Raw genomic sequence first — 144,179 nt, forward strand, 5'->3', positions numbered from 1 at the left:
TTGCAGTATCTGTCCAGACGCAGGAAGGCGTGCAGTGATGCACTTCAATGCTCACTGCCTATGACCACGATGTTTAGCACACCCCACATGTTTTTTCTTCCCTCCCTGTAGGAAGTTTTTTTTCCATGTCCATATGTAAATATATGTTTTTATTTTGTGTTCTGTGCCCTGGTCCTACGAGAGAGAGACCGAGTTTCTTTTACCACCAGTATTGTCGCGTCGGGACGACGCGCGGTAGGTGGCCGAGCGTATGTAGACAGCCTGTACTGTCTGCACAGACAGCCCATGCTGTCTGCCAGCTTAGTTCATATTTCGTGCCATGCTGGTGCTGCCACCTATAGGCCTTGCCACTTCAGTATGCCCAGACTTGCCTCACCCTCACTCACACAGTGGCCTAGCAGCAAGACACAAGGCTACTCCTAGCTCTCTCTCGTGGGCATGGCCCTCCCGGGCCATGGGCACAACACACAAGCCTGTGTACCCACCACGACTTAACAATAAACGAAGAAGCCTCCGAAAACGTATCATTAACCACCCGCTTGCAGCAATGGTGGAGAAACCTGCGATAAAGGTGCGGTAGAAACCCGCCAGGCCTATGAAGGACCGGACTGCATCCGCCATCATGGGTCTGGGGAATTTCCGCACGGCCGAGATTTTAGACTCGTCTGTCTTTATGCCATTCAGAGTCACTACGTGACCCAGAAATTTTATTTCCTTCCGGAGGAAATGACATTTGGAGAGCTTTACCTTAAGGTTTGCCTGAGCTAGCCTGTCCAATACCCTGTCAAGTTTCTCAAGATGTGACGGGACATCTTGCGACATGACTATGAGATCATCCAGGTAGACCACGAGCGTGCCACCTAGGAGGGTATGGAAAATTGTCGTCATCAAACGACTAAACGTGACTGGGCTTCCGCGCAAGCCGAAGGGCATCCTCTTGAACTGGTGGCATCCTCTTGAACTGGTAATAACCAGTTGGCATAGAGAAAGCTGTCAACTCTCTGCTCTCATCATCGAGGGGGATCTGCCAGAACCCTTGAAGAAGATCAAGAGATGAAAAGACCTTATTATCGCCGATGTTCTGCAACAGGTCGTTCAGAACTGGCAACGGAAAGCGGTCTGGGATCGTACATGCATTCAGTTTCCTGTAATCGATAACAGGGCGCCAGGTTCCATCTTTCTTGGGGACCAGAATAAGGGGAGCATTCCACGGGGAAGTGGACTCCTCAATAACTCCATCACGGAGCATCTGGAGTTTACCTGGAGAGAGTTTCGGGGGTCAACGCCCCCGCGGCCCGGTCTGTGACCAGGCCTCCTGGTGGATCAGCGCCTGATCAACCAGGCTGTTGCTGCTGGCTGCACGCAAACCAACGTACGAGCCACAGCCCGGCTGATCAGGAACTGACTTTAGGTGCTTGTCCAGTGCCAGCTTGAAGACTGCCAGGGGTCTGTTGGTAATCCACCTTATGTGTGCTGGGAGGCAGTTGAACAGTCTCTGGCCCCTGACACTTATTGTATGGTCTCTTAACGTGCTAGTGACACCCCTGCTTTTCCGTGTAATGAGTTCTTCGGCGAAGACTCTTTGCGCATGTGGCAGGCGATACGCAGGTACATAAATGGGTTTAGTACCTTTGTCAAGTGGAATACGGTGAGAGATCAGTGGGGTCAAACCCATTGACTCACCATCTAGTGCGACTGCAGAACGTGCACGTACATTTCTCCTGAAATAATTCTCTATATACCAATATATTGTACTGCCCTTTATTCAGTAATTGCTATACTCCTAGTTCTAACAATAATTAAAGGACTAATTTCAGCAGATTTACTATTTTTTTCAGTCTTGTCCATAAAGTCACATATATTAAAATACTCCAGGTGCTATTGACTACCTCAGGTGCTACTGATTTTGTTTTTAATACTTTCTTTTATTATATGTTTATGAACTTCTACCGTAGTTCATAAACTCACACTTGTTCAAATAATTAAGGTTCTATTAGATGCTTAAGTGTATAACTGAATTATCTATTCTGTAATAATCCCTTTTTCTTTCAAATTTTTACAAGTTTTAGATTAATTATGGAGTCTTATTCATAAGTCTGGAGTTTACCTGGAGTTTACCTGGAGAGAGTTCCGGGGGTCAACGCCCCCGCGGCCCGGTCTGTGACCAAGCCTCCTGGTGGATCAGAGCCTGATCAACCAGGCTGTTGCTGCTGGCTGCACGCAAACCAACGTACGAGCCACAGCCCGGCTGGTCAGGAACTGACTTTAGGTGCTTGTCCAGTGCCAGCTTGAAGACTGCCAGGGGTCTGTTGGTAATCCCCCTTATGTATGCTGGGAGGCAGTTGAACAGTCTCGGACCCCTGACACTTATTGTATGGTCTCTTAACGTGCTAGTGACACCCCTGCTTTTCATTGGGGGGTGTTGCATCGTCTGCCAAGTCTTTTGCTTTCGTAGTGAGTGATTTTCGTGTGTAAGTTCGGTACTAGTCCCTCTAGGATTTTCCAGGTGTATATAATCATGTATTTCTCCCTCCTGCATTCCAGGGAATACAGGTTTAGGAACCTCAAGCGCTCCCAGTAATTGAGATGTTTTATCTCCGTTATGCGCGCCGTGAAAGTTCTCTGTACATTTTCTAGGTCGGCAATTTCACCTGCCTTGAAAGGTGCAGTTAGTGTGCAGCAATATTCCAGCCTAGATAGAACAAGTGACCTGAAGAGTGTCATCATGGGCTTGGCCTCCCTAGTTTTGAAGGTTCTCACTATCCATCCTGTCATTTTTCTAGCAGATGCGATTGATACAATGTTATGGTCCTTGAAGGTGAGATCCTCCGACATAATCACTCCCAGGTCTTTGACGTTGGTGTTTCGCTCTATTTTGTGGCCAGAATTTGTTTTGTACTCTGATGAAGATTTAATTTCCTCATGTTTACCATATCTGAGTAATTGAAATTTCTCATCGTTGAACTTCATATTGTTTTCTGCAGCCCACTGAAAGATTTGGTTGATGTCCGCCTGGAGCCATGCAGTGTCTGCAATGGAAGACATTGTCATGCAGATTCGGGTTGTCATCTGCAAAGGAAGACACGGTGCTGTGGCCGACATCCTTGTCTATGTCGGATATGAGGATGAGGAACAAGATGGGAGCGAGTACTGTGCTTTGTGGAACAGAGCTTTTCACCGTAGCTGCCTCGGACTTTACTCTGTTGACGACTACTCTCTGTGTTCTGTTAGTGAGGAAATTATAGATCCATCGACCGACTTTTCCTGTTATTCCTTTAGCACGCATTTTGTGCGCTATTACACCACACTTGTCGAAGGCTTTTGCAAAGTCTGTATATATTACATCTGCATTCTTTTTGTCTTCTAGTGCATTTAGGACCTTGTCGTAGAGATCCAATAGTTGAGACAGACAGGAGCGACCTGTTCTAAACCCATGTTGCCCTGGGCTGTGTAACTGATGGGTTTCTAGATGGGTGGTGATCCTGCTTCTTGGGACCCTTTCAAAGATTTTTATGATATGGGATGTTAGTGCTATTGGTCTGTAGTTCTTTGCTGTTGCTTTACTGCCCCCTTTGTGGAGTGGGGCTATGTCTGTTGTTTTTAGTAACTGTGGGACGACCCCTGTGTCCATGCTCCCTCTCCATAGGATGGAAAAGGCTCGTGATAGGGGCTTCTTGCAGTTCTTGATGAACACAGAGTTCCATGAGTCTGGCCTTGGGGCAGAGTGCATGGGCATGTCATTTATCGCCTGTTCGAAGTCATTTGGCGTCAGGATAACATCGGATATTGTTTCAGACTATGGAACTATACTCTTCTCCAGACTGAGGGACTCACCACCTCAAAACTTTAAGGGTGATGGACTGATTACATCGTCTTCAAGTATCTGTTACCACAACCGCTTTCTCTACAACACACACAGATTTAATCAAGTCCGATTAGATCTCGCTTACCTCAGAAAGAACATTCTACACAGTCTAGACCAAGACCACAACAATCACTGGTCACAGCTCATACTACAAGCGGACAAACAGCGTATTAAAAACAAAGCCTTCTGGAACTTTATCAAAATAATCAGAGGCACCACTCCCACCAACAAATTTAAACACATCACCCACAACAACACACACATCGCAGACCCGCAGGCTGCTACTAACATCTTCAAACACATCTGGGAGAACATCTTCCACCCTCACCCACCCCACCCTAACGCTATCCAACACATTCAGAACATAGAACACTGGAACACTACACACACATACGAAACAACACCAGACAGCCACATCCATCTGGACTCTCTTACCTCCTAGCAAGAACTTGACATTCCTTTCACCAACACAGACGTTAAAACTCTCCTCAGACACCTTCCTCCCAAGGCCCCTGGTGCCTCTGGCCTAAACCATATTATCCTGAAACACCTTCCTGACTCTATCATTACTGCCTACACAAACCTCCTCAATGCCTCCCTTGCCTCTGGATACTTCCCTTCCCTCTTTAAAGCTGCTACTGCTATCCTCCTTCCTAAACCCAATAAAGACCACTCTGACCCTAGAAACTATCGCTCTATCAGCCTCCTCGAAACTTTAGGAAAACTCTTTGAAAAACTCATCAATCATCGCCTTCGCAGATACCTGGAACACAATTCTCTGCTTTCTGATGGCCAGTTTGGCTTCAGAACACAAAGATCCACACAAGATGCCATTAACATCATTCTCAACTACATCCACATAAACACAAAGCAAAGAAACAGGACAGCCCTGGTTGCAAAAGACGTTGAAAAAGCTTTTGACACTGGCACGAAGGGCTCAAGTACAAACTCTGCACTAACTTTAACCTGCCTGTCACTACTCGGCTGTTACTCTGACTACTTCACACTAAATGCCAGAGTACCCCAGGGATCTGTCCTCTCCCCTACCCTCTACATTTTATACATTAACGACATTCCAACACCTGTATACCACAACTCCATTACACTAGCCTATGCAGACGACATTACACAACTTATCACTCATGCTAATACCTGGAGTTTACCTGGAGAGAGTTTCGGGGGTCAACGCCCCCGCGGCCCGGTCTGTGACCAGGCCTCCTGGTGGATCAGCGCCTGATCAACCAGGCTGTTGCTGCTGGCTGCACGCAAAATAGATACACTCACACAAAACACAAAATGAGGTCGACAGGATAGCCATCTGGGAACAAAAATGGAGGATCAAAACCAATGCAGCTAAATCCAGCATTACGTATTTTAACTACAGGAAACGTGTGTTGTGATAGAAACACAGGCCTTATCTCTAGGCTTTATTGAACATAGAATCTTCATAGTACTTCTGCAACAACAAAATATAATGACTAGTACATCTAATAATGGCTTCTACAGGGATGGTGGTGTCTTGCATATGTCAAGAGAAAAGTTATAACTACAGGCCACATATTTAAACTCACCATGTAATCTGCATCACTGATAAATGGATATAGTAGGAGAGAATCACACACCATGTGTTGGCGCCCATGACACACACCAAACTGTTGTTGTTGTTAAGGGCCCCAAGAGGTGGTGCAGTATTATCCTGCTGCTGCTCCCCACAGGACCAGTATCACTACAATCTCCCCCTTCTAAAATATCAGACAGTAATCTCCCAAACTGTTAGGTGGGCGACGTACACATCCCGACCTTCATAGCCCTTGAGCCTCTTCACCAGGTTCGATATTTTCCAGCGGGGTTTGATTAACTGCTGGAGCAGAATCCTCTATTTCCATAGGGGTAGTCTCAAGGGGCTTTCCAGGAGAAAACGAAGCATCTTTCACATCTATTGGTGTATCTTGAGATTCCACACTAATAGGGATTTCAACTGGGGCTAAATGTCTTGTAGATACTGTAGTCTCTTCACCATTTTGGTAGCGAATGTGGGCGTAATGTGGATTAGCTTGCAGGAACTCTACCTCTTCCACTAAAGGATCCGTCTTGTTCATCCTACGGTGACTCTTCAGGAGAACGGGTCCAGGATGACATAACCAAGTGGGCACGGAGGCTCCCGTAGAGGAACGACGTGAATAGTTGAGGAGTCTTTCATGAGGGGTTGCATTAGTAGCTGTGCACAGCAGTGATCTAATAGAGTGAAGAGCATCAGGTAGGACAGTTTGCCAGTGTTGAACAGGTAGATTGCGCGACTTCAATGTCATTGTAACTGCCTTCCATATAGTACCATTGAACCGCTCCACTTGACCATTGCCTTGAGGGTTGTAGCTTGTTGTTCTGCTGCAGGCAATACCTTTGCTAGCCAAAAACTCCTGAAGTTCGTTACTCATGAACGAGGATCCCCTGTCTGAATGGATATAAGCTGGCATACCAAAAATAGAGAACAACTGTGAAAGACAACTAATAACAGTTGAAGCAGCCATATTTGCACAGGGGAATACAAAGGGAAACCTTGAATATTCATCTACTATGTTAAGGAAATACCTATTCTGATTTGTGCTCCTTTGAGGTCCTTTGAAATCTATATTCAATCTTTCGAAAGGCTGGGTGGATTTTATGAGATGAGTCTTCTCTGGCTGATGAAAGTTTGGCTTGCACTCTGCACATACTCTGTGTGCTCTGATCACTTGTCGCACATCTTCCACTGAGTAGGGCATGTTCTTTGATTTGACAAAATGGTACAGGCATGTAACTCCTGGGTGACACAAAGCCTTGTGGAGAGCTGAGAGTGATTGCAAATCATGACATACTGCTCCACAGTGGGACCTAGAGAATGCATCAGGTGAGATGTTCTCTTGACCCGGTCGGTACAGAATATCAAAGTCATAACACGATAGTTCCATCCTCCAGCGTAATATCTTGTCATTCTTTATCCTACTTTTGTGCCTCTTGTCGAACATATACATCACGGACCGTTGGTCAGTCCTTATGGTGAAATGTCTACCAGTTAAATAATGCCTCCAGTGGCGAACTGCTTCTATGATGGCCTGGGCTTCCTTTTCTACAGCAGCATAACATTTCTCTGATCCTTGAAAAGTTCTCGAAAAGAAGGCTACTGGTCGTCCTGCCTGAGATAAGACTGCAGCAATGGCAATGTCAGATGCATCCGTTTCCACTTCGAATGGTAGGGACTCATCAATGGCTTGAACTACTGAGTTTTCAATGTCCTGTTTGAGAGTATGGAAAGCGGCTTCTGCTTCCTTTGTCACAGGAAATGTGGTAGCACTCAATGGGTGGACTTTACTTGAATAGTTGTAGATCCATTGTGAGTAATAAGCAAAGAGACCAAGAGTTCTTCGGAGTGACTTTTTGTCTTGAGGCATTGGAAGTTCCCGTAGAGGTCGTAGTCGTTCAGGGTCTGGGAATATTGAACCTCCTTCCACTACATAACCAAGGATGCTAAGCCTTTTAGTTGAAAAAGTGCACTTTTCCTCATTGTAACTGATATTTTTCTTCTTGGCGGCTTCCAAAAACTTATCAAGGTTTGCATCATGTTCCTCCTGGGTCTTGCCACAAATGGTAACATTATCTAAATACGCGTAAGTTCCCATGAGTTGCTCTTCCTGAATGAGTGAATCCATAATTCGTTGGAAGCAGGCTACCCCATTGGTGACTCCAAAAGGGACTCTGGTAAACTGATACAGGCCATCACTAGCCTGAAACGCTGTGTATGGTTTATCTTCATTCCTTATAGGGACTTGATGATAGGCACTCTGTAGATCAATTGTGCTAAACACATAGTACTGAGCAATTTTGTTCACTGTATCGTCAATTCGAGGTAGAGGGTACCCATCAAGAAGTGTAAATTTGTTGATTGTCTCAGAGTAATCGATAGCCAGTCTCCGTTTCCTATAACCATCTTTAACAACAACAACCTGTGCACGCCAAGGGGAATCACTCGGTTCTATAATACCCTCCTTCAGCAGCCTCTGAGTTTCTTTCTCAATGAACATCCGATCCTCATAAGAATAGTGGCGTGACTTAGCTGATATAGGATGGCAATCCGCGGTAAGATTTGCAAACAGCTTTGGTGGGTCTACCCTTAAAGTGCTAAGTCCACAGACAACAAGAGGAGGCAGTTCACCTCCATATGTTAAGGTGACACTACCATGCAGCTTCTGAAAGTCCTGACCAAGGATAACATCAGAGCACAGTTGTGGCAGAATAGCTAAATGTACATCTTGATAATCCTTTCCATTAACCCTGAGATTTACCTTACAAAACCCTAAGGTCTGAATAGAGAGATGTTGATGCCATGGAAACGGTACCTGATGAGTGATGTAGAGTCAAGGAGAGCCGTTTAACTAAGTCAAGGTTGATGAAACTCTCTGAGCTGCCACTATCAATAAGACCATCTACTTCTGTTCCTTTGATGAATACTTTCACAACTGCCTTTGACAGTGAATTTGGAGTAGCCGCAGAAGTCACTGTTGCTAGAGTCGCATGATCACTGGAATGTGTGGAGGCACTAGCTCTTGTTGATGCATTAGCACGACATACTTTAGCAAAGTGACCTTTCTTGTGGCATTTATGGCACATTGCTTCACGAGCAGGACACTTTGGACGTGGATGTCTTGAAAAACCACAAAAGAAACACACCGTACCTGCTGCTGCTGTCACTGAGGCAGGTTCCACAGTAACTTCATTGCAAGAGTCTTGGTCAGGAATTGCAGCACTTACTCGAGAAGGCTGAGTGGTACTGTATACTTCAGAATTCTTCTGGGCTGAATGTAGAGCCCTTGCCTGGTCAAAGGCAGCGGCTAAGTCGAGAGTTTTATTCTCCAATAAACGCTGCCTTATTATTGGTGATTGCAGGCCACTGATAAAAGCATCCCTGATGGACTCTTCACAATACTGAGCAGCTGTCACTGCTTGGAGTTTACCTGGAGTTTACCTGGAGAGAGTTCCGGGGGTCAACGCCCCCGCGGCCCGGTCTGTGACCAGGCCTCCTGGTGGATCAGAGCCTGATCAACCAGGCTGTTGCTGCTGGCTGCACGCAAACCAACGTACGAGCCACAGCCCGGCTGATCCGGAACTGACTTTAGGTGCTTGTCCAGTGCCAGCTTGAAGACTGCCAGGGGTCTGTTGGTAATCCCCCTTATGTGTGCTGGGAGGCAGTTGAACAGTCTCGGGCCCCTGACACTTATTGTATGGTCTCTTAACGTGCTAGTGACACCCCTGCTTTTCATTGGGGGGATGGTGCATCGTCTGCCAAGTCTTTTGCTTTCGTAGTGAGTGATTCTCGTGTGCAAGTTCGGTACTAGTCCCTCTAGGATTTTCCAGGTGTATATAATCATGTATCTCTCCCTCCTGCGTTCCAGGGAATACAGGTTTAGGAACCTCAAGCGCTCCCAATAATTGAGGTGTTTTATCTCCGTTATGCGTGCCGTGAAAGTTCTCTGTACATTTTCTAGGTCGGCAATTTCACCTGCCTTGAAAGGAGCTGTTAGTGTGCAGCAATATTCCAGCCTAGATAGAACAAGTGACCTGAAGAGTGTCATCATGGACTTGGCCTCCCTAGTTTTGAAGGTTCTCATTATCCATCCTGTCATTTTTCTAGCAGATGCGATTGATACAATGTTATGGTCCTTGAAGGTGAGATCCTCCGACATGATCACTCCCAGGTCTTTGACGTTGGTGTTTCGCTCTATTTTGTGGCCAGAATTTGTTTTGTACTCTGATGAAGATTTAATTTCCTCATGTTTACCATATCTGAGTAATTGAAATTTCTCATCGTTGAACTTCATATTGTTTTCTGCAGCCCACTGAAAGATTTGGTTGATGTCCGCCTGGAGCTTTGCAGTGTCTGCAATGGAAGACACTGTCATGCAGATTCGGGTGTCATCTGCAAAGGAAGACACGGTGCTGTGGCTGACATCCTTGTCTATGTCGGATATGAGGATGAGGAACAAGATGGGAGCGAGTACTGTGCCTTGTGGAACAGAGCTTTTCACCATAGCTGCCTCGGACTTTACTCTGTTGACGACTACTCTCTGTGTTCTGTTAGTGAGGAAATTATAGATCCATCGACCGACTTTTCCTGTTATTCCTTTAGCACGCATTTTGTGCGCTATTACGCCATGGTCACACTTGTCGAAGGCTTTTGCAAAGTCTGTATATATTACATCTGCATTCTTTTTGTCTTCTAGTGCATTTAGGACCTTGTCGTAGTGATCCAATAGTTGAGACAGACAAGAGCGACCTGTTCTAAACCCATGTTGCCCTGGGTTGCTGAAGTGACAGTCCTTACCTAAAATTTTCAGTGCTTGAAAGTATTCCTCTAAGGATTCATCAATCTGCTGGCGGCGAGTTGCAAGGCGATAGCGTGCAAAGATTTCATTTGTAGGTTTAATATACTGAGACTTGAGGGTTTTGATAGCATCTTCGTAGGTATTACACTCAGAAATAGCCTCATATATCTTAGGTGACACAAAATTGATGAGCAGACTTAGTTTATCTAGATCTTCTTTAGGAAGGGCTCCCAAGAAGTTTTCGAAAGTCTTAAACCAGTGCTTCCATTCCTGAGCAGCCGTTGATAAGCCGGGGTCACAGTCTAGCCTCTCAGGTTTCAGTAAACGCTCCATGTTGTGATGTAGTCTAGCGCAGGATCACCACCAGGCAGCCCAGGATTCTATGTTCAATAAATTGTTGTGATAGAAACACAGGCCTTATCTCTAGGCTTTATTGAACATAGAATCTTCATAGTACTTCTGCAACAACAAAATATAATGACTAGTACATCTAATAATGGCTTCTACAGGGATGGTGATGTCTTGCATATGTCAAGAGAAAAGTTATAACTACAGGCCACATATTTAAACTCACCATGTAATCTGCATCACTGATAAATGGATATAGTAGGAGAGAATCACACACCATGTGTTGGCGCCCATGACACACACCAAACTGTTGTTGTTGTTAAGGGCCCCAAGAGGTGGTGCAGTATTATCCTGCTGCTGCTCCCCACAGGACCAGTATCACTACAACGTGATCCTCCATTACCTGTCGAGCTCAGAACAGCTGACACCCGCACTTACATCCCCATCACACAATCTGTCACTGTCCTTGGCGTTAATCTTGACTACCTTCTTCGTTTACTCGGACACATTCACTCAAGGCATGCAATAGCTAGTAAGGCTCTTGCGGGCCTCTACAAGCTGAAACATGCCTCTTAACGCTCCAAACTACACCTCTACAAATCCCTAATACGTCCTCTGATAACTTACTCACCTCTAGCCCTCTCTCTTGCAGCAAAAACAAACTTAAACTGCAGCGTGTCCAGAACAAGGCGCTGCGCTGGGTGCTTGATATCAGATGGGAGGACTTCGCCACAAGCGAGTCTCTCCCTGCTCAATTAGACATCCCTGCGCTAAATCTGTACAGGAAGACGCTCAGTGACAGACAGATTGACAAACTTGAGACACGACATGACTACTGGACCTCTCTCCTTGACGAAGACATTCGCAGACCCACAAACCAACACAACTTTTTCTACTCCTTGCATGATCCTGCTCCTAACCCTATTTACAAATAACCTTGGATTCGCTGACAGGTACCTTCTATGACAGGTACCATTCTCTGACCCACGTTCGCCTTAGCTTTTGGGTTAAGACATGGCTCAGTTCTACACTCCTCTCTAGCGCTAAACGTCGCATGTCCCTTCCTCCCCGCTCACCCCACCGATGTCCCAACAGAAGAGGCTGAATTTCTCTTCCCAATATCTGTCCCACGATCGCCTTCGCTGCTGGGTTAAGCCCTGGCTCTATTTCTACGACTAAGAACACTCCTCTCCAGCACTATTCTTCGTCTGTCCCGTCTTCCCCGCTCATCCCATTTGGGATCTTACCTGAACTTTCGTTCGTTCGTTCGTACTTCAACTCCATATTGTTTCAGATTATGGAACAATACTCTTCTCCAGACTGGGGGACTGACCAGATTACATCGTCTTCAAGTATCTTCTGCTTCTATCAACTTTTCTGTACTCGACTGAAGAAGCCTACTGTGTAGACGAAACGTTTCAAAATAAAGATACCTAACTGTTGCATATGTGTCTTACCAAACAACCTGTCGGTATTTTATACCATTTTAATGTTGGTGGTGGTGGTACTGGTGATAATGATGATGGTGGTGGTGGTACTGGTCGTGGTGGTAATGATGATGATGGTGGTGGTACTGGTGGTGGTGGTAATGATGGTGGTGGTAAAGATGGTGGTGGTACTGGTGATGGTAGTAATGATGGTGGTGGTGGTGGTAATGATGGTGGTGGTAATGATAATGGTGGTGGTACTGGTGGTGGTGGTGCGCCAGTGTTAGCTCAGTTGTTGTTGTAAACATCAGCAGCAGCACTGGTGGTGGTGATGGTGACATTGGATGTTTCTCCTGCTATATAATCTCTGGCTGGAGTTAGATCAGCAGCTGTGTTATTGACCAAGCAGGTGAGAGTATAAGTTAGTGTTACTGCTGGTGGTGTGAGTTAATAACAGTGGTGTGAGCACCACTACACACACTTGTTGGCACCACCAATAATATTCTCAAATAACTAAGTTAATTCACCTATAATTATATACAATAACAGTTAAACAAGTTGTGGTTGATAACAAGTGTCATATATGGTAAGATATATGTTGGCTTGTAGCCTCAGTCTGCTACATTGTAGTAACACCATGTGCAGGCTTGTAGCCTCAGCCTGCTACATTATAGTAACACCATGTGCAGGCTTGTAGCCTCAGCCTGCTACATTATAGTAACACCATGTGCAGGCTTGTAGCCTCAGCCTGCTACATTATAGTAACACCATGTGCAGGCTTGTAGCCTCAGCCTGCTACATTATAGTAACACCATGTGCAGGCTTGTAGCCTCAGCCTGCTACATTATAGTAACACCATGTGCAGGCTTGTAGCCTCAGCCTGCTACATTATAGTAACACCATGTGCAGGCTTGTAGCCTCAGCCTGCTACATTATAGTAACACCATGTGCAGGCTTGTAGCCTCAGTCTGCTACATTATAGTAACACCATGTGCAGGCTTGTAGCCTCAGTCTGCTACATTATAGTAACACCATGTGTTGGCTTGTAGCCTCAGCCTGCTACATTATAGTAACACCATGTGCAGGCTTGTAGCCTCAGTCTGCTACATTATAGTAACACCATGTGCAGGCTTGTAGCCTCAGCCTGCTACATTATAGTAACACCATGTGCAGGCTTGTAGCCTCAGCCTGCTACATTATAGTAACACCATGTGCAGGCTTGTAGCCTCAGCCTGCTACATTATAGTAACACCATGTGCAGGCTTGTAGCCTCAGTCTGCTACATTATAGTAACACCATGTGCAGGCTTGTAGCCTCAGTCTGCTACATTATAGTAACACCATGTGCAGGCTTGTAGCCTCCGTCTGCTACATTATAGTACCACCATGTGTTGGCTTGTAGCCTCAGCCTGCTACATTATAGTAACACCATGTGCAGGCTTGTAGCCTCAGTCTGCTACATTATAGTAACACCATGTGCAGGCTTGTAGCCTCCGTCTGCTACATTATAGTAACACCATGTGCAGGCTTGTAGCTTCAGCCTGCTACATTATAGTAACACCATGTGCAGGCTTGTAGCCTCAGCCTGCTACATTATAGTAACACCATGTGCAGGCTTGTAGCCTCAGTCTGCTACATTATAGTAACACCATGTGCAGGCTTGTAGCCTCAGCCTGCTACATTATAGTAACACCATGTGCAGGCTTGTAGCCTCAGCCTGCTACATTATAGTAACACCATGTGCAGGCTTGTAGCCTCAGCCTGCTACATTATAGTAACACCATGTGCAGGCTTGTAGCCTCAGCCTGCTACATTATAGTAACACCATGTGCAGGCTTGTAGCCTCAGCCTGCTACATTATAGTAACACCATGTGCAGGCTTGTAGCCTCAGCCTGCTACATTATAGTAACACCATGTGCAGGCTTGTAGCCTCAGTCTGCTACATTATAGTAACACCATGTGCAGGCTTGTAGCCTCAGTCTGCTACATTATAGTAACACCATGTGCAGGCTTGTAGCCTCAGTCTGCTACATTATAGTAGTTAGGTAAGACACATATGCAACAGTTAGGTATCTTTATTTTGAAACGTTTCGCCTACACAGTAGGCTTCTTCAGTCGAGTACAGAAAAGTTGATAGAAGCAGAAGATACTTGAAGACGATGTAATCAGTCCATCACCCTTAAAGTTTTGAGGTGGTCAGTCCCTCAGTCTGGAGAGCATTGTTCCATAGAATGAAACAATATGGAGATGAAGTGACAGGATGGAGCCTATTTATAGCGCCAACAGGTGAGACGTAGGTCACTAGGAGAGGTAAGAACTCAGGGACCTGACCTCCCAACATCTGAGTTCTTACCTCTCCTAGTGACCTACGTCTCACCTGTTGGCGCTATAAATAGGCTCCATCCTGTCACTTCATCTCCATATTGTTTCATTCTATGGAAAAATGCTCTCCAGACTGAGGGACTGACCACCTCAAAACTTTAAGGGTGATGGACTGATTACATCGTCTTCAAGTATCTTCTGCTTCTATCAACTTTTCTGTACTCGACTGAAGAAGCCTACTGTGTAGGCGAAACGTTTCAAAATAAAGATACCTAACTGTTGCATATGTGTCTTACCTAACAACCTGTCGGTATTTTATACCATTTTAATGTTCTACATTATAATAAAACCATGTGCAGGCTTGTAGCCTCCGTCTGCTACATTATAGTAACACCATGTGCAGGCTTGTAGCCTCAGTCTGCTACATTATAGTAACACCATGTGCAGGCTTGTAGCCTCCGTCTGCTACATTATAGTAACACCATGTGTTGGCTTGTAGCCTCAGTCTGCTACATTATAGTAACACCATGTGCAGGCTTGTAGCCTCAGTCTGCTACATTATAGTAACACCATGTGTTGGCTTGTAGCCTTAGCCTGCTACATTGTAGTAACACCATGTGCAGGCTTGTAGCCTCAGTCTGCTACATTGTAGTAACACCATGTGTTGGCTTGTAGCCTCAGTCTGCTACATTATAGTAACACCATGTGTTGGCTTGTAGCCTCAGTCTGCTACATTGTAGTAACACCATGTGCAGGCTTGTAGCCTCAGCCTGCTACATTATAGTAACACCATGTGTTGGCTTGTAGCCTCAGCCTGCTACATTATAGTAGCACCATGTGCAGTCTTGTAGCCTCAGTCTGCTACATTATAGTTGTATAGTAACACCATGTGCAGGCTTGTAGCCTCAGCCTGCTACATTATAGTAACACCATGTGCAGGCTTGTAGCCTCAGCCTGCTACATTATAGTAACACCATGTGCAGGCTTGTAGCCTCAGCCTGCTACATTGTAGTTATATAGTAGCACCATGTGCAGGCTTGTAGCCTCAGTCTGCTACATTATAGTTATATAGTAGCACCATGTGCAGGCTTGTAGCCTCAGTCTGCTACATTATAGTTATGTAGTAGCACCATGTGCAGGCTTGTAGCTTCAGTCTGCTGCATTATAGTAACACCATGTGCAGGCTTGTAGCCTCAGCCTGCTACATTGTAGTAACACCATGTGTTGGCTTGTAGCCTCAGCCTGCTACATTATAGTAACACCATGTGCAGGCTTGCAGCCTCAGCCTGCTACATTGTAGTAACACCATGTGTTGGCTTGTAGCCTCAGCCTACTACATTATAGTAACACCATGTGCAGGCTTGCAGCCTCAGCCTGCTACATTGTAGTAACACCATGTGTTGGCTTGTAGCCTCAGCCTGCTACATTATAGTAACACCATGTGCAGGCTTGCAGCCTCAGCCTGCTACATTGTACTAACACCATGTGTTGGCTTGTAGCCTCAGCCTGCTAAATTATAGTAACACCATGTGCAGGCTTGCAGCCTCAGCCTGCTACATTGTAGTAACACCATGTGTTGGCTTGTAGCCTCAGCCTGCTACATTATAGTAACACCATGTGCAGGCTTGCAGCCTCAACCTGCTACATTGTAGTAACACCATGTGTTGGCTTGTAGCCTCAGCCTGCTAAATTATAGTAACACCATGTGCAGGCTTGCAGCCTCAGCCTGCTACATTGTAGTAACACCATGTGTTGGCTTGTAGCCTCAGCCTGCTACATTATAGTAACACCATGTGCAGGCTTGCAGCCTCAGCCTGCTACATTGTAGTAACACCATGTGTTGGCTTGTACCCTCAGCCTGCTACATTATAGTAACACCATGTACAGGCTTGTAGCCTCAGCCTGCTACATTGTAGTAACACCATGTGTTGGCTTGTAGCCTCAGCCTGCTACATTATAGTAACACCATGTGTAGGCTTGTAGCCTCAGTCTGCTGCATTATAGTAACACCATGTGCAGGCTTGTAGCCTCAGCCTGCTACATTGTAGTAACACCATGTGTAGGTTTGTAGCCTCAGCCTGCTGCATTATAGTAACACCATGTGCAGGCTTGTAGCCTCAGCCTGCTACATTGTAGTAACACCATGTGTTGGCTTGTAGCCTGAGTCTGCTGCATTATAGTAACACCATGTGCAGGCTTGTAGCCTCAGCCTGCTACATTGTAGTAACACCATGTGTTGGCTTGTAGCCTCAGCCTGCTACATTATAGTAACACCATGTGCAGGCTTGTAGCCTCAGTCTGCTGCATTATAGTAACACCATGTGCAGGCTTGTAGCCTCAGCCTGCTACATTGTAGTAACACCATGTGTTGGCTTGTAGCCTCAGTCTGCTACATTATAGTAACACCATGTGCAGGCTTGTAGCCTCAGCCTGCTACATTATAGTAACACCATGTGCAGGCTTGTAGCCTCAGCCTGATACATTGTAGTAACACCATGTACAGGCTTGTAGCCTCAGCCTGCTGCATTATAGTAACACCATGTGCAGGCTTGTAGCCTCAGCCTGCTACATTATAATAACGCCATGTGCAGGCTTGTAGCCTCAGCCTGCTACATTATAGTAACACCATGTGCAGGCTTGTATCCTCAGCCTGCTACATTGTAGTAACACCATGTGCAGGCTTGTAGCCTCAGCCTGCTACATTATAGTAACACCATGTGCAGGCTTGTAGCCTCAGCCTGCTACATTGTAGTAACACCATGTGCAGGCTTGTTGCCTCAGCCTGCTACATTGTAGTAACACCATGTGCAGGCTTGTAGCCTCAGCCTGCTACATTGTAGTAACACCATGTGCAGGCTTGTAGCCTCAGCCTGCTACATTGTAGTAACACCATGTGCAGGCTTGTAGCCTCAGCCTGCTACATTGTAGTAACACCATGTGCAGGCTTGTAGCCTCAGCCTGCTACATTGTAGTAACACCATGTGCAGGCTTGTAGCCTCAGCCTGCTACATTGTAGTAACACCATGTGCAGGCTTGTAGCCTCAGCCTGCTACATTGTAGTAACACCATGTGCAGGCTTGTAGCCTCAGCCTGCTACATTATAGTAACACCATGTGCAGGCTTGTAGCCTCAGCCTGCTACATTATAGTAACACCATGTGCAGGCTTGTAGCCTCAGCCTGCTACATTATAGTTGTATAGTAACACCATGTGCAGGCTTGTAGCCTCAGCCTGCTACATTATAGTTGTATAGTAGCACCATGTGCAGTCTTGTAGCCTCAGCCTGCTACATTATAGTAACACCATGTGTAGGCTCGTAGCCTCAGTCTGCTACATTAGTAACATCATGTGTAGGCTTGTAGCCTCAGTCTGCTACGTTATAGTAACACCATGTGCAGGCTTGTAGCCTCAGTCTGCTACATTATAGTTGTATAGTAACACCATGTGTAAGCTTCTAGCCTCAGTCTGCTACATTATAGTAACACCATGTTCAGGCTTGTAGCCTCAGCCTGCTACATTAAAGTTCTTTAGTAACACCATGTTCAGGCTTGTAGCCTCAGTCTGTTACATTATATTAACACCATGTGTAGGCTTGTAGCCTCAGCCTGCTACATTATAATAACACCATGTGTAGGCTTGTAGCCTCAGTCTGCTACATTATAGTAACACCATGTGCAGGCTTGTAGCCTCAGCCTGCTACATTATAATAACACCATGTGTAGGCTTGTAGCCTCAGTCTGCTACATTATAATAACACCATGTGTTGGCTTGTAGCCTCAGTCTGCTACATTATAGTAACACCATGTGTAGACTTGTAGCCTCAGTCTGCTACATTATAGTAGTAACACCATGTGCAGGCTTGTAGCCTCAGCCTGCTACATTATAGTTGTATAGTAACACCATGTGCAGGCTTGTAGCCTCAGTCTGCTACATTATAGTTGTTTAGTAACACCATGTGTAGGCTTGTAGCCTCAGCCTGCTACATTATAGTAACACCTTGTGTTGGCTTGTAGCCTCAGCCTGCTACATTATGGTAACACCATGTGTAGGCTTGTAGCCTCAGTCTACTACATTATAGTAGTATAGTTATACCATATGTAGGTTTGTAGCCTCAGCCTGCTACATTATAATAACATGTGCAGGCTTGTAGCCTCAGTCTGCTACATTATAGTTGTTTAGTAACACTATGTGCAAGCTTGTAGCCTCAGTCTGCTACATTATAGTAACACCATGTGTAGGCTTGTAGCCTCAGCCTGCTACATTATAGTAACACCTTGTGTTGGCTTGTAGCCTCAGCCTGCTACATTATGGTAACACCATGTGTAGGCTTGTAGCCTCAGTCTACTACATTATAGTAGTATAGTTATGCCATATGTAGGTTTGTAGCCTCAGCCTGCTACATTATAATAACACCATGTGTAGGCTTGTAGCATCAGTCTGCTATATTATAGTCAAGGACCACAACATTGTATCAATCGCATCTGCAAGAAAAATGACAGGATGGATAATGAGAACCTTCAAAACTAGGGATGCCAAGCCCATGATGACACTCTTCAGGTCACTTGTTCTATCTAGGCTGGAATATTGCTGCACACTAACAGCACCTTTCAAGGCAGGTGAAATTGCTGACCTAGAAAATGTACAGAAAACCTTCACCGCGCGCATAACGGAGTTAAAACACCTCAATTACTGGGAGCGCTGGAAGTTCCTGAACCTGTACTCCCTGGAACGCAGGCGGGAGAGATATATGATTATATACACCTGGAAAATTCTAGAGGGACTAGTACCGAACTTGCACACGAAAATCACTCAAAAAGACTCGGCAGATGATGTAACATCCCCCAATGAAAAGCAGGGGTGTCACTAGCACATTAAGAGACAACTCCATAAGTGTTAGGGGCCAAGACTGTTCAACTGCCTTCCAGCATACATAAGGGGAATTACCAATAGACCCCTGGCTATCTTCAAGCTGGCACTGGACAAGCACCTAAAGTCGGTACCTGACCAGCTGGGCTGTGGTTCGTAAGTTGGATTGCGTGCCGCCAGCAGTAACAGCCTGGTTGATCAGGCCCTGATCCACCACGAGGCCTGGTCTCAGACCAGGCCGTGGGGGCGTTGACCCCTGGAACTCTCTCCAGGTGAATTCCAAGTACTCCAGGTATAGTAACACCATGTTTAGGCTTGTAGCTTCAGTCTGCTACATTTTAGTAGTATAATAACACCATGTTTAGGCTTGTAGCCTCAGTCTGCTTTCATGGTAAGGTAAACTTTTTTCTATAATACATATTTGCATATTTTTGTATTATATATAGTAATATTATTATATTATATTAAGACTTTCTAACAAGTTATGGGTAAGTTTATTCAGGTACACACGAATACGTAGTTACATAAATTATAATAATACACGTCTGCCATCGCAAATCTGGCATCATTGGGACCTGTAGTGTGCCGAATTATTGAGTCTGCCGGATTGCAGAGTGGTTAAGTTAGAATAGTCTTAATAAAGTTAACCAACTTGACTTACACAAGAAAGTTCATTGAACATCGGCAAAAACTGAACATTTCTGCTACATTGAGCTCAATTTCAAGATAACTTTTAGTTGTGAAAGCAATCAAGAACATATCTATTTCAGTAATATTTATTTATTTATTTATTTATTTATTTATTTATTTATTTATTTATTAATTTGAACATGATACAGTGAAGTACAAAAGAAAACAGTTAAATGCAGCATGCCAAAGCCACTTGAATGCATAGCATTACGGGCAGGCTTAAAATTAACTTAAGATTAACTAAGCAATGAATTATTCAGTGGTAAAACATTATTGCAAACAGATAACAATTAAGCACAAATGAGTATTACAAAAACAGGTCGTATGGTTGCATGCATTGCTGTACAAACAGTATTTATTTATTTATTTATTTAATTTGAACATGATACAGAGAAGTACAAGGAATACAATTTTTAAAGTGCAACATGCCAAAGCCCCTTGTATGCAGAGCATTATGGGCAGCTTAAAATTAACTTAAGATTAACTAAGCAATGATACATTCAGTGGTACAAAAATTATTGTAAAACAGATAACAATTTAGTACAAATGAGTATTACAGAGACAGGTCATATGGTCATTTACTGTGTTGCTGTGTAATCAGTAGAATGGAGTATTCTGTTAGGTAATGAAGTTAAATAGTAACAAAGTTTGATTTGGTCACAGGTTGACATTTATGAGATACAATAATGAGATACCTATATGAGATACAATTTATGAGATACAATTATTCAGAATTGATTTAGTTGTGGGTGAGTAAGTGATTTTTGAGAAGCGACTTGAATTTATAAACAGACAGTGTTTCTTTTATATTCACAGGTAATGAATTCCAGATTTTAGGGCCTTTTATGTGCATTGAGTTTTTGCATAGCGTGAGATGGACACGAGGAACATCAAAGAGTGATCTGTGTCTTGTGTTATGGTCATGTGTTCTGTTGAGGTTGGCAAGGAGATGTTTGAGGGGAGGGTTTATGTCAGAGTTAAGTGTTCTATGTATGTAGTAGGTGCAGTAATAAGTATGAATGTTTTGTATTGTGAGTAGATTTAGAGTTTTGAATATTGGTGGAGTGTGCTGTCTGTAGTGGAAATTTATCATTCTGACTGCAGCCTTTTGTTGGGTGATTAGTGGTATGAGATGGTTTATTGTTGTTGAGCCCCATGCACAAATTCCATAGGTGAGATAGGGGTAAATAAGTGAGTGATATAGGGCCAGGAGTGCTGACTGTGGAACACAGTACCGTATCTTCGATAGTAGGCCTACGGCATACTATCGCTGTCAAATGAGGCCAAAAAACAAGAATACTACCATAAAAACCGTACGAAAATATACTGTTAATGGGCGGCTAATGGCTGAGAAATGAACTGTTATTTATGGTCTGATTTCTTTCATTTTTGGTGTACATTAAGAAGTATCTTTCCATCATACATGCCCAAGTTTCAGTAAAATAGCCCAGGAAACAATTGAGGAAAATTTTTTTTTTTTTTTTTTTTTATTATCACACTGGCCGATTCCCACCAAGGCAGGGTGGCCCGAAAAAGAAAAACTTTCACCACCATTCACTCCATCACTGTCTTGCCAGAAGGGTTCTTTACACTACAGTTTTTAAACTGCAACATTAACACCCCTCCTTCAGAGTGCAGGCACTGTACTTCCCATCTCCAGGACTCAAGTCCGGCCTGCCGGTTTCCCTGAACCCCTTCATAAATGTTACTTTGCTCACACTCCAACAGCACGTCATGTATTAAAAACCATTTGTCTCCATTCACTCCTATCAAACACGCTCACGCATGCCTGCTGGAAGTCCAAGCCCCTTGCACACAAAACCTCCTTTACCCCCTCTCTCCAACCTTTCCTAGGCCGACCCCTACCCCGCCTTCCTTCCACTACAGACTGATACACTCTTGAAGTCATTCTGTTTCGCTCCATTCTCTCTACATGTCCGAACCACCTCAACAACCCTTCCTCAACCCTCTGGACAACAGTTTTGGTAATCCCGCACCTCCTCCTAACTTCCAAACTACGAATTCTCTGCATTATATTCACACCACACATTGCTCTCAGACATGACATCTCCACTGCCTCCAGCCTTCTCCTCGCTGCAACATTCATCACCCATGCTTCACACCCATATAAGAGCGTTGGTAAAACTATACTCTCATACATTCCCCTCTTTGCCTCCAAGGACAAAGTTCTTTGTCTCCACAGACTCCTAAGTGCACCACTCACTCTTTTCCCCTCATCAATTCTATGATTCACCTCATCTTTCATAGACCCATCCGCTGACACGTCCACTCCCAAATATCTGAATACATTCACCTCCTCCATACTCTCTCCCTCCAATCTGATATCCAATCTTTCATCACCTAATCTTTTACCAAAAATCATATATGACAAGCCCAAGTCAGGTACTAGAAATAAGTCACTTTGTCTGAATTTTTTGGGTCATCCTAGGTTCTCTACTCGTCAGTCCTTATCAGCCTGATCAGAAGGTCAAAAAATTGTATTATGAGAACAGATTACATAACATAAAAGGTGATATGAAAAAGACCTGGAAAACACTATCTGAAATTCTAGGAGCTAAAAAGATATCCTAAAACAAAGCAGTCAAATTAGCAAAAACAGATGACCCCTACTCCCACCAACTGAAACAGCAAACACTTAATGTTTTCTTCTCCACCATAGGAAAGAATCTAGCAAGCAAAATCCCAAGCTCAAACACCCATACAACAGACTTCCTCGTGCGTACCTACCTGAATACACTATTCCTAGCTCCAACCAACCCAAGAGAAGTCTCATTCATCATCAACACCCTTAAAAACAAAGTAGGAGATATAAATAACTTATGTACCACCTTGTATGTACAAAAAAGCTTCTCATGTACTGTCAACAATTATTGCAACACTCTTTAACAAATCCATTGAATCCTCCACCTTCCCATCAATTCTCAAAATAGCGAGGGTCACCTTGATCCACAAAGGAGATCAAACAGACTTGAATAACTATAGTTCAATATCTAACTTACTTCTGCTCTCTAAAATTTTTGAAAAATTATTTCATAGGCAGATCTATTCCTACCTCGTCTCGTAAGACATACTCAGCCCCTCTCAGTTTGGATTCAGGACTAATAAAAGCACAAATGATGCTATTGTACACATGCTAGAACTAATATACACCACTCTCGAGAAGAAAGAAGTCCCGCTGGGAATCTTTATTGATTTATGTAAAGCTTTTGATACAGTCAACCCTGATTTGCTGCACATCAAATTAACACATTATGGTATAAGAGGATACTCCCTCAACTACCTAAAGTCGTACCTAAGTAACAGAAGGCAATATGTGTACACAAGTGGAGTTAATTCTTCCACACAACCAATTACAGTTGGTGTCCCACAAGGAAGTGTCCTTGGCCCACTCCTCTTTCTCATTTACATCAGTGACCTACCAATTGCATCACAACTACTCAAACCCATTTTTTTGCAGATGACACAACATAAGTCTTCTCTCACCCAAACCCAGTTATACTGGCAAACACTGTTAATGCCGAATTGCAGAAAATATCTACCTGGATGATGACTAACAAGCTTACACTGAATACTGACAAAACCTATTTCATTCAATTTGGAAACAGAGCCACAAATGTTCTACTTAACATAGCGCTAAATGGATCACCCATCACAAGATGCACAGAGGGAAAATTCCTAGGAATCCACCTTGACATTAGCATTAAATTCCAGACCCATATACAACAAATTTCTAAGTAAATCTCTAAGACAGTAGGCATACTATCAAAGATATGGTACTATGTTCCACAATCAGCTCTCCTTGCACTGTATCACTCGCTCATCTACCCTTATCTCACCTATGGAATTTGTGCATGGGGATCAACATCATCAAATTATCTAAGACAATTAATAACTCAGCAAAAGGCTGCAGTCAGAATAATTTCCCACTTCAGACAACATACTCCACCAATATTTAGAAGTCTACAACTACTCACCATAAAGAACATGCTCACTTAATCTTGTGCCTACTACATACAAAGAACACTACACTCAAACATAAACCCATCACTCAAACTTCTCCTCACTAACTTTAATAGGACGCATGACCATAGCAAAAGACACAGCACTTTTTGATGTACCCCGTGTCCACATCACACTATGTAAGAACTCTATGCACATAAATGGCCCCGAAATTTGGAACTCATTACTAGTAAATACTAAAGTAACCCAGTCTCAACATCAATTTAACCCTTTGAAGGTTTCGGCCATACTAGTACGGCTTATGACCCAGGGTTTTTTACGTACTAGTACGCCTAAATTCTAGCGCCCTCAAATCTAGTGGGAGATAGCTGGTAGGCCTACATATGAAAGAATGGGTTTACATGGTCAGTGTGCACAGTATAAAAAAAATCCTCCAGCACACAGTGCATAATGAGAAAAAAAAAAATGACCGTTTTTTTGGAATAAAATAGCGACTTTGCACTGTATTTTCGTATGGTATTTATTGTTGTATTCTAGTTTTCGTGGTCTCAGTTTATAGAATGGAAGACATATTACAGAAATTGAGATGATTTTGACTGGTTTTACAATGAAAAGTACCTTGAAATTGAGCTCAAAGTAGCAGAAATGTTCAATTTTTACCAAAGTTCAAAAGTAAACAAATCATGCCAAGCGTCCAATACACGTCAACTGGTGAGTCTAATATTCTTTTGCAAGTGCACCAATATTATTTATACCATTTTTTACACTAATGCAGTAGTCTGCATAACAGTAAATCTTCTATTTTTTGTGAGAATAAAAATTCGAAGTGGAAAGCAAATGAATGTAAGAGGGGCCTTGAGACGTGACTAATGAACAGAGGAAATGTCATCTTAGTGCCAGGAATGTCTTTCTTGTTTATTCTGGACCCTATTCGGAAATTGGCATTTTTTGAAATTTGTGTGAAATTGGCAAAATTGCTAAATTCTGACCACTGTACTGGATAGTTGAAATTGGTAAATGGGTGATTTCTTGCACTCATTCGATAGAAAAAATGGAGTTCTAGCGAAATATTCATGTTTTTTGTCGACTAGTACAGTGGAATTGGCCGAAAATGGGGCTCAAAGTGGGCAAAATCGCCGATGCGTAAACATCGCCGAGACCGCTAACTTCGCGAGAGCATAATTCCGTAAGTTTTCCATCAAATTTCATACTTTTGGTGTCATTATGATCGGGAAAAGATTCTCTATCTTTTCATAAGAATTTTTTTTTTTTTTTTTAAATTTGGCCGACCCTGAGAACGAGTCTCGGAGAGGGCCTGTCGAACCTCAAAGGGTTAAACTCTCTTCTCAAAAACCATTTACTCACCCTAAACTAAATATTCAATATACAATACTTAAATTTGCCAAAGGATCTCCCAGTTACCCAAATCTTAACACTTCAAAATTTAAATACCCAAAGGTCATACATAACTTAATACTACATTGTAGTATAAATACCTGCACAAAACTATACTGCCATACACCATATTGTAACATTCTCATACTGTAAACTACTTTGACCAACCCTCAATATTATATTCCAATAATATAACTTAATACATGTATTAACTATTGATATACACAACCTACAAAATACTTTCAAATTGCCCGAATGTAATATCCCCTGATTGTAACTTGAGTTAAATTACTGTCTGCTTTAAATAAAAACAGATGTACAAACTTTGATCAATTTCTGTAGTAATAAGTAGTCTGTAAGCCATTGATTTAGTCTGCCCATAATGCCAATGCATGATAGTGGCTCTCTTTGCACTGCAAATCATTATTGTAACTACAGAATCTCAATGTAAACTTGCAAAGATATAAAATTTTTATTGTATTGTATGCTGCTATGTATGATCGTCTATGTAGAGAAAATAGTTTTTTGTTTGTTTTATGGTGCATTACAAATGTATATTGCAGATAGCCCTGTGCTGTACTCTGTTTTCTCTAATATAAGCCACCAAGATGAATAGAGGATGCTACTTGTATCCCATATCCTCTTTATACCTCCGTTGAACTGCTCGGTGTTATGCCAAATATTATTCATTCTGGAGTACAGTGGACTCTCAACCAACGATGGCATTGTATAACGTTAAATCTGACTAACGATACATTTTAACGCAAAAATTTTGCCTCGACTAGCGCTAAAAAACTCGACCAACGCGATTCATTCAGTTCGAGACGCATCCACGTGTGGCCTGCGCAGTGTTTACAAGCCAGCCACTGCAGTCGCATCCAAACATACAATCGGAACATTTCATATTATCACAGCGTTTTTAGTGATTGCACCTGCAAAATAAGTCACCATGGGCCCCAAGAAAGCTTCTAGTGCCAACTCTGTGATAAAAAGGGTGAGAATTAGTATGGAAATTAAGAAAGATTTTGAAGGGTTTGGGGCTAACCCTGAGACACCTATGCCAGTTGGGGAATTCATTGTGCCTACTTCAAAGATTAAGGAAATGTGTGCAAAGTGGGTTGAACCTGCAAACCTTTATGGATGAAAATCACCCTAACACAGCTATTGCAAGCCATGCTGGTGACTATTACAATGACAGTGTTGTGGCCCACTTTAGACAAATCTTAAAGGAACGGGAGGTACAGAGCTCTATGGACAGATATGTTGTGCGACAGAGGTCCAGTGGCTCTCAAGCTGGTCCTAGTGGCATTAAAAGAAAAAGGGAAGTAACCCCGGAAAAGGACTTGGCGTGCATAACGGAGATAAAACACCTCAATTATTGGGAGCGCTTGAGGTTCCTAAACCTGTATTCCCTGGAACGCAGGAGGGAGAGATACATGATTATATACACCTGGAAAATCCTAGAGGGACTAGTACCGAACTTGCACATGAAAATCACTCACTACGAAAGCAAAAGACTTGGCAGACGATGCACCATCCCCCCAATGAAAAGCAGGGGTGTCACTAGCACGTTAAGAGACCATACAATAAGTGTCAGGGGCCCGAGACTGTTCAACTGCCTCCCAGCACACATAAGGGGGATTACCAACAGACCCCTGGCAGTCTTCAAGCTGGCACTGGACAAGCACCTAAAGTCAGTTCCGGATCAGCCGGGCTGTGGCTCGTACGTTGGTTTGTGTGCAGCCAGCAGCAACAGCCTGGTTGATCAGGCTCTGATCCACCAGGAGGCCTGGTCACAGACCGGGCCGCGGGGGCGTTGACCCCCGGAACTCTCTCCAGGTAAACTCCAGGTAAACCTCAAGTCCTAATGGAAGGGGATTCCCCTTCTAAACACTAACACCATCCACACACTCCCCTCCTCCCATCCCATCAATCATCACCAGATCTTCAATAAAGGTAAGTGTCATGTAATTGTTCATGTCTTCTTCAGTTTGTGTGTATTAAAATTAATATTTCATGTGATAAAAAATTTTTTTTTCAATACTTTGGGGTATCAGGAACGGATTAATTTGATTTCCATTATTTCTTATGGGGAAAATTAACTCAACTAACGATAATTTCGACTAACAATGAGCTCTCAGGAATGGATTTATATTGTTGGTCGAGGGTCCACTGTGTAATGTTTTTGTTATTGATATTGTTTATTATGTCATTAGATCATTTGTGATAGGTAAATAAGCTGTAGTATTGATATTAGTGTAATAATAAAGCATATTCCCCTGCATCACGAGACTAAGCTTATGGCAACCGACAGTGGCTTCAAAGCCACCTTATCTTTTATGGACAATGTGCTGTGTATGTGCTTTACACAATGAGAAGCATTTCTTTTATTTGTTGGAACCATGGCTAGGGGTAAGCAGGTTATAACAATAAATGGAGAAAAAGAAATAGGAATGATTCATGCAGCATGTAGCACCACCAAACAGTAGAAACAGGTTGGTGTGGCGACCCTGGAAATTTGAAATTATGCTAGCTGAAATTATTCCCAGATAACTGAAGGAACCAAATGACTGATTGCCAGATTTGTGATGGTGGACCTGTAATATACAGTGAGCCCTTGGTTATCGTATTTAATCCATTCCAAAGTGTGTGACTAAAGCCGAATTTGACAATTTCCGAATTCATTTTTCCCATAAGAAATAATGTAAATCCAATTAATCCATTCCAGATACCCAAAAGTATTAAAAAAAAAAATTATACATGAAATATACATTTACCTACACAGAAAAAAATGAGACAGGAAGAATAAAACAATAGCAACATGACACTTACCATTATTGAAGACTCTTCTTAGTGTTTTGAAAACAGGAGGAGGGGAGAGGATGGAGAAATTACTGTTTGGAAGGGGAATCCCCTTCCATAAAGACTTCAGGCACCAAGTCCTTTTCTGGGGTTACTTCCCTTCTTTGTTTTTTTAATGCTACTAGGACTAGCTTGAGTCACTGCACACTTGTCGCTCATAAACATGTTCCAGAGAGGTCTGTTTCTGGCGTATGTTAGGAATTGTGGCAATGGCAGGGGAGAGTGTTGGGAGACAGGACAAGATAGTCGTTCAATATGACACTAATATCAACTATACGGCTTATTTATCTAGCACAATTCGTCTAATATGATATAGTAAGCAATATTAATAACATAAAAACAAGATGTATACTCTAGAATGAATAAAATATGGTATTAGGAATGTCACGAGTGGTGGTTGTTATTGGGTGTATAAGGGCCACTGAATGATAAGCCTTACGTGATGGTGAAGGAGGCAGTGTCATCAGTCACCCTATATACCTCCAACAACATTGGAGGAGTTTTGTGTCCTCCTTTTTCTATCACTTAATTGCTTAACACTGTTAATGCTACACTTTATCGCTGGCTGGTGCTATAGCCTTTGTTGACTCCTGCTGCTTTAGTAGCGTACATATCATAGAATCACTGAAGAAGGCACATTCTTCCCTCTCTCTCAACCCTTTACCAAAAGGTTGGTGCTAGGAACTTTCTTTGGGCCCTTGGTGGCTTGTTTCGCAGTCGCACTTGATAAACAACCACAAAAAACAATGGATTATAACAAAATGTTTGGATGAATGCGCAGAGTGATGCTCACTCACCAAGAGACACAGCCAGACTGACTCACCCACACGGTGGGTGGATGCGTCCAATACGGCTGATTTCTGAGTTGCCGGCTGAAACGTAGGATAGAATTTAGTCTGTAGAAAGAAGCAGCCGAAATCTGATTTGGCTGATATCCGGAATGGCAGGTATCCAAGGGTCCACTGTATCTTACGTGTGGCCTGGCTGGCTACCATACCTACCATACCTGACTTCCTACAAATAAATGCTAACTCACCTCTCGCCCTACATTAAATCTATAAACATTTTAAGGTAAGTACAAATAAAGTAAGTAATGAATGTGCTGTATATGCATTTTATCGCTGTACTGCGCTCTAAATGTGGTAGTACATTACGTGTTAGTGGGGTGGCCTGGCCTGGCTGGCTACCATACAAATAAATACTACTCACCTCTCACCCTACATTTAGACTACACAGTGGCATGCAGAGGGGAATGGCATCCAATTAGAGAGGGAAATAAGATAGTGATTTTGAAAGTTCAGCAGTGATAAATAAATTTTTGGAGGCTCGCTGCACTACAGAGGCAATGGTTAGCCCTTTATTCCTTTAACATGGTGTGCCCTGTCTGTCCAGAGAAAATGGTGCCCCCCAATTGAAGATGAACAAGAAAGAGAAATTTAAAAAGGAATGTTCCGACTTTGCAAATTATTATGATAATGATGTGGCAGCCATTCAGTTATATGACAAAATTATTGATTTTGTGATGCTCCTTCAAGCTGGAGGGAATAGAATTCCCCCTGATCCTAAAGATGCAGTATGGGAGGGATGTCTTTCCAATGCTGTGTGTTTCATACAGATTGCTGCTTACCATCACATTTTCAGTCACAAGTTGTGAAAGGTCATTTTCAAAACTGAAATTAACCCCTTGACTGTCGCAACCCCCAATCCTGAAGTGTCTCGTGGTGTTGCAAAATTTAAAAAAAAAATTATTTTTTATGAAATGATAGAGAATCTTTTCCCGATTGTAATGACACCAAAAAAACGAAATTTGATGGAAAACTGACGGAATTATGCTCTCGCGAAGTTAGCGACCTCGGCGATATTTACAAATCGGCTATTTCGCCCACTTTGAGCCCTATTTTCGGCTAATTCCATTGTTCCAGTCGACCAAACTCGTAGCTATTTCTTTAGAACTCCATTTTTTCTATCGATTGAGTACAAGAAACTGCCCATTTACCGGTTTCAACTACCCAATAACGTGGTCAGAAATTTGCAATTTGGCCAATTTCACGAAAATTAAAAAATGTGACAATTTCAAAATAAGGACCAGAATGAACAATGCAGACATTCCTGGCTCTAAAATAACATTTTCTTTGTTCATCAGTCATGTCTCCAGGCCCTTGTGATATTACTCTTGCTTTCTATTTTGAATTTTTATTCAAACGAAAAATAGAAGATTTACTGTTATGCAGACTACTGCAATACTGTAATAATTGTATAAATAACATCAACCCTTTCATGACTGCATATTAGAATGGCTAGTTGGACATTTATTGGACAATGACATCATTTGTTTACCTTTGAACATCGGCGAAAATCAAACATTTCCCATACTTTGAGCTCCATTTTCAGGATCCTTTTATAGTAAAATCAATCAAAATCGCCTCTATTTCTATAATGTATTTTCCATTCTATCAAATGAGACCAAGAAAACGAGAATACAACCATAAATACTATACGAAAATCGACCACAAAGTCGGCATTTTAATTAAAAAAAAAGTCGGAGTTTTTTTTTCTCATTATGCACTGCGTGCTCCAGAATTTTTTTTATATGGTGCACACTGACCACACAGACCCATTCTCTCACATGTGGGCCTACCAGCTTTCTCCTGCTTGATTTGAAGCCGCTAGAATTTATGAGTATATATACGTCAAACACGGTACCTCGTAAGACATATATATATATACGGCCACGACAGTCAAAGGGTTAATAAAAACATATCTGAGGTCTTGAATGTCACAGGAGTGATTAACCAACCTGGCTTTAATAAGCATTGAAAAAGAATTGGTCACAGCTCATGTAAAAAGTGAAGTAGTTTCTGAGAGGAGGTATCATTTGGGGAAAAGAACTTAATAAATTTGGTTGCTTTATATATTTATTTAAATCGAATAAAGTGTTTATTTCATGTTCCATCTGTGTTTACATATTCAAAATATCTTCCTTTCTCATAATATTTCTCAGAACTAGGCCTTATACTTGAGTCTTTGGGGCATACAGTCAAGGAGTTGGCCCTGGGCATCACCAGACCTCTGCACCCCACTGAGACTACAAATATTGTAATGCAAGTACAAATATTTTAAGTTAAGTAATGAATGTACTGTATGTGCATTTTATCGCTCTGGGGCGCTTTAAATATCATAGCATATTACGTGTAGGTGGTGTGGCCTAGCTGGCTACCATACCTCCCACACCTGACTTCTTACAATAAATACTACTCACCTCTCACCGTACATTAAGACTACAAATATTTTAAGGTAAGTAAGAAGTGTAATGCATGTGCATTTTACTTTTTATTGTGGAGAGAGATTGTAGAATTGGGAAAGTAGATTCTGAATAGCTTTACATGTGTTGTGGTTATGTAATACAGTGGATCTTCAGTTAATGATGTCACCGGATAGTGAAAAAATAGGATACCGACATGCTTTTGCGTCAAAATATTGGCTCGGCTAACAAAAAAAAAAAACTCTGTTAAAGACATTCATCATGAACATGTCCGCGCAGCCTGAGTTGCCCGGACACTCCATGTATAGCCAGTGTGCCATTGTTTACAAGCCAGTGAGGATGGTTCCATGCGTACATGCGATACATTTTATATTATTCCATTGTTTTTAGTGCTTGCAATTGCTAAATAAGCCACCATGGGCCCAAAGAAAGCATCTATTGCCAGCCCTGTGGTAAAGAGGGTGAGAAATACTATTGAATTGAAGAGAGAGATCATTGAAAATACGAAAGTGGAGTGCATGCCTCCGAGCTGGCCAGGTTGTATAACAAACCCCCATTCAACCATCGCTACTATCTTGGCCAACAAAAAGGCAATCAAGGAAGCTGTTGTTGTGAAAGGTGCAAATGTGCTTACAAAACAGAGATCACAAATACTCAAAGATGTGGAGAGACTGTTGTTGGTATGGATCAACGAGAAACAATTATCAGGAGATAGTGTTTCACAGTCTGTTATATGTGAAAAGGCAAGGCAACTGCTTGCGTATCTCATTAATAAAATGCCTCCAACTAGTGCTGATATTGATTAATTTAAGGCCAGCAAAGGCTGGTTTGAGAGATTTAAGAATCGTAGTGGCATACACAGTGTGATAAGCCATGGTGAGGCTGCCATTTCTGACAAAAAAAGTGGCTGAAAAATATGTGCAGGACTTTAAGGGGTACATAGAGGCTGAAGAATTAAAACCCCAACAAGTGTTCAATTGTGACAAAACAGGCTTGTTTTGGAAGAAAATATCAAACAGGACCTACATTACTCAGGAGGAAAAGGCACTCCCAGGACACAAGCCTATGAAAGACAGGCTAACTCTCATGTTTTGTAGCAATGCTAGTGGGGGTTGCAGAGTCAAGCCTTTACTCGTGTATCACTCTGAAACCCCCAGAGTGTTCAAGAAAAACAGTGTTGTCAAGACTAAATTGTGTGTGATGTGGAGAGCAAACAGTAAGGCATGGGTCACTAGGGACATTTTCCTCGATCAGTTCTATGACGTGTTTGACCCCAGTGTGAAAAAATAACTCCTGGAAAATAAATTGCCACTCCAGTGCCTCCTGCTAATGGACAATGCTCCTGCTCATCCTCCAAACTTGCAAGAGCAAATTCAGGGGGAATTTAGTTTCATCAAAGTGAAATTTTTGCCTCCCTAACACCACTCCTCCAGCCCATGGACCAGCAGGTCATTTCAAATTTCAAAATGTACACCAAAGCAGTATTTCAGAAGTGCTTTGAAGTGACCTCAGACACTGAATTGACCCTTAGAGAGTTCTGGAAAGATCATTTAAGTATCCTCAGTTGCATAAACCTTATAGGTAAGGCTTGGGAGGGAGTGACTTGCAGGGCTTTGAACTCTGCGTGGAGAAAATTGTGGCCACATTGTGTACTAGAGAGGGATTTTGAAGGGTTTGGGGCTGACCTTAAGGAGCTTATGCCAGTTGTGGAATCTATTGTGGCATTGGGGAAGTCCAGGGGTTGGAGGTTAGTGGCAAGGATGTGGAAGAGTTGGTGGAGGACGACAATTAAGAGCTAACCACTGCAGAGCTGCAAGAGCTTGAGGTGCAACAGCAATAGACTACAGCTCAGAAATTTCCTTCAGAGGAGGAGGAAGAGAGATGGAGGAAGTTGCCTTCTTCAAAGATTAAGGACATTTGTGCAAAGTGGACTGAAGTGCAAACCTTTATGGATAAGCATCACCCTGACACAGCTGTTGCAGGCCATGCTGACAACATCTATAATGACAATGTTGTGTCCCATTTTAGGGAAATCTTAGACACACCAGACACAGAGCTCTCTGGACAGATTTTTGGTGCGACAGGGGTCCAGTATCTCTCAAGATGGTCCTAGTGGCATTAAAAAACTAAGAAAGGAGGTGTTGCGGCCCCCTACCAAACTAGTGGTTAAATGGTTAACCTGCCGGCCGGCAGTACCACTGGGTACGTCATCAAACCCAATGTGGGGACTGCTGAGCCGGCTTTAGAAGCAGTAAGTACCTGAACACCTCACGGTACGCACCGCAGCAGTATGTACCTGAACACCTCATGGTACGCATCTAAGCAGTAGGTACCTGAACACCTAATGGTACACATCTACTGGCTTTAGAAGCAGTAAGTACCTGAACACCTCACAGTACACATCTACTGGCTTTAGAAGCAGTAGGTACCTGAACATCTCATGGTACACATCTACTGGCTTTAGAAGCAGTAAGTATCTGAACACCTCATGGTACGCATCTAAGCAGTAGTTACCAGAACACCTAATGGTTCACATCTACTGGCAGTAGAGAGTATTCTACTGGCTTCTACTGATTTTAGAAGAGCCGCTCACCGCAGCTCACCGAGTCTGATGGCCTCAGTTACTTGACGGCCGCACTCAGTGAGCTTGCAGCATGGTGTTCTGCTAGCAATTCATCGGACCACCTTGCGGTGTGTCAATTGGTCTTGAAGGTGGTAGATAGTACTCACCAGACCATCTTAGGGTGTACTTCTACTGGCCTTAGAGTATTTACAGGACTACCGGTGATGTCTGCGGACTCGCCGCCTACGCTGGTCAACTGTGGGCTAAGTCAACTGATGCTGTTTTAGTGGGACATTACATGAAGAAAAGGTTGGAGTGTTACACTGAACTGGGCTAGGACCGTAGTGTGACACTTAAGCAAGTATGATGGAGTGGAACACTGAGATATGCTACAGGACCGTAGTGGAACACTGAAAAGAAAAGGGTGTCTTGTGACACTGAAGATGGCCTGGTTGTAGTGTACATTGAATAGTATCATGTGACTGGCCTCTCGAAAGACGCTACGTCGATAGTGAGTGTGTCGCAGAGACAAGGGTGTCAAGTGTGGCACAGTAGAAAAAGGGTGTGGATGACGCAGAGAAAAGGGAGTCGTGTGACACGGAGAGCTGGAGTGTCTGGTGACAGAGAAAAGGGTGTCAAGGGACACGGTTGTGAAGGAGCGTCATCACACGGCGAAAAGGGTGTCGAGTGACAAGGTGGAGAAGGAGCGTCACATCTCGAATAAGTTTTGTGTGGGACACAGAGCGTCATTATAAGTGTCGTGTGAGACACGGAGTTGATCATAATTTATTATTATACAAATGTTATTTATAATTTATTATTTTAGCATAGATATGTATATTATTTTAAGATGCTAATAATTTATTATTGTAACATATATATATATGTTTTAAATACCTCTAGACCAAAGATTAATTTTTATATAATATTAAAGATTAATTTATTTTCATGTGTATACAGTGGACCCCCGCATAACGATTACCTCCGAATGTGACCAATTATGTAAGTGTATTTATATAAGTGCGTTTGTACGTGTATGTTTGGGGGTCTGAAATGGACTAATCTACTTCACAGTATTTCTTATGGGAACAAATTCGGTCAGTACTGGCACCTGAACATACTTCTGGAGTGAAAAAATATCGTTAACCGGGGGTCCATTGTATATGTATCCTGAACTTTTATATTACTAACACTAATGTAAAACCCAATTAGTGTTTTTGTAATAGGAGGCAACCTCAGAAAAGGACTTGGTACCTAAAGTCCTTATGGAAGGGGATTCCCCTTCCAAACAATTGTAAACTCCTCCATCCTCTGCCCTCCTCCCATCTCATCACTCATCAAATACATCTTCAGTAACGGTAAGTGTCATTTTATTACTTATTAATGTATTTATTCTGCAAGTCTCATTGTTTTCTGTGTAGGGGAATGTATATTTCATGTAAAAAAAATTATTTTTTTTATTACTTTTGGGTGTCTGGAACAGATTAATTGGATTTCCATTACTTCTTATGGGGAAAATTAATTCAGATAACGACAGAATCGGTTAAAGACAAGCTCTCTGAAACGGAATAATATCGTTATTTGAGGATCCACTGAATAAGAGTGAATTGGTGAGCACAGTATAGTAGCAGTTTGGTATAGTGTATGGTGAAAGTGCTGAATAATGAAAGGGTTATACTGTTATGTAAAAATTAAAGAAGGACAAGGATTGTTGCAGTTATTGTTTAGTGTGCAAGCAAACACTTATGAATTTCCTGAAAGAACTGCCACAGACAGGGGGAATGGTACAGAGAGGACAGGTGGGCAGTAAAATGGGGCGTGCCAAACCAGGCATCAGCCTGTCAAGACCGAATAAGCAAACAAACATGAAGCCAGTACTGGAGAAACCAGGGGTGTGTACACCAGGGGACATGCCAGGTAGTACACCACCAGTGGTACTAGTGAAACACAAAACAAGACAAAACATCCCACTTGGTAATTCCTGCTTCATATTTGCAAATATACAGGGTTTGAAATCAAATAAAAACGACAGTTATGTCAGTGGGCTCCTAACAGAAGCGAATGCCATGTTCGGAGCATTTACAGAAACACATACAAGGGATGTTTTGGACGGAGAGATAGATAGAAAACTACAACATGTATAGATGTGATGGAATCAATAGGTCACAGGGAGGAGTAGGATTCTATGTAAAGGATACTTTCTGTTGCACAAAAGTGCTGAATTCTACAAATGATATAGTTGAAATTTTTTTTTTTTATTTATTATTATCACACTGGCCGATTCCCACCAAGGCAGGGTGGCCCGAAAAAGAAAAACTTTCACCATCATTCACTCCATCACTGTCTTGCCAGAAGAGTGCTTTACGCTACAGTTTTTAAACTGCAACATTAACACCCCTCCTTCAGAGTGCAGGCACTGTACTTCCCATCTCCAGGGCTCAAGTCCGGCCTGCCGGTTACCTGAACCCCTTCATAAATGTTTCTTTGCTCTCACTCCAACAGCACGTCAAGTATTAAAAACTATTTGTCTCCATTCACTCCTACCAAACACGCTCACGCATGTCTGCTGGAAGTCCAAGCCCCTCGCACACAAAACCTCCTTTACCCCCTCCCTCCAACCTTTCCTAGGCTGACCCCTACCCCGCCTTCCTTCCACTACAGACTGATACACTCTTGAAGTCATTCTGTTTCGCTCCATTCTCTCTACATGTCCGAACCACCTCAACAACCCTTCTTCAGCCCTCTGGACAACAGTTTTGGCAATCCTGCACCTCCTCCTAACTTCCAAACTACGAGTTCTCTGCATTATATTCACCCATTTTCCCTCATCAATTCTATGATTCACCTCATCTTTCATAGACCCATCCACTGACACGTCCACTCCCAAATATCTGAATACATTCACCTCCTCCATACTCTCTCCCTCCAATCTGATATCCAATCTTTCATCACCTAATCTTTTTGTTATCCTCATAACCTTACTCTTTCCTGTATTCACTTTTAATTTTCTTCTTTTACATATCCTACCAAATTCATCCACCAACCTCTGCAACTTCTCTTCAGAATCTCCCAAGAGCACAGTGTCATCAGCAAAAAGCAACTGTGACAACTCCCACTTTATGTGTGATTCTTCATCTTTTAACTCCACGCCTCTTGCCAAGACCCTCGCATTTACTTCTCTTACAACCCCATCTATAAATATATTAAACAACCACGGTGACATCACACATCCTTGTCTAAGGCCTACTTTTACTGGGAAACAATCTCCCTCTTTCCTACATACTCTAACTTGAGCCTCACTATCCTCGTAAAAACTCTTCACTGCTTTCAGTAACCTACCTCCTATACCATACACCTGCAACATCTGCCACATTGCCCCCTATCCACCCTGTCATATACCTTTTCCAAATCCATAAATGCCACAGAAACCTCTTTAGCCTTATCTAAATACTGTTCACTTATGTGTTTCACTGTAAACACCTGGTCCATACACCCCATACCTTTCCTAAAGCCTCCTTGTTCATCTGCTATCCTATTCTCCGTCTTACTCTTAATTCTTTCAATAACAACTCTACCATACACTTTACCAGGTATACTCAACAGACTTATCCCCCTATAATTTTTGCACTCTCTTTTGTCCCCTTTGCCTTTATACAAAGGAACTATGCACGCTCTCTGCCAATCCCTAGGTACCTTACCCTCTTCCATACATTTATTAAATAATTGCTCCAACCACTCCAAAACTATATCCCCACCTGCTTTTAACATTTCTATCTTTATCCCATCAACCCCAGCTGCCTTACCCCCTTTCATTTTACCTACTGCCTCATGTACTTCCCCCACACTCACAACTGGCTCTTCCTCACTCCTACAAGATGTTATTCCTCCTCGCCCTATACATGAAATCACAGCTTCCCTATCTTCATCAACATTTAACGATTCCTCAAAATATTCCCTCCATCTTCCCAATACCTCTAACTCTCCATTTAATAACTCTCCTCTCCTATTTTTAACTGACAAATCCATTTGTTCTCTAGGCTTCCTTAACTTGTTAATCTCACTCCAAAACTTTTTCTTATTTTCAACAAAATTTGTTGATAACATCTCACCCACTCTCTCATTTGCTCTCTTTTTACATTGCTTCACCACTCTCTTAACCTCCTTGCATCACTTCTACTTTGTAAAAACTTCTCATATGCTAACTTTTTCTCCCTTACATCATCATTCCACCAATCGCTCCTCTTCCCTCCCGCACCCACTTTCCTGTAACCACAAACTTCTGCTGAACACACTAACACTACATTTTTAAACCTACCCTATACCTCTTCGACCCCATTGCCTATGCTCTCATTAGCCCATCTGTCCTCCAATAGCTGTTTATATCTTACCTTAACTGCCTCCTCTTTTAGTTTATAAACCTTCACCTCTCTCTTCCCTGATGCTTCTATTCTCCTTGTATCCCATCTACCTTTTACTCTCAGTGTAGCTACAACTAAAAAGTGATCTGATATATCTGTGGCCCCTCTATAAACATGTACATCCTGAAGTCTACTCAACAGTCTTTTATCTACCAATACATAATCGAACAAACTACTGTCATTTTGCCCTACATCATATCTTGTATACTTATTTATCCTCTTTTTCTTAAAATATGTATTACCTATAACTAAACCCCTTTCTATACAAAGTTCAATTAAAGGGCTCCCATTATCATTTACACCTGGCACCCCAAACTTACCTACCACACCCTCTCTAAAAGTTTCTCCTACTTTAGCATTCAGGTCCCCTACCAAAATTACTCTCTCACTTGGTTCAAAGGTTCCTATACATTCACTTAACATCTCCCAAAATCTCTCTCTCTCCTCTACATTCCTCTCTTCTCCAGGTGCATACACGCTTATTATGACCCACTTTTCGCATCCAACCTTTACTTTAATCCACATAATCCTTGAATTTACACATTCATATTCTCTTTTCTCCCTCCATAATTGATCCTTCAACATTATTGCTACCCCTTCCTTTGCTCTAACTCTCTCAGATTCTCCAGATTTAATCCCATTTATTTCCCCCACTGAAACTCCCCTACCCCCTTCAGCTTTGTTTCGCTTAGGGCCAAGACATCCAACTTCTTTTCATTCATAACATCAGCGATCATCTGTTTCTTGTCATCCACACTACATCCATGGACATTCAAGCATCCCAGTTTTATAAAGTTTTTCTTCTCTTTTTTAGTAAATGTTTACAGGAGAAGGGGTTACTAGCCCATTGCTCTCGGCATTTTAGTCGCCTCATACGACACACATGGCTTACGGAGGAAAGATTCTTTTCCACTTCCCAATGGACAATAGAAGAAATAAAGAAAAACAAGAACTGTTTAGAAAAAGGAGAAAAACCTAGATGTATGTATATGTATATGCATGTGCGTGTCTGTGAAGTGTGACCAAAGTGTAAGTAGGAGTAGCAAGATGTCCCTGTTATCTAGCGTGTTTATGAGACAGAAAAAGACACCAGCAATCCTACCATTATGTAAAACAGTTACAGGTTTCTGTTTCACAGTCATCTGGCAGAACGGTAGTACTTCCCTGGGTGGTTGCTGTCTACCAACCTACTACCTATAATAGCAGAAATTCTAGGCATTAAAGTTGAAAATAGGAATTTGGTAATTATCCTAGTATACAAACCACTATCGGCAACTACTGAGGATTCACAGATCAGTTAAGTAAGATAGATAGGTATCTGGATAGGCTAGAAAATCCTACACCAAATATTTTACTCCTTTGAGATTTTAATCACCCTCATGTAAAATGGAAGATGGCGTAACATAATGTTATACCAGAAATATCTCCGGGAAGCACCCTGGTTCAACAGGTACATACCAGGGAACTAATGAGGCTTTGTGAAAAGTTCTCTTTAAACCAACAGGTAATTGATCCCATCAGAAATGAAAATACCCTGGATTTGATATTCACAAACAACGAGGAACTGATCAGAGACAACAGTTTCCGAAACTATTTACTCTGATCATAACATCATAGATGTTCAAACTAGTATTAACTCAGGGGTAGGAAACTGCATCACTAAAGTTAGAGACGGGATGTTCAGTAAGTTTAATTTTAATAACCATAGAATTGACTGGGAAAAAATAAAACGAGCTATCAGACATACCCTGGGAATCAGACATGAGCGACCTAAATCCCCACCAGTGCCTAGAGAAGCTGAATACAGAAGCATACAAAGTATGTATGAAACATGTACCACTGAGGAAACCCAGAAGAAGATCTGATATAGAGCATAGGAGTTGGTACAGAAGAAAAAAACAGGTTACTGAACTGCTTAAAAACAAATACGCTACAACAGAGAAAAGATAGACTTAGCAGAGAGATCACTGAATTAGAGCAAAAACTTAGGATGTCATACCTCACAGAAGTACAAAGGGAACAAAGGGACATACAGGATATTGCAAGAAACCCAAAAAATTTCTATTTCTATGCAAAATCCAAGCTAAGAACTACCTGTAGAATTGGACCACTACTGAGAGGAGACTCATATACCGACAAAGAACAAGAAATGAGTGAAATCCTAAAAGAACAGTATGAGTCGGTGGTCAGCAACCCACTAAATGACAGCAAGGTAGAAAATGCAGAAATATTTTTCACTTCAGAAGAAGGCCGCACAGACCAATTAACTGACATTAGTACAAATCCCATAGATTTCGAAAAAGAAATGGAAAACTTGCCCACTCACTCAGCACCTGGACCAGATTCATGGAATGCTCTGTGTATAAAGAAGTGCAAAGTACTACTAGCACGAGCCCTCAGTATTCTTTGGAGAAAGAGCTTAGATCTAGGTGAAATACCGGAGGCCTTAAAGAGTGCAGACATAGCTCCTTTGCATAAGGGAGGTAGTAGAGCACTAGCTAAAAATTACAGACCAGTAGCCCTAACCTCACACATCATAAAAATCTTCGAAAGAGTGATGAGATGGAAGGTTACAAATTTCATGGACCAGCACAACCAACATAACCCGAACCAGCATGGTTTTAGAGCAGGACAATCATGTCTGTCACAGCTGCTGAACCATTATGACAGAATTATGGAGGCACAGGAAGACGACCAAAACGCAGATGTGATTTACACAGATTTTGCAAAGGCGCTTGACAAATGCGATCATGGAGTGATAGCGCACAAAATGAAGGCCATGGGCATTACGGGGAAGGTAGGCAGATGAATTTTCGGTTTCCGAACACACAACACAAAAAGTAGTAGTGAACAGGGCAAGATCCAGCATCAGCGAGGTCAAAAGCTCACAAGGCACTGTCCTGGCACCTCTGCTGTTCCTCATCCTCATAGCAGACATAGACAAAAACACCCAGCACACTTTTGTATCATTTGCAGATGACACTAAAATAAGCATGAAAGTCAGTACTGTAGAGGACACTGAAAAAGTAGAGGAAGACATAAACAGGGTTTTCCAGTGGGCAGTGGAAAACAACATGATGTTCAGTGGTGATAAGTTCCAGCTGCTTAGGTATGGAAAGAATGAAGAACTCAAATGGAGCACTATATACAAAACTCAAGAGGGTCACCAAATAGAACATAAGGAACACGTAAAAGACCTAGGAATAATTATGTCAGTGGACCTTTTTTTTAAAGACCCTAACAAGACAAAGATCACGACAGCCAGGAAGATGATGGGGTGGGTATTGAGAACTTTCAAAACAAGGAAAATAATGCCGATGGTGACACTCTTCAAATCGCTAGTGCTCCCTCACTTAAAATATTGCTCCAGTGCTGATAGTCCTGTTCAAGGCAGGAGAAATATCGGAGCTGGCGCAAATACAGAAGTCATTTATGGCTCACATTGAGCCAGTAAAGCACCTAAACTACTGGGAATGCCTGCAAGTCTTGAACATGTACTCACTGGAGCGGAGGAGAGAGAGGTACATGATAATATATACCTGGAAGGTAAATGAGGGCTTGGTCCCAAATCTGCACACTCCCATAACAACATACTGGAGTGAGAGATATGGGAGGAAGTGTAAAATAAACCCAGTGAGGAGCAGGGGTGCGGTGGGGACAATAAGGGAACGCTGTATCAACATCCGGGGTCCCAGACTTTTCAACATCTTACCAGAAGATATCGGAAACACTGCTGGAACAAGTGTAGAAGCCTTCAAGAGGAAACTGGACAAGTACCTTCACCAGGTGCCAGATCAACCAGGCTGTGATGGATATGTGGGGCAGCGGGCCTCCAGCAGCAACAGCCTGGTTGACCAGGCAAGCACCAGACGAGAGTGGCCCATGGCCAGACTCAGAGTAGATAAACTCTCGAAATTCTTCAAAGGTATATCAAAGGTACCCTAGAATTACAGGCACCCCTCATTTAACGGCCTACCTCTTGACCGACTGCTTGGACTTAACCCTTTGACTGTTTTGGTCGTATATATACATCTTACGCGCCACTGTTTCTGACGTATTTATACGCATAAATTCTAGTGGCTTCAAATCAAGTGGGAGAAAGCTGGTAGGCCTACATGAGAGTGAGTGGGTCTGAGTGGTGGGTGTGCACCCTGTGAAAAAAAATCTGGGACTCAGTGGTGCATTGTGGGAGCGCCATCTTGGTAGTCCATTTTCACCATGCCCCGCAGTAAGAAGTACCTCACTCCTCGGTGGATTGGAGGGCTTTTGTTCCCAAGTGATAGCTCTAACAGCGATGAAAGTGTCAGTGAAAGTGAATTCCAAGGTTTTCAAGCGGGTGTGACTGAAAACAGTGCCCAGGATAACGTAATTAGTGATGAAAACCCAGATGACCCACGACCTTCCACCTCTGGTGCTGGGCCGGCTCGTTCATGTTCACCTGTACCAGGATGAAAGAGGAGACTATTTGCCCATGTACAAGACTCAGATGTGAGCAGTGAAAGTGATAGTGATAGTGATTTCAAAGCTATTGAAAACAGTTCTAGCTGCAACAGTGAGGGTGAATATTCCCCAGTGAAGCGGCAATATGTACAACGTAGCATGCGGTCTGGTAGTGTGTCATATGCTGTTCCAAGGGGAAGGAGTAAATCTCGGAACACATCCCGTGGCCCTACACCATGACCTGATAATGAAGATGACGATATTGTTACTATGGGTATGAATGATTTGAGTGAGGCAGCAGGTGGTGGTGGTGATAGTGATGGTGGCATGAGTCATGTGGCACCAGCAGCGGGCCATGCTACTACTGATGCTGCTGACTCTGCACAACTACAACCAGCCTCACCCGACCCCACACTCCCACAACCTGCACAACCACAACCACATTTCAATATCCAGAACCCACCAACAGACCGCATCTGGGATTGGCAGGAAGGTGATGAGTTTGTTCCCAGTCCCCATGACTTTGATGAAACACAAAGTGGAATACGGCCATCGTGGGAACAATGCTACTGAACTGGAATGCTTTCAGTTATTCTTCGATGAACCCCTGATGGACATTATTGTCAGGGAAACCAACACATTCTATGAGTACACCATGGTAAATAGAATTCTCTCACCAAGATCACGGCTACACCAGTGAAAGGACACAACTGTGGCAAAGATGTACCTGTTTTTTGCCACAATAATGCTTATGCCACATGTGTATAAGCACACTGTCACCACATACTGGGCAACAGAATGCCTGATTTCAACCCCAGGTTTTAGTTACATTATAGGTGTGAATCGATTTTTGATACTGTTACATATGTTACACTTTTCAGACAAAACAAGACCTGACAGAAGCGACAGGTTATGTAAGATCAGAAATGTATTTATGTACCTGAAACAAAAGTGTTGCATGAACAGTGGACCCTCGACCAACGATATTAATTCATTCCTGAGAGCTCATCGTTAGTCAAAATTATCGTTAGTCGAAATTATCATTAGTCGAGTTAATTTTCCCCATAAGAAATACATGTAATGGAAATCAAATTAATCCGTTGCTGGCATCCCAAAGTATTGAAAAAATAAAATTTTACCACATGAAATATTAATTTTAATACACACAAACTGAAGAAGACATGTACAATTACATGACACTTACCTTTATTGAAGATTGGCGATGACTGATGGGATGGGAGGAGGGGAGAGTGTGGATGGTGTTAGTGTTTAGAAGGGGAATCCCCTTCCATTAGGACTTGAGGTGTCAAGTCCTTTTCCGGGGTTACTTTCCTTCTTCTTTTAATGCCACTAGGACCAGCTTGAGAGTCACTGGACCTCTGTCGCACAACATATCTGTCCATAGAGCTCTGTACCTCCCATTCCTTTAAGATTTGTCTAAAATGGGCCATAACATTGTCATTGTAATAGTCACCAGCATGGCTTGCAATAGCTGTGTTAGGGTGATTTTCATCCATAAAGGTTTGCAGTTCAACCCACTTTGCACACATTTCCTTAATCTTCGAAGTAGGCACAATGGATTCCACAACTGGCATAGGCATCTCAGGGTTAGCCCCAAACCCGTCAAAATCTTTCTTAATTTCCATACTAATTCTCACCCTTTTTATCACAGGGTTGGCACTAGAAGCTTTCTTGGGGCCCATGGTGACTTATTTTGCAGGTGCAATCACTAAAAACGCTGTGATAATATGAAATGTTCCGATTGTATGCTTCGATGCGACCGCAGTGGTTGGCTTGTAAACACTGGCACCCATGGGACAAATGAGGTGCGCTCAGGCCACACATGGACGCGTCTCGAACGGAACGAATCGCGTTTGTTGAGTTTTTTAGCGCTAGTCAAGGCAAAATTTTTGCGTTAAAATGTATCGCTAGTCGGATTTAACGTTATACGATGCCATCGTTGGTCGAGGGTCAGTGTATTTTTATCCCTTCAGGAAGCTTATTATTGACAAGTCTTTGATTTTATTCAAAGGAAGACTCTCATTCAAGCAATACATACCAAGCAAGAGGAAACGCTTTGGTATAAAGTTATTTGTGCTGTGTGATTGCAAAAGTGGTCTCGTTTTGGATATCATTGTGTACACTTGCAGTAATACATTGAGAGATACCAGGAAGTTATTGGGTATCTGTGGTGATGTGGCCAGAACAATGATGGAACCATATCATGGTAAGGGGCATATACAGTGGAACCTCAAAAATCGAACTGCTCCCAACACGACCAATTATGTAAGTGTATTTTTGAAAGTGCTTTTATAAGAGTATTTTTGAAGGTCTGAAATGGACTAATCTAATTTACATTATTCCTGATGGGAATAAATTCATTCGGTAAAGGCACTCGAACAGCCTTCTGGACCAAAGAAAGTTCAATATTTGAGGTTCCACTGTATTATATACTGATAACTGGTACACAAGCCCCATACTCAGTGATTTCTTGTGAGTGAACCTGACAGACGTGTGTGGCACAGTGCATGGTAATCGTAAACATATGCCAAGGTTCGACACTGGCACTTGCAGAGGTGAGGTGCAGGCCTTTGCTGCCAATGACATCATGGCATTTCGGTGGCATGACAAACGTGATGTCACATTGTTGACATCAGTTCACCGAAACGAAATGGCACACACTGGCAGGCACAATAGAGAGACCAATGAACCCATTCTAAAACCTGCAGTTGTCATGGACTTTAACCTCAATATGCGCTTAGTGGACAAATGTGACATGCAGATTGGGTTTGCTGATTGTGTACGCAAGAGTTATAAGTGGTATATATGAAACTTTTTTTCCATCTTCTTGATATTTCCATGCTAAATGCTTATAACATATACAAGTTGAGGACCAACAACAAATCAAAATATGGTGAATTTTGTTTGTCAGTCATCAAACAAATAATTGCCAAGTACCAAGGAGCAACACCTGCAATAGACCAGCACCCACGAAATTACCAACACATGCCATCTCATTTGAGGCCTGGTGATCACTATCCCATACAACTGCCTCCTTCTGCTTTCAAGAAAAGTGCTCAGAAGAGGTGTTTTGTATGTGGACATATCACAAAATGCTCACAAACACTCAAAGACACTAGTTTTATGTGTGAGGAGTGTCAAGTACCACTCTGCGTATACCCATGTTTCAAAGAGTTTCACAAGCTGCAGCAGTTCTAGGAAAGTGTTCAGTGACTGTACATATGTATATATATTATGGAACAATAGTAATAAACAGTGTTTTGTATTGTTTGTTTGTGTAAACAAGTTTTGTACACAATCTAATAGTGATAATGTTTGTTCAGTTATTGTGTTGTAAACAATGAGTGTGTATTTGAACAATTCAAATTCAAATTCAAAGTTTATTCTCTGTAAGGATTACAATGCTGAGTTTACAGAATTTGGTTATTGTGTGGTTTACATGTAGTAAAATACTAATTACAGAGGGTGCCACTAGAACACCTAGCATGGCTAGGCATTTCAGGGAGACTTAGAATAATACTTAACTTTAAAATATTACAAATTATGAGGTAAGTTGGTGTTATGGCTAAGTGACTAAATACTAGTGTGTGAGTTTAGCAATGTGAATGCTTTTGTTTTGGCACAATACATAGTTTCAGTATTGGAGTATCACAGGCCAACTTATGACTAGTTAGGATTCATTATTTTAAGATTGAGATTGATATTTCTGTTTATGGTCAAATGGGTGAGTGAAAGTGTGAACCACCAGGTGGTATTCGTGTAATTAGTTGACGGTGTGTATCAGGGAGATAAGATGTTTTCTAATGGTAGTTTTGAAGGTGATGAATGTGTCTGCAGTTCTGGAGTTTTCAGGTAGGGTGTTCCAGATTTTAGGGCCTTTGACATACATTGAATTTTTGTAAAGGTTTAGTTGGACACGGGGAATGTCATAGAGATGTTTGTGTCTGGTGTTATGCCTGTGGGTTCTGTCACAACTATCAAGAGAGCATTTTAGGTCAAGGTTAACATTGGAATTTAAGGTCCTGTAGATATAGATTGCACAGTAGTAAGTGTGGATGTACTGAACAGGGAGTAAGTTTAGATCTATGAAGAGTGGGGGGTGTGTTGCCAGGGATGGGATTTAGTAATTATTCTTACTGCGGCTTTTTGTTGAGTTATTATTGGCTTTAGGTGTGTTGCTGCAGTTGATCCCCAAGCACAAATAGCATAGGTGAGGTATGGATAAATAAGTGAGTGGTATAGGGTGAGAAGGGCATTTTGCGGCACGTAGTATCATATCTTGGAGAGGATCACAACAGTTTTAGATACTTTTTTGGTTATGTATTGGACATTGGTGCTGAAATTCAGGTTGTTGTCGAGGTATAGGCCTAGGAATTTGCCCTCATTATGTCTGGCAGTTAGTGTTGTCGATCTTAATGTCAGTGTTAAGCGTAAGTTTATTGGCTGTCATCCAAGTCGATATTTTGATAAGCTCCTCGTTAACAATGGTGTTGAGGGTTGCAAGATTAGGGTGAGAGATGACATAAGTCATGTCGTCAGCAAAGAGAATGGGGGTTCAGGTGTTGGGATATGTTTGGAAGATCGTTGATGTATATGAGGAAGAGCAGGGGACCATGAGCACTTCCCTGCGGAACTCCAGTATCAAGTGGCCGTGTTGTTGATGCTGTGTCTTTAATGGTGACATACTGATACCTATTAGTAAGGTAAGATTTGAAATATGCAAGCGCATGGCCTCTTATACCATAATAGTCAAGTTTGTGGAGTAGGATGCCGTGGTCTACTGTGTCAAAAGCTTTTCTTAGGTCAATAAAAATTCCTAGTGGATATTCCTTATTTTCTAATGCTGTGTAAAGCAGATCTAGCATTTTTATAATTGCATCATTAGTGCTTTTATTTTTCCTGAATCCAAATTGGCAGGGGTTGAGTATGTTTTGTGCCGTTATAAATGAATATAGTCTCCTGTGCACAAGTTTCTCAAAGATTTTGGATAGCAATTGTAAGTTTGATATTGGCCTATAGTTGTTTAAATCTGTAGGGTCACCACCTTTATGTATTGGTGTAACCCTTGTCATCTTGAGTAGTTTCAGGAAGGTGCTAGTTTCTAGTGACTTGTTTAAAAGTACGTAATGAAATAGCATGTGAAAGGACATGGGCCGTTCGCTTGTACAATAATGGTGGGACACGAGACAGATTCCCTGAGTTATTTTTAAGTGTCTTTATAATCTCGGTGACTTTCGTGGGCTCAGTTGGTACAAGATAGAAGGAATTTGGGAAATTCCCATCTAGGTAGTCCCCGGCATGGGCATTGGTACGTGGGATTTTATTGGCGAGATTAGATCCTATGGATGAGAAGAAGTCGTTTATCTTGTTAGCTGTGTCAGTGGGATGCAGTGGTGTTTCATTAGGTTTAGTTAGGACAATATTCTTTTTTTTTTTAGTTTTTGGGTCCCTAGAATCTGAGAGAGTGTTTTCCAGGTCTTTTTTATATCTCATCTTGTGTCAGTGAATCTGCTGGAGTAGTATAGTTGTTTGGCTTTCTTTATTACTTTGGTGAGAACTGATGAATAGTGTTTAAGAATATCTTTGTGTATTAAGCTCTGTCTATATTGCTTTTCATATTGGTGTTTCTTATCATTGGATTTCAGAATGGTGCTGGTTAGCCATGGGCAACCAAGCCGTTTGTTTGTGATCTGTTTCGTTTTTATAGGACAATGTTTGTTGTTAAGAAAAATGTCTGTCCAGTCATCAATACCATTGGCCTTGGAGAATTCTGTAGGCCAGTCAACAGTCTCTAGGTCTGCTGTGAAATTCCTTATTGAGGCCTCGTCATGGAGTCTAAATGAAACTTTGTTGTATTCAAGCGGTGGTTTACTAATGTTTGTCAAGAGGAAGGTAGGGTAGTGGTCTGTAGTGCTATCTGTGATTATCCCTGATTTAAGGGGGGCTAGTATATTGGTCCATATATGGTCTATTATGGTTGCACTTGTCTCAGTGAGCCTGGTTGGTTTAGTTATTGTTGGTATGAGAAGTGTGTTGTTCATATTGTTGATGAAATCAGTTACAGGCTGATCATCTAGTAGGCCAAGGTTGATGTTGAAGTCTCCAGCTAAGAGAAGATGGTGCTTATTCATTTGTCTGTTTGTTATGGGATGTTTGTGTGGGGTACCCGGTAAATGGCACCGATTGTTATAGGCGTCTTAAGGTTTTTTACAGTAAAATTAGCAAAAATGTATTCCCCATATTCATCACTAAAGCAAGTGGTGCTAATACAAGATAATTGGTTAGAGTAATAGATTGCAATACCACCCCAACTTGGTATGGTCTGCAGTTGTGGATTGCTGTGTATCCTGGTAGAGGGTAGATATCTATTGTGTCCTGCTTAAGCCAGGTCTCAGTAAGAATAATGCAGGAGAAGGGTGTTTTTAGTGACTCAAGGAGTGCCAGGAGGTCATCATAGTGTTTCTTTAAGGACCTGATGTTGTAGTTAAATACTGATAGACTTTTAGCATTGTTTAGGATAGTGGTGGCTTGTGATGCTGTGTAATAAAGGCAGTTACTTTCCAATAGGTTTTGATTGGGTGTCAGATTATGGAGGTTTAGATCAGGGTCAATGTGATCAATCATCTTCTTGGTTTAAATTATTGTTATATATATCCTGAGTTGTGTGTTGAGTTCTAGTACTGATATGTGTAGTGGTGGGAAGTTTGGACAAGTATATGGCTAAAGCATTTTGGTCATATAGAGTATAGTCACTAATACACATAAGGAAGTTGATGTTGTCAATGTGTTGTGCTGGAATGAGCTGAAGTACAACTAGGTATAAACTAATAATATAAAAATACAAATTAAAAATAGCACAAGACTCTCACTTGTAATTGCACTGAGGTCTAATATAATGACTTTGGTATAGTCTATGTATTGAGCTAGAATGAGCTATAGTACAACTAGGTTTAATCTAATAATATAAAAATACAAATTAAAAATAGCACCAGACTCTCACTAGTAATTGCACTATGGTCTAATATAATGAATTTGGTATTGACAATGCACCTTACTTTGGTCTCACAGGCCACATAAGTTACTTAGAAAAGAAAAATACAATGGACCCTCGACTAATGCTATTAATCCGTTCCTGAGAGCTCATCGTTAGTCAAAATTATCATTAGCCAAGTTAATTTTCCCCATAAGAAATAATGGAAATCAAATTTATCCGTGTAGGACACCCCAAAGTATTAAAAAAAATTGTTTTTACCACATGAAATATTAATTTTAATACACACAAACTGAAGAAGACATGCACAGTTACATGACACTTACCTTTATTGAAGATCAGGTGATGATTGATGGGATGGGGGGAGGGGAGAGTGTTGATGGTCTTAGTGTTTAGAAGGGGAATCCCCTTCCATTAGGACTTGAGGTGGCAAGTCCTTTTCCGGGGTTACTTCCCTTCCCTTTAAATCTCTCAAACCAACCTTTGCTGGCCTTAAATTCACTCACATCACCATTAGTTGCTGGCATTTTTTTAATTAAATCGTCATGCAACTTCCTAGCCATTTCACATATGATCGCTTGAGAGATGCTATCTCCTGCTATCTGTTTTTCGTTTATCCACACCAATAACGGTCTTTCAACATCTTCGAGTACTTGCGATCTCAGTTTTGAAAACATAGTTGCACCTTTGGCAAGAACAGCTTCCTTGATTGCCGTTTTCTTGCCCACAATAGTAGCGATGGTTGATTCGGGTTTTGTGTACAACCTGGCCAGCTCGGAGACATGCACTCCACTTTCATACTTAGCAATGATCTCTCTCTTCATATCCATTGTAATTCTCACCCTTTTTGCTGTAGGGTTGGCACTAGAAGCTTTCTTGGGCCCATGGTGACTTATTTTGCAGGTGCAATAACTAAAAAGGCTGTGATAATATGAAATGTTCCGATTGTATGCTTGGAAGCGACCGCGGTGGCTGGCTGGCTTGTAAACACTGGCCAGAAGTGGACGCGTCTCAGACAGAACGAATAGTGTTGGTCGAGTTTTTTAGCGCTAGTCGAGGCAAAATTTTTGCGTTAAAATGTATTGCTAGTCGGATTTATCGTTAATCGATGCCATCGTTGGTCGAGGGTCCACTGTATTGGAAAATACAATGGTCCCTCGTTTATCGTAATTAATCCGTTCCTGGAGGTGTTACTATTATCGAAATCTATGATTTTCAAATAAATTTTCCCCATAAGAAATAATGTAAATACAATTAATCCGTTCCTGACACCCAGGAGTATTAAAACAAAAAATTTTTTTACATGAAATGTAAATGTAGTACATAAACAATACAATGGGACATGATGAATGAAACATTAACAGCATAACACTTACCTTTATTGGCGATTCTTCTTAGTGTATGGAAGACTGGAGGAGGAGAGAGATTGGATTATTTACAGTTTGGAAGGGGAATCCCCTTCCATCAACACCTCAGGTACCAATTGCTTTTCTGGGGTTACTTCTCTGTTTCTTAATGCCACTAGGACCAGCTTGAGTCACTGTAGTCCTGTCTCGCAAAAAACTGTCCAGAGAGCTCTGTTTCTGGCGTCTCTTTAACACTTCCCTAAAATGGGCCAGGACTTTGTCACTGTACATGTTGCCAACATGGCTTGCAACAGCCTTGTCAGGGTGATGTTTCTCCATAAATCTTTCCATCTTACCCCACATTTCAAAAATCTCCCTAATTTCTGAAGAAGGCAACTTCTTCCATCTCTCTTCCTCCTCCTCTGCAGCAAGATTCTGAGCTGCGATCTGTTGCTCTTCCTGCTGAAGCTCTTGCAGCTCCTCACTGGTGGGCTCTTCGTTGTGGTCTTCCACCAACTCTTCCACATCCTCCAAACTCATATCCAACCCCATGGAACTACCCAGTGCCACAATAGATTTAATAACAGACATAGGCTCATCAGGGTCAGCCCCAAACCCTTCAAAATCCCTCTTGTCGACACAATCTGGCCACAATTTTCTCCAAGCAGAGTTCAAAGTCCTGGTAGTCACTCCCTCCCAAGCCGTACCTATAAGGGTGGTGCAATGGAGGATGCTGAAGTGTTCTCTCCAAAAATCTTTTAGGGCCAAGTGTCTGAGGTCACATTCAAGCACTTTTGAAACATTGCTTTGGTGTAGAGTTTTTTTAAAGTTTGCAATGACTTGCTGGTCCATGGGCTGGAGGGGAGGAGTGGTATTCGGGGGCAAGAACTTTACTGTGATGAGCCCAAACTCCTCGAAAATTAGGTCATCCAAGTTTGAAGGATGAGCAGGTGCATTGTCCATTACTAGGAAGCACTTGAGATCCAATTTCTTTTCCAGGAGGTAATTCTTCACACTAGGGCCAAACACTTCATTGAACCACTCGACGAAAATGTCCCTCATGACCCATGCCTTACTATTAGATTCAAAACACACACAATTTAATCTTCATAACATTGTTTTTCCTGAACACTCTGGGATTTTCAGAATGGTACACTAGTAACAGCTTCACTTTGAAATCCCCACTAGCATAAGCTTGTGTCCTGGCAGTGCCTTTTCCTCCTGTGTAACGTAGGTCCTCTTTGGCATTTTCTTCCAAAAGAGGCCCGTTTCATCACAATTGAACACTTGTTCAGGTTTCAGTCCTTCAGCCTCTGTGTACTCCTTGAATTCATGCACATATTTTTCAGCTGCTTTGTGGTCCGAACTGGCAGCCTCACCATGCCTTACCACACTGTGTATGTCACTACGGTTCTTAAATCTCTAAAACCAACCTTTGCTGGCCTTAAATTCACTCACATCACCACTAGTTGCAGGCAATTTCTTTATCAGATCGTCGTGCAACTGCCTAGCCTTTTCACAAATAATCGACGTCATAATACTATCTCCTGCTATTTGTTTCTCGTTTATCCACACCAATAATAACTTCTCAACCTCTTCGAGTACTGGTGATGTCATTTTTGTCAGCATATTTACCCTCTTTGCAACAACAGCGTCCTTGATTTCCTTTTTCTTGGCCACGATAGAACATATGGTTGTATAGGGTTTGTTATACATCCTGGCCAGTTCGGCCACATGTACGCCACTTTCATATTGGTCAATGATGTTTTTCTTAAATTCAATCATATTTCTCATCTTTACCAAAGGCTTGACACTAGGAGCTTTCTTTGGAGCCATGGTAGCCTATTTAGTACAGTGGACCCCCGGTTAATGATATTTTTTCGCTCCAGAAGTATGTTCAGGTGCCAGTACTGACCGAATTTGTTCCCATAGGGAATATTGTGAAGTAGATTACTCCATTTCACACCCCCAGGCATACACGTACAAACGCACTTACATAAATACACTTACATAATTGGTTGCATTTGGAGGTAATCGTTATGCGGGGGTCCACTGTACTTGCAAGCACTAAAATGAATGGAATATTATGAAATATTTTGTATAAGCAAGTGAGGGGACCATCGCTCACTGGTAAACAATGCCACACTGGCTGGGAAGGGAGGCCGCCCTGGCTCAGAGCGTGCGTATGCGTCCCGGACGAACTACTACATGTATTCGCTAGTCAATCTTCGATTATCGAGCCCATGTTTTTACGAAAATGTCGCTACGATTTCCGAAAATTACGACTCGAGCCCTACAATTATTGAGGGACCACTGTACAAGAAACCTTAGAATTGGAGTAAATGAAAGAATACCGGGTGTGCGGCATTCGCCGCTGTTGCCATACGCCGCTCATTTTCTGCCAACTTTGTGCCTCTGTATCTCGGTAAGTACTGATGGCAAAATTGTTTTTAGGCTTAAAACACTCCGTAAAATAATCCTAACATTTTGGTAAGAAAAAATAATTTTTTTTTTCGAGTATTTTGTGACATAGAATGTCAGTTTCAGAAAGGGGCCTGCGACAGTCAAGGAAACCATACCCCGGCCGGGATTGAACCCGCGGTCAGAGTCTCAAAACTCCAGACCATCGTGTTACCCACTAGACCAGCTAGCCACAATAAGATTCGTCCAACTAGGTATATTTCTACAACATAGGAAGGTTAGCATAGGCACCACTGTGACCACAAATGCAAGTTTTTACAGACGAATCTCCAGCTAGCGTGGCCGTGACGAACTCTAGCTCAAGTCCCCTCACTGCTGTCAACATGACTCACGAAATCGTAATGACACGATTGCAAACAAACCATTCCCCAGCCGGGATTGAACCCGCGGTCAGAGAGTCTCAGAACTCCAGACCGTCGCGTTAGCCACTAGACCAGCTAGCCACAATGAGATTCGTCCAACACGGCAGTGAGGGGACTTGAGCTAGAGTTCATCACGGCCACGCTAGCTGGAGATTCGTCTGTAAAAACTTGCATTTGTGGTCACAGTGGTGCCTATGCTAACCTTCCTATGGTGTAGAAATATACCTAGTTGGACGAATCTTATTGTGGCTAGCTGGTCTAGTGGCTAACGCGACGGTATGGAGTTTTGAGACTCTGACCGCGGGTTCAATCCCGGCCGGGGTATGGTTTGTTTGCAATCGTGTCATTACGATTTCGTGAGACAGTCAAAGGGTTAAAACCGTCTCTCTGACTAGTATGCAAACCTAAGTAATGTTTATTAGAGGTAATTTCCTCTGTTCTGTTTATTATGGTATACAGTACACTACTGTATAAACACTTAAAAATATACTAAAAATGTTACAAATGGCACACAGGTGACATTAAAACAATATATAAAGATGGTTGACACAAACCTACTAGAATATGCTCCTTGTACAGTATGCTCCTTGCTTATCTACCAGTTCACTAACCCTTTGAGTGTCGAGACCTGCTCACAAACTTGATCATAGTGTCAAAGAATTAAAAAAAAAAAAGTAAAATGAGAGAAAATCTTTTTTCGAAAGTAATGAAATCAAAAGTTTGAAATTTGATGGAAAGCTTACAGAATTACACTTTTGCAAAGTTAGCAGTCTCAGCAATATTTACACATTGGTGATTTTGCCCACTTTGAGCCCTATTTTGGGCAAATTCCTTTGTTTGACTCGACCAAACTTATAGCTGTTTTGCTAGAACTCCTTTTATTCTGTTGACTGAGTACAGGAAACTGCCCATTTACCTATTTCAACTACACAGAAAAGTGATCAGAAATTACTAATTTGGCCAATTTCATACAAAATTCAATAAAGGCAATTTCAAAATAAGGGTCAGAATAAACAATGCAGACATTACGGGCACTAAAATATAATTTTCTCTGTTCATTAGTCACATCTTAAGGCCCCTCTTATATTACGCTTGCTTTACGTTTTGAATTTTTATTCACACAAAAAACAAATGATTTACTGTTATTCAAACTACTGCATAATTGTAATAATTGTATAAATAATATCAGTGCATTCTTCAATGCATATTAGACCCACCAGTTGACGTGTATTGCACACATGATTGTGATTTGTTTACTCTTGAACATAGTCAAAAATCGAACATTTCTGCTAATTTGAGCTCAGTTTCAAGCTACATTAGAACGTTATTTAAAACGATAGTTACGTTCCTGAAAACTGTTAGGTAAAAACCCCGTTAGATGAACTGAAGAACTTATGGGAAAAATAGGGTCACGTTCCTGAGAGCCCCAAAAAAGCCAAACAATTTTTGTTAGGCCTCCACATCTTACAAAAATAAAAGTGAATATGTAATTGTAGTTCACTGTTGTGATATATTATGTTTTTTTACTGCTTAAGACTACAAATGTAACAGAAATAATAGTATTTCTTACCTTAAATTGTGGGTGCTGGTGTTTGTGGATGATTGTGAAGAGAGTGGAGAGTTATGTTGTGGCCCTACTGGTCTGAGGTGGATGGTAGAGGTTCTGGTACTGAAGTTGATGGTTGTACTGGAGTGTCTAATTTTGTCAATCAGGTCATTCAGTCAAGTCATTCAATAAGTCAGTTAAGTCATTCATTAAATCAATCAAGTCATTCAATAAATCTCAAGTGATTCAGTAAGTCAGTCAAGTGATTCAGTAAGTCAATCAATTTATTCAGTGTGTCAGTCAAGTGATTCAGTAAGTCAGCCAAGTGATTCATGAAGTCAGTCAAGTGATTCATTAAGTCAGTCAAGTGATTCAGTAAGTCAGTCAAGTGATTCAGTAAGTCAGTCAAGTCATTCAGTAAGTCAGTCAAGTCATTCAGTAAGTCAGTCAAGTCATTCAGTAAGTCAGTCAAGTCATTCAGTAAGTCAGTCAAGTCATTCAGTAAGTCAGTCAAGTCACTCAGTAAGTCAACCAGTCAGTCATTCAGTAAGTCACACAAACTTATGTTTACCTCTTTTTTATGTGTACAAAGTAACACTTCATTATGGCCACAGGATGTCTTGTCTAATATCTTTGTTTCCTTCGTTACTTCTAAGACTTAAATGCTTACACCTTTTCTTGCCACTTTGAGCAACACTGGTATGCCTATTGGGTGTCATGATTGCTTGGCAGATACAAGATATAGCAATTTACCCTTAAATGGTCCAAACGTATATATACGTTTTTTCAACATCTGAAAGTATGTAAAAAATGTAGATCTTCTTTTTTGTTTTACATTTGAAAACGTGTAAAAAAAACTTTTATCTACATTTTATTTTTCGTTACATATGAAAATATGTTAAAAAAATTAGATCTACTTTTGTAGCACTACGAATTTGAACATCGATTTGTTTGGACCGTTTAAGGGTTAAAAGATCAAAACACAATTCACAATCACAAGCTTGTAGTATTGAAGTTGGACTGGACACGTATGAAGGCTGGGATGGTGGGGTGGTGTCGAGGGGTGGCTGGGGACGGCGGGAGGTCTCCCCGCTTGAGAAAAAGGGAAGTATTTTTTACCTTCCCGGGAACTGAACCGTGTTAAATTCATCTTACGACGTGATACATAAAATTGTGAGGAAATTCTTCAATCGTGCTATACCCATATTGTGCTAAATGACGGTCTTCTGTACTTTTAGTCAGTAAACCATTCAAAATCACCTCTATTTCTGTAACATATCTTCCATTCTGTTAAATGAGACCAAGAAAACGAGAATACGAAGATAAATACTGTGTGAAAATACACAGCAAAGTCGTTGTTTTAAACCAAAAATACAGTCTGTTTTTTTTCTCATGCACTGCTTGCTGTAAGATTTTTTTTATACTGCACACACTGACCATGCAGACCCATTCTTTCATATGTAGGCCTACCAGCTTTCTCCTGCAAAATATGAAGCCGCTAGAATTTTGATGTAGTATTACAGGACCAACACTAGCTTTAAAACCTTAACCCTCTGACTGTCACAAGCCCATTTCTGAAACTGTCATTATACAGTGGACCCCCGCATAACGATCACCTCCGAATGCGACCAATTATGTAAGTGTATTTATGTAAGTGCGTTTGTACGTGTATGTTTGGGGGTCTGAAATGGACTAATCTACTTCACAATATTCCTTATGGGAACAAATTCGGTCAGTACTGGCACCTGAACATACTTCTGGATTGAAAAAATATCGTTAACCGGGGGTCCACTGTATGTTGAAAAATATTCAAAAAAAAAAAAAAAAAATTTTTCGTGCCAAAATGTTAGGATTATTTTACTGAGTGTTTTAACCCTTTCAGGGTCCACATGCCCTCTCAGAGACTTGTTCTTGGGGTCCCCCAAATTTAAAAAAAAAAATTATTTTTCTTATGAAAAGATAGAGAATCTTTTCCTGATCATAATGATACCAAGAGTATGAAATCTGATGGAAAACTTACGGAATTATGCTCTCGCGGAGTTAGTCTCGACGATATTTACGCATCGGCAATTTTGCCCAATTTGAGCCCTATTTTCAGCCAATTTCAGTGTACTTGTTGACAAAAATAATAATTATTTCACTAGAACTCCATTTTTTCTATCGAATGAGTACAAGAAACCACCCATTTACCAATTTCAACTATCCAATACAGTGGTCAGAATTTAGCAATTTTGCCAATTTCACACATTTCAAAAAATGCCAATTTCCAAATAAGGTCCAGAATAAACAAGAAAGACATTCCTGGCACTAAAATAACATTTCCTCTGTTCATTAGTCACATCCCCATGCCCCTCTTACATTCTTTTGCTTTCCATTTGTAATTTTTATTCTCGCAAAAATAGAAGATTTACTGTTATGCAGACTACTGCAGTAGTGTAGAAATGGTGTAAATAATATCAGCGCACTTGTGAAAGAATATTAGACTCGCCAGTTGACGTGTATTGGACGCTTAGCATGATTTGTTTACTTTGGAACTTTGGTAAAAATCGAACATTTCTGCTACTTTGAGCTGAATTTCAAGGTACTTTTCATTGTAAAACCAGTCAAAATCATCTCAACTTCTATAATATGTCTTCCATTCTATAAAATGAAACCAGGAAAACTAGAATACAACAATAAATACCATACGAAAATACAGTGCAAAGTCGCTGTTTTAATCCAAAAACACAAAGTTTATTTTTTTCTCATTACGCACTGTGTGCTGCAGGATTTTTTTTATACTGTGCACACTGACCACATAGACCCATTCTTTCATATGTAGGCCTACCAGCTTTCTCTCACTAGATTTGAAAGCGCTAGAATTTATGAGTACTAGTACGTCAAGGACCCTGGCATGTAAGCTGTACTAGTACAGCCAAAACCCTGAAAGGGTTAAGCCTAGCAAAAAAAAATTGCCATCAGTACTTACCGAGACAGAGGTGCAGTGTTGGCAGAAAATGAATTGCATATGGCAACAGCGGTTAATGCTGCTCACTCGGTATTCTTTTATTTACTCCAATTCGAAGGTTTCTTGTATTTTCCAATATTTTTCTTTTCTAAATATCTTATGTGGCCTGTGAGACCTAGGTAAGGTGCACTGTTCAAATACAGTGGACCCTCAGCTAACGATGGCATCAGCTAACGTTAAATCCAGCCAACGATACATTTTAACGCAAAAATTTTGCTTCGGCTAACGCTTAAAAACTCGCCCAACGCGATTCGTTCGAGACGCGTCCACTTGTGGCCTTAGTGCGCCTCAGTTGTCCCGTGGGTGCCAGTGTTTACAAGCCAGCCAGTGCGGTCGCATCCACGCATACAGTTGGAACATTTCATATTATCACAGCGTTTTTAGTGATTGTACCTGCAAAATAAGTCACCATGGGCCCCAAGAAAGCTTTTAGTGCCAACCCTGCAGGAAAAAGGGTGAGAATTACTTTGGATATGAAGAAAGAGATTAAGGAAATGTGTGCAAAGTGGCTTGAAGTGCAAACCTTTATGGATGAAAGTCACCCTCACACAGCTATTGCAAGCCGTGCTGGTGACTATTACAATGACAATGTTGTGAACCACTTTAGACAAATCATAAAGGAACGGGACGTACAGGCCTCTGTGGACAGATATGTTGTGCGACAGAGGTCTACTGACTCTCAAGCTGGTCCTAGTGGCATTAAAAGAAGGGAAGTAACCCCGGAAAAGGACTTGACACCTCAAGTCCTAAACATTAACAACTTCCACACTCTCCCCTCCTCCCATCCCATCAATCATCACCAGATCTTTAATAAAGGTAAGCGTAAGTTTGTGTGTATTAAAATTAATATTTCATGTAAAAAATTTTTTTTTTCATATTTTGGGGTGTCTTGCATGGATTAATTTTTTATTTTTTATTATCACACCGGCCGATTCCCACCAAGGCAGGGTGGCCCGAAAAAGAAAAACTTTCACCATCATTCACTCCATCACTGTCTTGCCAGAAGGGTGCTTTACACTACAGTTTTTAAACTGCAACATTAACACCCCTCCTTCAGAGTGCAGGCACTGTACTTCCCATCTCCAGGACTCAAGTCCGGCCTGCCGGTTTCCCTGAATCCCTTCATAAATGTTACTTTGCTCACACTCCAACAGCACGTCAAGTGTTAAAAACCATTTGTCTCCATTCACTCCTATCAAACACGCTCACGCATGCCTGCTGGAAGTCCAAGCCCCTCGCACACAAAACCTCCTTTACCCCCTCCCTCCAACCCTTCCTAGGCCGACCCCTACCCCGCCTTCCTTCCACTACAGACTGATACACTCTTGAAGTCATTCTGTTTCGCTCCATTCTCTCTACATGTCCGAACCACCTCAACAACCCTTCCTTAGCCCTCTGGACAACAGTTTTGGTAATCCCGCACCTCCTCCTAACTTCCAAACTACGAATTCTCTGCATTATATTCACACCACACATTGCCCTCAGACATGACATCTCCACTGCCTCCAGCCTTCTCCTCGCTGCAACATTCATCACCCACGCTTCACACCCATATAAGAGCGTTGGTAAAACTATACTCTCATACATTCCCCTCTTTGCCTCCAAGGACAAAGTTCTTTGTCTCCACAGACTCCTAAGTGCACCACTCACTCTTTTTCCCTCATCAATTCTATGATTCACCTCATCTTTCATAGACCCATCCGCTGACACGTCCACTCCCAAATATCTGAATACGTTCACCTCCTCCATACTCTCTCCCTCCAATCTGATATTCAATCTTTCATCACCTAATCTTTTTGTTATCCTCATAACCTTACTCTTTCCTGTATTCACCTTTAATTTTCTTCTTTTGCACACCCTACCAAATTCATCCACCAATCTCTGCAACTTCTCTTCAGAATCTCCCAAGAGCACAGTGTCATCAGCAAAGAGCAGCTGTGACAACTCCCACTTTGTGTGTGATTCGTTATCTTTTAACTCCACGCCTCTTGCCAAGACCCTCGCATTTACTTCTCTTACAACCCCATCTATAAATATATTAAACAACCACGGTGACATCACACATCCTTGTCTAAGGCCTACTTTTACTGGGAAAAAATTTCCCTCTTTCCTACATACTCTAACTTGAGCCTCACTATCCTCGTAAAAACTCTTCACTGCTTTCAGTAACCTACCTCCTACACCATACACTTGCAACATCTGCCACATTGCCCCCCTATCCACCCTGTCATACGCCTTTTCCAAATCCATAAATGCCACAAAGACCTCTTTAGCCTTATCTAAATACTGTTCACTTATATGTTTCACTGTAAACACCTGGTCCACACACCCCCTACCTTTCCTAAAGCCTCCTTGTTCATCTGCTATCCTATTCTCCGTCTTACTCTTAATTCTTTCAATTATAACTCTACCATACACTTTACCAGGTACACTCAACAGACTTATCCCCCTATAATTTTTGCACTCTCTTTTATCCCCTTTGCCTTTGTACAAAGGAACTATGCATGCTCTCTGCCAATCCCTAGGTACCTTACCCTCTTCCATACATTTATTAAATAATTGCACCAACCACTCCAAAACTATATCCCCACCTGCTTTTAACATTTCTATCTTTATCCCATCAATCCCGGCTGCCTTACCCCCTTTCATTTTACCTACTGCCTCACGAACTTCCCCCACACTCACAACTGGCTCTTCCTCACTCCTACAAGATGTTATTCCTCCTTGCCCTATACACGAAATCACAGCTTCCCTATCTTCATCAACATTTAACAATTCCTCAAAATATTCCTTCCATCTTCCCAATACCTCTAACTCTCCATTTAATAACTCTCCTCTCCTATTTTTAACTGACAAATCCATCTGTTCTCTAGGCTTTCTTAACTTGTTAATCTCACTCCAAAACTTTTTCTTATTTTCAACAAAATTTGTTGATAACATCTCACCCACTCTCTCATTTGCTCTCTTTTTACATTGCTTCACCACTCTCTTAACTTCTCTCTTTTTCTCCATATACTCTTCCCTCCTTGCATCACTTCTACTTTGTAAAAACTTCTCATATGCTAACTTTTTCTCCCTTACTACTCTCTTTACATCATCATTCCACCAATCGCTCCTCTTCCCTCCCGCACCCACTTTCCTGTATCCACAAACTTCTGCTGAACACTCTAACACTACATTTTTAAACCTACCCCATACCTCTTCGACCCCATTGCCTATGCTCTCATTAGCCCATCTATCCTCCAATAGCTGTTTATATCTTACCCTAACTGCCTCCTCTTTTAGTTTATAAACCTTCACCTCTCTCTTCCCTGATGCTTCTATTCTCCTTGTATCCCATCTACCTTTTACTCTCAGTGTAGCTACAACTAGAAAATGATCTGATATATCTGTGGCCCCTCTATAAACATGTACATCCTGAAGTCTACTCAACAGTCTTTTATCTACCAATACATAATCCAACAGACTACAGTCATTTCGCCCTACATCATATCGTGTATACTTATTTATCCTCTTTTTCTTAAAATATGTATTACCTATAACTAAACCCCTTTCTATACAAAGTTCAATCAAAGGGCTCCCATTATCATTTACACCTGGCACCCCAAACTTACCTACCACACCCTCTCTAAAAGTTTCTCCTACTTTAGCATTCAAGTCCCCTACCACAATTACTCTCTCACTTGGTTCAAAGGCTCCTATACATTCACTTAACATCTCCCAAAATCTCTCTCTCTCCTCTGCATTCCTCTCTTCTCCAGGTGCATACACGCTTATTATGACCCACTTCTCGCATCCAACCTTTACTTTAATCCACATAATTCTTGAATTTACACATTCATATTCTCTTTTCTCCTTCCATAACTGATCATTTAACATTACTGCTACCCCTTCCTTTGCTCTAACTCTCTCAGATACTCCAGATTTAATCCCATTTATTTCCCCCCACTGAAACTCTCCTACCCCCTTCAGCTTTGTTTCGCTTAGGGCCAGGACATCCAACTTCTTTTCATTCATAACATCAGCAATCATCTGTTTCTTGTCATCCGCACTGCATCCACGCACATTTAAGCAACCCAGTTTTATAAAGTTTTTCTTCTTCTCTTTTTTAGTAATTGTATACAGGAGAAGGGGTTACTAGCCCATTGCTCCCGGCATTTTAGTCGCCTCATACGACACGCATGGCTTACGGAGGAAAGATTCTTTTCCACTTCCCCATGGACAATAGAAGAAATAAAAAAGAACAAGAGCTATTTAGAAAAAGGAGAAAAACCTAGATGTATGTATATATATATATGCATGTGCGTGTCTGTGAAGTGTGACCAAAGTGTAAGTAGGAGTAGCAAGATATCCCTGTTATCTTAGCGTGTTTATGAGACAGAAAAAGAAACCAGCAATTAATTTTATTTCCATTATTTCCATTATTTCTTGTGGGGAAAATTAATTCAGCTAACGATAATTTCATCTAATGATGAGCTTTCAGGAACGGATTAATATGAGCTTTCAGGAACGGATTAATATGAGCTTTCAGGAACGGATTAATATTGTTAGCTGAGGGTCCACTGTATACACTCATTGTTTGCAACAATAACTGTACAAACATTATCATTATTGTTTACAAAACTTGTTTACACAAACCAACAATGCAAAATATTGTTTAATACTATTGTTTTATAATATATATACAAATGTACAGTCACTGAACACTTTCCTAGAACTGCTGCAGCTTGTGGAAGTCTTTGAAACATGAGTATATGCACAGTGGAGTTTTACACTCTTCACACACAAAATTAGTGCCTCTGTGTTTTTGTGGGTGTTTTGTGGTATGTGAACAGACAAAACACCTCTTCTAATAATTTTTCTTGAAAACAGTAGGAGGCAGTTGTATGGGGTAGTGATCACCAGGCCCCAGACGAGATGGCATGTGTTCGTAATTTCGTGGATGCTGGTTTATTGCAGATGTTGCTCCTTGGTACTTCAGTATTATTTGTTTGATGATTGACAAACAAAATTCACCATATTTTGGTTTGTTGTTGGTCTTCAACTTGTATATGTTATAAGCATTCAATATGGAAATATCTAGGAGATGGAAAAAATGTTTTGTGTACCACTTACAACTCTTGCGAACACAATCAGCAAACCCAATCTGCATGTCACATTTGCACAGCTGCAGGTTTTAGAATGAGTTCATTGGTCTCTCTATTCTGCCTGCCACTGACTGCCATTTCATTTTGGTGAACTGATGTCAAGAATGTGACATCACATTTGTCATGCCACCAAAATGCTATGATGTCATTGGCAGCAAAGGCCTGCACCTCACCTCTGTGAGTACCTGCGTTGAACCTAGGCATATGCTTATGATTACTACGCACTGTGCCACACACGTCTGTCATGTTCACTTCCAAGAAATCACTGAGTAAGGGGCTTGTGTACCAGTTACCAGTAAATAATATATGCCCCTTACCAAGATATGGTTCCATCATTGTTTTAACCACATAACCAGGGATACCCAGTAACTTCCTGGTATCTCTCAATGTATTACTGCCAGTGTACACAATTATACCCAAAACCAGACCACTTTTGCAATCACACAGTACAAATAACTTTATAAGAACATAAGAAAGAAGGAACACTGCAACAGGCCTACCGACCCATGCGAAGCAGGTCCATGTGTCCCCCCCCCAATTAGCCCAATGACCCACCTAGTCAGGTCACTTCCACTTAAAGAAGGAGCAAGGCATCAGACCTAGTAGCACAAGCTAGTCAGGTCCAACTCACACCCACCCACACCCACTCATGTATTTATCTAACCTATTTTTAAAACTACACAACATTTTAGTTTCTATAACTGTACAGGGGAGTTTGTTCCACTCATCCACAACTCTGTTACCAAACTATTGCTTTCCTATATCCTTCCTGAATCTGAATTTTTCGAACTTGAAACCATTGCTGTGAGTCCTGTCTTGGCTGGATATTTTCAGCACGCTATTTGCATCCCCTTTATTTATTCCTGTTTTCCATTTATACACCTCAATCATATCCCCCCCTAATTATACACCTTTTGAGAAAGTGCAGATTCATGGCCCTCAGTCTGTCCTCATAGGGAAGATTTCTGGTACATGGGATCAACTTGGTCATCCTCCTCTGTACGTTTTCCAGTGCATTTATATCCATTCTGTAATACGGTGACCAGAACTGTGCAGCATAATCTTAATGAGGCCTAACCAAGGATATATAGAGTTGAAGAACAAACAACCTGAGGACTTCTATTATTTATACTCCTAGATATGAAGCCAAGGATTCTGTTAGCTTTATTGCCTTGGTTTGTTGTCTTGGTTTTAGATTATTGCTAACCAGAACTCCTAAATCCTTTTCGCAATCAGTGGTATTAAGAACTACATTATTTAGTTTATATGTGGCATGGTTATTTTCCTGTCCAACATTTAGAACTTTGGATTTGTCTATATTAAACTGCATCTGCCACTTCTCCGACAATTGCATCAGTCTATTCAAGTCATCCTGGAGTGCTCTAATGTCCTCATTAGAATGAATTGGCTGGCCTATTTTGGTGTCATCAGCAAATTTGCTTATGTCGCTATTTATTCCTTCAGCTATGTCGTTTATGTAAATTGTAAACAACAGAGGGCCCAGTACTGACCCCTGCGGAATACCGCTTGTGACGTGCCCTCATTCTGATTTTTCCCCATTTATGCAAACTCTGTTGCCTATTTGTCAGCCATGCCTCGACCCAGGAAAAAATTTCTCCTCCTATTCCATGTGCCTTAAGTTTCCTCAATAGCCTCTGATGTGGAACTCTATCGAAAGCCTTACTGAAGTCCATATACACAATATCATATTACCATGATCTACCTTCTCAAACACCTTAGTGAAAAAAGTTAGTAAATTCGTAAGATATTTAAGTGTGGTATGGTGAAGACATGGTGTGAGTGAGGGGACAGCAGCAGGCCTTAGGAGTGACATCACTATTGCCTTCAGAGTGAGCATCTAATATTATCTAATATCATATGTGTTTTGTGCTATGTACTAGCATCTGGTGCTTTATAACAACATGACTGGTACAATGCAACATAGTGATTTGTGTAACATCTTCCTTTAGTGGAAAAGTGGATAGCATAAACAGTGTTTATTAAGTGATAGTGAGAAGGCAACACTTCCACCTAGTCGGCCACTGCCGCCCTTACTACCCACCCCGCTATAAACACCACCACCCATGATACCCCACCCCACCCAGATACTCCACCCCACCCACGATACCACCACCCACCCTCTCTCTCCTGTGAACTTCATTGTAAACCTACAAGCTCCCTCTGGGATGACTTCACACCGCAAAATAGCAAGAATATCTACGCTATCTGGCTATTGTCCCAGTAGTTACTGCAGTGTTTGTGGGTATACCACAAGGGACAAAATTCTTCTTAGATGTAAGGAACCTACTTGTTCCAACTACTGCCACACAGATTGCATTCCAGAAGAAGAATTTTGTTGCAGCCAGGTTGAAAATTTCAGAAAATTGAAGGATATCCATAATCCTGTGGTATATGTGGATACAAGCCTGGAGATACAGGAGGAAGGTTCAGAAGTCCTTCAGGGACTTCAATCCAAAGATCAAGACTGCCCTCTTGGGCTGTGTTGTAAAGTTGCAGCTAAGATAATCCATCACAGGGAAGCACTTCATGAGCTCCTCAAATCATTAGATAACCTACAAGCTATTGTAGAAGGCCAGTGCAAGCCTACATCAAGTGACGTAAGCTGCTCAGCTGATGGTGACACTATTGACAAAGACTGGAAGTCCCACACTGAGCTTAACTCAGGGATAAACAACTGGTGGAATTCTGTCATCGCTAAGGTCCCACAGACTGACAGAGTTCAAAACACTACCTTTGGGAATTCTAACACAATTCCTCTGACCACCACAGAGGGAACAAATCCTCTTCCCAGCAACGAGGGAAGCCTTGGATCTGTTAATTCTCCTACACCTGACATCTCTGCTTCAGCCACTGCCAGTCCACTTGACAGTGCACATACCATCTCTGATCCTACACCTGTCAGCACACCTGCCGACACTATTCCAGAATCTGGTAGCAGTGCTTCATCAGCAAGTTCTGAGCTAGGAGTTTCTCTACCAGAGATTGGTGCAGTTAATGATCAGGGAACTATCACTGCACCTGATCACCTACTGCGCCAAAGTACGAACAGCAGGGACACATCTGTCAGAACTGGTAGAGGACGGGGCAGAGGACGTGGAAGAGGACGTGGAGGAGGAAGACATCTACAGCCCTCTCGCCCTCCACTAACACAGTTCCAGCGGCAGAATCTGAGAACAAATCTGCAAAACACAGGAGGTGCAACAAATCCTCGTCCACCCTCCCAGGCACCTAGGCTGTGCTCTCGCTGTCACCGGAAGGGGCACACTGCCAACAACTGCCTGCGAGATACCAGGTGTAATTACTGCTACAAGAAAGGACATCAGGAGGACCAGTGTCGGAAGAAAAAGGAACTTGACAGACAGGGCCACCTGTTTAGAGACCTGTTCTCACAACAAACAAGCAGGATCTCTGAATTGGTGAACACTCTTACACGTCACCCACTTAGCTACTCCTATCCCAGCCCAGCAGGTGGGATTGTGCCTTATACAAGACCTCAGACCTACATCCCTGCAGCTGCCTCAGTACCCTACCTCTCTCAAGGGCAGGCACCTTACATTCCCTACACACCCACCACCTCAAGCTGACCACTTCATCATGAGGAGCCAGTCTATCAGCATCCTGTCGGCCAACATTAGAGGTTTCATTACTAATGTTGGAGAGCTCACACACAGTTTTGTGAACACTCAACGTCCCGACATGATAGCTGTTGTTGAAACATTTTTGGATGACAGGACTCCAGAAAATTTTGCAAGAATTGCTGGCTACACCTCATGGATGAGAAGAGACAGGCAAGGGCAAGGAGGAGGTGTTGCTGTGTGCTTCTCTAAAAGTGTTCATGCCCAGCACATTGATGTTGCCACCCCTACACATCTTGAAATGATGTTCTTCAAGCTCTGTATAAACACTAGTACCTCTGTACTAGCATGTGCAATGTACAGACCTCAGTGGCAACATGCAGACCCTATCAACTTCCTAATGGAAAATATTGACTCCCTTCTGCTACAACACAATTGTCAACATATTATAATTGTTGGTGACCTCAACCAGCACCTTATACAGAGGGACTTTGATGACCTTCTTGCAGTGTTTGACATGAGAAACTTTGTTGATTTCCCTACTCATATCTCTGGCTCCTCCCTTGACCCAGTAGTGAGTGATCTGGCAGAAGGCATAGTCACTTGTCAACCCCTCGGCTACGTTGGATCGTCTGACCACAAGGCTGTTTTTACCACACTTAAGATCCCAACAGAACGAGGTGAGGAGTCCACACGCACAACCTGGCTATGGGAAAGAGGTAATTGGCCAGCCCTTTGCTCTGAGCTCGCCACCACCGACTGGAATACTCTTCTCCAAGGGGATGTTGACAACCAAGTGAAAGCCTTCACTGGACACATCCTTAATCTACAACAAGAACACATTCCTCACCGGCAATATGTGACGAAGCCTACAGATCAGCCTTGGTTTGGCTTTCGTTGTAGAGAGGCTGCTACTGCTAAGTACAAAGCATGGCGAAGGTATAAGAGACATCCTACCACCTATAACAGGAACTTGCACATGCAAGCCTGTAGGCATATGGGTGATGTTCAAAAGTGGGCCATTGCTAAATGGGAGGTGGACACTAAAAGAAAGTTAGCATCAGGTAGGGTAGGCTCCAAAACCTGGTGGTCCCTGGTCAAGGACAGACAAGGTTACCTGCCTGATGAACTTATTCCACCTCTAAATCGACAGGATGGGACCACCTCTACTAGTAGTCAAGAGAAGGCGGACCTCTTTGCTGAACACTTTGCTACCAAAATGCAAGTTCTTGATCCAGCAAGGGACCCTCCTTGGCTAGCTGCAAGAACTGTGTCAAAACTGTCAGTGGTGACAATAAGGCAGGAGGAGGTGCATTTCCTTCTTAAATCGCTTGACCAAGAAAAGGCTGTGAGCCCAGACAAGTTGAGCCCAAGATTGTTGAGAAGATGTGCAGATCAGCTAGCAGCACCTCTAACTCACATCTTTCAGCACTGCCTAGTACAGTGTGAATGGCCCTCTCTATGGAAAGAGGCAAATGTAGTCCCTGTTCACAAAAAGAAGAGCAGAGCAGAAATCAGCAACTACAGACCAGTGTCACTCCTGTCAATCACTGGTAAGATCCTTGAGACAATAATCTCAAGACAAATGACAGAGTTTTTTGACTACCACTCACTACTTTGTGATCGTCAATATGGCTTCAGGAAAGGTTACTCTGCTGCTGATCTGTTGTTAAACCTCTCCACTAAATGGCACCAGTCACTGGATGAATCCAAAGTCAGCTGTGTGGTAGCACTGGACATTGCTGGCGCTTTCGACCGGGTGTGGCACCAGGGCCTCTTAGCAAAACTTCAAGCACTGGGAATTGCAGGCTCTACGCTATGTCTCCTCAGTGATTACCTTCATGGTAGATCTCTAAGTGTAGTCCTCAATGGAACGGAATCAGCAAGGCATCCTATTGGGGCAAGTGTTCCACAAGGAAGCGTGCTGGGTCCATTGTTATGGAATGTCTACTTCAACGACCTTCTTCATCTCATCCCAGAATCACATGCATATGCAGACGACTGTACACTGACATTCACTTATCCAAGAGAAGAAATGCCAGCTGCTCTAAGCTACATCAATCACCAGCTGAGAGCTATATCAGCTTGGGGAAATAGATGGCAAGTAACATTTGCACCTGAGAAAATGCAAATGATGATCGTCTCTAGGCACCATGATGGTAATGCTGGTGCAGTAGTAAGGATGAATGGGAGGATGTTGGCACCTGGAGAAGAAGTTGATATCCTTGGGGTGAAATTTGACTCCAAACTAACCATGAAGAACCATGTTGTAAATCTTGCAAACAAGGCAGCCAGGAAGCTTACAGCACTTCGCCGTATCTCGCATCTGCTTGACAGTAGGGGTTGCAAGATCCTGTACGAGGCACAAGTACGCTCACACCTTGAGTATGCTCCACTTTCTTGGTTTGCCTGCCCCCCCTCTCATCTGCGACTGCTTGACAGAGTAGAGAACAGAGCAAGACGTCTCATCTCTCGCCTGGACCCATCCTGGATAGATCTGTCATTTCAGCAAAGCCTTCAACATAGGAGGGATGTGGGTGGCCTTACTGTTATGTACAAGGCCAATATTGTCAAAATACCACACTTGGATGCACTTCGAGGACAGCGTGAAACAAGCTTTTATGCCACAAGACGGGCAGAAAGCAGCAACTTCACTCTGGCTGTACCCTTCTCCAGAACATCACTCCATCTGAGATCATACATACCCAGGATGACTCGAGTATGGAACACATTCGTACAGCATAATGATGTCAACGAGATAAAGTCAGTTGATCAAATGAAAATGCTGGCCCACAGATGGCTCCAACTTCATCCTGTTCCCTACTTGTATGTCTCATAACAATAAAAATGCTTTCAAATGAGCTAATGTAGGTAACAGCTCTTAGCTTGCCAATAAAGTTAGGAATCCTTAACCTGTAAATAGCTGTCAATAAAGCTAGGGATCCTTAACCTTGTCAAACCCTGTGTAAAAAAAACAAAAACAAAAAAAAAGACAGGAACACCCCTTTGTAAAACTGTGTTGAGATTCATTAGTCAATTTATGCCCATAAAGATGGCTACGAATTGCTTCAGCAATTATTGATTCCATAAATTTTCTCATTATGAAGGTTAGGCTTTTTTTTTTTTTTTTTTTACATTTGTTAACCCTTTCAGGGTCCGTCCCGTAGATCTACGGCTTTATGTTCAGGGTCCAAACCGTAGATCTACGCCATGAGCTCAGCTCACTCTGATAAACTGTGAGTGGTACATTTGGGCATAGATATGAGAGAATACATCTATGTGGTATGCGTGCACCACATAAAACAGATCCTGCAGCACACTGTGTATAATGAGAGAAAAAAAATGAAATCATGATTTTTCGATTAAAACAGCAACTTTGCAGTGTTTTTTCGTATGTTTTTTATAGTTGTATTTGCGATTTCTTGGTCTCATTTGATAGAATGGAAGACATATTACAGAAATAGAGATGATTTTGATTGGTTTTAGAATTGGAAATGGCTTGAAAATGAGCTCAAAGTAGCGGAAATGTTAAATTTTTGCCGATATTCAAGAGTAAACAAACGACCTCACACATCTAATACACGTCAGCTGGTGGGTCTAATATACATTCACAAATATGGTGATGATATTTATACTATTATTACAGTATTGCATAAGAGTAAATCTTCTATTTTTTGGTGTGAATAAAAATTCATTATGTGAATAAAGAATCAAAATGGAATTTATTTGTAAAGCCTCAAAACATAACTAATGAACAGAAGAAATGTTAGTTTAGTGCCAGGAATGCCTACATTGTTCATTCTGGACCCTATTTTGAAATTGGAATATTTTGAACTTTGTGTTAAATTGGCCAAATTAACAATTTCCGATCACTTTATTTTGTAGTTGAAACAGTTGACTTGGCGATTTCTTGTGCTCAATCGATAGAATAGAAGTAATACTAGTGAAATAGCTAAGAATTTGGTTGATTGGAATAATGTAATTGGCCTAAAATGGGAGTCAAAGTCGGCAAAATCGCTGATTCGTAAATATCGCTGACACATCAAAATTCGCGAGAGCATAATTTCGTCAATTTTCCACCAAATTTCGTACTTTTTGTTTTATTACCTTCACAAAAAGATTCTCTACGATTTCATAAGAAAAAATAACAAATTTTTTTTTTTTAAATTCTTGGACACTGGTGCGTGACTCCAGATTTGGGCCTTGGACCCTGAAAGGGTTAAATAATTCAGGTGCTATTTTTTTTAGCTTTAGAATATTTACTTTGTTTTATACTTAATTCTAACTATAGATTAATTACAAATCTTATGATTACAAGCATTGATCCTGATACCAACCTCTTATTTAATGACTTAAATGAACCAAACAGTTACTGTAATTACTACACAGTAGAACAATCAAAGTCACTCTTCAGAGCCAACAACAACATAACTGTCTTTAACTACAATATCAGATCTTTTAAGCAAGCATTACGATGACCTCATAGCATTACTAAATTCCTTGCATGCCAATATGTCCATCATTACACTAACTGAAACCTGGCTAAAGCCTGATTCTACTGATGTCTATGCCATTCCTGGTTACACAGCCATACACAACTGTAGGCCAGACCAACAAGGGGGTGGCACAGCTATATACTACTCAGACCAACTAGAATGTATCACTAATACTTGCACAAGGGATGAACATGGGGAATATATAATAGCTAAATTCAAATCCAAATATCTACAAAAACCTCTCACAGTGATAAACATCTACAGAGTTCCACAATCAAGCATTAGCCGATTTAGTCAAAACCTAGGAAGTATGATAACTGATGCACGCATGAACAAAGATCACTTACTACTCTCAGGTGACTTCAATATAAATCTCCTGCAAGACCAGGACCCACACGTTACTGAATTCACAAACACAATGAGTAACTGCATGTTGCTACCAACAGTAACAAAACCTACAAGAGTTACAGAGACTAGTGTTTCCCTACTTGACCACATCTGGACCAACACCACATCTCCTTTAAAATCAGGCATAATCACAGATAATACCACAGACCACTACCCTACTTTCCTCATAACAACTCTTGGTAAAGTTGTTAACGCTCTCGCTTCACACGGTGAGGGCCTGGGTTCGATTCCCAGCCAGAGTAGAAACATTGGACGTGTTTCTTTCCACCTGTTGTCTATGTTCCCCATCAGTAAAATGGGTACCTGGGTGTAAGTCGACTGGTGTGGGTCGCATCCTGGGACACTGACCTAAGGAGGCCTGGTCACAGACCGGGCCGCGGGGGCGTTGACCCCCGGAACTCTCTCCAGATAAACTCCAGATAAACACTACTAGTCACTTTCAGACTTCACAATGAGGCAGCCATTAATAACTTCACAACAGCAGTAACAAACATTGACTGGCACACTGAGCTAGAAATCTATACAGATATTGACGAATGTATTAATAATTTTCTAAAAAAGACCCAATGCCTCTATAACAAGCACTGCCCTAAAAAAACTAAACAGATAACAGCTAAGAGACTGAACAGTCCCTGGCTAACACCCAGCATTCTCAAATCCATAAATACAAAACACCTATATGAAAAACAGTACAGAATGGGTCACATAACCAGAGACCAAACAAAACGTTACTCGTCAATCCTAACCAGCCTGATAAGAAGGGCAAAAAAATTGTATTATGAGAACAGATTATCCAACTTACGAGGTGATATAAAAAAGACCTGGAAAACCCTATCAGAAATTCTAGGAACAAAAAAGATATCACGAAATAGCGAAATTAAATTAGCAAAATCAGACGAACCCCAACTCCCACCAACAGAAACAGCAAACAGACTCAATGATTTCTTCTCCACTATAAGAAAAAACCTTGCCAATAAAATCCCAAGCTCAGATACCCCACCAAATGACTACCTCACTGGCAACTACCCGAACACACTGTTCCTAGCTCCGACTAACCCATACGAAGTCTCCCTTATTATCAACACACTAAAAAACAAGACAGGAGATTTAAATACCTTACCACCCTTTATATACAAAAAAGTGTCACAAGCGCTATCACCAATCATTGCAACACTCTTTAACAAATCCATTGAATCCTCTACCTTCCCTACAGTTCTCAAAATAGCAAGGGTCACCCCGATCCATAAAGGAGGAGACCAGAGTTGAATAACTATAGGCCAATATTCAACTTACACCCTCTCTCAAAAATCTTCGAGAAATTAATTCATAAACGAATCTACTCCTACCTCATCTCCCAAAACATACTCAACCCTTGCCAATTTGGATTCAGGCCTAATAAAAATACTAATGATGCTATTATACACATGCTAGAACATATATACACTGCAATAGAGAAAAAAGAAGTCCCATTTGGGATCTTCATTGACTTACGTAAAGCTTTTGATACAGTTGACTATGACGTGCTCCACATAAAATTGTCACACTATGGTATAAGAGGGCACTCCCTTAACGACCTCAAGTCATACCTCAGCAACAGAAGCCAATATGTGTACACAAATTGGGCAAACTCTTCCACACAACCAATTACAGTTGGTGTCCCACAGGGAAGTGTCCTTGGCCCTCTTCTCTTTCTCCTATACATAAATGACTTACGAAATGCTTCGCAATTACTCAAACCCACACTATTTGCAGATGACACACCCTCTTCAAGGGGGGCTCCTTGGCGTGGTGAAGAGGCTCTTGGTCTGAGGAATTAGACCTGTTGGTTTTCTTCCTCAGACCGAACCTAATTAACCCCCAATCTCCCCTCCCCTATCCCATCCTCCCTATCCTCCCCTTTTTCCTTTCCTCCTCCTCCTCCCCACCCCTCCCTTTTGCCCTTCCTCTTTTCGGCCTTTGGGATTTCTCCCACAGGCGCGCTAGTTCCTAGGTAGGGGAAAGGATACCGGGGTCCATCCCATTCCATTGAGGTTCTTGGCGGTGGCGTAGTTTGCCGTGGAATCTGGATCGCCTGGGGATGTCCCGATCCCTCTCCGGTATCCCGGAGTAGCTTTGGGTGTCTTTCGGGCGATGGGTGTATCTCTGGAAGCCACCTTTCGGATTCCGGGGGTGGTGGTCGAAGGAGGTATGCTTTGTGGCGGATATCCGGCCGCCCTCTCTTTTATCCACCGAGGTAGCTCGGCAGATGTGAGGTTGCTATCCCGGATTGTTAGTTTACTAGCATGATGGGTAGGGTATGGCACGGGTTCCATGCTGCATCTGCGCTACTTGCGGTGCTGAGGTCCTCTTGGGCGCAGAGGGAGATTTCTGGCCCTTTCATTCCTCCTAGGAACTATCCCTCCCCGGTCCCCCTTTTTTTTATTGTTTTTTTTATTTTTATTTTCTTTTCTTCTTTTTTTTCTTAAAAACAAAAAGAAAGAAGTAACCTAACCATGGCAGCCCTAGTCCATGAACCTCCTACCCCCGGGCCCCTTCTTGATACCGCACCCCGTTCTGACCCCGCCTCGTCTTTGGACCACTCTTCAGACACACCTCATGCCTCTGTACCTCTTGCCAGTGCTGTTTCCTCACCCGCTTCAGGTACTGAGGCCTCGACTGACTCCTTCGATTTATCGGACCTTTGCTCTCCTCTGACTATGCTTCCGGCCTCTCCCTCTACGGTGCGGCAATTTTCAAATCGCCGACCCGTTCCACGTCGGACCAACTCTGGTCCCACGCCTAAATGCCAACGACAATTACCTGCTGATGATACTTCTCCACCTTCTCGTTCTTCTCAGAAACGATCGACACGTCCTTCACTACCTTTCCACGCTCAGTTTCAGACTGAACAATGGACTAAATTCTTCACTTTACGAACGACTTCCTCTACTGCCTATCTTTCTGACCACAGTATTGGCAAGGCACTCCTACGCCATGTTGGTAAAGATATTTCTTTTCATGCTCTTAAGAGCGGTACGCGCATCATCACCGTACAGAATGCTACCCAGGCTCATGAGCTCTCTCGTCTTTGCCATGTCGATACTGTTCCTGTCACTCTTGAAAAACATCATTCCCTCAATTCTTGTAGTGGTACCGTCATTCTGCCCCATACCATAGTTCAACAAAATTTCCAGACATGTTGCACTGACATTCTTGAACAGCTGGAACTCCAAGATCTCCCAATCCTCAAGGTAGACACTTACGTTCTTCCTGCCCGCGGGCGGAGACGATACCCTAGCAATGTGGCTCATTTAACTTTTGACAGCCGAGAACTCCCATCCTCAGTTTATATAGCAGGACATCTGTTACAAGTCCGAAAGGTGATCCCTACACCGCAACAGTGTAGAAATTGCTGGCGATTTGGCCATCCAGCGAAATATTGCAGATCTATCTCCGAATGCCCAGTCTGTGGTGCCGATGACCATTCTCATACGTCTTGCAATCGATCTCCCTCTTGCCTTAACTGTCATGAGGCTCACCCTTCGTACTCTCGCCATTGTCAAGTCTATTTAAACGAGCGGGAAATCCGTTACCTCAAAGAGACAGAAGGTCTCCCTTATGCCATGGCAGTTTCTCATCTCCGCCTCCAAGGGAGACTCCCATGTGTTTCTTATTCCCGTGTTTCAAAACGTCCCCCCACTTCTGGTATCCCATCTTCTACACCCACCTCTGTGGCTACCTCTCCCATAGTCACTCCTGTATCTAATCCTTTTGCTGTCCTCGGCTCAGACGTCCCTACTTCAACGCCTCAGTCTGATCTCGCTTCTTTGTGTTCTTTCTCACAAGCCTCAGTAACGACGAGATCTCGTATGACACCTCCTCCCAATCGTCCCTCTACTTCTCAAAAGTCAAAAAAAGGTTCGTTAACACCTCCTGCCTATCTTCCACCTCCTCATTTTACCCTCCCTGTCTCTGTCCCTGGTTCTCCCCCTCTCACTGGCTCTGTTACAAATGTAGAGGTTCACCCTCCTCCTCGTACTGTACCTTCCTCCCCTGTTCCCTCCCAGGTTTCTTCCTCTTCTGCCACCTCCCAGGTTCCTGCCTCTTCTGTTCCCTGCCACGCTTCTCCAGTTCCCTCCACCCTTTCGCCCCCCCCCTACCTCGGTACAGTCCAATACAGTTCCAATCTTTACTCATCCTCCCCCTACCATTCCCAATATTGTCTCCCATACGACATCTCTGAATTCCGAAACACTTGAAGCAATCTCTGAATATATTGCAGAGACCAAACCATCAATGGACACTGATCCACCTTCCGCTCTTTCTCTCTCCTCTGCTCCATCTGCGCAACTCCTTTCTTCACAGCGCACCATTCCTTCGCTGCTTGAACGTTTTCCACTGCCTCCGCATGTGGACTTTTCTAACCCTTCTAGTCCGTAGGAACCCTTACCTGCGGATTTCAAGTATCTTTATCATTGCCAATCATGGCCTATTTACAGTGGAATATACGCGGCCTCAGGGGTAATCGGGGTGAGCTTCAGATGTTACTCTCCCAGTTTGCCCCTGTTGGTGTTTGCTTACAGGAACCAAAATTACACTCTGCTGTTATTTCTCACATCTCAGGCTATAATTTATTGTATTCTTCAGATCCTTTTCCTGATGGGACCTTTAATGAAAGTGCCCTTCTTCTCCGCACTGATATTCCGTACCATCAGCTATTTGTTCATACTTCGCTGCATTACACAGCAGCCCGTATCCACTTACATAGGTGGTATACGCTCTGTTCTTTATATCTCTCTCCTTCTCGGGCATTATCTATTCTGGATTTTGCCTTCCTTGTTTCGTCATTACCGCCACCGATTCTGTTACTTGGTGATTTTAATGCCCACCATTTCCTCTGGGGGGGGTCTCACTGTGATTCCCGTGGAATTCAGTTAGAGGCTTTTCTTGCCACCCACCCCCTCCATGTTTTAAATACAGGTACTCACACCCATTTTGATCCTCGGACTCATACTCTCTCTTGCATCGATCTCTCAGTCTGCTCTTCCTCCGCCGCATTAGACTTCACTTGGTCTGTTCTCCCGGACTTACATGACAGTGATCATTTCCCAATCATTCTTTCTTCCCCTTCATATTCGCCACCTCTTTGCACCCCACGCTGGCAATTTAATCGGGCAAATTGGAACCTTTACTCACACCTAACTGTTTTTAAAGAGGTTCCTTCTTCGTCCTCCATCGATGAGCTTTTACACCTCTTCTCGTCCTCCGTTTTCACCGCAGCTTCTCATTCTATACCCCAAACTTCGGGCAGGCATTCTCAGAAATGCGTGCCTTGGTGGTCTCCTGCTTGTGCTCGTGCAGTACGTTTGAAACGCGCTGCATGGGGCAGGTACCGGTACAATAGAACCACAGAGTGACTCCTTGATTTTAAACAGAAGCGTGCGATTGCTTGCCGTGTCATCCGTGACGCTAAACGCACTTGCTGGCGAGATTATGTCTCCACCATCACCTCTGCTTCCTCTATGAGTGCAGTCTGGAAAAAAGTACAAAAACTGAGTCGTAAATATTCTCCTGACCCGGCTCCTGTTCTGCAGGTTGCCGGTGTTGATATAGCAAACCCACTAGATGTTGCCAATGAAATTGGCAATCATCAGGTCCGTATTTCTCAGGGACTCCATCTATGCCCCTCATTTCTTTCCTCAAAGTCTGCCAGAGAGTTAGCACCCTTGGACTTTTCTTCTCTCAGAGAAGAACAGTATAATGTGCCTTTTACTCTTCAAGAACTGGAGGCAACACTCTCAGCTTGTCGATCATCGGCAGCTGGGCCCGACGACATTCATATTCGTATGCTACAGCATTTACATCAGTCAGCCCTTGCAGTCCTATTACGCCTTTACAATCTTATTTGGCCACAAGGAGTTCTTCCACAGCTGTGGAAATCCGCCATTGTTCTCCCTTTCCGCAAACCAGGCACTATGGGACATGAAACCTCCCACTATCGTCCCATTGCTCTTACCAGTGCAGTTTGCAAAGTAATGGAACGCCTAGTAAATAGACGTTTAGTGTGGTATTTAGAGACACACAACAGTCTCTCCACTCGTCAATATGGCTTTCGTAAGGGACGTTCTACCATAGACCCCTTACTACGCTTGGATACGTATGTTCGTAATGCCTTTGCGAATAACCACTCAGTTATTGCCATATTTTTTGACCTTGAGAAGGCATATGACACAACTTGGAGGTATAATATTTTAGCCCAAGCCCACTCCTTAGGCCTTCGAGGCAATCTACCATCCTTCCTTAAGAACTTTTTAACTGACAGGCGTTTCCGTGTTCGGGTTAATAATGTGCTCTCCCTGGACTTTATCCAAGCTGAAGGTGTCCCCCAGGGATGTGTTCTGAGCACAACACTTTTTCTCCTTGCTATTAATGATTTGGCCTCTAGTCTTCCATCAAATATTTGGTCATCACTCTATGTTGATGACTTCGCTATTGCCTGTGCAGGCGCTGACTGTCACCTCATTACAGTTTCTCTCCAACATGCAGTCGACCGTGTTTCCAATTGGGCCACCACACGTGGGTTTAAATTTTCCAGCACTAAAACCCACCAAATCACTTTCACTAGACGCTCTGTCATCTCCGATCATCCTTTGTACCTCTATGGCTCCCGTATCTCTGAACGTGATACAGTCAAGTTTCTAGGCCTCCTCTTTGATCGTAGGTTATCCTGAAAAACTCACATTACCTCTCTGAAGGCAACTTGTCACAGCCGGCTGAACTTTCTTAAAACCCTTGCTCATCTTTCATGGGGAGCTGATCGTCGAACCCTCCTTCGCCTACATTCCACCCTTATTTTATCGAAACTTGATTATGGTGACCAGATCTATTCAGCGGCATCTCCTGCTACTCTCTCTAGCCTTAACCCCATTCATCACCAAGGATTACGTTTATGCCTTGGTGCTTTTCGCTCTTCCCCTGTCGAGAGCCTCTATGCAGAAGCGAACGTTCCATCCTTATCCGATCGCCGTGATGCCCATTGCCTGCGCTACTATGTACGCTCTCATGATCTCCGCAATCCTTCCATTTATAGAATGGTCACTGATATTAGTAGACATTCTTTATTTGTTCGCCGCCCCTGTTTACTCTGTCCCTTCTCTCTTCGCCTTCATTCGCTCTTGTCTTCTCTTCAACTACCACCTTTCTATGTACATGTAGCATCTCACTTTTCCCTACCCCCCTGGGAAGTTCCAGCTGTTCGAGTCTGTTCTTTCTCCCTCCCTTGCTCGAAAGCCCAACTGTCTACGGTCGCTTCCCGCTCTCTTTTTCTTGACCACTTTCACTCTCATTCTCATGCCATTGCTGTGTACACAGATGGCTCTAAGTCTTCTGACGGCGTAGGATTCGCAGCAGTGTTTCCGGACAGCGTCGTACAAGGGCATTTACTATCTTCGGCTAGTATTTTTACTGCTGAATTATATGCCATCCTTACAGCACTTATCCGTATTGCATCTATGCCTGTGTCATCATTTGTGGTTGTCTCAGACTCCCTTAGTGCTTTACAGGCTATACAAAAATTTGATACACCTCACCCCTTAGTCCTCCGTATCCAACTTTGGCTACGCCACATCTTTACCAAGCATAAAGATATTGTTTTTTGTTGGGTCCCTGGTCATGTTGACGTACAGGGCAACGAACAGGCAGACACTGCTGCGCGGTCAGCAGTACATGACCTACCAGTTTCTTATAGAGGTATTCCATTTACGGACTATTTTACTGCAATATCTTCCCACCTTCACACCCGTTGGCAACAACGTTGGTCTACTATGCTCGGCAACAAACTTCAATCTATTAAACCGAGTATAGGTTACTGGCCGTCTTCGTATCACCAGTGTCGAGGTTGGGAGACTACTCTCTCCCGTCTTCGCATTGGCCATACTCGTCTTACTCATGGATATCTCATGGAGAGGCGTCTTGCTCCTCTCTGTGAGAATTGCCAAGCTCCATTATCAGTCAGCCACATTCTGTTGGACTGCCCACTTTATCAACGAGCACGCAGAATTTACCTCTGTCGTCGTCTTCGCTCCGCTGCTCTCTCTTTACCTTCCCTTCTCGCTGATGGACCCACCTTTCATCCGGACTCTCTCATTGACTTTTTGACAACAACTGACTGACTTCACAAAATCTGATACCTTCAGCCCTTTCTACTTCAATCTCTTGCTACCCTCTACCCCCGTACTATCCCCTGCCCCGCTGTTTTCTGTAACCTGCTGATCATCCCCCCTCCCTTCTGCCATCCAATTCCCTTGCTTCCTTCCCTACCCTGCAGCGCTGTATAGCCCTTGTGGCTTAGCGCTTCTTTTTGATTATAATAATAATAATAATACGTGTATTAATACGTCGGAAACATTTGCTGGTAAGATGTATATATATATGACTGAAACAGTCATAGGGTTAATATGATGGAACCAATACCGAAGGGGTTAACAACCTTGTTGTAGGGATGGAACTTGGTTGTTAAGTGAGGAATGCCTGTATTACATTCCAAATTGTTGCTGTTCTTGTTTTATTTTTTTTATTAACACATCAGCCAATTCCCACCAAGGCAGGGTGGCCCGATAAAGAAAAACTTTCACCATTCACTCCATCACTGTCTTGCCAGAGGGGTGCTTTACACTACAGTTTTGAAACTGCAACATTAACACCCCTCCTTCAGAGTGCAGACACTGTACTTCCCATCTCCAGGACTCGAGTCCGGCCCGCCGGTTTCCCTGAATCCCTTCATAAATATTACTTTGTTCAAACTTCAACAGCACGTCAAGTATTAAAAAACATTTGCTTCCATTCCCTCTTACCAAATACACTCACGCATGCTTGCTGGAAGTCCAAGCCCCTCACACACAAAACCTTTACCCCCTCCAACCTTTCCTAGGCTGACCCCTACCCCGCCTTCCCTCCACTACAGATTTATACACTCTCGAAGTCATTCTGTTTTGTTCCATTCTCTCTACATGGCCGAACCACCTCAACAACCCCTCCTCAGCCCTCTGAATAATAGTTGTGGTAATCCTGCACCTCCTAATTTCCAAACTATGAATTCTCTGCATTATATTCGCACCACACATTGCCCTCAGACGCGACATCTCCACTGCCTCCAGCCTTCCCCTCGCTGCAACATTCATCACCCATGCTTAACACCCACATAGGAGTGTTGGTATAACTATACTCTCATACATTCCCCTCTTTGCTTCCATGGACAAAGTTCTTTGTCTCCACAGACTCCTAAGTACACCAGTCACCCTTTTTCCCTCATCAATTCTGTGATTCACCTTGTCCTTCATAGACCCATCTGCTGACAAGTCCACTCCTAAATATCTGAACACATTCACCTCCTCCATAGTTTCTCCCTCTAATCAGATATCCAATCTTTCATCACCTAATCATTTTGTTATCCTCATCACCTTACTCTTCCCTATATTCACTTTTAATTTTCTTCTTTTACATACCCTACCAAATTCATCTACCAACCTCTGCAATTTCTCTTCAGAATCTCCCAAGAGCACAGTGTCATCAGCAAAGAGCAACTATAACAACTCTCACTTTGTGTTTGATTCTTTATCTTTTAACTCCACACCTCTTGCCAAGACCTTCGCATTCACTTCTCTTACAACTCCAGTTATAATAATCACATTTTCATGTATAAACAGTCCTTGTTTTTATCATTGTGTCCTATTCTATTAATAGCTGCACTTTTGAAGGAATAATGACATTCCTCATGCTGTATAACATGTTAACTCTTAGAAAAATAATAATTCAATAGGATATAGCACTGGTTATGATTTCTTGATTTATTCTTACTTTTAGTTGTCATTATCATATTAAATTTTATCTCTGAAGATGTGTATACTGATGTAGTTTTGATCCCTTATTTTTTTTTTTAGATGTGATGGAAACTCAAGTTGTGGTACAACAGCAGGTGTTTAACAGCTGAATGAATCATGATGTCACACGACAAACACCCGCGGCTGCAGACACTCTCCTCATTCCTTACTGAATAAAACCTCGCTTTTATGAACTCACTTCTGTACGCTGTCTTATGTCGGTATACATGAGTTAAAGTAAGGTAATTCAAAGCTATTTCAGGGTGCAATAATGTATGTAGACTACATATCGAGGAAAGAGACAGGGAAAAATAATAATTTTTTTACAAGTTCATGATTATAAGAAATTCATTTAGGTAACATATCAGTGAATTTAAGCAAAGTAAATTATTTACCCATGTATAGTGTGGCTGTACTGAAAGAACTGTATCATTATTTAAAACTTTGAATAGAATTTATTGTATTGTTGACATAATGTTTTCTAATATATACAATATAAATGTAGGAAGCTTTACAAAACTGTGAAAATCTATTACAGTGCATAGAGTTTTTTACAGAATTATATCAGTGTTCACATGGGTTTATAGCCTTTGTCAAAGATATTTTTAGAAACAGTCTCACAGAGAAGAGACATTCGATTTTTGTTTATCAATTTTTCACAAAAAGTCCACTAAAATAAATGTGAGGATATATTGAAAAGTGTGTTCATCATGTCTGAAATACTGGAAGAAGAAACTGCTGCTGCTGCTGCTCCAGCAACAGAACTTACAATTAATTTAGAAACGAAAGCACATGAAATACCTGAGGAAGAATCTGTTCCAGTAGAAAGTCATTCAGAAGAGAAAGCATATGAAATACTTGAATCTGCTCTGGCAACAGAAATTAAAGTTCCTTCAGAAGAGAACTCTGAAATACTTGAAGAGAACTCTGCTCCAGCAACAGAAGTTAAGACATACCAATGCTTAGAGTGTGTAAAAGATTTTCCAACCATATCTGAGTTGCTATCACACAGAGCAATTCATATGGAAGATAAACCACACCAGGATTTATTGGTCCAAAATGATTTTTCACTTAATTCTGATTTATTAAAACACATGGATATTCATTCAGGACCAAAACCATACCAATGTTCTTTGTGTCAAAAAGAGTTTTTGCAAAAAACTTACCTAGTAAGACACATGAGACTTCATAGCGGAGTGAAACCATTTCAGTGTACAGAATGTCCAAAAAACTTTTCATATAAAGCTGGTTTAATTACTCACATGAGAGTTCATACAGGAATAAACCCATTTCATTGTTCTTTGTGTGTAAAAGATTTTTCAACAAAATCTAATTTAATAAAACACCTCAAAAATCATCTCGGGGTAAAACCTTATCAATGCATAGTATGTTCCAAGCGCTTCTCAAATAAATTTGATTTAGTAAAACACTTGAGAATTCATACTGGAGAGAAGCCATACCAGTGTTCAAAATGTCAAAAAGATTTCTCTGATAAATCTGATTTAACGAAACACATGAGAATTCATACGCAAGTAGTGGAGCCGTATCAGTGTTCAGAGTGTGACAAAGTTTGTTCCAATAAGTATGATTTAGTAAATCACATGAGAAATCATACAGGAGAGAAAGCACATCAGTGTTCACAGTGTTTAAAATTCTATTCGAGTAAATCAAATTTAGCTAGACATATGGCAAGGCATACTGGAGATAATGATATCAGTGTTTAGCGCCAGAGATTTTTCTATTGCAGTAAATATATTTAATAAATCACATGAAAAATCATATAGGAAAGAAACCAAATTAATTCTCTAAGTGGATGAGAGTTCATTTTGTGTGAAAAATATTACTGTGCTCATTGTGTCTTAAAAGATTTTATAAATCATTTAGTAAAATGCATGAGAAACTCATATTAGAGAATACATACTGATAGGTGGAGTAGGTGGCAGTTGTGACAGTAACAGTAATGACCCCGGGCCAGGCTCTGGGAGTAGAAAAACTCTTGAAACTCGTCAAAGATATATCAAAATGTGTGTAACCAACCAACATTGTTGTTTCTACGTGGGTTTTGTCTCGTATTTCCAGAGTCTGTTAAATCAAGGTCTGTTAACCCTTAAACTGTGTATGACTTGAATCATACATCTGGGGACTAGACTGTGTATAACTTGGGTCATACATTCGGGGACTGAGCTGTGTATGTCTTGGTTCATGCATTTGTGGACTTGGCTGTGTATGACTCACAGTGTATGCCCAATTTTTTCGTGCCTTCAACTTTGCTGTGAGTCACCATTTTAGGTCTTGGGTCAACCATTTGGATTACCTACCACCACCTCTTGCCTAGGAAAAAACTGTAGGACCAGTTAGGTCCACATAGTGTATCATGGTAAAACAGTACAGGACCAAGTGGTCCACATAGTGTATCATGGTGAAACAGTACAGGACCAAGTGGTCCACATAGTGTATCATGGTGAAACAGTACAGGACCAAGTGGTCCACATAGTGTATCATGGTGAAACAGTACAGGACCAGGTGGTTCACTAGTGTATCATGAGGAGACAGTGTCTCAGAAGCACATGTTAACAACACAGACAAGACTTGTTTTGCCCTAATTACATTCTTCCCAGCAAACATAGTATGGTACTGGCAGAAAGATGCCTTGCTTGTTCTAAATTTATTAGTTTGGAATTCAGTCAATGCACACTTGAGCATGTAATTTATTTTCTCAGGATTTGCCAATAAAGGCAATGTGGCTTGTTTTCCAATTTTGAGGATTATCAGACTTTGATAGGGTTTCAAGCTGGCAAGAAACTATAATAAATTTGTTTCAAATTTATTGCAATTTTATAATCTTAACAGTGGAATTCAGCCAAAACATGTAGATAATTTAACATAGGATCATCAAAAAAAAACAAAAGTCAAACAAACAATATGACTTGTTTCTACATTTTAAGGAGTATTACAATTTGACATTATTGAAATATCACAAGATTTCCTTGTAGGTAGTATTAGAAGACAGATACAACCACTGAAAATAAGACAAAAATTGTAGAATTTACAGCGAATATTGGAATTTGGGCTAAGACTTGCTGTGCTTCTCTGCATTTTTCAAGTGCTAAAACTCTTTTAAACACTGTACATTGTTTTGAACATTGAAAACAAAACATTTATAAATACTATAAATTTGGCTTAAGTTAATTGGAAAGTGTGAGTACTCCTATGAGTATTTACTCTGGTGTTGACGATCACTGATGTATTTTACCCACTTCAACACTATAAATTGGTAAACTTTCTTCCGTCTTTCATTATTTTAAGTTTGCTTTCAAAAACTGAAAAATTTTAAATGGTAAGATATTCTTTTTTTTTTTTTTTTTTTTTTTTAATTTTCATTCTGTCTACACACCGTTCCTGGTCTGACATGGTTTAAGGGTTAAATCATATACTTATCATGTAAATGTGTTGTTTGATTAGAATACACTACAAAATTGGAGCTAGTAAAGTGTATATGTAAGGAGCCTGGGTAAGTGCTCAAGGTACTGAAGGTTTTAGCAGCTATGATAATATCATTAGATTGTATAATTGGAGATACAATGTAGTGACTGTTCTTGTGGTATTAATATGCAAAAAAATTATTGTGAAACTTAATATAAGGGGAAAAAGCTGTAACCAAAAAAAAAAAAAAAAATTTTTAACTAGGACTATCTAGAAAAAAATTGGGTACTAGCCCTTAGCCCTTTGTGGGTCAGCACTTGGGCATAGTAAACTGCATTGCCTGCAACTTCCTATACAGTGAAGTTGTACATACAGAGGTTGATCAACAACTGTCCTCTGCTGTTTGTCATGCATGACAACACTTCTGGCTGGCAGGTTCAGACTTACCTACTTACCTCAGTCTGTTGGTCTTTAAGGTTTTTCAAAGCCCTTTTGTGATGCAAGTCCTTTTATGGGACTTCTATCTTCTGGTCACATTGCTGCTAAGAGACTTTCATTTGTCATTTATTCATCAGGAACAGCATCCTGATAAAAGTTTTCTCAGATGACCCACTCACTCACTCCTGAAGGAAAGAGGGTGATGTAGAACTGAGGTACTATTACTAGCCCTCTGTTGGGAGCCCAGTGGTGCCATCCCTGTGGGTGTGGATGAATGTTTGTTGTCATGGTACCAGTGGTTCCATCCCTGTTGGTGTGGATGGATGCTTGTTGTCATGGTGCCAGTTGTGCCATCCCTGTGAGTGTGGATGGATGCTTGTCATGGTGCCAGTGGTGCCATCCCTGTGGGAGTGGATGGATGCTTGTCATGGTGCAAGTGGTGCCATCCCTGTGGGTGTGGATAGATGTTTGTCATGGTGCCAGTGGTGCCATCCCTGTGGGTGTGGATGGATGCTTGTTGTCTTGGTGCCAGTGTACTTATGGTGGTGACGCACTGTCTTTGAGTAAAAGTTGTGTAACAGTTATATACTTGAGTGTCAGTGATGTGTAGTCAGTATCTTTATTTTGGTATTATCAGTGGTCTCTTCAAAACTCAGTAAAGCTGGCTCTAATCAGGGTCAACCAACCCCAACCTTGGGCTAAAACCTCAGTTCTGGGGTAACTAAGTCTGATCACCCCATGGCCTGCAGAAATCCAAGGACTAACTTGTATACAGTATTTCTCTCTGTCTCTGGGACTCTTGTGACTAGATAAAATGAAATTTGATTTTGTAGTCAAATTATTTTTGTGCTCATATAGGACCACCAGCATCTTAAAGACATAAAATAATAATTGTAATGTGGGTTGATTAGCAATGCCCCCAGTGGCAGGATGGAGCTTTCCTTTCAAACTTCACCCTAATGTAAGTTAAGTATGCTGGACAGAATGAAATTTATCAACTAACTGATTGTCTTTTAATCACAGCCCTGGCATCTTCCACAGTGCATTAGAGGCTTATTAACTGCTCTTGTAACAGCCAGTAAGAAGTTTCCTGAAAGATACCACGACCGATACAACTACCTATGACATTATTCCAGATCTTTATCATCCCCGCCTCCAACCTGGCCTTGGATTCATAACCCATTTAAAATGGGGGTACTGCTGGCTTTTTTTCTGGTTTGTCCTCTGCCATTACTTCCTGAAAGACAATTACTCTTGTCTAAATATATGGTTTTGATAAGCCTTGCTCAATTACTTTTGGTGGTGTCAACCTGGTTAGGGCTGGAGATTATTTTTGAGAATAATTGCACTATTCATCACACGAAAAAGGATCACTTCTCAGGGTTGATTAGTGGCTTCTTGTTTATTGTCAAGGATGCTTTCATCTTTATTTTATGCTAGATTAGATGATTCAGTTGTCTCCTGGTTATGTGACTGTTCCAACACATCTAGATTCCCACACCTGTAATCTCTCCCTTGTGTGTAGATCTCTCTGTCTGCTTCTTCTATGGTGTTTGATATTGATTTGACTTTTAACAAATGATCTCCACAACAACAATCATTTCCCTTTTTCTCATTATAGCATAAATGTAAAATACACTCAGTGAAGAGCAGAGGTGTAATGGACACAAAATAGAATATTGTATTACAATCCATGGTCTGCAGCTGCTCAGTCTGCTACCAGCAGATATCAGAAATATTGCTGGAATGAGTGTAGTTTTCATGAGGAGACTCAAATCATTGTCTCTGCTAAATATGTCACTGGTGATGAATATGTGACACAGTGGGCCACCAACAGCAGTTGTCTGGTTAACCAGGCTTTCTTCTTTCTTTCAACGTACCAGCTGTATCCCACCGAGGCAGGGTGGCCCCAAAGGAAAAACGAAAGTTTCTTCTTTTAAATTTAGTGATATATACAAGAGAAGGGGTTACTAGCCCCTTGCTCCCGGCATTTTAGTCGCCTCTTACGACACGCATGGCTTACGGAGGAAGAATTCTGTTCCACTTCCCCATGGAGATAGGAAATAAACAAGAACAAGAACTAGCAAGAAAATAGAAGAAAACCCAGAGGGGTATGTATATATGTGCTTGTACATGTATGTGTAGTGTGACCTAAGTGTAAGTAGAAGTAGCAAGATGTACCTGAAATCTTGCCTGTTTATGAGACAGAAAAAAAGGACACCAGCAATCTTACCATCATGTAAAACAATTACAGGCTTTCATTTTACACTCGCTTGACAGGATGGTAGTACCTCCCTGGGCAGTTGCTGTCTACCAACCTACTACCTATAGATTAACCAGACAAACAATGGAAAAGCCTGTCCCTGGGCTAGGCTGCGTGAATAGGAAGATTATTGAAACTGGTCACAGGTATATTACAGGTGCTTTGAATGGAACAGTCAGTCAGACAGTGGTCTTTAGGCAAGAGAAAAAGCACAAGTGATTTCAGTAGTGTCACCATTGACATTATTTTCTTGTTTTGAAAGTTCTTGTTATTCACCCTCTCATTTTTCTGGTTTTGGCAGCATTTACCTTGTGTTTTCTAAATGATAGGTTATCTGAAATTATTGTACCCAGGTGTTGCTTCAACATAGACTTTCTAGCACACCTCATAAGTTGGATAACATTTCAAGTAATTACCCTCTTATTTGCAAATTGCAAAGGACATTTAAAGTTATATGGTACCTAGAGACTTTAAAGCTTTTTGGCTACTCCACTATCTTGTGTACGGTCATCATGCCTTTTTTGAATGCCAGGATGTTATTGTCTTCATTTTTTGACCTAGAAAAAATAATTATACATTGGATAATATCACATCTTGTCCCAAGTACATTCTTTTAGTCTAGAGACTAACTGGAACTCTTGTTCCAAGGCATTTATGGCAGACACTTTTGTGTTTGGCTTAATAACAGTCTTTGCCAGCCAAGCCTTTGCTCAGGCAGGAGGTAGCCCAGAAGAATATAAAGTGCACAATGATTTTACCTAATATAGTTTTATATATGTTAAATTTGAATGATTTTGCCATTACTCATACTGGTACAGTCAGTTGACATTGATAAGCGACAGTTGACTGTAATACCACTTGAACCACACCTCACATCCTTAGGTGCTTAGTATGCAAATCAAATTTTGTAAGCTTCCTGAAAGTTGCATGTAATAGACTGGATTTATTTAGAATTTTCTCATTGTTTCTGAGGTAGTAATAGGCAAATTCTCTTTAGGCTTCTGTACATTAATTTTTTTTGGACCTGGTGTCATTCTTCTTCAGGAAGTGCATTTGTGTCTAGAGCCTTTTCTTTGTTCCCAGTCAGAAGTTTATATGCATATCCTAATGTTCCTTCCTTAACAGACTGCAGTCATGCCTATCATTTCCGCTGTCTTTTTAGCTTCCATGGCCTTCATGATCCTGCAACCTTTAAAATTACCACTGATATTATTAAAATTGCTTTTACAATCATCACCTATGTTACAGTCCTTCAGTCTCTACTTTCAGGTTCTTGTTGCTTACCTCACTTATACTTCCTTTTCTGTATATTTTTTTTATTAATGCATTGCCCATTTCCCACTGAGGGTTTATTTTTTTTATTAACACATCAGCTGATTCCCACTGAGGCAGGGTGACCCGAAAAAGAAGAAACACTTTCATCGTCATCATCATTCACTCCATCACTGTCTTGCCAGAGGTGTGCCTACACTACAGTTCAAAAACTGCAATGTATCTCCACCCGTCCTTCAGAGCACAGGCACTGTACTTCCTGCCTCCAGGACTCAAGCTCAGCAAATCAGTTTCCCAGAATCCCTTCATAAATGTTACAATTCTCACACTCCAACAACATGTCAAGTCATGAAAACTATTTACCTCCACTCGCCCCTGTCTTACACGCTCATGCATGCTTCCTGGAAGTCTAAGCTCCTCACACACAAAACCTTTACCTCCTCTCTCCAATCTTTCCTAGGACGACCCCTACCCCGCCTTCCTTCCACAATAGATTTATACGCCTTCGAAGTCAGTCTTTCATTCTATCAGCAAAAAGCAACTGTGACAACTCCCACTCGTAATCCAACAACTCTTCTCAACACCCAAGCATTCACTTCTCTTACAACCCCATCTATAAATACAGTAGGGCCCCACTTAAACAGCAGGTGAGGTTCCAGGCTACCGCCAGAAAGCGGATATCGCCGGAAAGCAGAGCGCCATTTTTTCTGCTTATAAATGTATATAAATGCAAGATAATAAGGTTACACTAACATATATTAAGTTAGCAGTAGTCTTAATGTAGGGTGAGAGGTGAACAGTATTTATTTGTAAAAAGTCAGTTGAGGGAGGTATGGTAGCCTCCCTGGCCACCCCACTTACATGTAATATACATGTACTACAACATTTAAATCACCATAGAGAAATAAAATGCATATATAGTACACTCATTACTTACCTTAAAATATTTGAAGTCTTAACCCCTTCAGGGTCCAAGGCCAAAATCTGAAGTGGTGCCCCAGTGTCCAAGAATTTAAAAAAAAAATTAGTTATTTTTTCTTATGAAATGCTTGAGAATCTTTTTGTGAAGGTAATAAAACAAAAAGTATGAAATTTGATGGAAAATTGACGAAATTATGCTCTCGCGAATTTTGATGTGTCAGGGATATTTGCGAATCGGCTATTTTGCCGACTTTGACTCCCATTTTAGGCCAATTACTTTATTCCAGTCGACCAAATTCTTAGCTATTTCACTAGTATTACTTCTATCGATTGAGCACAAGAAATCGCCAAGTCAACTGTTTCAACTACAAAATAAATTGATCGTAAGTTGGTAATTTGGCCAATTTAACATAGTTCAAAATATTCCAATTTCAAAATAGGGTCCAGAATAAACAATGTAGGTATTCCTGGCACTAAACTAACATTTCCTCTGTTCATTAGTTATGTTTTGAGGCTTTATAAATAGATTCCATTTTGATTTTTTATTCACATAATGAATTTTTATTCACACCAAAAAATAGAAGATTTACTGTTATGCAATATTGTAATAATTGTATAAATATCATCACCACATTTGTGAATGTATATTAGACCCACCAGCTGGCGTGTATTAGACATGTGAGGTCGTTTGTTTACTCTTGAACATCAGCAAAAATTTAACATTTCTGCTACTTTGAGCTCAGTTTCAAGCCATTTCCAGTGCTTAAACCAATCAAAATCATCTCTATTTCTGTAATATGTCTTCCATTCTATCTAATGAGACCAAGAAATCACAAATACAACTATAAAAAACATACGAAAAAAACACTGCAAAGTCGCTGTTTTAATAAAAAATCATGGTCTCATTTTTTTTTCTCTCATTATACACAGTGTGCTGCAGGATTTGTTTTGTGGTGCACGCATACCACATAGATGTATTCTCTCATATCTAGGCCCAAATGTACCACTCACAGTTTATCAGAGAGAGCTGAGCTCATGACGTAGATCTACGGTTTGGACCCTGAACGTAAAGCCGTAGATCTACGGGACGGACCCTGAAAGGGTTAATGTAGGATGAGAGGTGAGTAAACGAGATAAAAATGATTAAACAAGAGAGAGAGAGAATGAGTAAATGAGAAAGGACAGAGCTGCAGAGTATGTAAACAATGTCACTGGTGGGTTGATACATGTTCATTTCCATATTTGTAAAGCTTATATCATAATAAAAATGCCTGATGTTGAGTACAAGTTGTCTCCTTGTTGGTACAGTAAAATAAATAAAGAGCAACACACTCATTCTCATGTAGCACACAATTTTTAGAAGGAATGATGCCCTTAATGAAGGCATACAAAAGGCATAATTTTCTACAGTTACCCCCAGTAATACTATTGTGTACACATTTTCTTTGGTGTTGAACCAAAGAAATTGTTATTCTTTCTGACAAGACGACTGGAACAACATCTAATATTTTTTTAATTTATTCTGTTGTAGGTTGTATTTATCATGTTTATATGTTATGTAGCTGTTTATTAAATAATTTTGAAAAAATATCATAGATGGATTAAGCAATATGTCTATATTAATGTTTTATACAACATTTAATGCAGCTCAGAGTAATTATTATTGTGTTTTTTTTTATCATTTTTAATACAGTGTCTCCAAGATTAATAAGACACTCTTTGTGATTTTAATGTGTACCTGCATGCCAGCACAGTGTGTAAGTTTATTTAGGTGCACTGGACCCTTGGTTTTCATAATTAATCCATTCCAGAGAATCTGACGAAACTCGAAAATTACAAAAACTGAAATAATTTTCCCCATAAGAAATAATGTAAATCAAATTAATCCATTCCAGACACCCAAAAGTATTAACAAAAAATACATTTTTTAGAGAATATAGTTTTATAATAAGAAAACAATGAGAAATAAATATAAAACACTAATGAAATGGATAAATGAACATTTAACCCTTTCAGGATTTCGGCAGTACTAGTACGGCTTATGCATCAAGGTTTTTGACGTACAGTGGACCCCCGGTTAACGAACTTTTTTCATTCCAGTAGTATGTTCAGGTGCCAGTACTGACCGAATTTTTTCCCATAAGGAATATTGTGAAGTAGATTAGTCCATTTCAGACCCCCAAACATACATGTACAAACGCACTTACATAAATACACTTACATAATTGGTCGCATTTGGAGGTGATCGTTAAGCGGGGGTCCACTGTACTAGTACACCTAAATTTTAGCGCCCTCAAATCTAGTGAGAGAAAGCTGGTAGGCCTACATATGAAAGAATGGGTTTGTGGTCAGTGTGCACAGTATAAAAAAAATCCTGCAGCACACAGTGCGTAATGAGAAAAAAAAAAAACTGACTGTGTTTTTGGATTAAAACATCGACTTTGCACTGTATTTTTGTATGGTATTTATTGTTGTATTCTAGTTTTCCTGGTCTCATTTTATAGAATGGAAGACATATTTCAGAAATTGAGATGATTTTGACTGGTTTTACAAAGAAAAGCATCTTGAAATTGAGCTCAAAGTAGCAGAAATGTTCGATTTTTACCAAAGTTCAAAAGTAAACAAATCATGCTATACATTTAATACACATCAACTGGTGAGTCTAATATTCTTTCACAAGTGCGCTGATATTATTTATACCATTTCTACACTAATGCAGTAGTCTGCATAACAGTAAATCTTCTATTTTTTTGTGAGAATAAAAATTCAAAGTGGAAAGCAAAAGAATGTAAGAGGGGCATGGGGACATGACTACTGAACAGAGGAAATGTTATTTTAGTGCCAGGAATGTCTTTCTTGTTTATTCTGGACCCTATTCGGAAATTGGCATCTTCTGAAATTTGTGTGAAATTGGCAAAATTGCTAAATTCTGACCACTGTATTGGATAGTTGAAATCAGTAAATGGGTGGTTTCTTGTACTCATTCAATAGAAAAAATGGAGTTCTAGCGAAATAGTTATGATTTTTGTCGACAAGTACACTGGAATTGGCCGAAAATAGGGCTCAAAGTGGGCAAAATCGCTGATGCGTAAACATCGTCGAGACTGCTAACTTCGCGAGAGCATAATTCCATAAGTTTTCCATCAAATTTCATGCTTTTGGTGTCATTATGATCGAGAAAAGATTCTCTATCTTTTCATAAGAATTTTTTTTTTTTTTTTTGAAATTTGGCCAACCCTAAGAACAAGTCTCTGAGAGGGCCTCTCAACCTTGAAAGGGTTAAATCACTTTTACCTTTATTGAAGACTCCTGTTGGCATATGGAAAAGAGTGAGGAGGGGAGAGGGAGGCAAGTTTGTTTGGAGACAGGACAAAATGCTTCAATATGATGCTAATATCAACAATATGACGCTAATATCAACTCTGCGGCTTATTTATTTATCATAATTCATCTAATATGACATAGTAAACAATGTTAATATTGTAGAAGCATGATATATACACTAGAATGAATAAAATATGTCATTGCGTATGTGACGAGTGGCGGTGGTGTTATTGTTGGGTTTATAAGGGCCACTGACAGCATAAGCCATACATATAGTGGTGGTGGTGGCAGTAGAGGCCACCACCATTAATTACAGTGAAACAATGTAAGTAATTCATAAATAAGAAATATTTACAATATTTACACACACCTTGGAGATGCTGGCAGAGGTTTAGGGTGGTGGAAGATACTCAGTGCGGCATATGTTGTCATTGGCCCTGTATACCTCCAACAACATTGGAGGAGTTAGTTTCGTGTTGTCTTTTCTATCACTTAATCGCTTAACTTACTTGCTACACCGATAATGCAACACTTTGTCGCTGGCTGGTGCTGTAGTCTTTATCGACTCCTGCTGCTTTAGTATCATACATATTGCAGAATCACTGAGGAAGGCACGTTCTCCCTTCTCTCTTCCTCCTCCACTTTGGTACTTTGCTATGAGTTCTTGAATTCTATCACGTTTCTCACCTTCTCCACCAAAGGGCTGGTACTAGGAGCTTTCTTTGGGCCATGGTGGCTTATTTAGTAGTTACACACAATAAACAAGCACAAAAAATAATGGATTATGAAATGTTTTGTATAACCTGGCAGGGTAATGTTCACTTGCCAAGAAACAATGCCACACTGATTCAGAATGGTGTGTGGGAGGCTTTGTGTGTGTGGGGACTCGGGTGTGTTCTGTACAACCGGCAAAACCAGAGGAAATTAGCGACAACAGAGACTATATTGTGACAAAAAAAGTCGGCGATAACCGAAAATCACGAAATCAGAGGGTAGCAAAAACAGAGGGTCCACTGTTCAAATACACACAAGTATAATTATCAGAGTACGTATATATAAAATAACTTTAAAACGCTTGAAATTTGGAAAGCTTCCAGACGTAATGGAGAGTCGTGCTCACAGAAAATGTAAACAAACCAGGTGGGGCATGGTGACCGTATTAGAAAGTCAGGTGGAGGAACCATATAGCAAGTTTTGGTCATAATTTGAAATGTCCGTATTAGCAGAACGCCACAAGGTATTTAGATAAGGGTCATGCATCCTGGGAAATAATATCCCTCTCTCCTAAATACTCCAACCTGTGTCTCACTATCCTAGTAAAAATTCTTAACTGCTTTCAGTAACTTACCACCTATTCCATACACTTGCAACATCTGACACAGTGCTTCCCTATCATATGTCTTTTCCAAATCCATAAATGCAATGAAAACCTTTATGTAAATACTGTTCACCTATATGCTTCACTGTAAACACTTGTTCTACACACCTCCTAAAGCCTCCTTATTCACTCAAAATCCTGCTCTCCATCTTACTCTTAATTCTTTCAATAATAACTACCATACATCTTACCAGGTATGCTCAACAGACTTACTTTCCTATAATTTTTTACATTCTCACTTGTCTCCTTTGCCTTTCTACAAAGGAACTATAAATGCTTTCTGCCAGTCTCTAGGTACCTCCTCCTCTTTTGTACATTTATTAAATAAAAGCACCAACCATTGCAAAACTATATTCCCACCTGCTTTTAACATTACCATCTTTATCCCATAAATCCCAGCTGGTTTACTTCCCTTTTATTCTACCCACAGCCTCATGCACTTCCCCCACACTAACATCTGCCTCGTCCTCACTCCTACAAGATGTTATACCTCCATGCCCAGTGGACACAATCACAGATTCCCCATCTTCATCAACATTTAACAGTTCCTCAAAATATTCTCTCCATCTACCTAATGCCTCCAACTTTCTATCTAATAACTCTCCTCTCCTATTTTTAACTGTCAAATCCATTCATTCCCTAGGTTTTCTCAACCTATTAATCTCACTCCAAAACATTTTCTGATTCTCATCACAATTTGTTGACAGTATCTCACCCATTCTCTCATTTGCTCTCCTTTTACATTCCTTCCCTACTTTCTTAATCTATCTCTTATTCTCTCCATATACTCCTACCTCCTGTTACGGTTCAAATCTTAATCTTTAGCCAGGTTAGTGCATTCCGTAACAACACACTTCATAGAATGAAAGGATATGTTTCCAAACTTAGAAATGTAAGGCACAAATAATAGTTACTCAGTCTTTTCAAGTTTCTTTTTATTTAAAAGCTTAAATACTTTAGATATTCATAAATATCTATTAAATATCACTGTCAGGAACTTTCCTTCACACAAGAAAACTCTTAAATAGAATGTACATGTCAATATGGTCACTACACTTGACAATGATCAGAGGAATATTATCGCTTCCTCAGTAGTAACATTACTTGTGTGCAAGTACATATATTGAGAATTAACACTTTTTCTGAGTAACTCCCTGGCATAAGGAATATATCACAAAGTTCTAAGCTTGACACTGGTCGTCACATCGTAACCTGAAGATAACAGTATATGATTGTCAGCAGACTTCACAATAAACCACAAGCTGGATCAGGAGTTTCTATAACCCAATTCTCTATCCAAGTGAGAATAAGGCGGAGTACTAGGAGGGTAGCTCAGTCAATGCACACTGAGTCAGCAGAGAGAGTGAACTGAACTATACAGTAAATTCCTTCATGACATCAACTCGTCAAAAGGGGGAGAGGGTAGAGCGGTGCAAACTACCCACCAGTGGAGATACCTTGTTATAAACCTTAGCCAGGAGTACCTATCTAACACATTACTCAAGATATATATATATACATCATACCCGGGTATATTCCTAAATCAGATAATATTATAAACTAGTGGAATCTTTAATTTAGCTAATATTAAAGAAACCCAGAGTATAATATTAAGTGGATAATACATATAAATTAATCACATTATGACATTGGTCATAACACCTCCTTATAACACTTATACTTTGTAAAAAACCTCTGATATGCTAACTTTTTCTCTTTACCTCACCATTCTTCTTACCTCCCACACCCACTTTCCTGTAACCACATACTTCTGCTGAACACTAACACTGCATTCTTAAGTCTACCCATACTTCTTCAGCCTCATTGCCTATACTCACACTAGCCCATCTTCCTTCCAATAGTTATTTATATCTTACCCTAACTGCCTTCTCTTTAGTTTTTAAACCTTCACCACTCTTATTTGCTGATGCAATTCTTCTTGTATCCCATCTACCTTTTACTTTCACTGTAGCTGCAACTAAAAAGTGTTCTGATATATTTGTTGCCCCTCTATAAACATGCATATCCTGAAGTCTACCCATCAACTTTTGTTTACCAATACATAGCCTAACAGACTACTGTCATATACAGTAGACCTTGGTTTAACACGGTAGTTACATTCCTGAAAATGCTGTGGTAGTTAAAACCATGTTAGACAAACTGGACAACTTGTGGAAAAAATAAGGTTACGTTCCTGGGAGCCCCCAAAAAGCCAAACAACTTTTTTTTTAGACCAACAGATCTTACAAAAATAAAAGTGAATATATAATTGTGGTTCATTGTCGTGATGTACTATGTTGTTTTCACTGCTTAAGACTACAAATGTAACAGAAATAATAGTATTTCTTACCTTAAATTATGGGTGCTTGTGTTTGTGGATGAATGTGAAGAGAGTGGAGAGTTATGCTGTGGTCCTACTGGGCTGAGGTGGATGGTAGAGGTCCTTGTACTGAAGTTGATGGTTGTACTGGAGTGCGCATGAATTCTGTAATGGATTTCTGTTCTATTTTACCCCACAGTACATTATACAACTTAGGGTAAGGCATCAACTGCTCTAGACACCATTTCAGGATCCTCTTCAGTGAAAAAGTAACTTTAAGTCAGTAAATCAGTCAAATCAGTAAGTCAATCAGTCAGTCAGTCATGTAAATCAGTAAGTCATCACACAAACTCAGATTTACCTCGGTCGTTTTATTTGCACAAAGTGACGCTCCATTATGGCCACAGGCTATCTCTTGTCTAATTGTCTAATATCTCTATTTCCTTCGTTAATTCTAAGCCTTAAACGCTGAAATCTTTTCTTGCCACTTTCAGCAATGCTTGTATGCCTACTGGGTGCCATGATTGCTTGGCAGATTTAAGATATGGCAATTAAAAGATCTAAACTCAAACCACAAACAAAAATAAACACAGGTAGCTCCTAGCAGGCGTCCTACACACGTATGAACCGGCTGGGACAATGGTGGGACGGGTGGCAGGGGATGGCAGTAGGTCTCCTCCGTTGATTCAGTGGTTTAGCCCACAGCCAAGCAGAGTGTATGCCGCGAGCAACACATGCTCCAAATTTTTTCCCCTCCCACAAAGTGAACCATGTTAAGTTAATTTTGCAAAGTGTTATACAAAAATATACCACAATTCTTCATTAATGCTATAACCAAAACGTGCCAAATAAAATAAATAACAAAAAGGCACAATACCGTGACTGGAACGATACTCAAATAACCCGCACATAAAAGACAGAAGCTTACGACGACGTTTCGGTCCGACTTGGACCATTGACAAAGTCACACTAACACATGTGCGGCGTCTGGTTGTCTTTGTTGTGGACGTTTCGCCATCCAGTGGCTGGCTGGATGGCGAAACGTCTACGGTGGGGATGCCCGGGTGTTGTGCGTGTGTCATTTCATCCTGTCGGTATTATATACAATTCTTGTACTACTACTACTACTACTACCACTACTACTACCTCCACCTCTTTCTGCCTATATATAGCCGTCCTGCTCCTTCTCTGTTAGTGTGACTTTGTCAATGGTCCAAGTCGGACCAAAACGTCGTCGTAAGCTTCTGTCTTTTATGTGCGGGTTATTTGAGTATGAGTGCCAAATAAAACAGTGTTAAACGACAATCTGCTGTTTTACAACTCGCATACTTATTTATCCTTTTTTTGTTTCTTAAAATATGTATTACCTATTACTAAGCCTCTTTCTATACAAAGTTCAGTCAAAGGCCCTTCATAATCATTTACACCTGGCACCCCAAACTTACCACACCCTCTCTAACCATTTTTCCCACTTTAGCATTTAGGTTCACAACTGCAGTTATTCTCTCACTTTGTTCAGAGGTTCCTAAACACTTGACATCTCCCAAAGTCTCCTCCTCTCTCTGTACACTCCTCTCTTCTCCAGGTGCATTAATACTTATTATAACAAACTTTTTGCATCCAACTCTTATTTTAATCCTTGTAATTCTTGAATTTGTACATTTATATTCCCTCTTCTCCTGCCATAGCTAATCCTTCAAAATTATTTTTCCAACCCCTTCCTTATCTCTTAACTCTCTGATGCCCTTAACCTAATCCCATTTATTTCTCCCCACTGAACCTGCCCTACCCTGTTTCAGCTTTGTTTTGCTTTGTTTGCCTTTTTAATTATTGCATTTGGTTCTGGTGGTACATTTATGTCCTTTCTTTTGCAAAGTTTTGCATCTCCACATTAGACACGTTCCTTCTTCCTGAGAATAGTAAACACTCTCATTACAATACATTCCTGATAATTGGGATCTTAAGGAAATTGTCTCTGAAGTGAAGAGCACATGACGAAGAAATAAGGTTATGTTAGTCACCTCCAAATTTGTGAATCAAATTATTGCAATTTATTTTTCATTACAGTCTAGTTGTCATTGTTTAGCATATAAGTGTGCAGAGAAGGTTAATTTGGCATTACTGAACTGAGGTGGATGGCTGTGGTTTGTGTTGATGTGCAGGAATATCAGTAGTTGTCTGCAATGGACTACTTGTGTACAGCCTCTCCTCATTTAGCAACATACTCGTTTACTGATGACTCAGCCTTTCGACGGGCTCTCTGACCCATGTGCAAGCATAAATAACGTACAGTAGGGCCCCACTTTATGGTGTTTTGCCTTATAGCATTCCGCTTATATGGCGATTTCAAATTTCGACCAAAACTCTCTATACGGCAACCCGTCTTTCTAATACGGCACACCCCACCCAGTTACATTCTCCGTGAGCACATCTCTCTACAGTGGACCCCCGGTTAACGATATTTTTTCACTCCAGAAGTATGTTCAGGTGCCAGTACTGACCGAATTTGTTCCCATAAGAAATATTGTGAAGTAGATTAGTCCATTTCAGACCCCCAAACATACACGTACAAACGCACTTACATAAATACACTTACATAATTGGTCACATTCGGAGGTAATCGTTATGCGGGGGTCCACTGTATTTTGTCTGGAAACTTTCCAAAATTTCAAGTGTTTTAAAGTTATTGCCTGTTTTATATGCGCTTTGATAATAATACAGTGGACCCCCACTTAACGATCACCTCCCAATGCGACCAATTATGTAAGTGTATTTATGTAAGTGCGTTTGTACGTGTAGGTTTGGGGGTCTGAAATGGACTAATCTACTTCACAATATTCCTTATGGGAACAAATTCGGTCAGTACTGGCACCTGAACATGCTTCTGGAATGAAAAAATATCGTTAACCGGGGGGTCCACTGTACTTGTGTATCTGTACCTAAATACAGTGGACCCCCTCATAACGATTACCTCCGAATGCGACCAATTATGTAAGTGTATTTATGTAAGTGAGTTTGTACGTGTATGTTTGGGGGTCTGAAATGGACTAATCTACTTCACAATATTCCTTATGGGAACAAATTCGGTCAGTACTGGCACCTGAACATACTTCTGGAGTGAAAAAAATATCGTTAACCGGGGGTCCACTGTATACTTACATACTGTGCCGGCATGCAAGTACACATTAAAATCACTAAGAGTGTCCCTCAAGTCTTAACACCATAGTAGTACTAATAGTACGTAATAATAATCACTCTTGGGCAAATTAAGTGTCTTATTTTACGTTAATATAGACATTTTCATTAATCCATGTATGATATTTTCTTTGAAATTATATAAGAAACACATGTGGTAGCTGGGCGGAAAGAAAACATTACGTTTTCTCTGGTCCAGCACCAAAGAAAACGTGTATGAATCTGCATTTGGCCTAGTCACTCCCCTTAACACTCGACTTTTGTTTGCAATTCTCGGCATGAATTATTGATTACTTCTCCCCTCGTTTATGATGGCATCTAAAGGTAGTTGTTAGAGACAATTAAATTAAGTGAACAAGGTATGTCGATGGTAATAATATGGCTCTGGGCTGCAGTGTAGGCAGCCGGTAGGTGTAGCTCAGGTGGGCTACAATTACCAGCTACCTACACCTGACTTCTACAAATAAGTACTACTCACCTCTTGCCCTACATTAATAAAGCTACAAATATTTTAAGGTAAGTAGTGAATGTACTGTGTATGTATTTTACTTTTTATTGTGTTTTTTAAAGCATAGTTCTATTACTAACTTAATATAAGTTAGTATAAACTTGTTGTCTGGCATTTATATGCATTTAAAAGTGGAGGAAAATGGTGTTCTGCTTTCCAGCGATGTCCACTTAACAGCAATAGCCTAGAACTTAACTTGCCATGTAAGTGGGGCCCTACTGTATATTACAGCTGATTCCCTCAATTCTGTTTATTACAATATACAATACAATAGCGTATAAACATTTTAAAATATACCAGAAATGTTGTAAATGGTGCAAAGGTGACATTAGAACACTTAGCGATGAATTTATTTACTGACGTGGTCTTAGGAATATAACTCCGTCGTTAAGTGAGGAGAGGCTGTATTCTGTAATGTATTGCTGATCTGTTTTACTCTGCAGTATTGACCTTTTTGATGTTCTTTTATCCAGGTCACAATCTTCACTACTTATTGCATAATCTCATATTTTCTCATTGTTTTGAATTGTACAAACAGTGGATTCTCTCAGACCAAAATTGCAGGCTGCCTGTACTCCACTTATTACAATACCTCTAGTAATTCTTGCTCTATTTACTTCACACCTCCAGCATCACTAGTATTTCTCTTGAAAGAAATAAGGCAGTGGGAGGATCCAAGAAGTTTGATAAACAGGCACATTGATCCCAGCCAACCATTGGGACCAACTTGGGTCGGAGGGGAAAATCCCCACAATGCGGACTACTAAAATTTTGCATATATCTTGATTCTTTTGCATGTAGTGCATACTTTCAAGGCTTTTCAAGCAATTTTCAAAAATGAATGCACTTTTCCAGTTGTGTTTAGACAAAAATCATACAGTACCATGTAGTGTTACATTATAAGAGGGGTTACTCTATTTTCACTTGTGCTTGAATGGTACCACTGTGTAAACAATTTATTTTTAAGCCTGTGATGTGTAATATGCAGCAGATTTTCCTGATAGTGTAATTCACAGATACTTGGCAAAAAACAGTCAGTATTTAATAGTTACATTCACTTCTTGATGCTGTTATCCACATCACTTCTCTGTCTGTGTCTTTCATTGTTGTAGCTTCTTTACAGTAGCTTTACTACAGAACTTTGGTTCCCTGTATTTACTTTGCATTCAGCAATCACTGTGTCACCTCTTTGGCAAATACAAGGATTATGCCTTTTACTGTATCTTAACATTATGGTATTCAGGGCAGTGAAGTTCTTGACTGCAATTCTGCTATTCAGGGCTTTCCTATCTTGCATAGAGACTTGCCTTTATTCAACTTTTTTCCAATGCTGTCCTGATGCATTTGAAATAATTGGCAGTGTTGTTAGTCAGTTTTTGATTAAGAAGCAGTTTTTAATCAAACCACAATTAAATTTCTAGCAGATGTGTTTCCCTCATTGTTGGTTGTGGGGAAACAGTACTTGTACACCTGGTATTTGGACATACGGAGCTCACTCATAGTAATCATATGAAGGGACGTCCAGTACCTTTTAAGAATTATCATGTTTTGTTACTGGATGAACTTGACTGATCGTTCCAGTCATTAAGAGTGCATTATTAGGAATTGGCACTTTACATTAGCAATAGTATTCATTAGCAGGGATACACAAGTAAAGAAACTTACTATGTTAGGTTGGCAGTTGTGCTAATTCCAAATGATAAAAAATAAAAGGAAGCAGTCAGTTTCTGGCTTGCTTAATTTAAGAAAAGTTGATTGGGTATGAACACAGAGAAACCCCAATAAATTGACGGGATTGGAAGGTTAATGGGCTGAGCAACAAATCCACACAGTGCTATGTTGATTGTAATAGTAAGCTATATAAACACAAGTGTAGCAAAATTATGGTCTTGGTCATAATTAACCCTTTGAGGGTCGACAGGCCCTCTCCGAAACTCGTTCTCAGGGTCGGCCAAATTTCAAAAAAAAAAAAAATTATTTTTTCTTATGAAAAAATAGAGTTTTTTTTTCTGAACATTATAGGATAAACAAAAAAATTTTACCATCAATACTTACGGAGATATGGATGCATGAAGTTTGCAGAAAATGAGCCGCGTATGGCAACAGCGGCGACTGCCGCTCACCCGGTAAACTTTGATTTACTTGTATTTGAAGGTTTGTTGTTTTTTTCACTATTTTATTTTTTCACATAACTTATGTGGCCTATGAGACCAAAGTAAGGTGCAATGTACATATATACACTCGTTGTATACAACACAATAAGCACACAAACATAATTATCAATATATTGTTTACAAAACTTGTTTACAAAAACAAACAATACAAAACATTGTTTATTATTATTGTTCTATAATATATATACCAATATACAGTCACTGAACATATTCCTATTAGTTCTACAGCTTGTGGAACTCTGAAACATGGTGTCATACAAAATGGTGTTTTATCTTTCTCCCTCATTCTATCTCTTTCAATCTGTCTCTCTCTTTCTATCTGTCTGTCTATCTCTGTCTCACAGGTACACATAAATACAAGTATACATAGTATAAATTACCTAGGATAACCCAAGAAATCCAGACAAAGTGCTATACTCTGCTTGAAGATGTGAGTAAAAGTGATGACACAGTCTTGTGGCTCTCTGAGACAGAGAGCTAGACGGATAGACAGATAGACAGGGAGCTTGACAGACAGACAAATAGACAGACAGAAATGTTAGTGTACCAGTACCAGTGTACTAGTGTTCCACCCTCCTCCTCCTCTTCTTCCTCTTCCTCCTCTTCCCCCTACTCTTCCTCATACTCTTCCTCTTCCTCCTCTTCCTCTTCCTCCTACTCTTCCTCTTCCTCCTCCTCCTCTTCCTCCTCCTCCTCTTCTTCCTCTTCCTCCTCTTCTTCCTCTTCCTCCTACTCTTCCTCCTCCTCCTCTTCTTCCTCTTCCTCCTCCTCCCCCTAATCTTCCTCCTACTATTCCTCTTCCTCCTCCTCTTCCTCTTATTCCTCTTCCTCCTCCTCCTTCTCCTCCTCGTCCATAGTGTAAATTACAAGGAGTCGGCAGCTGTCAAAGTGACATATTGGCTCATTACTCTTTCCCCCTCTGGCCTGTCAAAACAATGGGGTCGGATGCTGCTTCCCCTCCTCCATTCTATCTAATTATCTTTCTCCCTCATTCTATCTGTCTGTCTATCTCTGTCTCACAGGTACACATAAATACAAGTATACATAGTATAAATTACCTAGGATAACCCAAGAAACCCAGACAAAGTGCTATACTCTGCTTGAAGATGTGAGTAAAAGTGATGACGCAGTCTTGTGGCTCTCTGAGACAGAGAGCTAGATGGATAGACAGGGAGCTTGACAGACAGGCAAATAGACAGACAGAAATGTTAGTATACCAGCAAAAACAAAGGGAGGGGGATGTTCATCTCATCTTTTGGCATCAGCTCTACCCTCATTTACCCTCATCAAAAGTCAGCACTTATCAGATGTTATCTCCCCTTATCTTGTTACTGTCATGGGTGAACATTTATTATTTATTACATATTATTATTATTACCTATTATTATTATTATGTATTATTATTATTATGTATTATTATTATTATGTATTATTATTATTATGTATTATTGTTATCATTACGTATTCTTCTTCTTCCTCCTCCTCCTCCTCCTCTTCTTCCTCCTCCTCCTCTTCCTCCTCCTCCTCCTCCTCCTCTTCTTCCTCCTCTTCTTCTTCTTCCTCCTCCTCCTCCTCCTCTGCCTCCTCCTCCTCTGCCTCCTCCTCCTCTTGCCTCCTCCTCCTCTTGCCTCCTCCTCCTCTGCCTCCTCCTCCTCTGCCTCCTCCTCCTGCTCCATTCTTGGAACAAGTTTGAAGAGCTTGTAGTTCATAATCACTATCATTATCATCACCAATGCTCACATCTGAGTCTGGGATTTTGGAAAATAGGAGTTTCCTCTTTGATTCTGGTACAACTGAACGACGGCCCAGCACCAGAGGTGGAAGGCTGTGGGTTGTCTGGGGTTTCCTCACTATTACCCATATTATGGTCATTAGTTTCGGTCAAAACCTCACCAGAACCTTGAAACTCATCTTCACTGTCACTTCCATCTGTATTAGAACTGTCACTGGGGAACAAAAGTGTCCCAATTCGCCGAGGAGTGAGGAACTTCTTACCGCAGGGCACGGTGGAAATTGTGTACTATGATGGCATTCCCACAATGCACCACTGGGTCCCAGATTTTTTTCCTACTGCGCACACCCACCACACAGACCCATTCTCTCACATCTAGGCTTATCAGCCTTTTCCTGCGAGATTTGAGGCCGCTAGAATTTATGCGTACTAGTACGTCAAAAACCCCTACGCGTAAGACGTACTAGTACGACCAAAACCCTCAAAGGGTTAAGACAATAGCAGATGAGAAAGTTGCCAGGATAGTATCACACCCAGGGCACAGAGAAGATATTCAAACACACTAGTTTAGCCCCCCATAATCAAAGAGTAACAGTTGGATTTAATATATGGTCCCAAGGGTTTTCATCCTGCATAAAAAAAATATTGCAAAGTGGGTGCTGAATTATCTTTTCAAAGATTTTCATAGGTGAACATTCCAATTGAAAAGTCACAAATGTAACAAAAAAGAAAATGTATGGTAAAAATCAGATTCACGCCCCTTTTAAAAGAGGTTTGGTTAATAGGTCAAGGCATTGACTTAAGCCGGTGTGAGAACTGGACCTGCCTTGCATAGGTCAGTAGGCCTATTGCAGTGTTCCTTCTTTCTTATGTTCTTATTCATGGTCACCTTAAAGATCCAGGCTAGTTCAGTACTCTACCTCCCTCCACCTAACCTCTGCACCTCCCTCATCTAACCTCCATACCTCCTCCTACCTAACCTCCATGCCTCCTCTCACCTAACTTCCATACCTCCTCCCATAAAACTTCCATACCTCCTCCCATAAAACTTCCATACCTCCTCCCATAAAACTTCCATACCTCCTCCTGCCTAACTTCCATGCCTTCTCCCACCTAACCTCCATACCTCCTCCCACCTAACTTCCATCCCTCCATGCTTCCTCTCACCTAACTTCCATACCTCCTCCCATAAAACTTCCATACCTCCTCCTGCCTAACTTCCATACCTCCTCCCACCTAACCTCCATACCTCCCCCACCTAACCTCTGAACCTCCCCACTTTACCTCTGCATCCCCCCACCTAACCTCCGTACCTCCTCCCACCTAACCTTCGTACCTCTCCCGCCTAACCCCCGTACTTCTCCCACCTAACCCCCGTACTTCTCCCGCCTAACCCCCGTACTTCTCCCACCTAACCTCCATACCTCTCCTGCCTAACCTCCATACCTCTCCCGCCTAACCTCCGTACCTCTCCCGCCTAACCTCCGTACCTCTCCCACTTAACCTCTGTACCTCCCCGCCTAACCTCCGTACCTCCCCGCCTAACCTCTATACCTCCCCCGCCTAACCTCTATACCTCCCCCGCCTAACCTCTGTACCTCCCCACCTAACCTCTGTACCTCCCCACCTAACCTCCATATCTCCTCCGCCTAACCTCCGTACCTCTCCCACTTAACCTCCGTACCTCCCCGCCTAACCTCCATACCTCCCCCACCTAACCTCCGCACCTCCCCCGCCTAACCTCCACACCTCCCCCGCTTAACTTCTGTACCTCCCTGCCTAACTTCCGTACCTCCCCGCCTAGCCTCCGCACCTCCCCACCTAACCTCCGTACCTCCCTGCCTAACCTCCATACCTCCCCCGCCTAACCTCCGTACCTCCCTGCCTAACCTCCGCACCTCCCCACCTAACCTCCGTACCTCCCTGCCTAACCTCCATACCTCCCCTGCCTAATTTCCGTACCTCCCCGCCTAACCTCCACACCTCCCCGCCTAACCTCCATACCTCCCCCGCCTAACCTCCATACCTCCCCCGCCTAACCTCCGTACCTCCCCGCCTAACCTCCGCACCTCCCCGCCTAACCTCCGCACCTCCCCGCCTAACCTCCGCACCTCCCCGCCTAACCTCCGCACCTCCCCGCCTAACCTCCGCACCTCCCCGCCTAACCTCCGTACCTCTCTGCAACCTGCCAGCCAAAAAAATCAACATTCTAAAGTCACATAAAATGAAAAATAAATATTTCATCAAAAAGAATTATACATAAATATCTATATACATAAGCACATGTTTATTATAGTATATTTATCATAGTAAAATATGCAGATATTTTTTAAAGAATGATTCAGTTTATTACAGCTGTGTTAAGTGTGGATCTTTTTATGTGCTATTTTAAAATTGTGTATTGAAGTGAAGATTCAGCGTGTCTAATTTCATGCACTTATGCAAAAAAACTTTGTTTTACAATATCAATAGGCCTACATAGAGTTTGTTGCCTTGTATTCTAAAGTAGCTTGTTGATGTTGTAGTGTGTAGTGAGGGTTGATGTTGAAGTGTGTAGAGAAGGTTAACATTGAAGTGTGTAGAGAAGGTTAACACTGAAGTGTGTAGAGAAAGTTAACACTGAAGTATATAGAGAAGGTTAACAGTGAAGTGTATGTAGAGAGGGTTGAACTGAAGTATATAGAGAGGGTTAATGTGGCTCTACTCAGCTAAGGTGGATGTCAGTTGCTCTTTTGCCAATGTGGATATAAAGTCAGTAGTTGATGGTTGTATGGGAGTGCTCAAGTATTCTGTAATGTGTCTGGTCTAAACCATACCACGGGCAGGGATAGAACCCGTGATTAGAGTCTCAAAACTCCAGACTGTCGCGTTAGCCACTGGACCAGCTAGCCACAATAAGATTCGTCCAACTAGGTATATTTCTACACCATAGGAAGGTCTGGAGTTTTGAGACTCTCTGATCGTGGGTTCTATCCCCTCCCGTGGTATGGTTTGTTTGCAATCGTGTCATTATGATTTCGTGAGTCATGTTAACGGCTTTGAGGGGACTTGAGCTAGAGTTCGTCACGGCCACGCTAGCTAGAGATTTGTCTGTAAAAACTTGCATTTGTGGTCAGTGGTGCTTATGCTAACCTTCCTATGGTGTAGAAATATACATAGTCGTATGAATCTTTTTGTTGCTAGCTGGTCCAGTGGCTAACACGATGGTCTGGAGTTTTGAGACTCTCTGATCGCAGGTTCTATCCCCGCCCGTGGTATGGTTTGTTTGCAATCGTGTCATTACAATTTCGTGAGTCGTGTCTCGTCTGTTTTTACCCTGCTGCTTTACTTTATACAGATGACAATACAGCATCATTGCCTCCTGCAGACCTCACTTCCTGGGAATACTTCTAGATGTCTGTGTCCTTTTTGGTGAAAAAAGTTTCCAGTTTGCTAAAAAAAAAAAAAAAAAAAAAAAGGAATATCTCTCATAACTCCTCACTATTATATGTTTTTCTTGTAGTTGTTATTCATCATCCTGTTCTTTTATCTGCCTTTCTCCTAACTGGGAATTAAGGTTCTCCAGCATTTCTTCTGCAGATACTTCATCATCATCTAACAGTTCATGCACATCTTCATGCATATCTTAAAAGCTCTAATATGTCACAGCACTTACCAGAGTTATAGATTGCCAAAATTTACCCCAACCTGCATTTAAGGTTGGTTAGGGCACTTCCTTCTATGCCACTTTTATCTGCCTACATAGAGTAACAATGTTTAAGCTGTGCCAGAATTCTAAGATTCCAGTCTGATGTGTCATGGCCTTGCATTTGTAGTGGCATTTAAATGTCTTTCTTACACTTAGATTCAGTGGTTGTATCAGAAATGTTATATTAGGTGGTAAAAATACAACCTTGAGATTTAGGTTTGCAAATTGCAGAATTTGAGAATGAGTACAGGATTCCTAAAGTGAGGAAAACCTTGAACACAAGGTTCTTTGTAGCAAGGTACATCTTGACTACAGGAATAAAATATTTAAACCATACAACAAACAGGGTTTCAGTCATCCATGCTACTCTTTTAGATAACAGACAGACAGGCTTTTTCTTGACCTTTTAAAGCTAGGAGAATCTTAGTGATAATTTACCATAAACTATAACTTTAAATAACCTGTTACATTGGTGCAGAGAAGTAAGCTGAACCATCCTTAGCTGCCTTGAATCCAGTTGCACATTTTCCATGTTTGTTAATATAAGTTCTTCATGTCGTGCACTTCCAAAATACACTTGTCTCATCAGTCTTAAATATTTGATTGGGACTGTAACCATTCTCAAAAAATCAGTAACAATAGACCCTTACGGATTTAGTGCTTGGTTGATTATAATAATTCAGGTCGGCCATCACTAATCCAGCAGTCAGTTATCCGGTTCCATCAGTAATCCGGCACTAATTTTGGCTAGCATAATTTCATATTTCATCATTATACGGACTCAGAAATTGTGCAGATGGTTGTAAATCCACAGCAGCAAGCCAGTGATGGAGGAAGCAGTGATGAAAATGAGGAAGATGTAGCAGAAAGAGTCTTTATTGATAGGTTAATTAAATGTATTCTAACCTAACCACTCTGTAATCCAACAAACTCACTAATCTGGCACACTACAGGTCCCAATGATGCCGGATTAGTGATGGCCGACCTGTAATACATTAACACTATCAGCTTATGCACTCGCCAGTAAGCCTTTTAATTAAAGCTTTTAAACCATCAGCTTGAACTTTTGTGACAGCTCTCCTCATTCTTCTTATTCAGTAACTTTTCTTTCTTGTTTAGCCGTATTGACTTCTGTCATTCTTTTTGGAATATCACTATCTACGCTAGTCATTGCATAAGCTCTTATTTTCTTCTCACTGTTTCTGATTGTACGAGTCAGTGATTCTCTCAGACCATGTGTGTGTGTGTGTGTGTGTGTGTGTGTGTGTGTGTGTGTGTGTGTGTGTGTGTGTGTGTGTGTGTGTGTGTGTGTGTGTGTGTGCCATCTCCACTGCCTGTGGAGTGGCGAGGGTGACAGGGCAGGTGGAGGAGGGAGCTATGTTACCTTCTCTAATAAGAAAGTTTTTCACTTGTAGGCCCGGAAGGGCAAAGGGGGAGAAACTAGCAATGGCATGCACAACCATTACTTCATACCTGTGTTGTTCTTCTCATACTTTATAGTGCTCAGTACCATTCCTTTAGCCATTCTGTATTTTATCTATTATAAGTTCTCAATCTTGTCAAGACAATCTTGCACAGTCAAATTGCACTTTAATTGACCTTTTACTGTGTTTCGGAGTGGATGTGTCAGCATGTAGCTCTATGAAAAGTAAGGTGAACCATATAGTAGTGCAGAGAAGGCTAGAACAGTGATGTCATGTTTAAGAGCAATGTTTGGTGTGAAATTATGCAGAAAACGTGGAATATAGAAATTTGATGCTAGTGTGGGGTTATGCAGTGTATAAGTCAGAGGTCAGAAGAGGAGTTGAAGTGATTTGGGTATTTGTAGTAGACTAGGATGATCAGGAGGGTGTATAAATCCAGGGTGGAAAAGAGTTGTAGGGGTTATCCTAGGAAAGGTTGTTGGGGTTGCCCTAGAAAGGGTTGTAGGGGGTTGTCCTAGGAAGGGTTGTAGGGGATGTGTAAAAGAGGTTTTAACTGATAGGGGCTTTATCATCCAGCTGGTATGTGTGTGTGTGTTAGGTCAGTGAGTGAAGTATTTGGTGTCCTTTTTTTTTTAAGGTGTCAGCAAGGTAACATTTATAAAAGGATTCAGAGGAAACCAGTTAGCCAGACCCAAGTCCTGGAGATTCAGTGCCTGCACTCTGAAGGAGGGGTGAAGATGCTGCAGTTCTGAGGGTCATTTGTATTTCTGAACTGGGATGCCTGCACACTTCTGGTATGAAAACTATTGAATGAATGATGGTGAATGTTTCCTGTCCTGGATCACCCTACCTTCTTTCTATGTTTTCTCATTTGGTACTTATTAAATTCATTCATCTGTGGTAGATGAGGGTTTGGTGTAGGTGTGGTGGCTTTCTCATTGGTGTAAGTGTGGTGGCTTTCTCTTTGTTTGCTGTATGTGTGTGGTTTTGTTTTTGTTTGGGGTTTCTGTTTGTTTGAATTTTATTATGCTTCAAAAGCCTGTTTTTGTTTATGCAACATTGTCATATTTTATTAACTAGCTAAAAATAATATCTGACCTACTTGACCCAACCCTATAATGCTGTCAGCTGGTCACTCCTGCTGAAAAGTGACGCCCTGTCCAAAACAGTTTGATCGATAACCTACTTTATAAGGAATTATTTTAGGGGAAACACTTGTATACCACTTGCTGTGCTGAGTGGTAGACTGCAATAATGTAGGTATTAATTCCTTGAAGAGTAAAGCCAGAGAACTATGGCTGGAACATTTCACCTAAAACCCACACTGAGGTGAGTAACCTTTTGGCAACATTTCAATCTGCCCTTGACCATTGTCAAATTACAAATGGGGTAAGAAAGTAGAGGTAAAAAAAATACAGAAAGAGTTGAATCCTTAACTATCAGCACTTGAAAATTAAAAAAAAAAAAAAACTATAGGATTGTTTAGACAAAATACATGGACAATGTTGCATGCTAGCAACTTACCTGCACTCTTAGTTAAGCAAATTAAACAAGGTTTTGAGGCTATTGACGAGAAAACATGCAGTGTCCAGCAGACAAGTGTGTGGAAACAGTGTGTACCACCTGCCTCACTGTGCTACCACAAGTGTGTGGAAACAGTGTCTGCCACCTGCCTCACTTGTGCTACCACAAGTGTGTGGAAACAGTGTGTACCACCTGCCTCACTTGTGCTACCACAAGTGTGTGGAAACAGTGTGTACCACCTGCCTCACTTGTGCTACCACAAGTGTGTGGAAACAGTGTCTGCCACCTGCCTCACTTGTGCTACCACAAGTGTGTGGAAACAGTGTGTACCACCTGCCTCACTTGTGCTACCACAAGTGTGTGGAAACAGTGTCTGCCACCTGCCTCACTTGTGCTACCACAAGTGTGTGGAAACAGTGTCTGCCACCTGCCTCACTTGTGCTACCACAAATGTGTGGAAAAAGTGTCTGCCACCTACTTCATATGTGCTACCACAAGTGTGTGGAAACCGTGTCTACCACCTGCCTCACTTGTGCTACCACAAGTGTGTGAAAACAGTGGCTACCACCTGCCTCACTGGTGCTACCACAAGTGTGTGGAACCAATGTCTACCACCTGCCTCGCTTGTGCTACCACAAGTGTGTGGAAAGTGTCTGCCACCTGCTTCACGTGTGCAACCACAAGTGGACAAGCACTAAGCTTCTGCTGCTATAGTTTTAAAGTAAGTTAGGTTAGCTTAGGTTTAGAACTAGGAATGCTAAATTAGGAGTTTATAAATGCTTGAATACTTTTAAAGAGAATTTCTAATTATAATAGCTGAGATAGGTGAAGTTTTTAATATTAATGAGATGTTGAATTTACCATCAGGAGTGGCCAGATCCTGAGGCTTGATTCTTTACTAAGTTATTACTTGAAGCACCACAACTTAAAGTACCACATAGAACTTAAGATTCCTACATATATATACAACCCATTCAAAGAAGGTGCATTGATGCTTGTGGAAAGTTCTACATTTGGGAATTGTAGCTATCCTCTACTTCCTTGGGTCAAATCTGATTTCTTCCCATTCCTTATTCTCTGGTGCTGTCTGCAAACATGAGTACAAACATAGCAGAATAAAACACGTGTTTGTAACTCCTCATGTTGTGTTTAACACTTGCAGTCGAGTATCTACCAGATTCCCCAGATAGCATAATTAACTGTGTCATTTGTTTACAACATACATCCACCTCTTATTCAGTCACTGTATAACCTGCCTTATCTTTACACACACTCCATATTTAACAATATTATTTTCTAGCTAATACTGACTTACTTTGACAACCTTGACTATCATCTCTAACATATTGATTTACTAATGATGACATTATTCCTGACCTACAGTAGAGGTCTGCTGCTTTTAGTGAATGTTCTTTTTCTGTTTGGAAAATTACAAATTAGAGAGCTTTTTCACATTGAAATTATAAGTCTTTTCTTTGTTCTCTTAAAAATTCCCATTGTTGTTTTTAAGTGTTTTTGAAATCAGATATGTTTTATATATTTAAGATAATTTGAATAGTACTTCTGGACAAAATGCATCTATTAATTTCTTTTTGCTGCTGCTGCTGCTACTACTATTAGTGTTGCTGCTGCTACTACTATTAGTGTTGTTGCTGCTACTACTATTAGTGTTGCTGCTGCTACTATTAGTGTTGTTGCTGCTGCTTCTACTATTAGTGTTGCTGCTGCTACTACTATTAGTGTTGCTGCTGCTACTACTATTAGTGTTGCTGCTGCTACTACTATTAGTGTTGCTGCTGCTACTACTATTAGTGTTGCTGTTGCTACTACTATTAGTGTTGCTGCTGCTACTACTATTAGTGTTGCTGCTGCTGCTACTATTAGTGTTGCTGCTGCTACTACTATTAGTGTTGCTGCTGCTACTATTAGTGTTGTTGCTGCTGCTACTACTATTAGTGTTGCTGCTGCTACTACTATTAGTGTTGCTGCTGCTACTACTATTAGTGTTGCTGCTGCTACTACTATTAGTGTTGCTGCTGCTACTACTATTAGTGTTGCTGGTGCTACTACTATTAGTGTTGCTGCTGCTACTACTATTAGTGTTGCTGCTGCTGCTACTATTAGTGTTGCTGCTGCTACTACTATTAGTGTTGCTGCTGCTACTATTAGTGTTGCTGCTGCTATTAGTGTTGCTGCTGCTGCTACTATTAGTGTTGCTGCTGCTACTATTAGTGTTGCTGCTGCTACTACTATTAGTGTTGCTGCTGCTGCTACTATTAGTGTTGCTGCTGCTGCTACTATTAGTGTTGCTGCTGCTACTATTAGTGTTGCTGTTGCTGCTACTACTATAAGTGTTGCTGCTGCTGCTACTATTAGTGTTGCTGTTGCTGCTACTATTAGTGTTGCTGCTGCTACTATTAGTGTTGCTGCTGCTGCTACTATTAGTGTTGCTGCTGCTACTATTAGTGTTGCTGCTGCTGCTACTATTAGTGTTGCTGCTGCTACTACTAATAGTGTTGCTGCTGCTACTACTATTAGTGTTGCTGCTGCTGCTACTATTAGTGTTGCTGCTGCTATTAGTGTTGCTGCTACTACTATTAGTGTTGCTGCTGCTACTATTAGTGTTGCTGCTGCTACTATTAGTGTTGTTGCTGCTGATGCTACTATTAGTGCTGCTGTTGCTACTACTATTAGTGTTGCTGCTGCTGCTACTATTAGTGTTGCTGCTGCTGCTACTATTAGTGTTGCTGCTGCTACTATTAGTGTTGCTGCTGCTGCTACTACTATTAGTGTTGCTGCTGCTGCTACTACTATTAGTGTTGCTGCTGCTACTACTATTAGTGTTGCTGCTGCTACTATTAGTGTTGCTGCTGCTGCTACTACTATTAGTGTTGCTGCTGCTACTACTATTAGTGTTGCTGCTGCTGCTATTAGTGTTGCAGCTGCTGCTACTATTAGTGTTGCTGCTGCTACTATTAGTGTTGCTGCTGCTACTATTAGTGTTGCTGCTGCTTCTAATAGTGTTGCTGCTGCTATTAGTGTTGCTGTTGCTGCTACTATTAATGTTGCTGCTGCTACTACTATTAATGTTGCTGCTGCTATTACTATTAGTGTTGCTGCTGCTACTATTAGTGTTGCTGCTGCTGCTACTATTAGTGTTGTTGCTGCTGCTACTACTATTAGTGTTGCTGCTGCTGCTACTACTATTAATGTTGCTGCTGCTATTACTATTAGTGTTGCTGCTGCTGCTACTATTAGTGTTGCTGCTGCTGCTACTACTATTAGTGTTGTTGCTGCTGCTACTACTATTAATGTTGCTGCTGCTACTACTATTAATGTTGCTGCTGCTATTACTATTAGTGTTGCTGCTGCTGCTACTATTAGTGTTGTTGCTGCTGCTGCTACTACTATTAGTGTTGCTGCTGCTACTACTATTAATGTTGCTGCTGCTACTACTATTAATGTTGCTGCTGCTATTACTATTAGTGTTGCTGCTGCTACTATTAGTGTTGCTGCTGCTGTTGACTTGGCTGCTGCTACTATTAGTGTTGCTGCTGCTACTATTAATGTTGCTGCTGCTGCTACTATTAGTGTTGCTGCTGCTACTATTAGTGTTGCTGCTGCTGCTACTATTAGTGTTGCTGCTGCTGCTACTATTAGTGTTGCTGCTGCTGCTACTACTATTAATGTTGCTACTGCTATTACTATTAGTGTTGCTGCTGCTGCTACTATTAGTGTTGCTGCTGCTGCTACTACTATTAGTGTTGTTGCTGCTGCTACTACTATTAATGTTGCTGCTGCTACTACTATTAATGTTGCTGCTGCTATTACTATTAGTGTTGCTGCTGCTGCTACTATTAGTGTTGCTGCTGCTGCTACTACTATTAGTGTTGCTGCTGCTACTACTATTAATGTTGCTGCTGCTACTACTATTAATGTTGCTGCTGCTATTACTATTAGTGTTGCTGCTGCTACTATTAGTGTTGCTGCTGCTGCTATTAGTGTTGCTGCTGCTACTATTAGTGTTGCTGCTGCTACTATTAATGTTGCTGCTGCTGCTACTATTAGTGTTGCTGCTGCTACTATTAGTGTTGCTGCTGCTGCTACTATTAGTGTTGCTGCTGCTGCTACTATTAGTGTTGCTGCTGCTACTATTAGTGTTGCTGCTGCTACTATTAGTGTTGCTGCTGCTACTATTAATGTTGCTGCTGCTGCTATTAGTGTTGCTGCTGCTACTATTAGTGTTGCTGCTGCTGCTACTATTAGTGTTGCTGCTGCTGCTACTATTAGTGTTGCTGCTGCTACTACTATTAGTGTTGCTGCTGCTACTACTATTAGTGTTGCTGCTGCTGCTGCTGCTATTAGTGTTGCTGCTGCTGCTATTAGTGTTGCTGCTACTACTACTATTAGTGTTGCTGCTGCTGCTACTATTAGTGTTGCTGCTGCTGCTACTATTAGTGTTGCTGCTGCTGCTACTATTAGTGTTGCTGCTGCTACTACTATTAGTGTTGCTGCTGCTGCTATTAGTGTTGCTGCTGCTTCTATTAGTGTTGCTGCTGCTGCTACTATTAGTGTTGCTGCTGCTACTACTATTAGTGTTGCTGCTGCTACTATTAGTGTTGCTGCTGCTACTATTAGTGTTGCTGCTGCTGCTATTAGTGTTGCTGCTGCTGCTATTAGTGTTGCTGCTACTACTACTATTAGTGTTGCTGCTACTACTACTATTAGTGTTGCTGCTGCTGCTACTATTAGTGTTGCTACTGTTGCTACTATTAGTGTTGTTGCTGCTACTACTATTAGTGTTGCTGCTGCTACTACTATTAGTGCTGCTGCTACTGTTAGTGTTGTTGCTGCTGCTACTATTAGTGTTGTTGCTGCTGCTACTATTAGTGTTGTTGCTGCTGCTACTACTATTAGTGTTGCTGCTGTTACTACTACTATTAATGTTGCTGCTGCTATTACTATTAGTGTTGCTGCTGCTGCTACTATTAGTGTTGCTGCTGCTGCTACTACTATTAGTGTTGTTGCTGCTGCTACTACTATTAATGTTGCTGCTGCTACTACTATTAATGTTGCTGCTGCTATTACTATTAGTGTTGCTGCTGCTGCTGCTACTACTATTAGTGCTGCTGCTACTACTGCTGCTGCTACTACTATTAGTGTTGCTGCTGCTGCTACTACTATTAGTGTTGCTGCTGCTACTATTAGTGTTGCTGCTGCTGCTACTACTATTAGTGTTGCTGCTGCTATTACTATTAGTGTTGCTGCTGCAACTATTAGTGTTGCTGCTGCTGTTGGCTTGGCTGCTGCTACTATTAGTGTTGCTGCTGCTACTATTAATGTTGCTGCTGCTGCTACTATTAGTGTTGCTGCTGCTACTATTAGTGTTGCTGCTGCTGCTACTATTAGTGTTGCTGCTGCTGCTACTATTAGTGTTGCTGCTGCTACTATTAGTGTTGCTGCTGCTACTATTAGTGTTGCTGCTGCTACTATTAATGTTGCTGCTGCTGCTATTAGTGTTGCTGCTGCTACTATTAGTGTTGCTGCTGCTGCTACTATTAGTGTTGCTGCTGCTGCTACTATTAGTGTTGCTGCTGCTACTACTATTAGTGTTGCTGCTGCTACTACTATTAGTGTTGCTGCTGCTGCTGCTATTAGTGTTGCTGCTGCTGCTATTAGTGTTGCTGCTACTACTACTATTAGTGTTGCTGCTGCTGCTACTATTAGTGTTGCTGCTGCTGCTACTATTAGTGTTGCTGCTGCTACTACTATTAGTGTTGCTGCTGCTGCTATTAGTGTTGCTGCTGCTGCTACTATTAGTGTTGCTGCTGCTGCTACTATTAGTGTTGCTGCTGCTACTACTATTAGTGTTGCTGCTGCTACTATTAGTGTTGCTGCTGCTACTATTAGTGTTGCTGCTGCTGCTATTAGTGTTGCTGCTGCTGCTATTAGTGTTGCTGCTACTACTACTGTTAGTGTTGCTGCTACTACTACTATTAGTGTTGCTGCTGCTGCTACTATTAGTGTTGCTACTGTTGCTACTATTAGTGTTGTTGCTGCTACTACTATTAGTGTTGCTGCTGCTACTACTATTAGTGCTGCTGCTACTATTAGTGTTGCTTCTACTATTAGTGTTGTTGCTGTTACTATTAGTGTAGCTGCTGTTACTATTATTGTTGTTGCTGCTATTAGTGTTGCTATTGCTACTACTATTAATGTTGCTGCTGGTGCTACTATTATTGTTGCTGCTGGTTCTACTATTAGTGTTGCTGCTGCTACTACTATTAGTGTTGCTGCTGCTACTACTATTAGTGTTGCTGCTGCTGCTGCTACTATTAGTGTTGCTGCTGCTGCTGCTACTATTAATGTTGCTGCTACTATTAGTGTTGCTGCTGCTGCTACTATTAGTGCTGCTGCTATTAGTGTTGCTATTGCTACTATTTGTGCTGCTGCTATTACTATTAGTGCTGCTGCCACTATTACTATTGTTACTATTACTACTACTAATAGTGTTGCTGCTGCTGGTATTAGTGTTGCTATTGCTACTATTAGTGCTGCTGCTACTACTATTAGTGCTGCTGCCACTATTACTATTGTTACTATTACTACTGCTATTAGTGTTGCTGATACTACTACTATTAGTGTTGCTGCTACTGTTGGCTTGGCTGCTGCAACTATTAGTGTTGCTGCTACTGTTGGCTTGGCTGCTGCAACTATTAGTGTTGCTGCTGCTGCTACTATTAGTGCTGTTGGTACTATTAGTGCTGCTGCCACTATTACTATTGTTACTATTACTACTGCTATTAGTGTTGCTGATACTACTACTATTATTGTTGCTGCTGCTGCTACTATTAGTGTTGCTGCTGCTGCTATTAGTGCTGCTGGCACTACTGTTAGTGCTGCTGCCACTATTACTATTGTTACTATTGCTACTACTATTAGTGTTGTTGATACTACTATTAGTGTTGCTGATACTACTACTATTAGTGTTGCTGATACTACTACTGTTAATGCTGCTGCCACTATTACTATTAGTACTGCTGCCACTATTACTATTGTTACTATTACTACTATTGCTATTATTATTATTGTTGCTAATACTATACTACTACTGTTGCTACTTTTCCTATTGCTGCTACTACTGTTTCTACTACTACTGTTGCTGCAACTACTGTTTTTACTATTACTACTACTATTGCTACTGCTGTTTCTACTATTACTACTATTGCTGCTACTACTGTTTCTACTACTACTATTACTACTATACTGCTGCTGCTGTTGCCACTACTACTATTACTGCTGCTACTATTGCTACTACTATTACTACTACTGTTACTGCTGCTACTGCTGTTGCTACTGCTACTGCTGTTGCTACTACTACTACTATTGCTACTACTACTACTGTTACTGCTACTACTGCTGTTGCTACTACTACTATTGCTACTGCTAGTACTGCTATTGCTGCTACTATTGATACTACTATTTCTACTTCTATTACTACTAGTCAAGTGCAGAAAGTTCAGAGTCTGATGCATCATTGAATTGTTATATTTTGTTACTTTGATTCTGATATATATAGTCTTTATTCTGTATTGTAAGGTTTTGTATTGCAAATTATTCCTCAAAATTTTCTCTTAAATTTCGTGTCAGTGTGATGGCTAATAACTTCACGGAGATTTTAATCCCAATCCAGCTGTGTGTAATTTCAGTGCTTGACTATATTATTATTGTTATCATTTTTATTATTGCTCCTCCTCCTTTTTGGTTAGTCTTTTTTTACACAACCCACACATAGGAGAATGAACCTTGTGATGTTTTAGTCTGACATTGCCCATTAACTTGCCATAGTGTTACTAGTTGGTGGTGCAGGTCAGAGCGTAACGTCACCATAAGTATCATTCTCCAATGTGTGGGTTATTTGTGTACAGGTCGGCCATTACTAATCCAGCAATCAGTTATCCGGTTTCATCAGTAATCCGGCACTATGGAAATATAAACACATATGCAGTATAATGTAATCCTTTATTGGCAACATTTTGCCCACACTGGGCTTTTTCAAGTCACAAACAGATCTACCTGGGGTGGAAGGTACTCGTGTATCTTCTATCCCAGGTAAATCTGTTTGTGACTTGAAAAAGCCCACTGTGTGGGTGAAACATTGTCAATAAAGGATCACATTATACTGCATATGTGTTTATATTTCCATTGTGTTGGTATTTTTTACCATTTATTTCCAATCCAGCACTAATTTTGGCTAGCATAATTTCAAATTTCATCATTATACTGATTCAGAAATTGTGTAGATGTTTATATATCCACAGCAGCAAGCCAGTGGAGGAGAATGCAGCAAGGAAGATGTAGCAGAAAGAGTCTGTATTGATAGGTTAATTAAGAGTATTCTAACCTAACCACTCTGTAATCCGGCAAACTAACTAATCCGGCGCACTACAGGTCCCAGTGATGCCAGATTAGTGATGGCCGACCTGTATTGCTCCAGTCATGGTATTTTGCCTTTTTATTCTTTATTATTATTACTATTATTGTTGTTTTACAGAGGGTTCTCAGTGTAAGGAACTAATAGGAGGAAGGGGCTATCTGTTGTAGATGATTGTCTGTTAAATCCAGATAATTAGATTTTTTTTTCATGAGTAAAACAATAACAAACAATTGTGCATTAAGCAGATTGTCTTGTGTTTTTTGGTGTTGTCAGTTCAGAACGTTTGTCCATTAAATTAAGGATTTACTATGTTGCTTAGTTTTAACACTGAAGGGGAGGAGGCTTGGGGGGCTTCTGCCCCTAAATGAAAATGGTAATAATAGTGCTACTTCCAAACAAGTTTCCTAGCCCCCCCCCCCCCAGGATAGAAATTGTTACACTGTCCCTCCTATTACTGTCTTATTATAATTATTATTATTACAAACAATTACTAATTCTCCTATATGCTGTGACTGTATAACTGACAGTTATCCACTGTCATATATACTTTAATGTACTGTACAAGGTAGATGTAATCTCTAAGCTAAGGTTGTAGATGTTAGTAATGCATATATATTAAAATGTGTATAAATGTTAAGGCATGAATGTTATTTAATATCCTCCTAATGTAGTAACGTGCAAAATAATATAAAATAAATAATATTATTGTTTGTTTTATATTTTCAAGTTTAAAAATCATTAAAACAATTATGTTATTTAATGACTGGGAAATATATATATAATGCAGTAATCAATAAATTGGTTGGGAGCTGTTGCTTTGTAGGGGGGGCTGTTGAAGGCAGTATGACTGAACACTGCCAAGTGTATCTCCTAGGCATGGAGTCCAGTACATGCATACTCTTTCTGCTCACCTGCAAGTTGATCCAGTCCCTGGAACAACTACTCTTGTGTGCACTATTACACTGGATGGATAGAGTAGTCTGCTAGAAAGATGGATGAGCCTGGAATTTTATGGTTCATCAGTGTTCTTACTTTATATTTAACTTCTGAGGCATCTAAATTGATAATTCTATCAAGTGCCACTTTGTCACCCTTAATGAATTTGAGAAATCCAAGATGGCTGCTGAGGTGGGTGCCAGTCAGCCAGGAATCCTAAAAGACATGGATCAACATGAATATTGAGCATTTTAATTAGATTCGTCCCTTGTATATATTAAAATAAATGGTCACCTTTTGTTCTTTCATGCTGATAGGATGATCATGTATTAACCCTTTCAGGGTTTCGGACGTACTAGTATGCCTAAATTCTAGTGCTCTCACATCTAGTGAGAGAAAGCTGGTAGGCCTACATATGAAAGAATGGGTCTATGTGGTCAGTGTGCGCAGTATAAAAAAAATCCTGCAGCACACAGTGCGTAATGAGAGAAAAAAACTTTGACACTGTTTTTGGTTTAAAACAGCGACTTTGAACTGTATTTTCGTATGGTAATTATGATGGTATTCTAGTTTTCCTGGTCTCATTTTATAGAATGGAAGACATATTTCAGAAACTGAGACAATTTTGATTGGTTTTACCATGAAAAGTACCTTGAAATTGAGCTCAAAATTTCAGAAATCTTCGATTTTTGCCGAAGTTCAAAAGTAAACAAATCATGCTACGTGCCCAATACATGTCAACTGGTGAGTCTAATATTCTTTCACAAGTGCGCTGATATTATTTATACCATTTCTACACTAATGCAGTAGTCTGCATAACAGTAAATCTTCTATTTTTTGTGAGAATAAAAATTCTAAGTGGAAAACAAAAGAATGTAAGAGGGGTGTGGGGATGTGACTAATGAACAGAGGAAATGTTATTTTAGTGCCAGGAATGTCTTTCTTGTTTATTCTGGACCCTATTTGGAAATTGGCATCTTTTGAAATTTGTTTGAAATTGGCAAAATTGCTAAATTCTGACCACTTTATTGGATAGTTGAAATCAGTAAATGGGTGGTTTCTTGTACTCAATCGATAGAAAAAATGGAGTTCTAGTGAAATAGTTATGATTTTTGTCGACTAGTACACTGGAATTGGCCAAAAATAGGGCTCAAAGTGGGCAAAATCACCGATGCGTAAACATCGTCGAGACCCTAACTTCACGAGAGCATAATTCCGTAAGTTTTCCATCAAATTTCATACTTTTGGTGTTATTATGATCAGGAAAAGATTCTCTATCTTTTCATAAGAAAAAATAACTTTTTTTTTTTTTTTTTAAATTTGGCGACCCTGAGAACAAGTCTCGGAGAGGGCCTGGCGACCCTGAAAAGGTTAATTAGATATCCAATATGGCTGTCATCTGTATGATAAAGCAGTGGTTACAGGCACTGAGAAGTGCTTACCTTCCCAGGGTCCTTTATATTAGACATGTGGAAGTAAAGTGTACCAGACAGTGTTTATAGTTTCATAAAGCATATACATGTACATGTATTTATTTTAGGTCAGATTTAGAGAAAATTATCCAAATATTTTACCATGTATGTACTTATAGATGCCAGTCAAGTATTAGACATAGGAAGTACAATGAACCAGACAATGTTTATAGTTTCATAAATCTTGCCTCTTCTAGGGGGGCTCTTTGACAAGGTAAAGAGGCTTTTGATCTAAGGAATCAGACCTGAACCAACTAGAGGAAACAACCTGCTTGACTTTGTTCTTGCCAACAAAGAATCACTAGTTAATAATCGTGAGGTTAATGATGAGCTTTGGGAAAGCGATCACAAGTCACTTAGTTTCAACATATCATGGAATTACCCAGATAACTGCAATCAAGTCTTTGTCCCAGACTTAGGCTTTTCCGATTTCATGGGGTGTTGCAACCCCTGAATGGGTTGCAATATATATAATGTATATTATGATTATGAATATAATGTATATATATAATTATTACCTTTTCATATAATTTTATATTGCTTATATTTGCGATAATAGCTAAATCGTAAATATATTGCTTTATATTATTATTATTTGACTTAGCTAAATTTTGTGAGGTAGGATGTAACATATTATGTGCTCAGTTCAAGTCTTGATTGTCTAACTACTGTAATTATCGCTTGTTGCTCGTTAGACTGCCGGCTTCTCGTTGTTGCTGGGCAGCAACCCACGGAGCTATCACGTATTCAGTCTGGTCTAGACTCTCTTTGTGGTCGGACAGATTGTCTGTCTCATTATTCTTGTTAGTTCTGTAGAACTCTGTTCACAGAACATTGTATAGACTTAGTGATTTTTGACGTTGTACTGAGGTTGTGTGTCACATACACTCGAAACATCTCAGGTCCTGAGCTTTAGCTTCTCACCTAACTTGTACTGTGTATTATCACAGTCGGGGATTTTCTTATGCTGAACTTAGATTCAGTAGTATGGGAGTTTGGTGACTTTTGTGGAGGATCTGCTGATGGTCCCTACTTAGTGTCGTTATATTATCTCCTTGTTCCTGATTCTGTGTCGCAGTTGCTTGTTATATTGCTATTGGGCTTAGCATTCTTTTTATTGTTCAAGCAGACTGTTCTGATTGCCAGTTGGTCAAGAAGTTAGTTTATTTGAGGACTTTGTCAGTCACTTGTTTAAGTCTAGTCGAGTCATGAGACATAGCGAACTACTTAGAGCACTTACACACATACACACAAACTTACTTGTACATATTTGTAATATCTTATTAAATGTTAATGTACCAGATGGTACTTAAGAATTATAAATATGATATGTGCTTTCAGCACAATAATATTGTACTTGAGAGAAGTGATATTATTTTGATTACTGTGATTAATTTAATTTAATTTAATTTGATAATATACCTCTAGACTTAATAAATTTATTAAATTTTAATTTCTCTAGTTAGTAGCCTACCAGTTGTAATCCTTAAACACTATTGAATCATACTGAATTCTAATGGATAATTGGACAAGGATACTGACTACTTGTTACGAAAACCCAGTAACAGGCTGGATGCTAGAAGGGCAGTCCTTTCTAGTATTCACTGGAGATCTCTAAGCTTTTTGAATTGCGTTTTTTGTAACATGGAGTTGAGAAATTACCAGGGTGGGCTAAATTGGTATGACCTGACTATGGGTCAGGTAGGTGGTGTTGGTTGCCAATATGACGTGTTTCAGAGCATAGTGTTAGCTGCCCAGACAACTTTTGTTCTGAGTAGGGAAATTAGATCTACCAAAATTGATCCCAAATGGATAAACAATGGATTAAAACATCTCATTGGTTAAAACAGAGGCACATATAGGCATATCAAAAGAGGGAAAGGGCAGTTAAGAAATCAATATATTCAATTAAAGAGAGAAATAAAAAAAGGAATAATTATTTATTATCACACCGGCCGATTCCCACCAAGGCAGGGTGGCCCGAAAAAGAAAAACTTTCACCATCATTCACTCCATCACTGTCTTGCCAGAAGGGTGCTTTACACTACAGTTTTTAAACTGCAACATTAACACCCCTCCTTCAGAGTGCAGGCACTGTACTTCCCATCTCCAGGACTCAAGTCCGGCCTGCCGGTTTCCCTGAATCCCTTCATAAATGTTACTTTGCTCACACTCCAACAGCACGTCAAGTATTAAAAACCAAAAGTGATTATAAGGCTAAAGTCACAAGGGTTTCGAAGACTAACCCAAAAGAGTTCTTTCAGGTACAGTAGAGCCCCACTTATATGGCAGGTTAGGTTCCAGGCTACTGCCGTAAAGTGGAACACCCTTTTTTTCCACTTATAAATGCATACAAATACTAGATAACAAGTTTACACTAACATATATTAAGTTAGCAATAGAACTAGGCATTAAAAAACAATAAAAAAGTAAAATACACATATAGTACACTCATTACTTACCTTAAAATATTTGTAGTCTTATTCTAGGGTGAGTAGTAGTATTTATTGTAAGAAATCAGGTGTGGTATGTATGGTAGCCAGCCAGGCTACCATATCAGGCCACCCCACCTACACAATATTCTATGACATTTAAGTACCCCAGAGCGATAAAATGCATATACAGTTCACTCATTACTTACATTAAAATATTGTAGTCTTAATGTAGGTTCAGGGGTGAGTAAATGAGATAAAACGAATAAATGAGAGAGAGAGAGAGAGAATGAGTACATGAGGGAGGATTGGCGCAGAGTTATGTAAACAAACCAGCCGAACGCAAGTTTTGTAAACAAACCAGGTGTACACATCTGGTTTATGTACAAATTACATTGTGTACAAGTTGTCTCTACATTGATATGGTAGAATAATTAAAGAGGAACACTCCCGTTCTCATGTAATGCCATTTTTAGAAGAAATGACACTCTGAGTGAAGGCAATGGAAATAAGTCGCTCTGACTTTTTTGGGTTATCCTAGGTACTTTACACATATGCTGCTATGTATGATAATCTATGTAACTGTATTTGTGTATACCTGAATAAACTTGCATACGAAAGGAATAATTTTGTACAGTTACCCCCAGTAACACATTTTCTCTTACATTGGAGTAGAGAAAATGTTATTCTTGTCGTCACTTGTACATGTTGTCTGGCTACCACATCTCATATTTATGTTTATTTATTCTACTGTGGGGTGTATTTATCATCTTCATATGTTATGTATCGTGTTTGTTATATAAGTTTGAAAAAATATCATAGACGGATTAATGAAAATATGTATATTAACATAATATACGACATTCAATGAGACTCGGTGATTATCATCATCATTACTAATATGGCATCTCGAGACATAAGACACTCTTACTGATTTTAATATGTACCTGCACGCCAGCACAGTCTGTAAGTTTATTTAGGTACAGGTATACATAATATAATTATCAGAGTAGATATAAAATATGAAATAACTTTTAAAAACACTTGAAATTTTGGAGTTTCCAGACATATTCGAAAGAGTGCTTACGGATCTCACATAGAATGTAAACAAACTGAGTGGGGCACGGTGACCGTACAGCGGACCCCCGGTTCGCGATATTAATCCGTTCCTGAGAGCTCATCGCAAACCAAAATTATTGGAAAGCGAATCAATTTTCCCCATAAGAAATAATGGAAATCAAGTTAATCCGTGCAAGACACCCAAAAGTATGAACAAAAAAACTTTTACCACATGAAATATTAAGTTTAATACAATGGAATACAGTGGACTCCCGGTTTACGATCAGCTCCCAATGCGACTAATTATGTAAGTGTATTTATTTAAGTGCGTTTGTATGTGTATGTTTGGGGGTCTGAAATGGACTAATCTAATTCACAATATTCCTTATGGGAACAAATTCGGTCAGTACTGGCACCTGAACATACTTCTGGAATGAAATAATATCGTAAACCGGGGGTCCACTGTAATTACAATAACAATAGAATAATAACAATAGAATAATTGACACTTACCTTTAATGAAGATCTGGTGATGATTGATGGGATGGGAGGAGGGGAGTGTGTTGAACCTATTGTTTAGAAGGGGAATCCCCCTCCATTAGGACTTGAGGTAGCTTTTCCTCCTGAGTAATGTAGGTCCTGCTTGGCAATTTCTTCCAAAACAGGCCTATTTTGTCACAATTAAACACTTGTTCAGGTTTCAATCCTTCAGCCTCTATGTACTCCTTGAATTCATGCACATATTTTTCAGCCGCTTTGTGGTCTGAACTGGCAGCCTCACCATGCCTAATCACACTATGTATGCCACTACGATTCTTAAATCTTTCAAACCAACCTTTGCCGGCCTTAAATTCACTCGCATCACTACTAGTTGCAGGCAATTTCTTTACCAAATCGTCATGCAACTGCCTAGCCTTTTCACAAATGACTGCTTGAGAGATGCTATCTCCTGCTATCTGTTTTTCATTTATCCACACCAATAACAGTCTCTCAACATTTTCTAACACTTGCAGTCACTGTTTCGTAATCACAGTTGCACCTTTTGCAAGAACAGCTTCCTTGATTGCCGTTTTCCTGCTCACTATAGTAGAGATGGTTGATTGGGGTTTACTATACAACCTGACCAGCTCTGATTCACGCACTCCAATTTCATACTTTGCAATTATCTCTTTCTTCATTTCAATAGTCATTAACACCCTTGGTCTCGAAGGGTTGGCACTAGAATCTTTCTTGGGACACATGGTGACTTATTTTGCTGAAACAAGCACCAAAAACAGTGATAATATGGATAATATGGAATGTACCGAATGTATCCTTAGATGCGCGCACACTGGCTGGCTTGTAAACACTGGACACGTCTCGTACGAATCGTATTGCATACCGGGTTTTGTAACGGGAACCGAGGCAAATTTTTGGCGATATAATGCATCGGTTACCAGATTTATCGGATACTGATAGCATCGCGAACCGGGGGTCCACTGTATTAGAAAGTCAGGTGTGGGAGAGCCGTATAGAGAGTTTTGGTCATAATTTGAAATGACCGTATTAGCAGAACACCGCAAAGCGAAACACCATAAAGCGGGGCCCTACTGTATACAGAAGTAAGATTAGGGACAAGATAGGCTCACTTATGAGTAACTCAGGTCAGATCACTGACAGTAATAAGGATATATGTGAACTTTTCAACACCTACTTATTCTCAGTTTTTACTCAGGAAGATACCAGCAAAATTCCAGAAATAATAAATTATGTAGAACAGGACAATAATGAACTATGCACGATTGCAGTAGCTAGTGACATGATCCTCAGACAAATAGAGAAATTAAAACCTAACAAATCCCCAGGCCCTGATGAACTGCAAGGATTTTGAAGGAATGCAAAGGGGAACTAAGCATTCTTTTGGCTTATCTTTTCAATATATTGCTACAAACTGGCATAGTGCCTGACAAGTGGAAAATGGTGACAGGTCCTTAGCTTCGAACTATAGACCAATAACCCTTACCTCAATAGTGGGAAAATTTATGGAATCGCTAATTGCCGAGGAAATTCGTCGCCATCTTGAAAGGCATAAATTGATTAATGAATCTCAGCATAGTTTTACAAAGGGGCATTCCTGTCTAAAGAATTTATTAACTTTTTTCACTAAGGTATTTGAAGAGGTAGATCATGGTATTCATTATGATATTGTTTATATGGACTTCAGTAAGGCTTTCAATAGAGTTCCATTGAGGAAACTTAAGGCACACGGAATAGGAGGAAAATTTTTTTCCTGAGTAGAGGCATGGTTGACAAATAGGCAGCAGAGAGTTTGCATAAATGGGGAGAAATCAATGGGGGGCACATCACAAGCAGTGTTCCACAGGGGTGAGTGGTGGGCCTCTTGTTGTTCACAATTTACATAAACAACATAGATGAGGGAATAAATAGTGATATAAGCAAATTTGCTGATGACACCAAAATAGGCCGTCCAGTTCATTCTAATAAGGACATTAGAGCACTCCAGGATGATTTGAATAGACTGATACAGTGGTTGGAGAAGTGGCAGATGCAGATTAATATAGACAAATGCAAAGTTCTAAATGTTGGACAGGAAAATAACCATGCCACATATAAATTAAATAATGTAGGTCTTAACCCTTTCAGGGTCCAAGGCCAAAATCTGAAGTCACGCACCAGTGTCCAAGAAATTTTGAAAAAAAAAAAAATTATTTTTTCTTACAGAATTAAAGAGCATATTTTTGTGAAGGTAATAAAACAAAAAAAATTAGAATCTGATCAGTACTTACCGAGATACAGTGCCAAGAAGTTTGTAGAAAATGATGTGGTGGCGGCAACATCGACGAATTCCACATACGCGTATTATATTATTTTGTTGTTTTAGTTGTTTTTTCTTTTCTTTTCCAATTTTTTTCTATTCCTACTAACATTTGGGGCCTGAGAGACCAATACTGTATATAATTGATATATATATACTCACTGTATTGAACACAATAACCGCACTAAAGTTATTATCATATTATTGTTTACCACTGTTGTTTATTACAATAAACATGCACAAATATTGTATAATACTAATGTTCTATCATATATTTACATATTTACAATCACTGGACATGGTTTTAGAACTGCTGGAGCTTGTGGAACTCCTTGAAACAAGGCACCATGCACAGAGGCACCTTACATTCCTCACACATAAACCGAGTGTCTTTGCGTCTTTGTTGCCGTCGTTTTGTTTGTGCACAGACAATGCATCTCTTCTGAGCAAATTTCTTTTGAGTTGAAGGAAGCTGTATTATGAAATGATCACCTTCTCTCCTCAAACGCTTGGGTATATTGTGATGAATTCGAGGACCATGTTGTATTGCAGGTGTTGTTACCTGGTACTTCATTATGAGTTGTCTGACAACAGACAAACAAAATTCACCATACGGTGGTCTGTTACCAGTCTTTATTTGGTACATATTATATGCATTCAGCATTGAAATGTCCATGAGATGGAAGAAAAGTTTCATGTACCACTTGTAACTCTTACGAACACAGTCAACAAAACCAATCTGCATGTCACACTTGTCAACCAAGCGCATGTTTTGTGTATAATCAATCACTGTCACTGGTTTTCGAATACGTTCATTAGTCACTCGATCAACTTTGCCACTGTCTTGCATTTCATTACGGTGAATGGTTGTCAACAATGTGACATCTCGTTTGTCATGCCACCGTAAGGCCATGATGTCATTGGCAGTAAACACCTGCACGTCATCACCACGAACACCTGCGTTGAGCCTGGGCATATGTTTACGATTAGAACGCACTGTGCCACACACATCTGTCTTGTTCACTCGCATGAAATCACTGAGTAATGGGCTTGTGTACCAGTTATCGGTATATAATGTATGGCCCTTACCAAGATAAGGTGCCAACATGTTTCTCACTACGTCACCTGATATACCCAATAACATCTTGGTATCTTTCAATGTTTTACTACCCGTGTATACAACAATATCCAACACCAGGCCACTGTCACAATCACAGAGTACAAACAATTTTATACCAAAGCGGTTCCTCTTGCTCGGTATATACTACTTGAATGACAGTCTACCTTTCAACAAAATCAAAGACTCGTCAATTACAAGATTCTTGAATGGATAAAAGTATATCCTGAACTTTTGTTTGAGATACATGAAAACATTTCTAATCTTGTATAACCTGTCACTTCTGTCAGGCCTGGTTTTGTCAGAGAAGTGCAACATACGTAACAGTAAGATAAACCTGTTCACTGGTATTATTTCACTGAAGGATGGGGTACAAATTAGCCGATCTGTGGACCAGTATGCTTTTATATTATGCTTATAGACATGAGGCATAAGCATTATTGTTGCAAAAAGCAAATACATTTCTGCAACAGTCGTCTCTTTCCACCTGTGTAGTCTTGACTGTGGTGATAAGATCGTATTTGCCATGGTGTACTGAAAATACTTATTACTTTCCCTGACAATAATTTCCATCAATGGCTGGTCAAAGAATAATTCAAAGAATTCCAGTTCATTGGCCGTGGTTCCAAGGGGACAGGTAGGTAGAATTCCACTTTGAGAGTCATCAAAGTGGTGAGGGCTGGGAACAAAATTGGGATTTTGCTGCCAATCCCAGATACGGTTTGCTGGTGGATACTGGACATCATAGGCTGGTTGTACGGGTGGTTGTGGCGGGCTGGTGGGTGACGCTCCGCTTTGTCCTTGAACTGACGAGTCAGCAGCGTGGGTCCCCGCGTGGCACAGTGAGTCACGCATGGCGGTGCCACTACCACCACCAGCCCCACTAACACCATCCACTGATGCCTGTGGCCCATCCATGCCAAGTGTAGCCACATCATCCTCACTATCACTACCTAAAACGGGTGTAGGGCCACGGGATGTACTCCGGGATGTACTCCGGGATGTACTCCGTCCCCTGGGCACAGCATAGGGTACACTACCCGAGCGCATGCGGCGGCGAACATACCGACGCTTCACTGGTGAATATGTTTCCTCACTATCACTACTCGAATGATCGTCGAGCGCAATAAAATCACAATCCACGTTAGAATCATCGTCATTACTGAAGTCAGAGGCCAGGCCACGGGAGAATATTAGTTTTCTCTTACGTTTAGGAACACCCGACCGTGAGTCACGAGTGCCCACACCAGAGGTAGAAGGTCGAGGATCGTCGGGGTTTTCTGCACCATTATCGATATCCTGGTCATTATTTTCGGTCACTAACTTATCAAAGCCGTAGAATTCATCTTCATTTCCACTTCCATCAGTGTCAGAACTATCAGACATGAAGAGGAGAGTCCCAATTTTCCGGGGAGTGAGAGCTGACTTGCGACGAGGCATGGTGAACAAGGGTGACTGAGCCGGCGTTCCCACAATGCTATGCAGGCACCTAGATTTTTTGTTTACGGCGCAGACCCATTCTCTCACATGTAGGCCTATGAGCGCTTTCGTGCTAAATTTGATGGCGCTAGAATTTTGGCGTAGATCTATGGTTTGGACACTCACCGACCAGCCGTAGATCTACGGGACGGACCCTGAAAGGGTTAATATTACTGATTGCGAAAAGGAGTTCTCATTAGCAGTAATCTGAAACCAAGACAACAGTGATTAAGTGTTTGCAATAAAGCTAACAGAATCCTTGGCTTCATATCAAGAAGTATAAATAATAGAAGTCCTCAAGTTGTTCTTCAACTCTGTAAATCTTTGGTTAGGGCAGCAACGGTATCCTGCCAGCTCTTCTTTCTCAAAAAACATCGCTCAACAAAACTTGTGATGGCCTAAAGTGAAAGTTCAACTACATGAACCCACGTAGACCACAACATGACCCAAGAATACTAAGAATGTAACCCAAATCTTGACAAAATTAGAAGATCTAAGGAAGACAGCCCTGCTAACCCAAACACTGCCTCCGCTGCCAGACAATCACTTAACCCAAGCTCCGAGAAAACAAGCCTTCTCCTCCATTGCTACACAGTATCTACTTCAGTGATACTATGAAAGGATATCGCAGAAGAATCAACACCAGTAATAAAAGAATAACAGCAAGGACCCTAGAACTCAACTTGTCTACCCAGCAGGACGCCAGTGTATCATCAACCCCTCTCTCCGCCGCCACCCAAGGAACAACAACAACAGCAACAACAAACATGGCTGACTCCCCCTCCAACTCCACTCCCTTCAAAGGATTCACCCATGATAACTCAGGTATGATTATTCCTGACAATATCAAGGACTACATCGTTGCTCTAGAAAATGAAATCAAAGATATCAAAGCAACACTCGAGCGACGAGAATCCAAGATAACCAACCTCGAGAATAAGATCCAAAACCTTGAAGAGAAGATTACATCGGGAAGTGTTGACACAGAAAATACTCTAAAAGCAGCTATAGCCAGTCACACTGAGCAAATAACAACAATAAATATGAAGGTTGAAGAAGCAATCAAGGACTGGAATCAGAACATGCACACTCGACTAAATGAATACCTTGATTTCCAAGACGACAAAACTGAACAAGATAAGTTGTCTGATGCAGTTATAATAAACAGTCCACACATTCCTAGTGACATAACACAAGCACAGTGCAAAGAAACTGCTATCAGGATAATACAGAACCACGTACAAGTCATCGTGCAAAACAATGAAATCAAAGAAACACGTTTGCTAGGAAAACCAGGAAGTAAACACAGTATAATGATCCGACTTCATTCATACGATAAAAGAAAGGACTTAATTAAATCAGCAATTACAATGAAAAATGGAGTGTACATAAATGAGTGTCTAACAAAAAAACGTCAAAACCTTCTGTTCAGGCTGAGAAAACTTAAACAGGAAAACAAAATACATCAGTGTTTCACGCGAGATGGGAAAATACTAGTAAGGAAAACATCAACAGGACAACAATATACTATCTCAAATGAACACGATTTCTCTACCTTCCTTAGAAAAGCTGACATTTTTGTAACAGATTAGATAAGTGCCCTTAATACATATATACGTGTGGTGCATATAGTGTACGTTACTATTATATTGTACATTATTATTTTTATTATTTTTCATCACTAGCTAATGAAATACCTCCAATACTCTATACTTCTTTCTTACTACTATAAATTGCTCATAATTTTAAATTACAAGTCAAATCTTACTCCAAATTAATAATATTCATTATTCTTACCTGTCCATTTAATTTTGTTTATCACTACTTGTTTTTTAGTCACTTTTTATTGTGTATGCAATTAGTGTATATTCCAATTACTTTTTTGCAAGTACCAAAACTATCTTTTGCTAGCTAGTACCAACTACCTCATTTTTTTTACTTTTATTGTGCAATAAACTGCTCAATTTATTTAATATTACAAATCAGATCTTACTCCTAAACCAATATTATTTCATAGTGACCACCTGTCCATTTAACTTTGTTTACCATTACTTAATTTTAGTCCCTCATATATTTTCTCCTTTATTTTAGCTTTATATAACTACCCTAGTTTATACATTCACAATTGTTAAAATAATCAAGGTGCTATTCTCAGGTGCTAAAGTAGAATAAGTTCACAACTTTGCCATTATATTCCAAAACTACCTTAGCTCATTATTTTACATTTGTTAAATAATTCAGGTGCTATTTTTTAGCTTAAGACTATTTACTTTGTTTTATACTTAATTCTAACTATAGATTCACTACAAATCTTATGATTACAAGCATTGATCCTGATACCAACCTCTTATTTAATGACTTAAATGATTCAAACAGTTACTGTAATTACTACACTGCAGAACAATCAAAGGCACTTCTCAGTGCCAACAACAACATAACTATCTTTAACTACAATATCAGATCTTTAAGCAAGCATTACGATGACCTCATAGCATTACTAAATTCCTTACATGCCAATATGTCCATCATTACACTAACTGAAACCTGGCTAAAGCCTGATAGTACAGATGTCTATGCCATTCCTGGTTACACAGCCATACACAACTGTAGGCCAGACCAACAAGGGGGTGGCACAGCCATATACTACTCAGACCAACTAGAATGTATCACTAATACTTGCACAAGGGATGAACATGGGGAATATATAATAGCCAAATTCAAATCCAAATACCTACAAAAACCTCTCACATTGATAAACATTTACAGAGTTCCACAGTCAAACATTAGCCAATTTAGTCAAAACCTAGGAAGTATGATAACTGATGCACGCATGAACAAAGATCACTTACTACTCTCAGGTGACTTCAATATAAATCTCCTGCAAGACCAGGACCCACACGTTACTGAATTCACAAACACAATGAGTAACTGTATGTTGCTACCAACAGTAACAAAACCTACAAGAGTTACAGAGACTAGTGTTTCCCTACTTGACCACATCTGGACCAACACCATATCCCCTTTAAAATCAGGCATAATTACAGATAATACCACAGACCACTACCCTACTTTTCTCATAACAACTCTTGGTAAATTACCCCAAGACACTACTAAAGTCACCTTCAGACTTCACAATGAGGCAGCCATTAATAACTTCACAACAGCAGTAGCAAACATTGACTGGCACACTGAGCTAGAAATCTATACAGATATTGACGAATGTATTAATAATTTTCTAAAAAAGACCCAATACCTCTATAACAAGCACTGCCCTAAAAAAACTAAACAGATGACAGCTAAGAGACTGAACAGTCCCTGGTTAACACCCAGCATTCTCAAATCCATAAATACAAAACACCAATATGAAAAACAGTACAGAATGGGTCACATAACCAGAGACCAAACAAAACGTTACTCGTCAATCCTAACCAGCCTGATAAGAAGGGCAAAAAAATTGTATTATGAGAACAGATTATCCAACTTACGAGGTGATATAAAAAAGACCTGGAAAACCCTATCAGAAATTCTAGGAACAAAAAAGATATCACGAAATAGCGAAATAAAATTAGCAAAATCAGATGAACCCCAACTCCCACCAACAGAAACAGCAAACAGACTCAATGACTTCTTCTCCACTATAGGACAAAACCTTGCCAATAAAATCCCAAGCTCAGATACCCCACCAAATGACTACCTCACTGGCAACTACCCGAACACACTGTTCCTAGCTCCGACTAACCCATACGAAGTCTCCCTTATTATCAACACGCTAAAAAACAAGGCAGGAGATTTAAATACCTTACCACCCTTTATATACAAAAAAGTGTCACAAGTGCTATCACCAATCATTGCAACACTCTTTAACAAATCCATTGAATCCTCCACCTTCCCCACAGTACTCAAAATAGCAAGGGTCACCCCGATCCACAAAGGAGGAGACCAAACAGAGTTGAATAACTATAGGCCAATATCCAACTTACACCCTCTCTCAAAAATCTTCGAAAAATTAATTCATAAACGAATCTACTCCTACCTTATCTCCCAAAACATACTCAACCCCTGCCAATTTGGATTCAGGCCAAATAAAAATACTAATGATGCTATTATACACATGCTAGAACATATATACACTGCAATAGAGAAAAAAGAAGTCCCACTGGGGATCTTCATTGACTTACGTAAAGCTTTTGATACAGTTAACCATGACTTGCTCCACGTAAAATTGTCACACTATGGTATAAGAGGGCACTCCCTCAACTACCTCAAGTCATACCTCAGCAACAGAAGCCAATATGTGTATGCAAATGGGGCAAACTCTTCTGCACAACCAATTACAGTTGGTGTCCCACAGGGAAGTGTCCTTGGCCCTCTTCTCTTTCTCCTATACATAAATGACCTACCAAATGCTTCGCAATTACTCAAACCCACACTATTTGCAGATGACACTACATACGTCTTCTCCCACCCGAGCCCAGTCACGCTAGCCAATACTGTAAATACAGAATTACAGAAAATATCTACCTGGATGAGGACTAACAAACTTACACTAAACATTGACAAAACCTACTTCATTCAGTTTGGTAACAGAGCTACAGATGTCCCTCTTAACATAATGATAAACGGATCACCTATCACAAAGCTAACAGAGGGAAAATTCTTAGGAATCCACCTTGATAATAGACTCAAATTTCATACACATATACAACAAATTTCTAAGAAAATTTCCAAGACTGTAGGCATACTATCGAAGATACGGTACTATGCTCCACAGTCAGCCCTCCTGGCCCTATATCACTCTCTTATTTACCCCTATCTCACCTATGGAATTTGTGCATGGGGCTCAACAACAAGTAACCATCTCAGACCACTAATTACCCAACAAAAGGCTGCAGTTAGAATGATAACAAATTCTCACTATAGGCAGCACACTCCACCAATATTCAATACACTAAACCTATTCACCATACAAAACATTCATACTTATTACTGCACCTATTACATACATAGAACACTTAACTCTGATATTAACCCTCCCCTCAAACATCTCCTTGCCAACCTCAACAGAACACATGACCATAACACAAGGCACAGATCACTCTTTGATGTTCCTCGTGTCCATCTCACACTATGCAAAAACTCAATGCACATAAAAGGCCCTAAAATCTGGAACTCATTACCTGTAAATATAAAAGAAACACTACCTGTTTATAAATTCAAGTCTCTTCTCAAAGATCACTTACTCACCCAAAACCAAATAAATACTGAATAACTGAACCTTATAAATTGTATATCTTAAATGTTTCTCACAATTATATCACATAAATGTTAAACCTAAAACCCAATCTAACTTTATTATTTTTTAAATACACTACCTAACAGAATACTCCATTCTACTGAATGTACAACAATGCATACAACCATATGACCTGTCTTTGTAATACTCACTTGTGCTTTATAGTAATCTGTTTACATTAAAGTTTTATCACCGATGTCATCATTGCTTAGTTCATCTTAAGTTAATTTTAAGCCAGCCCGTAATGCTATGCATAGTATAAGTGGCTTTGGCATACTGCTCTTTTCTGTATTTTTTGTACCTCTGTATGTGTGCACAAATTTTTAAATAAATAAATAAATAAATAAATAAAATTTGGACCTGTCTTGCATGGGCCAGTAGGCCTGAGGCAGTGTTCCTTCTTTCTTATGTTGTCTTCCTCCGACTCTGACTACTTCCCACCCCCCCTTCCCTGCCCCATTCACCCCTTCCTTCACTGCTTTTAGCCTTTGGGGTCCTCCCCTCAGAAATTCTATTTCCTAGGTTGGGAACAAGGTGTCACTATCCATCCCATTCTTTTGAGGTCCTTAGTGGTGGTGATGTTTACTGTGGAATCGGGATCATCTGGGGATGTCCTGAACCCCCTTCAGAGCTCTGGGGGTGGCTTAGGGTGTCCTTTGGGTGATGGGTGTATCTCTGGAGGCTGCCTGTTGGTTCTGGGAGATGGTGGCTGAGAGGGGTAGGCCTTGTGGTGAGTTTCTGGCCACCCTTTCTCATGTCTGCTGAGGTGGCTTGATGGATGTCAGGTTGCTATCCTGAATTGCTGGTTTACTGGCTTGAAGGGTAAGGTAAGATATGACATGTCTTCTAAGCAGCATCTGCACTGGTGGCTGCACTAGGGGCTGTCTTTGGCACAGAGGGGGATGTACAATCCCTTTCATTCCTCCTGGGAGCTTTCCCTCCACATTCCCCTCACATTCCCCTCACAACCTCCTTGTTTCTTCCCCCTTACTTTTAAATAAAAGAGGAAACTTATCATGGAAACCCATACCCATGACTTGCTTCCTTCCAGACCCTTTCCTGTAGCACCCCCTACAGACTTTGGCACTCCTTCAGACCCTTTCCTGTAGCACCCCCTACAGACTTTGGCACTCCTTCAGACCATTCTTCAGACTGCTTTTCCAACTCTGTACCTTCTCCAGGTAATGTTTCATTACCCTTCTCTGGTACCGCAGTTCTGACTGACCCTTTAGACACTTCTGACCTCCTTGCAGCTTTGACTGTGATGCCAGCTTCTCTACATACAGTACGTCAGTTTTTTTGGATCGTACACGAGTCTGGACAGCCTACCTCTAACCTTCTGTCAAGACGACCTTGACTTGTTACTGATGACCCTACCTTGGTTTCCTCTCACATTTCTAAGAAACGTCCAGCTAAGCAATTCCTCTCTTCTTACACTCTGTTTCAAAGCCCTTAGACAAAATTCTTTATGCACCAACCAATTTCTACTACTGACTGTCTTTCTGACCACATCATCAGCAAGGCACTCTTATGGCATGTTGGGCAGAACATTTCCTTCCATGTTCTTAAGATTGGCACACAAGTTGTCACAGTACAAAATGCAGTGCAGGCACATAATCTTTCACTTGTTGGTATTGTTGACAGCACACTAGTTATGATTTGCAAGCAAGTCTCCCTTAATTCTTGCTGTGGATCTGTTGTCCTTCTACAAATGATAGTACAACACGACTTTCTCATGTGCAATAAAGACATTCTGGAGTAACTTGAGCTTCAGAATCTCCCGATCATTAAAGTTGACACATGCTCCTCTCTCATGGGCAGAGGTGTTATCCTTGCAATATAGTGATAGCCGTGAACTGCCACCATCTGTTTACGCAGCAGGACAATGCCTACAAGTACAGGTGGTGATCCCTACACTGTAACAATGTTGAAAATTCTGGTGCTTTGGCCTCCCAGCAAAATATTGTAATTCAGAGGCAGAATGCCCTGTCTGTGATGCTGCTGAGCATAACAGTCCATCCTGCAGCCACTCTCCCTCTTGCCTTAACTGCAAATAGGCGCACCCAGCCTATTCTTGCTGTTGCACAATTTTCTTAAGAGAAAGGATGATCCGTTGTCTTAACCCCTTAATTGTCCAAACATTGATCTACATTCTTTCTGCTAGCGCTCCAAATGTAGATTGACATTTTATTTTTCCTACCTCCAAATTTGGCTTGATAGGCCTGAGATGCCTAGTCAGTACAGAATGGGTCTTAACACTCAGTGCGCAGTATTAAAAAAATCTGGAACCACTTAGTACCTTGTGGGAGCACCAGTTCAAGTGATCGCCAGCTAGAGCAAACAGCATGGCAAACACCAGGGATTCACTGATGCCATGTCATATTAACACTCCCCTTTTGAGAGGAAAGTGATGTTGACCCTGAGTTTAGTAGCTTTGATATGTATGTGGCCACAAATGGTCGAGGAAATATCAAAAACCTCAATAATAACCCATGTGCAACATTTGTGCCACATTTTTTCAATTTTGGTACCACTGGTAGTGTTATCCTGCCAGATGTACTGTAACCTATGCCCTAAGTAAAGAGAAACAATTTTGGAACTCGGTAATATGTGTTTTGCTGGCTGGCTGGCTGACTGGCTGATGGTCTGACTGACCTGACTGACTGACCTGACTGACTGACCTGACTGACTGACCTGACTGACTGACGTGACTGACTGACCTGACTGACTGACCTGACTGACCTGACCTGACCTGACCTGACCTGACCTGACCTGACCTGACCTGACCTGACTTGACCTGACTTGACTTGACTTGACTTATTCACTCACTGACTAACTCATTCACTCACTGACTGACTGACTCATTGACTCAGGTATACCTAAGTACATCTATCATACATAGTGTAAAGTTTCTAAGATAACCAAAAAAGCCAGACACACTGCTATACTATGTAGATACATGAGGCATTATCATGGCTGGGAAGTAATATGCATTTCCACTTGTTCAGAAATCAGATGTGATGATTCTGAAATATGTGTAATACCTGTTGGTTCATGAGCGGCTCTCCAAGACGTATATCGATACATAAGCAGATACAGAGATAAACAGACAGACTGACATGTTTATTTGTAACAATGAGAATAAATAAAGCCAAGGTTCACTGGAGTAGTGCAGATCAGCAATACTGAGTGACTGCTTCATTAGCAGTGTTGAGTGATACTCTTGTCTGATACTGTCCTTAGGAGTTTCATATACTCCAACATGTCTGAAACATTGCTGGGACCTATAAATACTTTGTATATATTAATAGTCAAAACTATGTGACCAAGACAGGTGAATATGTTCACCTGTCAGTATGTTTGTGACTATAGTGGAACCCCGGTTTTTGTTTTTAATTCGTTCCAGAGAATCTGACGAAAACTAAAGCAATATTTCCCATAAGAAATAATGTAAATCCAATTAATCCATTACAGACACCCAAAAATGTTAACAAAAAATACATTTTATAGAGAACTATAGTGTTGCAGCTCTTCAGAGATTAGCTCTTCCCTGTGGTCGTCCACCAACTCTTCCACATCCTGGCCACTCATATCCAACCCTATGGACTTCCCCAAAGCCACAATAGATTCCACAACGGGCATAGGATTGTCAAATTTACACTAATGTTTATTAAGTTGGTAATAGAACTAGGCATTAAAAAACACAATAAAAAGTAAAATACATACACAGTACATTCATTATTTTTTGTTTTTTATTATAACATCGGCCGTTTCCCACCAAGGCAGGGCGGCATGAAAAAGAAAGACTTTCATCATCATTCACTCCATCACTGTCTTGCCAGAGGCATGCTTACACTACAGTTAAAAAACTGCAACATTAACACCCTTCCTTCAGAGTGCAGACACTGAACTTCCCATCTCCAGGACTCTAGTCTGGCCTGCCGGTTTCCCTGAATCCCTTCATAAATGTTATCTTGCTTACACTCCAACAGCATGTCAAGTCCTAAAAATCATTTGTCTCCATTTGCTCCTGTCTAATACGCTCACGCAGGCTTGCTGGAAATCCAAGCCCCTCGCACACAAAACCACCTTTACCCCCTCCTTCCAACTTCCTAGGCTGACCCCTACCCCACCTTCCCTCCACTACAGATTTGTGTACTCTCAAAGTTGTTCTTTTTTGTTCTATTCTCTCTACATGTCCAAACCATCTCAACCCCTCCTATAGTTTTGGTAATCCCACACCTCCTCTTAATCTCCAAACTATGGATTCTCTGCATTATATTCACGCCACACACTGCCCTCAGACATTACATCTCCACTGCCTCTAGCCTTCTCCTTGTTGCAACATACACAACCCATGCCTCACACCCATACAAGAGCATTGATATAACTATACTGTTATACATGCCCATCTATGCTTTCATGGATAAAGTTTTGTCTCCACAGACTCCTCAGTGTACCACTCGCCTTTTTCCCCTCATCAATTCTATGATTCACCTCATCCTTCATAGACCCATCTGCTGACACATCCACTCCCAAATATCCGAACACATTCACCTCCTCCATACTCTGTCCCTCCAATCTGATATCCAATCTTCCGTTACTTAATTTTTTTGTTATCCTCGTCACCTTACTCTTTCCTATATTCACTTTTAACTTCCTTCTTTTACATACGTTACCAAACTCATTAACCAACCTTTGCAACTTCTCTTCAGAATATCCCAAAAGCACAGTGTCATCAGCAAAGAGCGCTTTGTGTTAGGTTCTTTATCTTTTAACCCCACACCTCTTGCCAACATCCGAGCATTCAGTTCTCTTACTACTCCATCTATAAATATATTGAACATCCATGGTGACATCACACATCCCTGTCTCAGGCCTACTTTTACTGGGAAATAATCTCCCTCTCACCTACATACTCTAACCTGAGCCTCACTATCCTCGTAAAAACTTTTCATCACTTTTAACAACTTGCCTCCTATTTCATACATTTGCAACATCTGCAACAATGCCTCCCTATCCACCCTATCATATTCCTTCTCCAAATCAATAAATGCCACAAAAACCTCTTCACCCTTATCTAAATACTATTCACCTATGTGTTTCACTGCACACACCCTACCTTTCCTGAAGCCTCTTTGTTCATCTGCCATCCTACTCTCCATCTTCCTCATAATTCTATCAATAATAACTCTACCATATACAGTGGACCCCCGGTTTACGATATTATTTCATTCCAGAAGTATGTTCAAGTGCCAGTACTGAACGAATTTGTTCCCATAAGGAATATTGTGAATTAGATTAGTACATTTCAGACCCCCAAACATACACGTACAAACGCACTTACATAATTGGTCGCATTGGGAGGTGATCGTAAAGCGGGGGTCCACTGTACTTTACCATACACTTTGTCCTCTTTACCTTTATACAAAGGAACTATGCACGCTCTCTGCCAATCCCTAGGTACCTTACCCTCTTCCATACATTTATTAAATGAAAACGCTAACCATTCCGAAACTATGTCCCCTCCTGCTTTTAACATTTCTATCTTTATCCCATCAATCCCAGCTGCTTTACCCCCTTTTATTTAACTCACTGCCCCACAAACTTCCCCCAAACTCACAACTGGTTCTTCCTCACTCCTATAAGATGTTATTCCTCCTTGCCCTATACATGAAATCACAGTTTCCTATCTTCATCAACATTTAACAATTCCTCAAAATATTCCCTTCATCTTCCCGATATCTCTGACTCTCCATATAATAACTCTCATCTCCTATTTTTAACTATAAAATTCATTCTTTCCCTAGGCTTTGTCAACTTATTAATCTCACTCTAAAACTTCTTATTTTCAACAAAATTTGTTGATAACATCTCACCCACTCTCTCATTTGCTCTCTTTTTACATTGCTTCACCATTCTTTTATCACATTCATTACTTACCTTAAAATATTTGTAGTCTTAATGTAGGGCAAGAGGTGAATAGTACCAGGGCTACATACACCTACCTACATAGCTACATGATATTTAATGCAGCCCAGAGCCATATTACCATAGACACACCATGCTCGCTGAGTTTAATCGTTTCTAACAACTACCTTTAGATGCCATCGTAAACAAAGGGAGAAGTAATGAATAATTCATGCCTAAAATTATAAACAAAAGCGTTATGTATTGAGGGAGGTGACGGCCAACACAGTCATACACGTTTTCTCTGGTAATGTTTTCCCTCCACCCAACTACCACCACTCCATAGCATATAAACATTGCATGCTTATATGCTATGTAATGCATTTCTTACATAATTTTGAAGAAAATTTCTTAAATGGATTAATGAAAATGTCTATAGTAATGTAAAATAAGACATATAATGTACCCTAGAGTGATTATTATTACATATTAGTATTATAACTATGGTGTTAAGATTAGAGGGACACTTAATGATTTTAATATGTGCCTGCACAAAAACCAAGGTGATGAACAAAAACTGGGACAATATTTTGACGAAAAAAGTCGTCAAAAATCGAATTCGACGAAAACCAGGGCAAACGAAAACCAAGGTTCCACTGTATTTGATTACTATTTCAGTACCCAAACCTAGGTGGTGCCTGCTTCCACAATCGCCTCTGTACCCCTTACTCAGTCAACTCACCAGCTGGGCTCTGAGGTTCCAACCTAATCGTCTCTTACTGTGCCTACTTCTTCACCTTCCCACTCAAATATTTCAGTGTCTATGCGCCCCCTCCAGTCTAAACCAACTCCATGCATTCCTTCTCCAAAGTCTACATCTTCATTTATATCCCAGTCTCCTTCAGCCCCCAAACCACATGACATTCCCAAACATCGTTCTCTCCCTATCAGTGAGTCAGTCTTTACCTCTAGATGTGTCTGTTACTGTTGTGGAGGTTCATCCAGCCCCACATACAGGTGCTCCCTTGCCTGTCCCTCCAGAAACTTCTGCCTGCCAAGACACCTCTACCCCTTCTTTGGTGTTTTCCGTTGTCTCTCCACTTTTTATCCAAACTACATCATCTCCCTCTGCTGCCAAGCTCTCTCTCCCTTCTCTCTCTGAAACTATTGAAGCCATATCCACATTTGTTGAGGAGACTACACACATGATGGACACCAGTTCACCTGCCAACACTTCACATTCTCTCCTTCTGCGCCTTTCTTCACACTGTCATTCTTCATGGCATACCAATACTTCACTCCTTACTAGTTACCCATTGCCTCTGCATGTTGACTTAACAGACCCTTCTGATCTGTAGACACCTACAAAATGTTACTGTTATGCTCTATTAGTTGATCATGGCTTATTTACAGTGGAATATTTGAGGCCTCAGGTAATTGGGGGTGAGCTTTAGGTATTGCTCTCCCAGTTTCTCCCCATTTGTGCTCTGCTGTTTTCCATCCCATGTCAGGCTGTATCTCATTACATTCACTGAATCCTTTTCCTGATGAATCTTTTAATAAAACTGCATTTCTTGTGCACCACGGTATGCC

The 144,179-nt window shown here is 40.9% G+C and overlaps 1 protein-coding gene across 1 annotated transcript; it reads left to right on the forward strand.

Annotated features, from left to right (window-relative positions):
- Positions 1-12,249: 12,249 nt before the first annotated feature.
- Positions 12,250-100,586, forward strand: LOC128695504 (zinc finger protein 271). Its single transcript, XM_053786189.2, has 2 exons — positions 12,250-12,405; positions 82,113-100,586. The coding sequence occupies exon 2, from the start codon at positions 82,763-82,765 to the stop codon at positions 83,774-83,776; it is 1,014 nt and encodes a 337-aa protein (XP_053642164.1). The 5' UTR covers positions 12,250-12,405; positions 82,113-82,762; the 3' UTR covers positions 83,777-100,586.
- Positions 100,587-144,179: the final 43,593 nt, after the last annotated feature.

The sequence above is a fragment of the Cherax quadricarinatus genome, chromosome 50 (genome assembly GCF_038502225.1).
Source record: "Cherax quadricarinatus isolate ZL_2023a chromosome 50, ASM3850222v1, whole genome shotgun sequence".
NCBI lineage: Eukaryota > Metazoa > Arthropoda > Malacostraca > Decapoda > Parastacidae > Cherax > Cherax quadricarinatus.

Coding starts and splice junctions, on each gene's coding strand:
- LOC128695504 (XM_053786189.2), top strand. CDS start 82,763: ATGTCTGAAATACTGGAAGAAGAAACTGCTGCTGCTGCTGCTCCAGCA.